General features: G+C 42.8%; 8 protein-coding genes across 13 annotated transcripts; 5 read left to right on the forward strand and 3 right to left on the reverse strand.

Moving 5' to 3' along the window:
* The first annotated feature begins 1,461 nt into the window (after window positions 1–1,461).
* Window positions 1,462–25,225, forward strand: boc (BOC cell adhesion associated, oncogene regulated). 2 transcript variants are annotated; one of them, XM_084939332.1, is made up of 18 exons: window positions 1,462–1,731; window positions 13,842–13,970; window positions 14,638–14,910; window positions 18,103–18,249; window positions 18,788–18,931; window positions 19,028–19,321; window positions 20,190–20,462; window positions 20,547–20,812; window positions 20,897–21,062; window positions 21,411–21,479; window positions 21,753–21,962; window positions 22,302–22,477; window positions 22,559–22,781; window positions 22,893–23,081; window positions 23,173–23,384; window positions 23,481–23,563; window positions 23,834–23,991; window positions 24,139–25,225. In XM_084939332.1, exons 2-18 carry the CDS (start codon window positions 13,859–13,861, stop codon window positions 24,306–24,308), a joined length of 3,165 nt encoding a protein of 1,054 aa, XP_084795458.1. In that variant the 5' UTR covers window positions 1,462–1,731; window positions 13,842–13,858; the 3' UTR covers window positions 24,309–25,225. The 2 variants fall into 2 exon arrangements, with proteins under 2 accessions (XP_084795458.1, XP_084795457.1); XM_084939331.1 differs by lacking the exon at window positions 1,462–1,731 and adding an exon at window positions 6,923–7,119.
* Window positions 25,226–26,054: 829 nt separating this feature from the next.
* On the reverse strand, window positions 26,055–35,814 carry usf3 (upstream transcription factor family member 3). Its single transcript, XM_084939330.1, has 6 exons — window positions 35,702–35,814; window positions 35,555–35,586; window positions 35,378–35,460; window positions 35,191–35,287; window positions 30,227–35,076; window positions 26,055–29,204 (listed from the first exon to the last, which is right to left on the reverse strand). The coding sequence occupies exons 1-6, from the start codon at window positions 35,743–35,745 to the stop codon at window positions 27,396–27,398; spliced, it is 6,915 nt and encodes a 2,304-aa protein (XP_084795456.1). The 5' UTR covers window positions 35,746–35,814; the 3' UTR covers window positions 26,055–27,395.
* On the reverse strand, window positions 35,702–40,580 carry naa50 (N-alpha-acetyltransferase 50, NatE catalytic subunit). The gene is made up of 6 exons (XM_084939335.1): window positions 40,361–40,580; window positions 38,951–39,087; window positions 38,612–38,731; window positions 38,196–38,262; window positions 36,348–38,085; window positions 35,702–35,828 (listed from the first exon to the last, which is right to left on the reverse strand). The coding sequence occupies exons 1-5, from the start codon at window positions 40,366–40,368 to the stop codon at window positions 37,908–37,910; spliced, it is 510 nt and encodes a 169-aa protein (XP_084795461.1). The 5' UTR covers window positions 40,369–40,580; the 3' UTR covers window positions 35,702–35,828; window positions 36,348–37,907.
* A 1,033-nt stretch (window positions 40,581–41,613) lies between these two features.
* On the forward strand, window positions 41,614–53,369 carry atp6v1ab (ATPase H+ transporting V1 subunit Ab). Its single transcript, XM_084939334.1, has 15 exons — window positions 41,614–41,749; window positions 44,733–44,834; window positions 45,102–45,230; window positions 46,476–46,690; window positions 46,776–46,913; window positions 47,006–47,157; window positions 47,249–47,411; window positions 47,490–47,598; window positions 47,768–47,890; window positions 48,871–48,985; window positions 49,101–49,164; window positions 49,256–49,459; window positions 49,593–49,687; window positions 52,224–52,395; window positions 52,657–53,369. Exons 2-15 carry the CDS (start codon window positions 44,753–44,755, stop codon window positions 52,747–52,749), a joined length of 1,854 nt encoding a protein of 617 aa, XP_084795460.1. The 5' UTR covers window positions 41,614–41,749; window positions 44,733–44,752; the 3' UTR covers window positions 52,750–53,369.
* Window positions 53,370–54,720: 1,351 nt separating this feature from the next.
* On the forward strand, window positions 54,721–66,733 carry gramd1c (GRAM domain containing 1c). The gene is made up of 18 exons (XM_084939336.1): window positions 54,721–54,851; window positions 55,416–55,524; window positions 55,833–55,956; window positions 56,433–56,533; window positions 56,922–57,017; window positions 57,110–57,190; window positions 59,349–59,467; window positions 59,553–59,709; window positions 59,864–60,023; window positions 60,118–60,261; window positions 60,363–60,481; window positions 60,592–60,734; window positions 61,975–62,078; window positions 63,292–63,462; window positions 63,867–63,933; window positions 64,071–64,190; window positions 64,563–64,668; window positions 65,691–66,733. The coding sequence occupies exons 2-18, from the start codon at window positions 55,432–55,434 to the stop codon at window positions 65,757–65,759; spliced, it is 1,974 nt and encodes a 657-aa protein (XP_084795462.1). The 5' UTR covers window positions 54,721–54,851; window positions 55,416–55,431; the 3' UTR covers window positions 65,760–66,733.
* Window positions 66,734–68,251: 1,518 nt separating this feature from the next.
* Window positions 68,252–79,562, forward strand: zdhhc23b (zDHHC palmitoyltransferase 23b). Of its 2 annotated transcripts, none has more exons than XM_084939340.1 (5): window positions 68,252–68,573; window positions 71,931–72,085; window positions 75,017–75,706; window positions 76,108–76,275; window positions 78,411–79,562. In XM_084939340.1, the coding sequence occupies exons 2-5, from the start codon at window positions 71,949–71,951 to the stop codon at window positions 78,676–78,678; spliced, it is 1,263 nt and encodes a 420-aa protein (XP_084795466.1). In that variant the 5' UTR covers window positions 68,252–68,573; window positions 71,931–71,948; the 3' UTR covers window positions 78,679–79,562. The 2 variants fall into 2 exon arrangements, with proteins under 2 accessions (XP_084795466.1, XP_084795467.1); XM_084939341.1 differs by lacking the exon at window positions 68,252–68,573 and adding an exon at window positions 68,579–68,655.
* ccdc191 (coiled-coil domain containing 191) lies at window positions 72,461–95,027 on the reverse strand. Of its 3 annotated transcripts, XR_014801295.1 has the most exons (18): window positions 94,317–95,027; window positions 93,760–93,798; window positions 93,491–93,626; window positions 93,219–93,371; window positions 91,769–91,947; window positions 91,406–91,629; window positions 89,981–90,125; window positions 89,311–89,501; window positions 88,864–89,107; window positions 86,601–87,028; window positions 84,361–84,452; window positions 83,987–84,069; window positions 83,560–83,661; window positions 83,284–83,427; window positions 82,595–82,747; window positions 80,791–80,945; window positions 78,388–79,789; window positions 72,461–76,298 (listed from the first exon to the last, which is right to left on the reverse strand). XR_014801295.1 is itself a non-coding variant. In XM_084939337.1 (17 exons), exons 1-17 carry the CDS (start codon window positions 94,377–94,379, stop codon window positions 79,648–79,650), a joined length of 2,673 nt encoding a protein of 890 aa, XP_084795463.1. In that variant the 5' UTR covers window positions 94,380–95,027; the 3' UTR covers window positions 72,461–79,647. The 3 variants fall into 3 exon arrangements, 1 of the variants encoding a protein (XP_084795463.1); XR_014801296.1 differs by lacking the exon at window positions 83,284–83,427; XM_084939337.1 differs by having other exon boundaries at window positions 72,461–79,789.
* Window positions 95,028–95,030: 3 nt separating this feature from the next.
* qtrt2 (queuine tRNA-ribosyltransferase accessory subunit 2) lies at window positions 95,031–113,466 on the forward strand. Of its 2 annotated transcripts, none has more exons than XM_084939338.1 (8): window positions 95,031–95,495; window positions 95,589–95,644; window positions 97,625–97,701; window positions 97,806–98,015; window positions 98,874–99,073; window positions 101,018–101,187; window positions 104,853–104,967; window positions 105,124–113,466. In XM_084939338.1, the coding sequence occupies exons 1-8, from the start codon at window positions 95,278–95,280 to the stop codon at window positions 105,374–105,376; spliced, it is 1,299 nt and encodes a 432-aa protein (XP_084795464.1). In that variant the 5' UTR covers window positions 95,031–95,277; the 3' UTR covers window positions 105,377–113,466. The 2 variants fall into 2 exon arrangements, with proteins under 2 accessions (XP_084795464.1, XP_084795465.1); XM_084939339.1 differs by having other exon boundaries at window positions 95,032–95,495; window positions 101,018–101,169.
* Window positions 113,467–124,932: the final 11,466 nt, after the last annotated feature.

Here is a 124,932-nt window from a genome sequence, read left to right on the forward strand (position 1 = left end):
TAAACTGCACAAATCACACCGCATGCTCACCCACCACTGACAGCCCCCTTCTCTGCTTCTCACCCTCCATTACTTTCATAACAGCATTTATTATCATCTACATGACAATCTATGTGGGGCTCTACAGCGAGGCTCAGGGGTGACAGGGGTTAGTGCTGAAGGGAAGCGGTGCATGCTGGGATTGCGGCCTGCTGAGAGAGTGGCATTCTGGGAGGCGGTGTCCTGCGGGCAGGGCCTCTGGGGGATGCAGTATGGTTAATAGGCCTTTCATGGCCAGCCCACAAAGCCTTTTGTCCCTGGGCTAATTCATCCTGCCCAGCATGGAGAGATGGAGGGGGGGGGGGAGACCATGGAGGGGGGGGGAGACCATGGAGGGGTTTTTGAGGCGATGGGAGTCCCCCCCTTTTTCTACTCTCTCTCTCTTCTCTGCCTTGTAGTGCAGGGTGGCGCTAGTGTGAAGGAACCACATACAAACAGAGCCTTGCTCAGTAGCAACAACAGCAAAACATTGGCAGGACCTGCAAAGTGCTGGCAAACTGCAGCACAACACTGGAAAACACCCACGATTAATGACTCCTTGAAGACATCCTGGACCTGAAACATCCTGCTGGGATTTGTGATTATTTATTTATTTATTTATTTATTTTTGGGCGTCCAATAAAAGTTTAACACACAGCGTCTCCAAATGAGACAAACCGGGTGTGCACACATACATACAAACATACTCTCACCTGAACAAGAACAACAGGTGTCATGAAATACCACAGGCTGTCAGACAGTGAAGGCCTGCAGGGATGCGGCAACCCCTCAGGTACATCATGGTGGGAGTTCCTGCATTCAGAGAGGCAAGGCTTCCCACCAGCAGACCCCTCTATCAAACCCTGTGATCTGGGAATACCCAGTTATTAATGAACTGGACAGGAATGGTTCCCCTCGTTTCAAAGTGTGCTGACTGAAGTGAAGAAGAGAATTCCAGAGTGAGCACAGGGGGGGTTCGAGCTGTGATCACTGTAGTATGAGAGTGAGTGTGTGTGTGAGTGCTGCACAGACCTGACTACACTTGTCCCGTCCACAACAACACAACAACAGCACAGCACTTGCACAGCTGCACTGGAGGGCCTACAGGCCTCAATGGACGGGGGTCAATACAAACCCTGTGGGGACCGAGGCATAGCAAATCAGGGGGAACAGAGCAGGAGGAGGGGGAGGGGGCGCACTTTCCTCCTAAAGAACACCAAAGTTTAAAGAAAACTTCATTTTTTAAAAATATTTTCTATTCACAGTTATCTCCATCTGCATTTTAAAAACACCCCTACACATTTTACTTTTAAGCACAATCTCTGCAAAGTCCTCATATGCTGTGCATACGCTCTGTAAGGGCAAACGGCGGTGCAGTACCTACCCAGCTCTGGGATTTTGGGAGCCAGTCCCTATTGTTCAGATCCCTCCTCCTGCTTGGGAAGTGGGAGGACCCGAAAAGGCGTCGCAAAAGGGAGAATTGTTTGAGAGCTCAGTCATCCAAAAACGGCCTTTCAATGTGAGAACTTGGGGGAGCCGAAGAAAATGTCGGTGGCATCGCAGTAAATTACTAAAGCAGCAAAGGCTTTAGAGGGAAAAGAGAAGCGAAAACTGTTGTGTTTTTTTTCCTTGGGGGACTTAAACGCAGGAGAGACGCGAAGAGAAGATCGCTTGGTTAAAACGAGGTGCGAGCGCCGAGCAGTGCAAGTTTTGGTAAGTTTGACCGCTTCGTGCGCTCCGTGTTTTTTACGCTGTTGTTACAGTTTTATACATGAACGTATCGGCTATGTTGCGTGTTTTCCGACTCGTGTGGGCACTTCACCGGCTCATCCGTGACTCTGTTTCAGAGAAATGTGCGACTCTTGGTGTTTGATCACTAGTTCGTTCATGCTGGCGTCTCTGCTTCGATAGCCGCATTTGTTTTGCTTTTTTCCTCCGCTTTCTCCAGCCTTATGATCCACAAAAACTCTGCTACAGAGTTCCCGTGACACAGACGTGCATTATTGGGACGTACCTCGAGGTCAGATTTTGGATTTGAAATTGCTTTTTATATAAAAAAAAAGAAAAACTTGACTTTGGTTTCGGACTTAGCCTGCGCCCTGATTGGTCTCGCGTCCGTATTTTCCCCCATAGTTTTCCCCCACTTTTCTGGCGACTATTTCACCACGATGCGTGTTTATGAAGAGCTACGGACCTCTCGTAACACGTCGCGGAGATTCACGGCTGTGTGTTTAGGTATACTTGCGTTTTTCTTTGGGAAAACGTGTCTACGTTTTGCAGGCCGCAGCCTATAGTCGCTCCCATAGGGTAACAGGAGACAGACATGGTGAGCTCTGCCAGATTTATCCCATATCATCAACATCACCCTCATGCTCAGCATCGTTGTGGTGAGGTATAGAAAAGCGGGTGAGCAGTGACCTCCGATGAGTAGATTTGTAAGGAAGTAAAAAGAACGAGAGCCAATTCTCAGAGTTCTTATAAATAATGAATTTCTTTTTTTACGGTGCTGCTTAGCCATCTTTAAAAATCCTGCCCCTTCCCTCCCCCTGAAGTTTATGTAGTGCTATCAAAGTTGTTGGATCTTAACATAACAGTTTGGTTACGTTTACGCATTAGACCGCAATCTTCTATTTTTTTCCCACAACCCTCCTCCCAGTGCTCAAAAAAAGCCCCGACCAGATTGTATGTTTCTGCTGTCATCAACAAACCCAAACACTGCTACCTGAGTGGAGTCCCACTCACTCCCTCTCACCCCCAAACCAAAGTCCTGGTGTCAGACTAACCTCATTAAAGCCTCCAGTAAACTGGCACCTCTGTTGGTGAGAAACCCTGCATCCTGCCTTGCTGTCAGGAGAGTCTCCCCTGATGCCATCCCCTCATCCAGGTCTGATTTAATGACCAAATGTTCGTCTTGATCCCCCCACCCGAGTTTTGAGCGCTGGCCAAAGGCTGCATCACCGTGAAGGCTCCCAGGCTGGAGGGAAAGGAGGTAAGGGGTGGAGAGGAGGCGGATGGAGGCCTGCAGAAACAGCCGCAGGGGCTTGAGTTTCCAACCCCAGGTGTCGTTTTGTTATTTGGATTAGTCTACATTTAGCCTCCACTGCCTTGCATGGAGGACGGCTTCGCGATTCAGTGACAGACATGGCATCAGACAAGAGGGCCCGATTGTTCCCGCTGAATCAATGTCACTTGGATTAAAAGTCGAAACGAATGGCCTGGCCTCCTCCAATTAGGCGCACAGCTTCTGGGCGAATTAATTGGTCTCAGTAAAAAGGAGCCTCTTGTTTGGTAGCAGGGTTTGTTGTTTTTGTTGATCATCTCTGGCAGGCGGGTGGATCAAAGCTGAACTAAATGATTCCTGTCTGATTATCTGCCTGTTTCTCACAGGGCTTTGGCCCCTTTGATTGCTGATGTGGGGAATGGGGGGGACAATTATGGGAGTTGCTAATCAATCTTGTGCAATGCTAAGCAAATATATTGGAGCTGCTGCTACTGTGGGCAGAAACTATCATTTTCAAACAGTTTATTTCCCCATAAAAGTTTTTAAATACCATCTTTTATTGACTTGTGATCATGAACCACGTGTTAAAGATGGGGAAACACATTTTTGAGCAAACATTTCAGATATTTCTCACAGTCCTGGCTTCTTAGAAATAAGTCTTCTGATACCAAACTACATTTTCAAAAGTTTTTGGTTATGTTTCTCAAGGCGGTGCCATTTCTCGTTTGTAGACGGTTCGTAAATGAAGACTAACACGCTTTCATACAGTAAAGCAGACTCAATGTATTATGCTGCACCACAGGCATGTTTCAAGCCTGTATAATATGTGTGTTACACTGTAATTAATGTTAAAAAAACATACAAAGTTCCTATTAAGTTGCTTCTTTTTTTTTTTTTTACATTTTTAGGACTGCGAATGAAGACTATATGGACAGGAAGCTTGCTTTATTGTCTTTCGGTTACAGTTTCATGTGGCTGTTACCGGCAGAACCTTCTTTTTCTTCAGTGAAATAAAATTTCATTGATCTTGGTTACCTGCCAGACAGACAGTTTTCCCCTATTTTGCCTGTTGCTGGATAGTTTTCATCCATCCTATAGGAGCTGAGCTTTCGTATGTGTTATAGCCTGTGAGGAAAAGTTACTGTGTGGATTTGGGTCTGCCGCCAACAGAAATATAGTTTCTCACTCGTATCTTAGCTTTGCTTCCAAATTGACTTTGCCATGTTGAGGTATGATGTAAGATATGAAGGCAAAGAGGACAGGCTTTAACTAACCCCTCATGCAGCCGGGAGTGTTTTCACATCTGGGTTTAAATCAAAGTCTGCAGACGTAAATGGATTTTAAAGATGCATTTCAAGATTGCGAATAGCCAGCAGATCCATAAGGACCGCTGTGCGCTCGCGCTCGGGTTTTGGGAGCCAAAAGTTTCTCACTGTGGTTCTGAAAAGCACCCATTGTTGTTGTAGTGGGTGTAACATCCGTGTTAATTGACAAAGGTGAAGAAGAAAAAGCTCCATCCTGGGGGCACGCTTTCATCTCTGACAGCAGGTACGCTCATGCAGTCATAACAGCCTGCAGAGAGAATCTGTAGGCCTTTGCTTGTGTGTGTGTGTGTGTGTGTGTGTGTGTGTGTGTGTGTGTGTGTGTGTGTGTGAGCGGTAGCTACCCTCCCATCAAGATCATCTCCTTGCACTGGAATGTTTTACTTGTCACCTGCGTGGTGGTTTTGAGATTAGTGCATTAGAAAAAGGGTTACTAAAGACTTGAGAGAGAGAGAAGTGTGACTAGTTTACTTCATAATTTCAGCAAAAGTTTTTCTGGGTTAATGTACTTTTCATAAACGAGCGAGGAACACACTCATCGCCAAATAAGGCTGCCTCATTTTCCACTGCCAGACATTATTGGCCTGTTGACATACGGTGCATTAGTCCTCCCGCACTGACAGATTGGAAGCTTGGACTTGAGCCTCGTTCCCCCAGGAGGGTTTCTGTGTCCAGTCAGACATCAGATAACCAAAGAGGGACACCTGGACTGGCAGGTGGCCGGGGTCTAGGCACCTCCCCTGGGGCTGCATACCTCTGTTCTCTTGATCCTGTCAGCCAGGACCACAGAGTGAGAGGGAGAGAGGAATGTGAGGAGGGAGGTGGGCGAAAAAAAAAGAAAAGGGGGGAACTAGAAAGTTTTGACAGTGTTGGAGATGCTAATTAGGCTGTGATCAAGCAGATTATTGAAGAAGGAATGAAGATAAATTAGATGCAATGAAAGAAAGGGAAAAAGTCTGTTGAACAAGAGATGGTTGTTCAGCTTTTTCCATTACAGAAGCCCGCTTTTAGGCTATGTTTGCAAAACCATATCTGCACGTCTGTGTTCAGTTTATACACATATATGTATATCAAAAACAGCCAGTGTCTTAACAGCTTTATAGAGATTATCCAAAGCCTTTATACTAGTTGAGTTGATCTGCTTAAAGTAAAAGTTCTTGATTGGATAATGAAGTTACCCAGGGCGTGCTCTCATTCTCGCTTTCTTACACAAACACACACACACACACACACACACACACACACACACACACACACACACACACACAAATGCACATTGAGAGTGCGGTATGAGTGTTGTTAGATCATTGATCAACTCCAGACTCTGGTAAGAAAGCTGTGTGTGTGTGCAGACAAATAGTCCTGTGTGTGCAAAGCAGATATTTGGACAAAGATTAGGGGGGTGTTATTACGAGCCAAAAGCAACCCAGACGCTCTAATAGATCATTCACACACATGCTCAAGATTGCATTCTGACTGGAACCGCTCGGTTTAAGCCTCGCAGTCACGTTCCTGCTCTTTCTGCTCTCTTTCATGCACGCAGTTGGAAAAGTTTCCTCCCTTTCGTTGGTTTCCTTAAGTTTCTCACCTTTTGCGTGCGGGCTCGCTGAGTGTGGCGCTGGAATAATAAGTGCGTTGTATTCTTTTCTCCAGCTTGTGTTAAAGATCAATAAAAGCGGCAACAACAAAAAAAAAAGCTGGAATCTGGGTTGTATCCCAGAGCTACAACCAATAATCAGATTTAAAGTGTTGCCCCAGAGAGCAAGAACTCATCATCGAAGAATGTCAGACTGGCAGGAGAAGACATGATTCAACAGAATAAATCACTGGGCACCAGATTAGTGAGGTATTGGGCCCCTGAGGTTATCAGTGCTGGAATTTTCCATCAACAGTGCGGCTCTGTCTGCTGTCCAAATTGTATCTGTATGAGGTTTTTATTTTATGCAGGATAATGCACATCCGTGGCCTTGAGTGACAGGACAAATGGTAGCTCTGCTTTACTGCGTCTCACAAATCCTGCTCCTGAAACTGAGAGCTCTCTTTGAAAAGAGCCTCCTCCAGCTGTTTCCCTTCCCAAGAATGTCTTTGAGATGCAGCAGCTTTCACTCGATAACCATGAACTAGGCTGTCAGGCGCTATTGCACCATCTCAAACTCAGTTGACGCGGCCGAACCCATCGCGTTCTCTTCACGTTCCTGCCTCTTATCCATTTCCCAATTCATCCTCATGTCTGTTTTTTCCTATAACCTTCTCATTTGGCCTGCTCCTTCTAACTTTACAGTCTTTCTCCATTCCCTCATCTCTCTTTCTGTCACCCCCCCCCCCACCTTATCTCAATTTCCTAATGCCTCCTCGTATCTGTTTTTCATATAATATTTCACCCGCTCTGCTTTTCTCTTCCTTCCTTCATCTCCCACTGAGAGTTGTAGGGCCAGTCCCCCCCCTCCCGGTTCCTGCTGAATAATGGGGAGAAATTGCTCTTGATTTATAATTGGTTCCATTCACTCTGATGCATGAGCTGCCAAAAGAGTTGGGGGGCCCCCTTTAACCCACCCCGTATCCCTCCTCTCTCCCTCCCCTCTCTCCCAGCGCCGCAGGAACACACAAAGAGCAGGCTGCATATACGTACAGCTATGAAAGTCTATATTGGCATGCGTGAATGCCGTGGCGTGCGTGCGTTTTATTTCTCGGGCTTGGGATAAGTGGTAGCCTGTTTTTTAGCGTGTTGACATTTGGTGTTGGAAAAACTTCCTGAGGTCTGCATATTTATGTGCCTCTGTGAGTATACTTTTACCATGTAATAGGAGTTTGTGTGATTGCTTGCTTATGTGTCACCGAGTGTGTGTACTTCTTGTGCAAGGAGAGAATGGTTGTGGGTAAATGAAATATGTAACTGCATGCACGCGCGTGTGTGTTTGTGCGATGAGTACTGTGAAATCCTGGGTATTATCCTTTTTTCTATCTGTCCTCCTGTCCTTCTTGGCATCCTTCTATTCTTTTAAAAAAATTTATTTCTATCATCCTTTTTTATATCCATCCTTCTGTCCTTGTATCCTGCCGTCTATCTTTCTAACATTTTTTGCTATGCTTCTATTTGCTTTTTTATCCTTAATTCTATCATCTGTTTCTATCCATCTTTCTGTTCTTCTAGCTTTCTATCTTAATCATTCCATAACAATAATGGATACTATTCCTTATTAATATGGAGTAAGAATATGGAATGGTCTCAGTGTCCTTCTTCCTGTTCTTCTGTACATCTTTCTCTATTCTTTTGTCTTCCTAACCCTGGTATTCTATCTTTTCTACTCCTTTCTTCCTCGCTCCCGTCCTTCCAGGTCTAACTAACTCCCCAGGAAGCCTCTATGATCCAGTCCTGTTCCCATGGCCTTGGTGGGCACGCTGGCATCCCACACCAGGCAGAAGAATGTGGGTGGATGTGCTCACCATGGCACCATAATTAGCTCTCCGTGGTTAATTCGGCTTCGTTATCTAAATTATGCAAATGCTTCAGTGCCTAATTGATTAGAACGCCCCCTCCTCTACATGGCAGGCCTGTCCAGATCCCTCTCGTTAATCCCCGAGACGCACTGTAGCTCGTTAGTGTCGGTTTGGGGAGGGGGTGAAGGAGGGCTTGGACGGGCGTATAGCTCGTTAATACTTTGTGAAGCGTGCGTGTGTGTTTGAGAGAGCGTATTATGAAGGAGGAGGGGGTAGGTTCTCAACCTCGTTAGGGATGCTTTTGATGTGTAATTTTATGGCATGAGAACGAGTGATGTTTTGAGTGGAGGATTTGAGCTGGCCCCCTCTCCACCTGTTGGGCAGCATTTTTATGCCAAAGGGGACTCCATAATGTCCTCTTGTCTGCGGGGGAGTGGAAAGAGAGGTGGGAATCGATTTTTAGACTTAGTCTCTGCCAAGTTTTGGTGTCGAGTTGGCAGAAGGGAAAACAACGGAGGTTGTCCGCTTCAGTTTTTGCATCTTCCATTCTGCATTATAGTAGAGATGGGCAACATCCAGAGGTACACGCATTAATACTAAAGTAACTAACACAAAACCGCATGTATTTCTGCCCAGTTCTATTCAGATTATATGTACATATTTGAGTTTTGACGTTTTGGGTGACCAAAAAAAATAAAAAATCCATGTGCAGAGTTAGTGCGGAAGCAGCTAAGTGAATAATCTGCAAAACTAGCTGGTTTAACGCTGGCATCTCCAGTGTCAGCATGTGCTCCCTCTCTCCCTTTTATTATTGTAGAAAATAAAGTAAAAATATTTTTGCTTTCAAACTGCGAGTTCGACAAAACAAGACTTTTGATTCTGTCTTTTTGGGGGTTTAGGAAACTTTAAATGACTTTCTAAAGTTGGTTAATCGGGTTAGTCAATAATCCATGTAGCTTTTGGGTGAAAATCTTTAGGTGTTGGACTCTAGGTTTAACAGAACAAGGAAGTCATTGACCAGCAGCTAACATGTGACGCCTGTCTCAGTGTTTTCTTGAGAATTTGTTGGAATAAAAATCCCCTTCTCATCTTTTATGCAGTTGCCCTGTGTGATGGTCTAATGGTAAACCGGATGTGGTTGTGTTGGACCATGCGCGTCCTCCTCCTTTACTCAGCACCAAAACCCCGGCCAGGCTAAGAGGCCAGCCAACAGATTGACAGAATGAGGAGAAAATATGTTGAGACATTCAGCGACGCTCTCACACACGCTCCCTCGAACACAGCCGCTCATTGATGAGGCTCTGCTCTCTCCTCCTGCTCGCCTGCCAGTTGACATCCTCTCTATTAATTTGAGTCGCTGTTCAGCTTTCTCAGTCAACCTCTCCACCCACCCACCTACCCCTGCATCCATAAAACCCCCTTCACCCGGCTCACATCAGTCTTTAAAGGCACCGAACTCTCTCTTCCTCTCTGCCTCCACAAACTCTCCACACACCACTACAGAAAGCTCTTGGTCATTGAGCACCCCCCCACTCCACCCTCCCTCTTCTCTTTGGTCATTGAGCAGGGCCCATCAGCTCTTCCCCGGACCCTTCAGAGTAGCGTCTCCCCTTTCTCCAGGGGTCTGCGGGGTCTTTGTCTGTGCACCGGCTCACTGCTTTACAATGACTCTCCACTCTATTAAGGTGCGTTCTGCCTGTTAGCGTCGCCAGGGGCAACCGGCCTCCCGCATGACAGCTATGCGGCGTGGCATTGTGGGCTGCGGGCCCGAGCGGGGCAGTTGAACCCCCGGCACTCCTAACACTTGACACCGCATGTGTTTATCTAAAGGGGGGGCTTTGTGGTGTTTGGAGAACCTTAAGGGAGGATAGGGTGGGGTGGAGGGGAGGGGAGCGCACGGGTTGTAAAAAGACGTAAAAACTGGGGGAGGAGGAGGGAGCGCAAGAGGGGACTTTGGGGAGGTGATAAATATTCAACAGCTCAGCTCCTCACGAGAAGTTACTACCCTGATACCCCTTCACTGCCTCCTCTCTCTCCTGTTCGTCTTCTCCGTGCTAGAAAGCAGATGGAATGTGAGAGCTCGGGGAGGAGGCTCCAGTCGGGTTTTATCCAATTAGCAGGGTTGTCAAAATGAATTTATCCACAGAGGCAGGGGCACAATGGGACCGGCAGTGGCCCAGGAGAACGGGGGCCCCGGTGTCTTTACTTAGCACGCTCACAATGAACTTCTGTCAAGTGTCTCTGCCCCACAACGGCATATGAGACACCGGCATACCTACAGCTCGTGATGCATGCCTGCACACCACCGCCACAACCTCTCACTGCCTGCTGTTTGTGCTTTCTCCTCGCCCTCTCCAAACAGGTGTTGGAGTAAGAACACGCACAGAGTAGCTTCTTCTTGTGGTTTCAGAGTATGCAAAATGGGCGAACGTCCGTTTTAATTCAAGTGACGCTTATTTAGGGATCCGAGGGCGAACACGTGGCTCTGAGCAGACATCCGTGTGCTTGCCAATTTTTCGTGACCTTGCAGATGCTGCACAACAAGGACACAAAGAATGGATGCCTATTCAAGGCGGACACCATGAGGACACAAAAATGGTATATTGCTAGTTGTCCACAGATATGTGTCCAGTAACCAATGGTGTTGGTCCACCGCATGGTAACTCTACTGGAGGGATGGAATGTAGTTCTTCCAAAACATATTCCCTCATTTGTGATATGATGAAAGCACTTTTTTAAAAGGTTGGCCATCATACAATAAGATTCATAAGTTTTTCATATGTTTTTGCCCCTGAGGACACTCCCACCAGGATAGAAATGTTTAATCGTACTATTAAGGTGATCACTCCTTAGTCCTGAAGGCAAATTATTAAGTGTTGACAGCAAATTGCAAGTCAAGACACCTTTAAGATCTCCCTGAGATGACCATTAAAATACCACAGCAGTCGAAGATAATCCCTTAAAAACTCCTCCCATGAAAATGAACTTTTTAATCACGATAAACCAAGATGAGTTTAAAGGATTTGAACAGAACTGTCTGGAAAGGATTTTTTGTGCAATACATGGATATGTGCCATTAAAACATTTTCTCTATTGACACCTTTATAGATGTAATAAGCATCAAAGTCTTTTTTTTTTTCTCCCTAAATTTCAAAGGGAACATGAAGGCACCGAGGGAGGGTAGGAAAATCTGAACCTGCTGAAACCACAAGATTGGATCTGATAGAAGAAATCCTGCAGAAACTCTGTTTAATATGGATCTGTAGCAGTGTATATGCACAATTATGCTTATAAAAAGTTGATTTTTCACATTTTATTTAATGCATATGTTGCATGCAGGCCCACCTGTTGCAGGGGTAGGTTGAAAATCTTTCAATAATGTAAGTTTAGACTTTTTTTTAATTCAATACTTAAATGAACAAAATCCTTAATTAAACTAAAAAAAAAGCTATATTACCCAAAAGATAAATATTAAAACAGCTGCCCAAAATCTAAAAATCACAGCGCTGTCATCGTTTGCTGTCTCTTTTACTGGTCTACATCAAAACTGTGGCGAGTCGAGTTTCAGGTCCTTAATGTGACTACAGAAATGGTTCCACTCTAGTCATACTTGTTCAGTGGGACTGGCAGATTTGAACAGTTCACAGAGTTCCCTCTGTTGCACTGTCACTAAAGTATGTCTCATATACCGCAAAGCTGTTCGCACAATGTGTTTGCCATGCGGCGTCGTTCCTCATGGTAGGGCTGTAACAAAACAGTCACAGGCATATGTGCGCACAAACAGACACACATGTGCACACGCACACTGCTTTTAATTTAGGGGAGCTGTCTGTGTGTGCTCTGTTTTTTATCAGTGTCGCTGATGCGTGGGAGGCTCCTCTTTCCCTCTCTGGCTTCTCTGGGAAGGAGTGATGGAAAAAGTTGGACATGGATGTCAGGGCAACTCTTCATCTTGACGCAGGGTATCCGCTAAGCAAACACAGGACCCAGCTCGCTAATGAATCAAACCAATAGACACACTCAGAGAAGCAGGGCTGTTTTTTAAGGGAGTGATATTGTACGAGGTGCCTTTGCAACAAAGCTCTGTCCTTCGTCTGATTGCTAGTGCTTTTATTTTGAAAAGAACGAGAAATCGGACATGTGGGAGGGCTACGCGCTGAGGTAGCGTGTCCCGCTGTGCGTGTCGTTGGCAGACCGGTTTGTGTAGTTGGTTTATGGTTAGTGACTCTTACAGTCGGGACAGGTGCTCCACAGAGATGTAGGTGTTTTTTATGGGCAGCTGTACTGAGTAGTCCATATAGTGACCAGCCACAGAAGCCACAGGCCTTCAGCTCTGCTCCCTCCTGGTCCCCACAGTAGCGTGCTGTTTGTTTAGAGAGTGAGCCCGCTACTGATGAGCCACTTTGTGTGGACGAGTGATTAAATGAAACTGTACATGTATGTAGGGCTGACACTAAGGGTTATCCTCATTCTTGAGGGCTTGTCACAATGAGAGATAAACAGAAGGTCTACACATGTGTGAATCTAGAGAAATCAGTGATGGGAGTTTTTGTCTAACAGGGTATTAAGACAAATTTTGCATCAGTGCTAATAGCATTATGTAGAGTTACCACTCAAATCCAGTTCCCTTTTGCTTTTGCGGGGGTTGTAGCATCTTAAAATCCAACACCCAGCAGGAAGCATACAAAAACAACTCGAACACTGGAGCGTTTAGCAGCTAAAAAAAAAAAAAGAGAAAAAAGTTCTGTTTCTGTGTTTCTTGGTGTAAATAAACTCGATTCATTACGGGGCTGACTAATCATTACTGCGCCACGCTGTCTTTTCCACGCAGAGCGCTGCCTTGTTGCTGTTGATGGCACGAGAATTAGTCATCTGAAATTGTTTACACATTCATAATGTGCAATTAAAACGGAGCAGAGAGTGATGTGTGGCCTTGTGGAGCTGTTGCAGCTGCTTTTCCATCACCCTACCGCTCTGCTCGTTTTCATGTGCCAGGCAGCCAAACTTATATATATATATATATCTTTTTTTTCTTCACTGCTACCATTTGATGATGAAGGTGCACTGTAAAAGTTTCCATTCTCTTACTGTCCTGCCTTGGGACCCTTCTCTGTGTGTGAGCGCGTTGGTGTGCAGGCAGGCTTCATTAATCATCCCCTTTGCCTTATTAAGCTCAGAACAAAAATGCATGTTCAAAGTTGCGTGCCGCTTCCACTTCTGCAGGTTCCTTGCGGGACCGTTGCATGTTCGAGGACATGCGTGCATGTGAGGGAGAGAGGGAGTGAGTGGGGAGAAAGGGGAGATTTAGTTTTGCAGGACCACCCTCCTCATCCTGACGGGAAGTTGTTAGTTTAACCTGACAGGAAAGAATTTGGGAAACTTGGCAGCAAGGGGAGAGAGAGAAAAGCTCCCCTCTTTCTATATTAACCGTTAATAGACTAACCATTACCAGCAACTTCTCTATTTGTATTTTAAGTATCCATCTTATCCTCACTCCTCACTGCTAGGATATATATACATTTCCACCCTGTGCCTCCCTCCCTTCTACTACCTCTCATTAGTTGCTCTTTGTCCAAACTCTTGAAAGCAGCCTGTGTGTTTTCGTCTTGTCCTCTATCTTCTTCCCTCTCTTTATACCGCTCTACCTGTATCAGTTACACCTGAGCAGGAAGGTGGAGGGGTCGGGTTACGGCACGCAGAATGAGGGCGCCCCTTTGATGAGCGTGGGCTGGATGGGTGCGGGCGCAGCGGGAGGAGATGGGGTCAACGGTGAGATGGGGGCTGACAGAAAAGAAAGGCTTTATTTGTGTCTGGAGTTTTTCTGCTGAGCGCGCCGCCTCGCCTGGCTTGTGTTTCGTTAGCGGCCGCCTGTTCGTGCACGTGTGTATACAAGTAAAATTCAATCAGAGGGAGCGGCGCGCTGTTTAGATGGAGGATGCGTGTCTCGGTGCAGTTCTGCCTGTTTGCTTCAGTCAGGTTTGACTGAAACAAATTGACTAAAGCTTGTTTTGCTCAGTCTGTACGTGACCTTTCTAACCACCTCCTGTTGTTGTGTGTTTCAGGGGGTAGTGTATGGAAGATGTCTGGAAAGCAAGACTGGACTCCGTGGATGAAAAAGAGAAGGGCTCCAGTGTTGTGCGCTCTTGGCGCAGTACTGCTGTGCTGCCTGCAGAGCGGCGCTTCACTCACCGGTGAGTAAACAACATTAGCTTGTGAAGTACTGGACCCCACTCTCACTGTAATCCCAGTGCCTATTTCCTCTCTCTGTGTATTAACAGTAAGCAACGTAATAATGAAAATGTTTCCTTTTTCCATCCATCTGTCTTCATGCCCTCAGTCACAATTTGCTGTGGCAGTTTTCTACCTCACTCTACCCTCAGTTACTGAGTGCCTTTACACACCTGATGCACAGTAAGTCCTTGCCAGGGACAAAATATTCTGGCTGAGGCACAGCGAGTGAGATGTTATGTGTCTGGCAGCAGGTACAGCAGTTTGTTTGAAAGAAATTGGAAGGCGGGAATAGTGTGCATGAGCTGTTCTTGCCACTAAAAATAATGCAAGTATTGTATGTGGAGCCACGGCGATTAGCTCATTCACTGATTCAAGCAAAATTTGCAACCAAAGAAGCCAAACATTTGTCTGGGAATTTGCTGCTTTTCTTGGTCTGTTGTAGGAAATTTTGTGGTTTAATCACGTCAAACTTTGCTTTGGATTTCCAACTAATCAAGAAAAGAAATGATGGCAAACATACATATCAGCTCCCCGACGTGTAATGAGTCGGAAATATCTTTTATACGCATGCTCACATGAAGAGTTTCTAATTTGCATCTGAATCCTTGTTGTTAATCATTTCCTCAGACGAGGTGCCGGCGTTCAACGAAGAGCCCACATCCGTGGTGCAGAAGCTGGGAGGCAGCGTCACCCTTCATTGCAGTGCCCGTCCCGCCTCCGCCAACATCAGCTGGCGCCTCAATGGCCATGAGCTGGTAGACGGAGATTTGGGTGTAGTGCTGAGGCCCAGCAGCCTGTTCATCCCGGTTCTCTCCAATCAGACTCTTGGCAGATACCAGTGTGTGGCCAGCACCAGCGCCGGAGCCCTAGCCAGTGTGCCTGCTAACGTCACTGCTGCCAGTGAGTAGCCACCCACACGAAGCTGTGACAAATAAACACAAACAAAGGGGCCCCTTTTTGGTTTGTCAGAATATCCAAAGAACGCATTGGACTTTTTTTCTTTCTCTCTCTCTAAGTAGAACAAAAGCAGTGAAGGGGCGGCATTTGTTTGCTTTAAACCTTTACCAGTACAACACTGTAAACCTCGTACTTTTCCACTACTTGTGGTTTTGGGGAGAAAAAAAATATAAACCTACTGCAGTTTTGGTCCTTCCAGTGAGAATCTGTTGCACATCAGTAATAAGTGAATTAACTCTGCACAGTCAGGCAGTTTTTCTTCTGTGTACTCAGACAAAAAACAGCTGCGTCAATTTAATAGAGTTAAAATAAATGATTCCCCGTGCTGACGTTTTTAGTGCTTTGCTAGTGTACGGTGTTGTATTTGATATCCATTGTGGGACTGAAAAGGGGGCCTGAAACTGTGAAACCTGAGCTGGAGGAATGAAGGGGACCCAGGGGCCAGTCTGAGCAAGCGGGGGGAAGGAAAGGGGACCAGCAGGACTTAGCTTGGAGGCCCCCCTACCTTCATTGGCCCTTTGCTTTCCCCACAACACCACATTCCTCACTGCAGGGCCCGACAGCAGGACTCGCCAGAAGTTATGGCCCCGTAATTGTGCTGAGGGCTGAGTGGAGATAAGAGTGGACAGAGGATATAGGTATACGCCCCAGCAGAGCACACCATTAGCTAGGGGGGCGGGGAGGGTGCCTTTACCAGTATTGTTTTACGCGTAGGGATGTGATGTACGCGGCTGCAGAAACTGGAAGCTGTTTTTAGGCCAGTCGAGACAAGATCCTGACACGAGACGAGACGTGGTGTCACATTCTCTGCCTCCTCGGATCCCTCCACAATCATCTTCACACGCATTTCTCCTCGCACGTTTTTCACTCTTCACCCTGTCACTTTCTCTCAGCTCGCCTCCTTTCATTATCGCCGTCTCCCTCTCTCTCTTTCTCCCCCTCATCCTCATCCTCCTCTTTTTGTCATCTTCACCTCTCTCGCTCTTATTTTTCTTTGGGTTTTCTCCAGAGGCTGTAGCTACAAAGGCATTAAAAGTTATTGATTGCTCCAATAGTGGATGAATCACACTGGGACAACCACATGTGGAGCCAGTCTGCTCGCCCCGCCTTCCCAAAAAAGCCTCTATAATTTAATAACTGCTTCTCCTCGGCCACCCCCAAACCGCCTAAGGAACTGCTCCGTGGGGAGTGTGTACGTGCTTGCCTTTCCTTGTGAGCCCTCTTAGTTGTACGCACATGTTTTTTTGTGATCAGGATACGTTGACTCCAGACCCTCCACACTATCCGACTCCGAAAAATCTGCGTCTTCTTGGCATCACTTAAAAGCTCCCCCGCTTGAATTCTTGTGCAGACAATCACCCTCCTCCTTTTTTTTTTTTTGCCGTAGAAACATGTATCTGCACAACGTGAACGCACAACACGTTGCTATAATGTGTTATAATTCAGAGACGTGCGCGCGGGACTCCTGTTGCTGCTGCACATAAAGATGATGAATGTACTGTCTCTCTCGCGCTCCTTCTCGCCCTGCCAAGCAGCCGTGTTGCAGGAGGTCTGCTTCACTTTATGAATGCCATCAATCCTCCATCCATGCAGGATGCACTCACAAGAAACATCACATGCGCGCGCTCGCGTGCACACCTGAGAGGCTCCCGTGAGGGGATTTTTTTTTTTTTTTTTTCCTGTGAAGAATGCGGGGCAGTAGAGTTGTGAGAGGGGGCGTTAAAAGGTGTATATGAAGGAATTTGGGAGAAACAGCCAGGAGAAGGAGGAGGAAGGTGGAGTGGGGAGATATGAGGTGGGGGAAGGGGTGTCTGTAAAAACAGCACCTGATTGATTTTGCAAATGGAGCGCCACACGGCCTATCCTTGAGGTTTTTTCCCCTTCAACACACCCCGCTAAGCTTGACATGTCCTGGCTGGGATTCTCATCTTTCAGAATAAGAGCTGACACAGGCACAGGGTTGTGTTGTGTGTTTGTTGTTAATGTGTGCGTGCGTGTTAGACAATCTCCCCCATTATGCCCATTAAAGCTCCCCCAGGCGCCTGCAGAAGGGGCAGATCCAGCGTGCATGGTGGATAAATCGGCTGCCCGCAGTGAATGTGTTTGTTCAGTGCTTTTAGTAAATCACTTTAAAGCCCCTATCAATAGATACTGTTAACTAAACTTTGCTTATTGAATTAGAGGTGTACAAAGACTCATCAGCTGACTGTGTGTGCATACGGGCAGCTCGGTGTGCCGGGTCCAAGAAAAACACCCCAGTTATAGCAGCTCTGGAAAGAATGGCGAGGCTGTGTTTGTTAAGAATAAATCAACAAAGGCTGGCAGACGTTTAATTACGTTCCTGGAGAAGTTTTATTTATCTTTCATTTCACTGTTGGACGCCTTAATGACAAATTTCTTTGGGTGTTATTTTCCCCTCCTGTGCTGTTCTCTTTGCTCCTGTTTCTTCTCTCTGTCTCATGTTAGGTTCTCTCTGCTTCAAATCTATAAAATGGCAATGAAACCCTATAGGATGGTGCTTTCTCCCCTTTGACCCCCCCCAATGCCAGGCCTCCAGGCCGCTCAGGCAGGGGCTTAGAAGGTCAGGGGGCCAGATAAGTGTCTATGCTGTGCAGACCGTGTGTCTGTGGGACACAGTCACAGCACATGGCCCTGGTAATCCCCACTCCCACCATTTCCCACAGAATCTGACCCGGCTCCAGTCCCCCGGTATAATGTTTGACAAGATTAATGTGGCCTACTCAAATGTTACTGACACCAGAAAAATTAGCTTGAAGTGCTTTCCTAAAATTCCTGCGAATTTCAGCGGATCACGTAAAGACGAGCAGTGGGAAAGAAGTGGAGGTAGAAGTTTTTTTTCCAAAAAGAGGGAACATTAGAGAAGCTGTGGGAATGTGGTTACAACACAGCAAAGTCGGACTGACATGAGAGACACCCAACATGGGAACAGCACAGTTATTATTGCTCTGAATATTGCGGTTTTGTACATCTGAAGCCGAGGAATGACTGTATACATGTGCAGTTAGACGTGATTTACACTGCATATTAAGATGATGAAAGAAGGGTGAAATGTGTTGTAGCTATGAGACGGCGTTGATTTTTCTCCTCATGTCTTTGTTGTTTTTTGTTTTTTAGAGCTGCGGGACTTCGAGCCCGATGACCAGCAGGAGATCGAAGTGGATGAAGGCAACACGGCTGTTATTGAATGTCACCTCCCCGAAAGCCAGCCCAAGGCTCAGGTTCGCTACAGCGTCAAACAGGAATGGCTGGAAACATCCAAAGGTAACCAGCTGCTTTAATCCCTCAAGATCTTTTGTAGCATTCACTCTCTCTCCTTAATTCCCATACTATCTTCGTAATTTACCGGAATGCTATAATCCTGCTATCTGACCCATCGTAAGACCACCGATAAGGGCATTATCTGGAGAATGTTGAAACATGGGAATGCAGTTGTTTATTTTTCAAACTATTTACTTCTAAGTTGCCTGGAAGAGAAGAAAAGCTCCAGTGGTTTGTAGCTGGTATGCTGATGATGCCTGGGAGCTGTAGGTACTGATATCTACCTTATCTGTGAGGAAATGAATACCACATTGAAGCGCATTCACTTGGGTCAGACTCGACAGTGCCACTTTGTGGCTTCAGCTGGAAGTGCAGCTATGTATTGGAATGGCACACAGGGCTCATATTACCCACGCTGTTTCACAACATGGACTCGGTTTTTCTGTGGTTCCTCTTTGTCTCGGTGGTATTTCTGATTATTTTCTCTGCTTTTCTTCTGCACCCCTCTCACTCAGACTTATGTTTTTGTTTGGTCCTGCAGGGAACTACCTCATCATGCCATCAGGGAACCTGCAGATAGCCAACGCCACACGTGATGATGAGGGGCCCTACAAGTGTGCTGCCTACAACCCCGTCACTCAGGAGGTTAAAACGTCCACCTCTGCTGATCGTCTGCGCATACGCCGTGAGTCACTATTGCTCATTCAGCATGGCATTCTGGTCTTGCAGGGACGCATTTTACTCGTAGGTGCTCACACGCACAATGCCTCGATTCTTTCAGGCTCCACATCAGAAGCGGCTCGGATCATTTACCCGCCGGCACCCCGCTCCATCATGGTGACTAAAGGCCAGCGGCTGGTGCTGGAGTGTGTGGCCAGTGGCATCCCAACTCCCCAGGTCACGTGGGCAAAGGACGGGCAGGACCTGCGTCTCCACAACAACACGCGTTTCCTGCTTAGCAACCTGCTTATCGACGCAGTCGGCGAGGGAGACTCGGGCACTTACGCTTGCGGGGCAGACAACGGCATCGGCTCGGCCAGCTCTGCCGTGGTGCTCTATGACGTCCAAGTGTTTGGTGAGTAAAATGAAATGTTTTTTGTTTGACTCTACAAGGTACTTTTGTTTTGTTTTAAGTTTTTTCTGTGTCATGGATTTAATAATTACATCGACTCCTGTTTGGCGGACTGGCAAGACGGTGTGAGTGTGTGAGAGAGGAGCAGTGTGGGCGGTGTTTTGCAACACAGAGTTGGTGGAGACAGAGCTCTCTATTCTGCACCAGGACTTGATTGAGTGTGTCTAGGTTATGGATGACTGTTTTTACAGTGATTTTCTGTGTGTGTGTGTGTGCATGCGTGCATGTTTGTGTATGAATGTGTTGTGGGCTCGTCTCTCTGCAGCTGGCTCTAATTAAAGCCAGAGTGCTGCTGTAGCTGTAATGAGCTCTGTCTTTTCCCCCATTCACAAGCAGCCAACCATCAACTAGCTGGCCCAGCCTGGCTCCACACACCCCCTTACACACACACACACACACACACACACACACACACTACAACTGTGTTTTCAGAATCGATTAAGTCACTTATCAAGCAAGAACACGAACCATGTTGTTTCCAGCTTATAGTATTTCCACTACAGTTAGAACATTTGGGGGTTTGGATGGTTAGCGAGACAAAAATAGTTATATAAAAATGTAAATATTGGAAATTTTTGGCACTTGTAAAGCAATCTTAAGGAATCAGGAGATCAATTAAGTGTTTTGGTGAACGATTGTATTCACCGGAGCACCGAAGTTTACCTCGATTAGTAGTTTGGTCTACAAATACCAGAAAATAGTCAAATGTTTCCACACAGATGCATATGCACAAAGTTTCAGGTCGGCCTCCTCACCTCTCTCCTTTGTGTGTGTTTTTTTTTTTTTCTTTTTTCTTTTATTTTCCCTGCAGAGCCTCCTCAGGTGATGGTGGAGCTGCAGCAGCGGGAAGTCGTGTACGGAGACACGGTGCGCTTCATCTGCCAGGCCCGCGGTAAGCCCGCTCCCTCTGTGATGTGGCTCCACAATGCCCAGCCGCTCGCCCAGTCTTCTCGCCACCGCCTCACCTCCCGGGGGCTGCGCATCTCCAAAGTGGGCCCCCGGGATGACGGGCTGTACCAGTGCATGGCTGAGAACGGGGTGGGCAGCTCACAGGCCTCCGCTCGCCTCATCACCGTATCAACCGGTGAGTGGGTTCAGTTTGGTAATTTGTTGATGATTTTCTTTTATTTCACAGATGTTAGATTTCGTCCTTCTTGTTTCGTTACAGGGACTTTATCCCGAGGGAGGCTGCCTTCCATTTACCGCCCGCTCAGCCCAGACAAGGTGCTGAGAGAGCAGCCGCCTGTGAGGCCGGGGGTTGCAGGTGCCATGTTGCCTCTAGACTGCTCTGAATTTCCAGGGTACATGCCTGCAGAAGCCCCCATCATCCTCAGTCAGCCACGCACAGGCAAGGCTGACTATTATGAGCTCACCTGGAAGCCGCGGCACGAGCATGGACCTCCTGTACTGGAGTATATGATAAAATACAGAAAGGTACTGCAAGAAGCTCATCGTCTAAACTTTTTAGAGTCACACATGTATTCTTGTGTTAGTAACTGAGCCTGCGCTGCCTCTCAGGTGGGAGAACTTCTTGCAGACTGGACCTCCACCAGTATCCCGGGCTCTCTCCATAAGCTGACTCTATCCAAGCTGCAGCCGGACAGCTTGTATGAGGTCGAGATGACTGCCAAGAACTGTGCAGGGCTGGGACAACCAGCCATGATGACCTTCAGAACCGGCAAAGGTACAATAACAACTGTTATCCTACTAGATTCCTTCAGTCTTCGCGCCAGGTGCTCCTTTTTTTTTTCATGCCGGGTACTTGTGGTCAGTTCACATCAACGTGCTGTTGCATAATCTGCCTGTAAAAAAATAGCCCCCAAGAAATTCCCTTATTTGTTCCGTTTTGAGTCATGTTTGCTAAACACTGAGGCACTTTAAGGTAATCATTATTTTGACAGCTTTAAACACATCTTAACTTTTGACTTCTCAGACTAAGGGAGTCAGAAAGTGACACCAGTCCTTTCCTTTAAAAATGACTTGGAGTACATTTCTTTAAGATGATGTGGTGTCTTATCTCTTTTGTCCACAGGTCGCAAAAATCTGGGAGTGTCAAATGATCCTCCAAAGACTCCCTCTGTCCCCTCACCAAGCCTCTCTCGTAAGCTCTCAACAGTCCTGTGTATTACTGAGACAAACTCCTCTCTGATTAACAATACTAATAAATCTATTACTTTGATTATGAACAGAGCTAGATACAGTTTCACCTTCTCCTTTCACTAACAAGTCTCACTTTCTCTTGCATTTCTGTTCCCTGAAGGATGAGCTCCCAGTAAGTGCTGAACGTGATTGTTGCTGAACTTTCTCTCACTAGTCTGAGTATATTGTCCCTGTTTGTAGTGTCCATTTGACACTCTTCCCTGCTTTTCTTCAGCTCCCGAAGCCCCCGACAAGCCCACGGTCTCCACAGCGACTGAGACGTCGGCGTACGTGACTTGGATTCCACGCGGTAACCGCGGCTTCCCCATCCAGTCGTTTCGGGTGGAGTACAAGAAGGTGAAGAAGGCAGGAGAGGACTGGGTGACGGCGGTGGAGAACATCCCCCCGTCGCGACTCTCCGTGGAGATCACGGGCCTGGAGAAAGGTCAGCCATCTTCACACCCTGTTGTCAAAACCGTAGCGTTGTTGCTCAAAGCTGTTTACTCTGGCTCGGTGGGGGTGGGGGGAGCAGTAGGACATGTCGTACCATATCATTACAACAATGATGTCCACATAATTACATTCCTATGGTCTGCAAAATTTATCACCATAATGAGTGTTGTTTCAATCATCTCAGTAATTGTTGCCATCAGTCAAAAGCACAGTATCGCATTTGCTCAGACAAAGAAAACAGACAGTAAAGTGAAAACAAGCCTCATTAATCAGCACAACAATGGGTGGTTGTAATCCGAGAGATGAACAATGCCCGTTCCTCTCCCTGTAGGTACGTCCTATAAGTTCCGTGTGGTAGCGGTGAACGTGATTGGTTCCAGTCCTCCCAGCGCCCCTTCCAAGGCATACACGGTGGTTGGCGGGAGAACACACGAACGCCCCGTCGATGGACCCTACATTACCTATAATGAGGCCATCAACGAGACCACCATCATTCTCAAATGGACGGTGAGTGTCCAGAAGGAGATTAAGGATTTCAAAAACAAGCTTGCAGTGATTTATAATGTGATTTATTCTCCCCCTCGACAGTACACTCCTGTAAACAACACGCCCATCTACGGTTTCTACATCTACTACCGGCCGACAGACAGCGATAATGACAGCGACTATAAGAAGGATGTGGTGGAAGGGGACAGATACTGGCACTCGATTACGGACCTGCAGCCCGAGACCGCCTACGACATCAAGATGCAGAGCTTCAACGAGAAGGGAGAGAGCGAATTTGGCAATGTCGTGATCCTTGAAACAAAAGGTGAGGTGCTTTGTTGGCGAAAGCTTGTCGCAGTCAGTCGGTCTTGTCTTTTACAAAAGAGTTTCTTTGCTAATAGTTTATTTTTTTTCCTCTTTCTCCTTTTTTCTACAGCTCGTCCTAACTCCCAAAAGCCTCTCCCATCAGAGACTCCCATTGACCCTCGGTATGGACCGCCCGATGGAGGTGTGCCTCGCCCCGGCGACCTCCCCTACCTCATAGTTGGCGTTGTCCTGGGAGCCTTCGTCTTCATTATTGTCGCCTTCATCCCCTTCTGCCTGTGGCGGGCTTGGGCCAAACAGAGTGAGTGCACTTTGCCGTTCCTCGAGTCTTTACAGGGATTAACGTCTTTCCCGTCCACATCCGTGTAATTCCTGTTTTGTCCTCATTTCAGAGCAAACAACCGACATGTGCTTCCCCGCTGTGGCTGCCCCCGTGTCGTCATGTCAGTACACCATGGTTCCTCTTCAGGGACTTGCATTAGTGGGCCACTGCCCGCTGGATACTCACATGACCGCTCCACATGGCGTGTACCCCGCCAACGGAGAATACACACCAAATGGCAAACCTCACCACCCTAAGCACTGCCTGCCAGGCCTCCAGCAGGTAAAAAAACAAAACAAAAACAAAACTAGGTTTTAAACTATCCACAAGTTTTTGTTTTTGTTTGATTATTTAATGTATGCTCGTCTGTCTGTGCAGGATGGTGTGGATTGTGATATGGAGTGTGACACGTTGCTGCAACAGCCCAATGGACACCTGCCTGTTTACCACTATTCTACCAGGTGTGTTTTCATTATAACACCCATTTACTTTTTAATGTACTGGACTAACACCGTAAAATAATTCTACCAATATGAACTGGTGACATTAAAAAAAACTTTTTGTCCTGATTTGATGAGCAAGAAAACAGAATTTTGACCAACAGGCTCAAGAATTTAAACTGAACACCTGGATAAATATTAAAGAAATTTGTTGGCTGAACATCCCAAACGTCACAACTGGTATGGACAATAAAAAAAGTCTAATAAATATGTTTTTCTTGTTTTCTTCAGTGGCCCTGATCATCCTGATCATCCTGAGCACTCCTGCTATTCTCCAGATGACTCCACTCTCCAGCTCCTCAACTCCCCACATCAGCTTTTAGACTCACAGGACGTGGGAGGTGACGGCGGCTTCTGTGGTGGAGACAAAACGGAGGACAACGCTCCAAGTATGTGAGGATGTCTCCATTAATATCTGCTCATAATGTTCTCCTTTTATTATCAACCGAACGAGCATCTTTCAAGGATGCCTTTGTTTTGGTGTTGTTGTTGAATCCTCCTGTCATCTTCTCACCATTCCTCTTTCTTTACCGCAGAGCCGGCATCTTTCCCGCTTCTCTCTCTGGAGGACGAAGGGATTTTCACCACATCCTCTTCAGCAGCCACAACGCCACAATCCCAAGATGCAGCTATACAGGAAGTGAACATCCTCCCAAATGAAGCGTCCCCCGAGGACGAGGGGACGGCCAGCGTGACAGATGCATGAGAGACTGTTAAATAAACAGTAAACAAAAAGAGAGAAAATATTTATTTTTGTATCACAGATATTTATATATTTATGCTTTTGTACATAAGTGTCCGATTATACTGTATATAAGGTTATTTTCATATTGAAAAGAAAGTGACTTTTTATTCATAGATCTCCTCACGCTATGTCACGGACAAAGGGAGTAGTATTTTGTCTTTTTGTCTGTCTGCATTTGAGACCTTTATTCCTTGTGTGAAGAAGAGTCTGGAGTCTCCAGGGACTTCCTCTCAGTTCAGCACTTCACAACTAAACCCTCCCCACCAATCATGTCTTTCCCAGCCTTCCTCCATCCTTAGTCTGGACCTTTTGGGTACTTAGCTTTACGTACAACAGAAACACAATCGGACCCAGTCTGATGCTGTCACGAGGTGCTGTTTAGCTCTGCGATATCACGTTCTCTGTCATTTCTGTATAGCAGTAACACAAATGTATTATGCATTGTTCGTCATTAACAAACTATTAACAAGTGTATGCAACATAAATCATTGTTTCAGTAGTGTACAAGAGATTATATATTGTATAGTTTATTTATTTTGTTTTGGTATATTTTTTTAAATCACTGAATGGGAGAGATTCTGGAAAATGTCTTTAACTCAGTCATTGATAAGCTGAACTTTAACTGCAACCATTTCTGTGTTTACTTGTTTGCTGGTTACCAAAAGACTGCCAGGTGAGGCTGCTGCGACAGGTGTGTCAGTATTATTCCTCCCTCACTGGTCGGTACATAAGTGTTAGTCTTTGACAGAGACATCTGCAATCAAAATGAAGGAGATCCTGAATCTACACTCCCTTTTTTTTTCTTTTTAAAGTGTAGCTGTTCTGTGGTTGCACATGCTGGAGCACTATTGCATGTAAATAAATGCTTATGAAATTGAGTCGAGTCGTTTGTGAATCTTGAGCATTAGTTCTTTAGGCTTTTCAAAAGTCTTTCAGAAAATGTCTTTGGAAATTGGCTGCTTTTTTACTCATTTTCAGAGAAATGTTTTTTTGTTTTTTGCTTGTCAAGCCGCTTAACACTCATAATGAATCATCCAAACATACAAATGGGTGAACCAGGATTGTCTACACACTTCTAACTTTTGCAAAAACTCAATTTGTTCACATTTCTTTAGTTGAATCTGCAACAAACTTCAGTGATAACAGTTGACGGGTATAAAAGAGTTTTTTCCATTAACAAAATGATTCCCAAAAAGCTATTGACTGTAAACTGCATTTGCAAGACTCAGCAAGGTGTGCAGTGTTCTTCAAAAAAGTGAGGAAATTAGACAAGTGGAAAACAAGAAGTAACAGACCTAAAAACCTCACAGCAGATAAATATTTGGAAGTCATATCCTGAAGAAAGAGGAAGAAATGCACAAAGACCTGATTCCTGACCCGAGAGATACGTCCAGCTCTTCTTTCATCCACGGAGTGTTTGCTGAAGCCTCATCATATTGTGAAGGTGGAAGGGTTCCTGTCATGAAACCATTCTTAAGGAAGGAAAACAAAGAAAAGGCTGAGTTTTGCCACATTACAGGACTGAAAATTAGTGTCAACAGGTCTGATGAAATGATGAATCCAAATCTAAAATTTTTGGTTTAATTGATCATCACTATGTATAGATCAGAAGAGAGAGTCAGGAGTGAGCGGCTGGAGGCTGTCGTTTGATCTAGAAAAATGTTCCAGGTGCTGTCATGGACAAGAGAATAAAAAAAGCACAGACAGTTTTCCAGTTGGCAGCAAATACAAATGTCTCCTTATAAACTTTATTAATCAATCTTGTATTTACAAATACATACATAATCTAACAATTCTGATATTAAACATTGGTATTTACAAAATAGCTCTTGGAAAAACAATTCTGTACAGCACAACCTGATAAGTTAGTAAATTACATTAATAGGTAACTGTGCAGAAGGTTTCTCAATGACCCAGGATACACTGAACTCAAGTTCTAAACCTAAAACTGATTTTGTTTTACTACCAGTCGGTTTAACCAACATTTTCACAACAAACTTTAAAGTGCCCCTGTTATGCTTTTAACTTTTTTCTTCATCATTCAATCCGTTTCATAATTTGACATGTTTGAAAAATCCACACCAAAGAGAATTATAAAGGTTTTATGCAAAGGTTTGCTTGCGATGCCTATTAACGTCTCCCTGCAGAACAGGAAGTAGTATGATAAGGACAACTCAACCGTGATGTCCACAGCTGTCCATTCTCTCCCACAGAACACATGACTGTATTATTATTCCACTTATCACTTGACACCATGTAACAAAGTGGAATAATTTTGCCCACCCTTGAAGAAGGACAGAACGAGCAGTGACCTCAACTCAAAGATGGACGATAACTCTAAAATGTCTCTTATCAGCAAAATACTCCAAATGCTTTACTGTAAGTCTCCAAGAACTGCAAAATCACCATTTCAACAAGTGCTTCATCACCACTTTCTGAACTCATTGAACATTAAAAGCTGCTCTGCACTAACAGCAAACGCGCGTGACAAAACTCTCCAAGTTAAAAAAAACGAGGCTTTGCCGTGATTTCGATCAAATTCAAACATAGGATGATGTTAAAGTTAGAAGCGATGGCATGTTTTTATAATGTGGCTACGGCTTTCTGTTTGCAGATGTCAGCTTTTGAAGGGCTACGCCAGTTACATGTGAATTTGGTGGAGCTAACCATCCAGACCAGAATGGGCTCGTGGGAGTGTAGCCTCAAAAAGACAGCAGTGCACAAAGAGGCACACCTTTGCTTGTAGACCTACAAAATAAAATTAGGAGCCCATAAGCATAAGAGGGACACTTTAAAGATACACATTTCCATGTTCCTGTAAAATTATAAGATTGTTCAGATATTACAAATGATAACATTGGCAAACGCCAAAGGGAACATATCTGAGACCAAAACTGTTTTGAACATGTAAACAACAAAAATCACCATTTCAACAAGTGCTTCATCACCACTTTCTGAACTCGTTGAACATTAAAAGCAACAAAATTTAAAATTTTTGCTCTAAAGCTCCAGTTCACCATCACATTCACGCTGCAGCAGGAGGTCTCCTCACACGGCCGAGCTGCCGTCGTGGCCCAGAATATGGCTGATGTTGTGAGCAGGACGATTCGGCTGCTTGCCCGAGTCGGCAGATGCGGTGTTAGAGAGAGACAGCAAGGGAGACATTGGCATCGCTGAGCCATCAGTGGGCATGCCGGTAGCGATTTCGGGAAACAGAGAGGTCAAGTTGAAGTTGGAGATGTGAGGGGTGATTCCAGACGAGTTGGCGATGGGCATCGGGGGCATTTCTGGAAGCAGCGGGAAGCTGGCCTGACCAAAACCCACAGGGCGTGGCGGGGAGAGGATTGAGCCAAAGCGGTTGTTGAGTGGAGGAGCGCTCCCTTTGTCGGCACTCGGGCTCGTAAACATTTGGTTGGGAAAGTATTGGAGGGTGACATCACTGGAAAGGCTGGGGTGAGCAGCTGGAGAATAGGAAGGGTAGAAGGAGGTTAAAGTGTTCTGAGGCTCAACAGGGAGGAGGGACGGCGTACGGGAGGCGTTCGGCTGGCTCACTGGCGGGATGAACGTAGAGTTTGCATTGATGGGAGGTGGAGGATTCATCCCTCCCTCAGGAATAAAAGGGAAACCAAAGTTTTGTGTTAGGTGCTGATCAGGAACCAGGTTGTTGTCGCTAGGAACCTGAGCACTGTCTGACATGAAGCGCACAATGGCGCTACGCCGTGCCTCTCCTCCAGACTGCGGTCGGCTCAGCAGCACCCCACCTCCAGGGGGCAGAGGCAGATGGCCCTCAGGCTCAAACGGGTTGCTCGGTCTGAGCGTACCGGATCGAGGCCGGTCGCCAGGTCTCAGTTTGGTGGGCTGAGGATCTCTGGCAATGTGGCGAGAGTGTTGGCTAACAGCAGTGGGTGGACGGGAGGGGGCAGAGGAGCGGCCTGGCTCAGAGCTGCTGTGTGGGGGTGGAGGGTGAGGGAGTCCTGATCGCACACCTGGGCCTGGGTGCATGTTACTGCTGACCTGAGAAATGTGGCCCTTGTTTCCCTCTGTAAGTCGCATAGGCGGAGCCTTCTGGGTTTGGGGAACACTGGGACTGGAGGTCTTGGCCTGTATGTCTCCTGACGAGTTTCCAGGCACACAGCTGTACTCCATGCTGACCGGGGGACAGCACTGCACTGCTCGTTGGTGGTTGCTCTGCTCAGGAAGGTGGGGGGACAGGAGGCTTTGCATGAAACTCTGATGACATCCATCCTGTTCTCGAGGCAGTGCTGGTCCAACCTGGACCCCTTGTGAGCCAGGATGAGCTCCACTGTAGCCCCCACGATTTCGGCCATCTGTTGCAGGGCCCATCCTGAAACCTGGCTGTTGCTGCCCCTGAGGCCCCCTCTGGGAGGGAGGCACTGGTTTAGATGTCATGTCACTCCCACGAGATACCTGAGCCTCAAAACCACTGAGCTGATGTGCTCCTCCTGCACCCCCCATTGCCTTAAAGGGTGGACACTCTGAGACCCGCTGAACATCAGCGGACCCCGGATGGTCAGATGGCAGACGGCTCTGTGGGTTATGTGCAATGTTGGCCTTCCCTCTTGACGTGTCCAGATAACCACGGAGGTCTGGCTGCTCCTGAGCGCCACTGTGACCAGGCTGAAGGTGGAGACCGATGCGCTGCTGCTCGCCACTAGTGGAGCTTTTACCGATGAGCGCCTCAGCAGAGTAGCTGGACACACGGTGACGTTCCTGCCGAGATGGAGTGCAGGCCAAGTCAGACGACCGTGACACAGGATTGGCGGGAGGAGAAATGAGCTGCTGCTCCAGACTCCTAGAGCTCATCATCCTCTGCATAGCATTATGGTCTTGACCAGACTGAGGGAGAAAAAGTGGAAATATTATCAGCAACACCCTCAAAATGAATCTTAACTATCATAAATCAATAAGAGCAATAAAACCAGATCAGAGTGGAGTCCAGTGGTGCCCCTTAGTAGTATTTTATGCAGCTTGTGAGGGCAACAAACATAAAATGCACTACTGAACATTTTCAACACCCACAACTCATGTCATGCTACAATATATCAGCCCAGAAAATGAACAAGGGAGATATTTATTCAATTTCAACATCTGTTCTTCCCATCATAGCAGACCAAACCTTTCTAACATTAACAAATAAGGCTGCTGTCCAGAAATGCAGAAAACTCAATCAACTTAAAGAAATCTATCAAGAAATGACTTAATCACATAAAAGACTATCCTCTGAACTGATGCAAGTTGTGACTTTGTAATGTGATGTAATGTCGTGTGCCTTTTTCTTGCATGGCCCTCAATCATATGTTAAGTCCCAAAAGTGGCACTCTGTCATCAAAACTTTGAGAACCCCTGGTGTACAGTGTCATCCAACCACAAAGCATGTGTTAAAAATTTTATCCTGACAGCTCTCAGATGTTCATGAATAGATGGTAGAAATTAAAACAAAACAAAACACAATGATTGAACTACATTTCAATTACAAACAATCTTAAATTTACACTCCTCTGTCTACACTGTGGCTGTAAGGGCAGAGCTGCTATTTCACTGCAAAGTCCCCCACACACTATAAAGTGTCAGTACTGTGATTGTTTTCTTTTCACGATTTTTTTTCTTTCTGTAAATGAGAGTTTCTCTGTGGTAGACTGTTGCAGCAGCCAGGTGTTTGTATAAAGGACACTTAGGTAGTTAGACAAAGTTACACTAACTTAAACTGTTTCAGATCTCTTGCACAGGAAAAAAAAAGTCTCATGGGGTAATACTTAGTAAATGGTACATGGAGAACAAAAAAATTCCAGTGGACTGGTTTTCAAATATGCTTTATGCTAAAAATGCAACTGTCACTTTTTATATCACATGACACCAACCTTGAGGTGGTCCTGCTGGGCCAGGTGATTACTGTGATGGCCCCTGGAACCGGCTGCCTGTGCTTCACAACTCTTCTCCTGGTGCCTAAAGTGCTGCTGCTGGATCTGCTGCTGCAGATGCTGCTGGTGTCTGGAGTGAGAGCTCTGCTGCTGCTGCAACTGCTGCTGCTGTTGGTGTTGTTGATGCTGTCCCTGTGGAGGCTGTTGGTGTGTCTGTTGTTGGTGCTGCTGGGGATGAGACTGGTGCTGTGTTGGCTGTTGATGCTGCTGTGATTGTTGGTGTGACTGCTGTGGATGTTGCTGGGTCTGCTGCTGCGTGTGCTGTTGATGCTGTGCCTGTTGTTGTTGATGTGAAGGATGCTGCTGCTGCTGAACTCCAGACTTTTCCAGGTGATGCTGCTTCTGCTGCAGGCCAGCAGGTGAGCCTGTTTGACTGCCTCTGACGAGTGCCCGCTTCTTCTGGACATGCTGCTCTTGTTGCTGCAGCGCCCTCTGGTGTATTGAGTGGCGCTGTGCTGGGTCTGACTGTGTCAAGTGGTGCTGCAGATGATACAGATGGTGCCTCTGCTGCTCCTGCTGTTGCTGTTTCATGTAAAGGTTCCCTCCCAGATGTTGACCAGGCTGTGTTACAGCATGCTGCTGATGCCCCTGGGGCAGATGAAGTACCCCTGGCTGGTTCTGCTCAGGAGGTCCTTGTGGAGGGCAGTGCCCATCTGCAGGCCTAACTACCGGGCTCATAAAAGAGTTTGCAGAGAAGAGAGGGCCTCCACCTTCTGAATTAATCCTTGTCATGACGGTTGAGGAAGACGACGGTAGCTGACCTACCATCATCTGGTTGTGGTCAGCGGCTTTCACATCCATGTGGTTGACAGGGTTACCAGATGGAGGGCAGGGCTTAGGTCGTTTACCAGTGTTTAACATCACCTCATCCTGAGCCTGCCGCTTGGAAATTATCTTTACTTGTCGCTCGCCAATACCAACTCCTCCTTGAGCCCTCATTAGTGTAGTCTTTAAGGGGATGTACTCATTTGGCTGTGTAGCACCTGAACAGGGTGAGTGAGCATTATTTGAGGCTTGGGATATAAGAGATGAGGTCCCCGCAGGAGAGGGAGTTGAGGCCTGTTGGCCAGGCAGATTTGGGGAGCCAGGGTAGGGCTGGTGACTAGAGCTGGGCCTAATCAGGTTGTTGACACTGAGGCTTGCCACTGTCCCACTCTGGGATGAGTTCTGAGACTGGACCTGGGGAAGAGGCTGAGACTGGGAGTAAGAGATGTTTTGTGGATGTCTGCTTCCACCGGCTGCACTCACAGACCCTTCCCCAACCTGTCCTCTGACAGACACCTCAACAGCAGGTTTAACTGTTCCTGGGTCAATAGGCTTATTCACTTTAGCCTGCTGCCCAGCTGAGCCTCGTTCTTTACTGGCTGACACTGGTGTGGTTTTGGTGGGCTCCCAAGTGGCTGTGGTGGGGTTAGTAGATGCAGTGTTTTCCCCAGAGCACCCTCCACTCCTCCTTCCAGGGCTGTCCTGCTCCAGCATGGCTAACGCCAGCATCTCTGCCTGCTCATTTGTGAATGTAAATGTTCCAAAGGACCCAGATGATGCACCGATAGTGTGGCCTTGGGGAAGCATGGACGCCACAGAAAACCCTCTACCACCCCCAGCTCCAGAAGACATGGGAGAATCAGTCTGCCTGCTAGAGGTCAAAGAGTGCTCCAGAGTTTGATCATCTAAGTTAGTGTACACCTGTTGAGACAACGAAAAGTCCTTTCTAGTAGGAATGTCAGGAGTCACTACTAAGCTCTCTTTGGCTGCTGGTGTGGACTGCATCTCCTCCTGAGCCTCACTGTTTGGTCTAGGGGCCTGAGGCGGTTTGCCCTCAGTAGGATGGCAGGAGGACAGATTGTGTGTGCTCACATCAGTCTGCTGTGTTGTAACTCTGGGAGCAGTGTTCCTTTTACTAATATCTGAACTTGTTGTAGGGGTTGTTGCAGAGCTGTGCATAGCAGAAAATGCAGGTGCAGATGATGACAGGGTTGTGGACACAGAAGATGAAGGAGTGGCTTGAGACTCCTGTTTATTACAAGGCAGAGAATCTTGTGAGGCAGATCCCTGGGAACGACAAGGTGATGTTTGTTGGGTAGTCTTATTAAAAGGTAACGGTGCAGTTGCTGTGGTACTGCTGGTGCAGACTGGAGTCAAACATACAGTAGAAACAGAGGAAGAAGTGTACAGAGTTTCAGAGGCAGCTGCTGAGGTCACCACAGGTCGGTTTTGTCCAGAAGCAGCAGTGCTGGCAGTGCACTTAGTTTGTGTTATGCTAGTTTCTGTACTGGTGATAGGATGTTTAGCCTCAGCAGTTGAGAGCTTGGTTACAGCTGAGTCGCTGCCAGAAAGTGGAGATACTTTACTCTTGTCAACCAAGTCTGAACTAACCGATGGCTCGATCGATGTGGCAGTGACTGTTGTAACTGCAGTCGTGATGCTGCTAGTGTTAGAATGACTGAATGTCGAATCACTCTGAGACGCACTGACAGAGGTTTTATCCCGTGGATGGGATTGACTAAACACAGCTGGCCCGCTGGATGAACTGCTTACAATCATTTTCTGTGTGTTCTGTTGTGTAGTGACACTACCTATAGCTTTATCTGTAGCTGTGACAGCTGTGGTACATGTGGAGTTAATGTCTGTGACTTTAACAGATGCAGACTGTAAAACTTGAGATCCTGTAACCTGAACTGTCTGGCTGTCTCCTGTAGCAGCTATTGGCTTGGCAGAAAGAGCTACAGCAGGTTGTGGGGGACTGGTTTCCTTTGTCTTTGCAGCTTTAGTCCTTTTCGCTGCTGCTCTCTTCATATTCAAGGCTGTGCGAAGCCTCTTTGCTGAAGGCTTGGAGGTACTAACCACCAGCCCTGATGTGACTGGGACCTGTAGCTGTCGGGCAGGTAGTGCAAGTGTGGCTCCAGAGATGGATGCTGGAGCAGGAGGCTGCTGCTGCAACACTGATAATGGAGCAGGTGGAGGCTGACCATTGTTCTGACTAGAAATGTTAAGAGGAAGACCCTGAGAGATGCTCTGATTGAGACTGCTGAGGGCCCCTAAGCTGTTGAGAGCCACATTAGTAGTCGGTTCCTCACTGGTAGTGGGCTGGACTAGCTGCAATGTACTCTGGCCACCCTGGGAACTGGCCTTATCAGAAGTCTTCACAGGCTGCAAGGCAAACACCTGTCCATTCACAGTGATAGTCTGCGGGGTTGTAGGAACTGGTGGAGAAGATGATGTCTGGGTGGCCTGCGGAGGATGGCTCGCTTGAGGCTGAACAGGGCGAGGAAGAATGTGCACCAGCTGCTTTCCCCCTACACTCTGCAAGGATGGTGCAGACACCGAGGTGCTGGTCATGGGTATCTGAGTGGAAACAGTAGGGATAGTGGCAGGCACCATGCCAACTTGGGGATTCTGAGCAGAAGTTGCAGCCTGATTGGGTGCCTGGATGATTACAAAATGCTGACATGGTGTTTGACTTGTTATTTCCTCCCTCACAACTGGTTGGGTAGGGCAAGCACTGGCCTGCTGCAAGATTACAACACTTGGATTGTTTGTGTTCTGTGGTACTGTAACACCTGAAGCTGTTGCTCCACCTGGGTTGACTTGCAACACCTGCATGGTCTGAAGGAGAGGAAGCACGGTGGCCTGTGGCTGGGGTACCAGGGCTGGCTGAGGGAGGGGTTGAGGTTGTGGGATTATGGCTGGTTGAAGAAGAGTAGGCTGGGGCTGAGACACGACTGCAGGGTGGGCCACCACAGGTGGCTGCTGCACTATGGCTGATTGAGGAAGAACAGCACACTGAGGTTGGCATGCTAGGATAGGCTGAGGCTGTGTCTGGTTTAGGACTGCTGGCCGTATCTGGGGTGCTCTTTGAAACGGCTGCGCTTGAATGTGACCTGTAAGAGGTGCCTGCTGTACAGGCACCTGTGGTTGCATCTGTATTTGAATTGGGTGAACAGATGGTTTGCTGCCCATTGGACATACAGTCACCTGCTGGATAGGCTGGGTGGTGTTGCTGACTTCTGGAGTGGAAAGACTTTGGCAGACTGGCTGCACTGTGTTCCCTGCCATCTGCAGTGTTGTCCAGGTAGTCTGTGTGCTGCCTGCTGCCCCAGCCCTGAGAAGGGCTTGGCTGGTTGGGATAGCAGTGTAACTTGCAGTCCTTATGGCAGCGTCCTGCGTTACCCATGAGCAACCCTCTGAAGCTTTTGTAGGGTGGGTGGATGCAGGCAGAGCAGAGCCTTCAGTGGGGAGCTGTGAGGCTGAAGTAGCTGCTAAGGTGAGGGGCTGAGCTTGCTGAGGCATTGACGTGGATGCTGCAGGAATCTGGAGGGTGATGTAAGACACAGAAGGTGGCAGAGTGGGTGCCACAGTTGGTGCTTCAACCACACACTGCTCTATCATTCTCAGGCTGGGTGTAGACTGAGTGGGTGCTGCTGCTGACCCAGGGAGAAGTGCAGGGGTAGAAGAAGAGTTGTTAACATGCAGCAGGGCTCCATTAACCCTTAATCTGGCACTGGCCTCAGATGATGGCTGAATAATTAATGTTTCAGATGACTGTTTTCCTGGGCTAGTCTCCTTTCCTGCAGGGAATTTCCCATTGCCATTAGAACAAACAATTATCCCCTTTGGGAGCTGGTGAGTAGAGGGAACTTTTGCCACTTTAGCACAGCGTTGTTTGCCCTTCCAGTGGATAGTGGGATCTTCCAGAGGGTTAATGTCATTGGCTTTGAGGAGCTCAATATAGTGAGCACTCTCTCGCCTCAATTCCTCCAGCTGACGCCGCAGCCGACGGATTTCCTCTGCTGCAATGAGGTGTAGAGTTCATGACTTTAACCACACATAATCCATATTCACACTTAACTTGTAGGATACGCCAACTAAATTAGGAAGCTGGTGTGTACAATATTAAAATTTACCTTGGACTTTATCTCCTCCTTCCAGAAGCATTGTATCATTTTGTTTCTTCAGTTCAGTGATGTAACGAAAGGCCTGGTCCAGTATCATGTTCTTACTCTAAAAATAAAATCACATTTTTTTCTATTAAAATATTTTGCTCTGATTTCACTATATTTAGGCAAACAGAAACACCAGATTGTCTCTTACCTGTTTAAGTGCTTGGGAACATGGCAAAAGATTACCAATGCGGTTAATCCCGGCATTAATCTTTTCTTTTCTGTGTCTTTCAACTAAAACAACAAAAAGACAAAGTCATCAGAATTCATGTACATTTAAAGTAAACCCTACACAATAAATCTATGGTCATCTATGTTTTTTTTTTACCTGCATTGTGAGATTCTTTGTTTTTCTTCTTTCTGCAAACAATAAAATAACATTAAAAAAAATTGAACAGTTCACATTTTAAACGACCACTTATGGAATTTATTTGACTGAACCGGAACAAATAGACTATATCTCAAAGATGTTTACTTGGGTTTACGGCCAGGTGTCTGAGTTTCAGTCATCTCTGGCATCCTGTCCTCACAGTTGCCTGTATGATAAGGTACCAGTCAACACATCAACAGCTGGACCTAAAATCCATTCCGTGCTCGTCCTGCTGCAAGCAAAACATAAAGCATCCGAACAGAGTATTGATTATAAATAAGAGCACTGTCAACACACCGCTGTGTATCAGCTGAGAAAAATAGTACAGATACACTAGTGATGAGCTCATACTGTTTCATACAATAGCAGATATAAAAGTATTAAATCTGTCAAGCTACACTCAGCCTCTACTACTACTAGATGCTAACAAGCTAGTGTAATTACCCTATCTTTACTCATTTAGATAAAAACACTTACCTACACGTTACAAAATAATTAGAGTGTTACACGAAGTGATTAAACATTTCTTTCTCCTGGGCTTGTGTTACAATATACGCAGCGAGCGATGTTCATATATTTAAACCTGCAAAGAAACCTAAGCAATTACCTGTTCAGCTAGCTTTCTGATAGCTAGCAGGCTAACAGCTATCTTAGCTTATCGACACCGACATGATTATTAAGCAGAACAACGCCAGTCGCTTCTCGGCCGTGCTCACACAAATGCTGCTTACAGAGAGTAGTTTTCACGAACCTTTAGCCTCGACATTTTGGAGACCGCTGTTCCTGTAAGAACTTTAAAAATTGGAGGCTAACTATTAGCTAGCAAAGCTTTCAACTCATCTCCCAAAACAATCTGAATAACCCTAACTTAGTGCTGAAAGGGGTGGGCTGTACGCAGTCCTGAAAGCCAATAGCATTCCAGAGGTAGGAGGTTATATCCAATCACAACACCTATAAGCATCCAAGGAAGAGTTTAAGGCAGAGGGAGACATAAATGATACACACACACATAACCCAATTTCTATACCAAATATTCATAATGTCAAAACATAACACAACTTTTACTGCAAATAGTAATTTATTCATTTAGACGTTAAAAAGTCTTACAATATAGAGCTCCAGAAAAGATAAAATTCTCCAAAGAAATGAAAACATGCGTATACTACAGTGGAGAGGACACAACTCTCCTTGCATGCAGAGGTGTCAGAGCTTCCTCTGGGTAATACACTGTTAAGAGATCATAGCAAAACTCCAAAACTTTCAGCTGAAAGTGTGTGTAATCACTGAAGCTCACTGTGGCAGGAAGTTTGAGAAGACCGATGTCATAAGATGGCTACATAAGGTGCCAAAGGTGTTTAAGGTATGTCTCAAAACACTTGTATACATTTAGAAACAAGCATCCACAAACACCTCCACCATACTACTGAAAATAATGCCCAAATCCAAATCAATCTGATGTTATTCATAACACATTCAATACATTTGTTTGGTTCTCTCATTCCTTTATATTTTCACTCTTTGTGATAAACCCAGGAGAACCTCTGAACCATTTGCCATCTCAGTGTGGAAAATAAAAATAACAGACTAGTTGAAGGGGGATTTAAATAACAGGCTGGAAATATTTAAAAATTAAAAGTACTGAACGCATCTTCCCACTGCCACAAAACCGTCAAGCTTTTCCCCTTTCTCCTGTACTGAGGGGACGCATTTCTGCCCCCCCGGACACAACAAACCGGTCAGACTCATTTCTCATGAGTCCAAAGATTCAGGTGGTGCAGGAATAGAGCTTTGTCTGTTCCACATAACTCAAGTATCACTCCAAGCTGACCACCTGGGACTGCATTTGTGTCGGGGGATGGTCTTTCAAGCACTTTTTCCCTTTACTTTTCCAAACCAACTGATTTCCTTTGATCAACAGCATAGATATGTCCCCTCCAGCTTTAATAACCGCATTTAAAAAACAAAACAAACAAAAAAACAACAATGTGATTTGAAAACGCCAAATCTTTCCCCCTCCACCATGTCAACTGTCAGAAGTTGGTAACTTTGTCAACAGGAGCACTATAGGATGCTTAGATTTTTGTCATTGTCAATTAACAGTATGAAGAAAATTTGCAAAAAAAGAAAGAAAGAAAGAAAAAAACAACAACAACAGGGACCCCCTTGTGAAATAAATGCAGCAACTTTTATGCTTGAAATTTGTTTTCTCTTTTTAGCGTCCTTTGAAGAAAGTGTTGAATCCTGGGGCATTTGTCACAGTTCTGTTTCTGTGGAGGTGGCCACATTAGTGCCTTTTCCGAACGCTGTGCCCCTACTCTGACTTCTGAAGCTCTCCACTGGGCAGTGCACAAGGACTGCGCAGGCTCTTTTGCAACACATGGGCATCTGCAGGCTCTATCCTCTTGTAGTAATTCTTCTTTGTCTCAATAATCTCAAAGCCAAACTTCTGGTAAAAGTCAATGGCCGACTCATTGCTGATCTGCACATGACTGTAGGGTGGGAAAATACAAATGCATTAACAGGCAGCTCATCTGGAAAATCAGTCAAAAATAATTATTGTATGCAGATAAGTTTTCATGCAAATTCTGCAAACACTCACAGGTAAATATTATCAAAAGTTCCATCCTTCTCGCAGATGTTTAGCACATGATTAAGCATCTTTGTACCTGGCGTAAAAGTAAAAACAAAATCACCAATTGCACAACAGCCTCTTCTTGAGGTCCTCATAACTTTTAAGAAACAGTATCAAACAGTCTAGTCTATCATACATCTCATAGAGGATGACTATTGCTCCTTTTATTAATTTTGTTCTTTTGTAAGGTGACCTTGGCTTTTTGAAAGGTGCCCTCAAATAAAATGTATTATTATTATTATTATTGTAACTTCCATTATCAAACTAATGACAGTAGAGCTTCTATTCACCTGAATCACACATAAGGATCATTAATGATAGTGGGGAAGAAAAAAAGTTTCTTCTTCAGGAATCAATAACAGAAACAATCTACTACTACTTACCAATTCCAAGTCTACGGTAGGGTGCTAGACAGCCAAGTGTCATGATGTACAGTCTCTTCTGGTTCTGAGAGTGGTCCACTCTGCAGCACACAGCACCCACTGCAATGTCATTGAAGTACGCTGCAAAAAACCAAAACATGATGCTGAAAGATCAAATACCTCTAAAAGCCACATTTCTACATTTCATTTCCCATGACTGAAAATCAAGCTGTTAAAGTGCATGCAAACTGAATTCCACCAGTCGCTTTCCTCTTTAACGCATCAATGTCATCACATACAGTCATAATCAGGTGTCACCCTAACTGAAGTTGTCTAGGTGTAAGTATTGTGATGTCTTACCTAGCTTTGCAAGCTCTCCAACTTCCAGCACATCTTTGTAAAACTTGTCGTTGTAGCTGACGGGGAAGATGACCTGGTTGAGGCGTTTCAGCTGCTTAATGTTGTGGGGCGTAACGTCCCCCAGCTCGATCCGGCTACTGGAACAAGAGCAAAACGGTCAAATGGCTGACAACAGGTAAACCATTTCATTTAACATTATATGAACCAAAATACAACAAAGACTAATAAACTGACATCTTACAAGCCTTCTATCCTTTATATTTGTTTATAAGCACAGTTCTTTCAGTCTATACACTCAATATTTAAGTAAACACTTTTACTATCAAAGCTCAAAGATGAATTACGCAGATAGTTGTCTACTTTGAGTACTGATTAAATCATCTGTCATGAACTGCGTGATTTCTTCCCAAAAGCTATAACACTGCTGAACTGAACCTGTTATCAACTCTTGTATAGCTTAAGTCAACATGTCCCCTCATAATCACACACACATACATTTACATAATCTACTACTAACAGTAATTCTTTGGACGAATGCCGCTTAGAAATAAATTTAAACAACACCTGCAGCTTGTGCTTTTTATAACTCTTTACTTAAAAATGAAACTTTTCTACCATCAAAATTGATTAATATTCTCCTTTAAATATCTATAGGATGACCAGGGGACATGGCTGGATTTGTGTAATTAGTAAATGACCCACACATAGCAGTCCACTCGCCTCAGTGAGAGGTTCACTGTGGTATTTATAGGACGACTACACATCCAAGAACTGGTGGAGGTCACGTGTGCTGTCCCTAAGCATGTACAATGAGATCGGTGAAACCCTAAGTATACAATTAATACACTTCAGCATTAATTGCCCTCGTGGAATAAGAGAATTTATTCAGAAATGTCCAGAAGCATCATTGCTAGTGTGTTACTTTGGCAGATCAAGTTACACTGAGTCAGCTGGCACAAACGCTAAAGTTGCTGTCATGTGTGACATTAAAATGGTAACTTTTTTGCCCAACGTGAGATAGCTGCGTCTAAGACTTTCGACAAAACTGGTATGACTCTGTGCAGGTAGCTGAGGTTCGCGGCAAATACCAAAAATAATCAGAGCTATGATTAGCTAAGCTAAACTGGCTTTACTGACTCAGCTCTCCACTAGCAGCGAGCTAGTTAGCTTAGCTTGTTCGCGACCTACACAAACCGACAAGCGGCTAAAGTTAACGACAACAACTACGACAGCACCACTTCAGTGACAGTGCTGTCCTTTATATAGTGGCCATGAACCTAAATAAAAGTCGTTTCGCAAGCTAGCTAGCCTTGCCGTCACCTCCCCGCCTCCTCCTGTAGGAAAAAAACAGACATGAAAAACTTTACTTGTGCTAAGCTACGTATTCATGACCCAAAAGTTCACACTCACCCTTTCATTTTAAAGAGATGATATCCCTTATTTTCGAAGAGTCTGAACTCTGAAGTTGTTTCGGGTAAAAGGTGAGAAACTGGAAAGAGTTGGGGTCAGGGATGCCTCCCGTTTTACCCTCCACATGTAGCTAGTTACGATGGTTGCAGTTAGCTTAGCCGCCACACTCCTTCCACGACTGTGTGGAGACGGACTGTCAACCCTGACCTCCGCATGCGCACACGCGCCTCTAATATTAGATATGAGACTTTTTGACCTGGATTTGGACTCTCAGGCTCTTTTCCAGCCAAATTAAGACATTTAAATAACGGTTTATGTGTTGAAAACATCCTGGTTCTCAGTCCTAATTATATAGGGCTCGTATTCGTCTCGCATTATTTAAGGGGACCTTACTTCTGGTGTGACATTGAGGCGTGTGAAATGCATTTGTCTGACCTCCGAAAGCAAGCATTATATTTTTTGGGGGAAAAGCGCCTACGTCTTCGCCCCAGAATTATTTGTTGTAGAACAACTGGATTACTACTAGTCAATGAAATCTACCGTTTTAGTTTTCTAAATATATTACCGAAATTATTTTTATATTTATCTACTCATAAAAAAGGAAATCCGAAATTAGTTTATATATGTAATACAGTGTTGGTCATATGGATGCTGAGATTTTCTGTTACACAACGAAAGCGAAAGAAAAACCCATGAGCCCTGTAGTTCTGTAAATTTGTAGTTTGGAGAAACGTATACACCCCCCAATAAATAAAAAAACAAAACAAAAAAAAACCCAAAACAAACTGGGGGTATGTATACATATTTAAATAAATGTATTTTATCAAAATTACATTTTCATCGTTTACTCCTAAACCACCTGAAAGATACACCGGGAGTTGTGAAAGCACCTCCATTTTGGCTCAACCGTTGCTGAAAAGATATCAAACAACATGAGAGATAAGCTGCCGTGGCTCATTATGATCTATGTAATGTAGCATATAGATAGGTTGTTTATCGTTGCCTACCAACAGAACTTACATTACTGTGGGTTTACGCTCGCTCACATAAGGTGTATTTAAAAGTTTACGTAGTCTCCCATAAAACCAATTTACCACAAAGGTGAAAACATAATTTAACACAAGGGTTTACAACAACAATATGAGAAGCTATGAGCTCGGAGTCGTGCTTTATGCAAAGTGAGGTTAAATGACCACAAATACCCACCAGTTAAAGATCTTTCCGGTAGTCCAGGGGAGGATCCAAAATGGCGCCAGTTGCCGCTAGCCCGCAGTAAAAGCAAGCGGTGAGTGAATGAAGTCAGCTGATCTCTGCTCGCTGTCACGCTCCGTAGCAGCCAGCGTTCCTCTCTCGAACCAAGACAGTAAACGGACACTTCACAGCCACACGGTAAATATCCCGTTTTTCATTTTAACGTTTAACGCCGTTTTAATATTATGAAGTATATTTGGATGCGTGTGTACAGTGAAACCGTTTAGCAATCCCTATGCACCAGAATAGTAGAGACAGCATTTTTTTTCCACCCAGGCCGACAAACCAGTCTTGCTATCATTTTCACAACACCTAATCACACACACAGCTAGCTAACCTTGTTGTTAACGTAAGGACAAAATGTGGCCGAGTGGAAATTACAAACATTATTTTTTCCGGCTTTTTTATTCGGATTTCAGACTCTTCCTGTTGTGGCTAAACAACTGGCTAGTTTATAGTTTCGAATATTGTGCACTCGATCAGCAGCGTTACCTGCGTCCATGGGACTTTCATTTAACATCTGCATGTCAGGATGCTTTGCAGAATCACCTCACTTACATGTAACATTACTGAGCCTGTTTTTACCCAGACACCATCTCATACAGGTTACCCTTTCAGTCAGAAGGGACACTCGGGTTAAACTCACTACAGACTCCCCAATTGCTGTCTGATAAGCTGTTTTATCGGTGTAACATTTGGTCCCAACAGGAGGCTTGCCGTCAATTGTTGCCCACATTAGTATATTAATGCTGTGGTAAATTGTCTTTAACCTCCTAGGACCTGGCGTCCACATATGTGGACATGACATTTTGGGTTATTTAGACCAAAATACTCAATTTTGCTCTACGAGGGCCTGATATCCACTTACAAGGACATTATACAGCTACTGTTCTATCAAAATTTTAAACGAATATCCTCATATGTGGCTCTTATTTTTCTTAAAAACAAAAATAAGGTTAAAAAAAAATATCTGGTAATTCTTTGTTTTTACATTCATCGCGCCCCAATATGCCCAAATATCAAAGAGAAATTAAAAATGCATGCCGTGTAAGAGTTCGGGTCTTAGGAGGTTTATATGTGAAGTACTGCAGTCAGGTGGGAGAAAATCTCCAGAGTTTCCACATAGACAGTTATGATTTTGACTTCCCAGTTTCTCACCATGCTGGTTTTCCACTTCCTTAAAGAGACTCATCGACTGAGGGCAGCCAGTCATGTGCCAGGATCATATGACTTAGTGTCATGTAGAATACTTTTTCCATAGCTGTTGTATCTGGAAGTTATGAAAAAGTGCTACTCTGTGGGTTTATTACATACAAAAGTTAATTATTCCAATAAATATTATTGTGCTGCTTTAAAAGAAGACATATTTGATGTTTTATGTGTAATTCTTTTGTTATTTATTGTGATGTTATTAATCAAATGGGCAGAGACTTGCCTCTGGTACATTAACAGGTTTTCCAGGTGAGCTCCCTGGATAATACCAGTATTATCCAGTTAAAACCAGTAAATTTAGTCTGGTGTTTTTGAGCAGTTAAGCCTTCCTATGTATATCTCTCTTGCAGTTCTTGCTTTAATCAATAGGTGGAGCTGCTTTATTCCAGCACAGATGGCCAAGCAGCCTAGCGTGAGCAGGAAGATCCGTGCATCAGTAGGAAGGGCAATAAAGGACATAGATGTAGAAAGATGGAAAGAAAAGGGGGGCAGAAAAAGAAATCCACAATATAGGCATATTTTCTTGATGTAACTGCAAGTAATGAATATATTATCTAGCAGATAAAGCTGATCTTGAATGTGTGCAGAGCATCTGCAGGCAGCGCTTTGTGAGGATGGGTCTGTGTCACGACTCATGGCAGCTTGTGCTTGTGTTACAGCTACATGTGGCTGAGTTGTGAGGTATAAATATAGCAGAAAAAGGAACAGCCTGATGTGGGAAAGATGCACCCTATTCTTCATATGAAGAAGAAGGAAAAAAAAAAAAAAAAAAAAAAGAGGATGCAGTGGGATCCCCCACTAATGTTAGCCAGATGTGCCACACTGACTGACTGTAGTAGGCCAGTGGACTGGCTGGTGAGGTGGCCTACTTCTGCCTCTGATGATGAGACTGCAGCAAGACAAGGAGCCCTGAGCAGTGATGCTGTGCATTCTTCAAGGTTTCCATGGTTATTACAGGGACAATATAGAGTAGTCAGCATAATGCCAGGAAAACATTTAAATGAACTCATAATGAGAATATAAATTTGTCCAATTCTGGTCAAAAGTCCACATTCATATATCCATTTGCTTACCCACTCAGCCTGTACAAGTTGCCAGTTCATCACAGAGGTATTCAAATTCATTTGAATACACAGAATGTCTATGTGTTATAAGAAAAACAAAACATTTTTTTGAGAGCTGCTGTGAGTTTTTGAATCAGCACATTAAAGGTGGCTTTTGTAATTACCGCCTTTGAACTTTCACCACCGGTGGTCACCGTTTCACTAGTAATTACGTTGAAATGTTTTCAGATGTGTGCTGGTGTTCTTTTAACTTTCAGTATTTCTTTTTACCTCTCCTATTTCCTCATAAGGCTTTGGTTTTACCCATCCAGCCACTCTAAACATGAACGTTTCTTTTTACGTGGTTAAATAAGAGTTCGACTGGCCTGCAAAAATACTTCCCAGCTGAATTCCCATTTACTTGCTGCTGGGCGGGCACCATGGGCACCTAAGTTTGTGAATGCAATAACTTGAAAATGAGAAGTTTCAAATTGATACTTATAAAAATAATCAAACGCAGATTATCTTTGTCCTCAGATGGTAACTGGGGTGCTCTCCCTGAGGCTGGTTCTGCTGGAGGTTTCTTCCTGTTAAAAGGGAGTTTTTCCTTCCCGCTGTTGCCAAAGTGCTTGCTCATAGGGGGTCATAGGATTGTTGGGGGTTTCTCTTTATTATTGCAGAGTCTTTAGGTTACAGTATAAATTGCCTTGAGGCAACTGTTGTTGTGATTTGGTGCTATATAAGTAAAATTGAATTGAACTCTCGTAGGGGCTTTATGCTGAAAATGAACTAATTTGTCATTTTAAATTTGTCACAAAAAGGGAAGTTGTTGTCAGTAACAGCTGCTTATGTTTCTTTTCTTCCAGTCTGACTAATAAACGTGAAGATGGACATGTCCAAGCTGCCCAAGATCAGGGATGAGGAGAGGGAGAGCCAGTTTGGATATGTTCACGGAGTCTCTGGACCAGGTCGGTCACCACATACTCCTTATGAAACTCCTCCTTCATATTTAACACATTATTACCACTTTCCAGAAAAAACTGAGGACGTGTAATGACACAAACACATTTAACCACATCTGTATTTCTCAGTCTTGGTCACAATAATAAGGTTTTGTGAGCACTATTTTATCCTACAAAGGCACAACAACTTTGCTTTTACAACAAACAGCGAAATTAATTTCAGTCAAACAAAAAGCAACCACTCTTATGATTACATCTCCTCTGTGCTTCTAGTGGTGACAGCGACGGCCATGGCAGGAGCAGCCATGTATGAGCTGGTCCGTGTCGGCCACAGTGAGCTGGTGGGAGAGATTATCAGGCTGGAGGGAGACATGGCCACCATCCAGGTCTATGAAGAGACATGTATCCTTATTTTATTACGCTGCTGTTATGGGATATTATAAAAGTTGATCCTGAAACAAGAAGAAGATGTCCATATAAACAGTCAGATAGGGTTTGGTTGCAGGATTTCTCCATTTCATGCTACTCAGTCTCTTTCTTCCACCCTGGATTTGTGGTACATTCACTAAAGTGGGTGCATCATTTGTTATGCTTCTTGCACCAAGTTTGATAGAGCTGCAGGTGACATTGTTTAGGGCAGTATTAATAACATCAGTGTAACTAAGCTACTGCTGTATTTACTATCTAATTGTCAGTATACTTCCATCCCTAACTGGTGGTAAGGATAATGATGCTCGAGCGTTTCAAAGGCATCCTGTGTCTTTTACCCAGATTGTTTTGGGGTCATCACTGACCGTCATCACTGACTGTATTTAAGGACGTAGTCAATTAATTTGGAAAAAGCTACTGTACCCTTTACTATAAAAAATAATCTTTTATGTAACTGGATGGATTAAGTCACAGCCGTAAATTCCTAATGAGAGCGTGTGAATCTGGATATAACAGACATTCCATTTCTGTGTAGAAACCAAAACGATTTTGTATTTTTTAAAGCAGTCTTGAGCAAGCCTTGAGTTCTCCGTGTTTTCCGAAGGTCTTTCAAAGGACAAGGACTCTTCAATCTAGTCCTTGTAACTGACTGCTTTCAGAGGAATGTATTTTTGTTTGTTGACTCATTCAAGCTTAAAAAAAGGCACGTAACTGGAGGGACAAACCAGTTTTTTTTGTTTATACATGACAGACAGCTTAGAAACGTTGTTACTAGAAGCCTGTCACAAAAACACAAAAAAAACACGGCATGGCATGCAGTGTGTCCTTAAGAAATTGGAGGAAACTGGACAAACGGAGGACAAAAACACCTAAAATCTGTTTACAGCAGATGAACAGTATCTTAAAGTCGTGTCTGTAGCTAAAACAGATTTTTGGCTAAGAGAGTTCAGGCTGTGTTGAAGAAGAAAGGTGGTCATGCCAAATATTGACTTTCGAGGTTGTAGTTTTGCCAAATACTGTTTTCCCTGCATGTTTGAAAATGTTTCAAATCTCTGCATCCATTTCCCACTTACCAGCTAAAATATAAAGAAATGAGGGGGGAGTTCAAGACTATTGAACACCTTGCTGCTTATAAAATAATCAAACTGGGGTTATCTTAGTCCTCAGGTGGTAACTAATTCACCCAAACCATGATGATTTTTCTGAGCTTGAATTCAGCTGGTGTGTCTGTGGGCGATCCTGTGCTCCGCACGGGGAAACCTCTTTCAGTCGAGCTGGGTCCAGGAATCATGGGCTCAATCTTTGATGGTATCCAACGACCTCTGAAGGACATTAATGACCTCACACAAAGCATCTACATTCCCAGAGGTGTAAATATTGGAGCCCTCAACCGAGACCTCAAGTGGGAGTTTTCTCCCAGCAAGAGTCTGCGGGTAGGAGTTCGTAGAGACTTCTTCTTGAAAAGTCTGAGATGTCGGGTGAATTAGATTTACTGTACATCTCTTTTCACTCTATTAGGTTGGCAGTCACATCACAGGCGGCGACATCTACGGTATGGTGTACGAGAACTCCCTCATTAAGCACAAGATCATGTTGCCTCCTAAAAACAGAGGCACCGTGACCTACGTGGCTCCGCCTGGAAACTATGATATCACTGTGAGTCTGACATGCCTACAGCTGCGGTTGTAATTTCCGAGCAGCTTGTGAGGCGTTGATTTGTGCTGATGTTGCGTGTGTTTCTGTGTCAGGATGTGGTGATGGAGCTGGAGTTTGAAGGCGTGAAGGAGAAGTTCACCATGGTGCAGGTGTGGCCTGTCAGACAAGTGCGGCCCGTCACAGAGAAGCTGCCCGCCAATCACCCGCTGCTGACCGGACAGAGAGTGCTGGACGCCCTTTTCCCGTGAGTCTCAAATTCTCCCTCAGACCTTTTACCCTTGATGATTTTTTGTTTCAGAAAGGTTTTCCTAATCTCTTCTCTTCATGGTTTGAAGATGTGTGCAAGGAGGAACCACAGCTATCCCAGGAGCCTTTGGCTGTGGAAAGACTGTCATCTCCCAGTCTCTGTCCAAATACTCCAACAGTGATGTCATCATCTACGTAGGCTGTGGGGAGCGTGGAAATGAGATGTCAGAAGTATTGAGAGACTTCCCTGAAGTAAGTGGGAGTGTACTGGCACCCCTTTCTAAGTAAACTATTGTTCAGAGGTAACTGACAGTGTTGTTTGGGCGACAGCTGACGATGGAGGTGGATGGAAAGACGGAGAGCATCATGAAGAGAACAGCGCTGGTGGCCAACACCTCCAACATGCCCGTAGCTGCCAGAGAAGCCTCCATCTACACAGGTGACTGTTAACAGTACCCTAAAGTACTTTTTATCTCTCACCCTAACTGTGCGATCCTCTTATAATGAAGAACACTCACTCTTAAGGGATTGCTCACTCACTGTCCTCGTGTGATTCTTTTTAATTGGCTCACATGTGCTGTGCCTTCTAACTCAGTTTATTTTGGCAGGAATCACTCTGTCTGAGTACTTCAGAGACATGGGGTACAACGTGAGCATGATGGCCGACTCCACCTCCCGTTGGGCTGAGGCTCTCAGGGAGATTTCTGGACGTCTAGCTGAGATGCCTGCTGGTAAGTTTGAAGTCTCATGTGAGCAAAGCTTTTTAAAATTTTAGGGCGCAATGTTAGGGTCTAATATGGGGAAGAAAATATTCAAGGATCTCCTAATTATTGTAACACAGATTTAGCTGGTTACAGTCAGAGTCTTTTGAGGGTGGATTTAGTCCAATTTTCACCTAAGCTACGCAACAGCAGGAGGGGCTTGTGAGAAATGTTCAAAAAATTCATCACAATTAAATCAGGTTTTCTAAAGATATACATGGGAGTAACAGGAACAGTACGCTTGCTTTATTTTCGTACATAGACCCTGTCTGCATATTTTCACTTTTAAAAGCACAGCCATTTAAATAAAAACAACAGAGCAACTGAAACAACCTGCCCGCTGAACAAAAGGCCTTCTCAAGCTTCTGCAGTGTATTTCTGGTTGATAGAAAAACAGCAACGATTAAAAATGTAAGTTTACTTTTGCAGCACGGTGGTGCAGTGGTTAGCACTGTTGCTTCACAACAAGAAGATTCTGGTTTGAGTCTGGCTAGGGCCCTACTGTATAGAGTTAACATGTTCTCCCATTACCTACATGGGTTCTCTCTGCGTCCTCCAGGAGTATAAAGACATGCATGCTAAATTAATTAGTAGTTATAAATTGGCCGTCGATGTGAGGTAGATAGAATACTTAACGTTTATAGAATAAAGTACCTCATGAATGTATGTATGAGTGCACTATATAAATAGCACTCCATATAGCATATATGCCATTCTCTTATCTTCATTTGACTTTATATAGATAGAACAAATATTGACCCATAAGTATGAATTAAACCATTTTGTGTTGTTTGAGGTAAAACTGCAAAAGCGACTGTATGAAAACAGCTGACAGCTTCGAATTTCATTAGAGTGGAGCTGGTGTGCTTTGGTGCTTCGGTCTTTGGTAAAATAAAAGCAGAGTGGTACTTGGCACAGCATAAAAAGCTATTTCCTGCATCTGCCCACAGACAGTGGTTATCCTGCGTATCTGGGTGCCCGACTCGCCTCCTTTTATGAGCGTGCCGGAAGAGTGAAGTGCCTGGGCAACCCAGAGAGGGAAGGCAGCGTCAGTATTGTAGGCGCGTGAGTACAGCTTTGCATCACTAGAGGGAGACATTACTCTGCACATCTTTTTTTGAGAGGCAACAGAAAGTTGAATACAGCAATTTAATGAAAATGTTTGTGCTTTTTTTTCCAGTGTATCGCCCCCTGGTGGTGACTTCTCTGATCCTGTTACCTCAGCCACACTTGGTATTGTTCAGGTAAAGGATCACCTTCTGTTCCCACGCTGACTGGATCAGCTTTATAAAATCAGATGTGCTTTATTATTTCCCCCATTTCTTCCCCTCTTAGGTGTTCTGGGGTTTGGATAAGAAGCTGGCTCAGAGGAAGCACTTCCCATCCGTCAACTGGCTCATCAGCTACAGCAAATACACCCGCGCCCTGGATGAATATTACGACAAGCACTTCCCTGAATTTGTACCTTTGCGTACCAAGGCGAAGGAGATTCTGCAGGAGGAAGAGGACCTGGCAGAGATTGTGCAGCTTGTCGGAAAGGTAATTTACCACAGAGACAAAGCCAGAAACGGATCCTAAAAAAAATTTGTTCACTGGTTCCATTTTGGCGTGTTTCAGAAATTCATTGAAGTCTTTTCACATGAATAAATAAAGGTGTCATTATCTCTGACAGGCTTCACTGGCAGAAACAGATAAAATCACACTGGAAGTGGCCAAACTGATCAAAGATGACTTCCTGCAGCAGAATGGTTACACTCCTTATGACAGGTAACATTTATAGCCTACGTGACTTGAACCTTAACTGATGTTACTGGCTCAGACTTTGAAAAAAATGATGATTCACTGCTGGGTAATTTCTGTGTGGAGATCGTTAGATTACAGTTTTTTCTGATTGCTTAAGCACATTTTTTGTAACTTTTGGCTATTTTTGCAAAACTCTACACACAAATAAGAAAACCTGTCACCCAATTATCAAAACATTGTAGTTCTCTTCAAAAGCAAACACAGCTAGATTAACTCTTCACACCTTCGTAAAACTGGTGTTTTCGTATCAAACAGTACACACAAGCCATCATCTACTAAGCACACAATGCGCCAACTGCACACTGATGGTATGAATACAAAACACATCTGGCTTTTGCTTTCTCTGTGTACAGATGTCAATTTGAGGTCACACTTTTGTCATAGTGTCATGTAAACATACAAGGATCCAAACCTCAAGTATTGGTGTTTATTCACACTCATCAAAACCAAGACAAAGTCAGAACACAAAAAAGGAATTTCACAAAAAAAGGGAAAAAAAAGACAATCAGCCTACATCATGTCGTCTTTCTGGGTCCGGCCACAAAATTTCGTCCACATCGCATGCGATATCCTCCAGTCCAAGGCACCGGGGAAAATATCTCCTTGAATGCCGTATCCAGGCCTGACATGATGCCTGGTCAATATCTCCACATGCCTCCTCCATTGCCTGTAAAAGGGCTACCTGTTGATGAGGATGACGGTCGTACACTTTCCAGCGCCAGGCAGAGAAGAACTCCTCGATGGGATTTAAGAATGGAGAGCATGGAGGGAGGTTGAGTGCCATGAAGGATGGGTGGTCTGTAAACCAGTTGCGGACCAAAGCAGCCCTATGGAAACTAACATTGTCCCATATGATGACATATCGGGTCTGCTCTGGTCTCTGAACAGTGAGCATGTCATGCAAGGTGTCCAGGAATGCAATAATGTGTGCAGTGTTGTATGGGCCTATGGTTGCATGATGGTGAACAACACCATTTTGGCTTATAGCTGCACACATAGTTATGTTACCACCACGTTGTCCTGGGACATTGATGATGGCACGGTGTCCAATAATGTTCCTGCCACGTCTCCTGGTTTTACTGAGGTTAAAACAGGCCTCATCTACAAAAAGTAGCTCATGTCCCATTGCATCTGCTTCTAGTTCCATCACTCTCTGGACAAGACAAAACAAATGCAACACATCAGGCCCATGCACAGCACTACAGTATGCACTTCCAAATTCAGAACCAATGACACTAGCTTACCTGCACATAGTCATATCGCAGTTGCTTTACACGTTCTGTGTTTCTCTCGAAAGGAACTCTGTAAATTTGCTTCATTCTTATTCTGTGGCGCGCAAGTACACGACTTAGTGCAGAAATGCTTGCACTGTGTATATTTTGAAAGATGGTGTCATTATCAATTATGCGCTGCTGTATTTCGCGCAGTCTTATTGCATTATTGGCAATCACCATGTTCACTATATGGGTCTCTTGCTCTGGAGTGAACATTCTGCCTCTGCCCCCAGCGGCTCAGTTTAGGCTGAACCCGTTGGCCAGCTTCCCTCAGGGTCATCCCATGGTTGATGACATGGTCCACTATTGTAGCTCTGATGTCATCAGTTATTCTGTTTCTTACTCTTCTTACCCTTCCTCTTTCCCCTCCTCGTCCTCTTCTTGCTCCTCCACGTCCTCTTCCTCCAACTTCTTCACCTCCACGTCCTCTCCCTCGGCCTCCTCTGATTCTCACTCTTACTGCTCCTTCCATTGTACTCCACATAGACAGCTTACCTGTGGCCTGTTTATAGTGCTTAGGCTGATTGCAAAGTGGACTAATTATCTAAAACAGTTTTCACATGTGAAAGTGTGCCAGACAGTTGGCAAAATAGTGGTAATGATAGCCATACATGTGTATAATTTTGCTAGGAGTGTGTTGGAAATTTGGTAATTGAGTGTAAGCAGTGAGTTGTGTTTAAAGTTCTGCAAAAAGAGTGTTGTGCAGTGAATTGTGCCTACAGTTTTGCAAAGTGTGTGTGTGTGTGTGTGTGTTACAAAATTGCACACTGAGTGCAAAGCAGTGTTTGTGCTTTTAGTTTTGCAAACTCAGTGAGTGGTTTTGCTATAAGTATTAATAGTTTTAGGAATTGTGCTATAAGAATCACAGTTAGGGTTAAAGCCATCAGAAAAAACTGTAATAGCAGCATATTTACTAAATGGGGCCAAAATAGTGTCCAGGTCCAAAAAATAAGATGCTTTTTTTCTGCATTAAATATCATTGCAATCGCGGTATCACAGTATTAGCTGTAAATTGCATGTCATAAACGTTAGTAAATCAGTTTGCACACTTGATTTAAATATTCTTGTCCCTAAATACCAACAAATGGCAAAACCCAGGTTGTGCTGCTGCAAAGCAGTAAGTCTGGCCCTAGATCTACTCTTTATAAATCATAAGTACCCCGTTTCTTGACCTAATCTACAGTTAGCTCCTTTTTTTCCTGACTCTTTTCTGTCAATCTCCTCAGGTTCTGTCCTTTCTACAAGACAGTGGGCATTCTCTCCAACATGATAGCTTTCTATGACATGGCACGGCACGCGGTGGAAACCACAGCTCAGAGCGACAACAAAATCACCTGGGCCATAATCAGGGAGCACATGGGAGAAATCCTCTACAGGATCAGCTCGATGAAATTCAAGGTGTGTTCAGGTGTACATGCAAAAGCTACCGTATGTTTCTTCTGTTCTTCCTTCATCTGTTTTTTTTTTTTTGTTTTGTTTTTTGTTTGTTTTTTTTGGTTTAGAAGTTTTTTTTCTTCCATGTTAGGTTTTAGCAGCAAGATTTCAAGAAGTCAAAAGCTAACTTAAAATTTATATTTTCTACCTGTTGGATTAAATAAGCCAACACAGATCGTTTTCTTTTCGAGCTTTGACACTTTATTCCTGTTTATTTCCGTGTAGGACCCGGTTAAGGATGGTGAAGCCAAGATCAAGGCCGAGTATGCACAGCTGGTGGAGGACATGCAGAACGCCTTCCGTACCTTGGAGGAATAGGCGCCCACCAGTCACAATCTTTCGAGTTTTCATCTCAGACCCCTCCACTGCAGAATCACATTCCACCTCCATGTATCCCCCAAACTATCTGTACTCAATTGTGCTCCTCTGTGAGTCACCGCGTGAGAGTGTGTGCATGTGAAATTTCATGTGGAGGGAAAAGAGAAAGATGTACTGTATTCATTATTACTCGTTGCCTCGTATCGGCACACTCTGGATCCTCTGCATGGTCATCGATCATGTGTGCGTGTATGTGAATTAGATGTGTGTATGAAACAGGGATCCCTTCACCTTGGTAATTCCTTTCTCTGTTTACATGAATCCTATGTGTTGTGTTGCTCTTCCTGAAGAGGATTGTTCAGTTGATGTATTGTAATTCACAGACCATCTGTACAGAAGAGTATTGAATATAAATTTAATGAGATCAGTCTATTTATTGCCAGCATTTTGACGTAAAGGCTTTGTTTCTTTTTGTTTAGTTTTTGTTTTTATGGTTGTGTTTCACGCTGTGCAGTGCTGTGTACTTTGCTGTGTGAATGTGTAAGAGTCCAACGCTCTGCTGTCCAGTGCTTTCATCATGTTACTCCCAAAGAATTAAAACATGAGAAAAAAAACAGTCATTGTGGTGTCGTCGCCTGTTTGACTTCATTGTTTCTGATGATACTGCTGGAGCTGTTAAACTGGTTTCCCCACATATCACACATACTGTGTAGTCTCCTGACCTCAGGATCTATTTGCGTAACATTTTAACTACCTTAATTACTACTGGTTAAAAACAACAGCTGAATCTTAGTGCTTGTAATCTAATATAAAATAGTCTTAATCTCATGTACATTTAGCAGTTAAATATCAAGTTAAACACAACATAATAAAAATAGTTCAAATAAGTAGCATAATTTGTACCTCAAAGTATAAAGCGTTAAAGTGAGTTCATTGTCAAGTTCAAGGTAGCAGTTTGTAATGATTTCAGCTTTGAAATGGTGTGTTATCCTGCTGGAAGCAGCAGTAAGAAGATGGGTACACTGGTCATAATGGGATGGACACGGTCAGCATTGATACTCAGGTAGGCTGTTGTCTTAAATCATGCTCAATTGATACTAAGGGGTCAAAAGTGTGCCAAGAAAATAGCCCCCACACTATTACACCAGCAGCAGCACCCTGAATGATTGAGCCAAGGCATGATGGGATACATCATTTCATGCTGTTTATGCTCAAGTCTGATCTTACCATCCAAATGTCGCAGCGCAAATCAAGACTCATCAGACAAGGAAACATTTTTTTTTCAGTCTTCTATCATCCAATTTTGGTGAAAATGTAAATTGTAGCTTCAGTTTCCTGCTCTCAGCTGACAAGACCTGCACCATGTGTGGTCTTCTGCTGCTGTAACCCATCTGCTTCAAGGTTTCACATGTGTGTGCTTAGAGATGTTCTTCTGCAAACCTTGAGTGTAACAGTGGTTTTGTAAAGTTACGGTCACCTGTCTGTCACCTCAAAGCAGTCTGGCCATTTTCTTCTTGCCTTTGGCATTAACAAAACATTTTTACTTGGATATTTTCTCTTTTTAGAATATTTTCTGTGAACTAGAGAGAGTTGGGCTGGAAAATCAGCAGTTTCTGAAATAGTCAGACCAAAAGGACTGCCACGTTCACAGTCACGTAAATAACCTGGGCATCCTGGGCATGTCTACATGTGTAAATATATTACGCTGCTGCCTTGTGATTGGCTGAGGAACAGTAAACAGGTATACCTGAAATTGAAATACTTAAAAAAAAAATCACAATGCGCTACTCAGTCAAATGGCTATAATTGAATTCAACCTTTCATCTGGAGGATTACTAAAATAAAAGGAGGGAGGGGCCTTTCTGAAGATTTAAGTAATTGAGTGAAGCCCAATGAGCGTCACCACCAATGAGATGACAACTCCCTTAAGGAATGCTCCCCGGGCTGGATAAGATGCACCTGCAGGAAGGCGTGCCAAGAGCACTTTAAACTCGGGAGAGCCTCGGAGTTGTGTGGGACAAACGGCTGCGTTTTTATTTATTTATTTATTTATTTTAACCTCAGTCACACATAGCAGAAATCCTGGGTCCACTACGTGACAGGTAAGTGCGCTCATTAGAGAGCACGTGGAGATGTAAATATAAGCTTGATAACAGAGTATCTGATCTTTGATAGTCTTTTATCAACTTGAGCTGTTTGACTTGGCTGCACATCAGCTGATAGCTCCCATCTCTCATCTCTATCTCGGCGAACGGGAAAAGGGGGATGCTGCTTTAAAGTCCTGACTTTTTTTTTCTGCTGTCAACTTTTAACTTGTGGCCACAAAACCTGCCCTTTTACCGAAGGTAAGCTCGTGGTAAGCTTTCCAGTTTACCACGAGATCGTGCAGGTTTCTGTTCAGTGGCATGCCTGCACATCCTCACTAAGCTCTCTAGTCAAACCAGTTCCGTTGAGGCGATAATGACCTCCCCAGCGGACCCGATGTTTGTTGACATTTTGCAGGTTATTAAAGTTCAACCCTCCAAAAAGCGCTTTCCGCCTTGTCCTGACACCCGCTAATCAAAGTTTAAAGCGATAACGCTAAAGCACGAATAGTTTAAACATAGCATATTACGGCATAGCCAAATGTATAAACCCACATATATCAATGCACTTTTGCTTCTAAGGAGCGCAGCAGAGCAGATGGACCAGGTATCCAACCGGTCAGGAGTGGGCAGTGATGACATCACAGATGATACCTCACTGCCGGACCTGAGGTGGAGCTCAGATGAAGATGTAAGGAAACAATACAACTAACATAAAGCTGCTGCTGCTCTCATCAGTGCCATAAACTGTGAAATGGAAAATCTTTCACTGCCCCCTTGTGGGAGGCCATGTTTCCTCCCAGCACAAAGGTGTGATTGCTGTTTCCTCTCTGAGGCTCATAAATCTGCTCATCATCTGGAGATGTTCTTTATTTTATCATGCCTGTCTACACATGTTAATCTCGGTTTTACAGATCTCATCGTTTTGTTGTTTCTTTCACAAATTCTTGCTCTGCATTAAAGTCCTCGTGTCATTAATGTGAACTGTTCCTCTGTCAGAGCTCTGACATTCAGACACAGTGCCTCGCGGCACCTCAGCCTCCTGTGCCAACCTACAAACAGAGGCTCGAGGAGTTTAAGAAGCTGTTCAAAGAGCTGCCTGAAACAGAGAGACTCCTAGTGGGTGAGTTGAAAAGGCTACCATTGTTGGGTCTTTCGTTGTGTACATCAGTTCCATTCTTTATATCCAAATGCATCATAATATTTATTTTATTTGTGTCATGACATTCAATTCTCTATGGGCGTCTTTGCATCATTTAATTTCTGTAAACTGTGCACATCATTTATTATGTTAGAGCTGCTCAGGAACCTCCAGTCACATAAACAATGATCATTTCTCGAGCTTTTAGCAACAGCCAGAAACCCATAGTTGTAACAATTTAATGAGCACTGCATTTCAGCACCAGTTTTTTTGTTTGTTTGATTAAGTTCAATACTTTAAATGATAAAAAGAGATCTGCTCACAAAAAAGTTACTCTGTGAAAATGCTCATCTTTATTCCAAATGCAGTTGAAACCTAAAAACGGCAAACACAGGTCAGAGACATTTATTTATATGCATGGCGTGTCTGCTTCAGCGCTCTTCTGTGTTTTTCCTCAGATTATCCGTGTGCCCTCCAGCGGGATATACTTCTACAGGGACGCATTTACCTCTCAGTGAACTGGGTCTGTTTCTACAGCAATGTGTTTCGTGGAACAAAGGTAATAACACTGAAGAGAAGGATGGAGAGCAGCAGGAGGAGGGTGTAAACTATTTGCTGGCGTTTTCTTAAGTTGCAGTGTGTTTGACCTCTCAGTATCACTGTACCCAAGAGGTTAAACTCACTGATGATAGATATGTGGAGAAAATCCCAGCAGATGAGCAGTTTCTGACACTGTGACCAGTCCATCTGGAATAAACAACCAAAGTCACTTGTATCACCTTTCTCCCCCACTCACCTGACTGGAATTTCAGTAGATATGCTTAAATCTACTGTTGCTGCTATGTGATTGGCTGATTAGATATTTGCATTGGTTAACAGATGACACTGATATTTGTTCTTCAAGCATGCACATTAACCTTTCACTATTATTATTATTTTTTAAATAGATCACTCTGACACTTAAAAACATCACAAATATGACGAGAGAGAAAACTGCTCGATTCATTCCCAACGCCATCCAGATCTGCACGAGTACAGACAAGGTACCAAACGGCAATCATTCAGAGCTGGTTTAACATATGAAAAACACACATTTGCTTATATTCTGTTTCTCTCTTTGTATTTTCACTCGCAGTTCTTCTTCACTTCCTTCTCAGCAAGAGAGAAAAGCTACCGGGAATTTTCTCGCATGTGGCAAAACACGCTGCTGGGTAAGGTAAGGCCCTGCTTCGACCACCTGTTGTTACCTGCAACAGCACATTGTCCCAATCGGTACAGTACTCATGTCTATGTCCAACACTAGTTCATGTTTTGTAGTCATTTCCAAAAGCACTGCTGTGCGCAACTCCTCCAAAAACACCAGTGGTCCTGTGACTTTATGCAGCATTTATCTAATCAGTTCAGAGTACATATCATGCTCCACTACCCCAGCCACAAACGGTCTTCCTTTGAGGTAATCAGTCTTGTTTAGTCATTGCGTGTAGGGTTAACCATCTGCACACAGCACCGGTGTTTGTTCACGAGTCTAGCAGACACGAGGGTTTTATTTTATTTACATGTGTTAACCTGCATGTAAATGAGGGATGTACTTTTAAAATAAACCCACTGGAAGTCAGCTTTCACCTTTTACCCACTTCCTGTGTAATAAAGGTAAACAAATAAGAATAAACAAGAACAGTTTTATTTGTATTGTCCGGATTTTTTTTTTTTTTTCATAGTAAAATTAACGATATCTCACTTGTGTTAAACCTGGACATGCAAAGTCCGTAAATAAGAAATATGTTGTGCATATCAGCTGCTTCCAAAGTTTAAGGGTGAAACGTCAAAGTTTACTAAAGTGCAGAGCCTTCAAAATGAACTCGCAAGTCAACTCTTAAACCCCAACTTGCAAGCTGCAATACTGTCGCTGAAGAAAGGGTACAAGCACTCAAAATGTCAGTGAAAGTAAATGATAAAGGCCACATATAATTTATTTATTATGGCGTCAGGAAAGCCACTCTAACAGAGCCCAATAATAAAAAATATAAAAGGTAGAAAAAAAGCACAACAGGTTTGATTTAAGGCAAGATTCATATTCAAAATTAAACGTTTTGTGTTTTGTTTTTAATACTATTTTTCTTTAATTTAAGCTTTAAGTGATTTGTACAGCATTTAATCCCCAACTTTTTTTAATTTAGATTTTATACATGGTCATAACGTTTTTTTTTATTTGTTTGTTTTAATTGAAACTATTGTCGTCATATCTATTTTTTTTTCCTTTTCCTGAAAGTGATCAAATTAATTCAAATGTGAGATGAATGCGGAAAATTCCACTCAGGTTAAGGCAGTAGCTTTGTTTTGGGTATTGAGACTAAAATAACCAGCATGGTTATCATAGGGTTTAAGATGAGAACCATTCAAGGCGCTTTGGTATCGGCACTGATTAATTTGTTAATCGCTGAACTTTGGACTATCCCGTCATCGGTCTTTAGCCTCTGCCTTGGCACTATGGCAGCCTCTTCTCGTGGGTGTGGGTCTCCTGGGATCTGCAGCGCAAACACCTGAATATAAAAGTTCATTGACCTCTGCAGGTGTGGCCAGGACGGCTGATTTGCATTGACGACTGGCCTCCAGTCGCACTTGACGCTTCGCTGGTGTTGAAGTTGAAACTGTCAGAGGGTTTACTCTAACAAAAATAAAGAAGCTTCCTGTGGCTGTTTCACGAATAAGAGAACGGGAGGTACAAAAAGCTTTCTATTTACCTTTTTTCACTGGAGCAAATCTGGGCGGCGCGTCTTGGACTCGCTTGAGTTGTCTACTTCCTGAATGTGAGTGCGCTGTGCGTCCAGGTCACTGATCACTGCCTGGGAGCCAGTTAACGCTCGCAGCTGTGGGATTGTTGTCCTTTAACGCGTAAGTAAAACCTGCGTGTACGGATCTCAAACGTTTTTTTGGGTTTCACGTGAAACAATAATTCGTTCTCATTCGACAAAAACACGTAAATTTCCAGTGGAATAAACGGGTCTACAATAATCTCGTTCATCTATTTTGAAGTGAAGATCTTGTTTGTGTAACACTGTTTTGTGTCTAAAAACTGAAGGTCCCGCTTATTAACACTGTATGGAAGCTTGTTGACGTAGTTTGCTTTTGAACCTTTGTCTGCCAAGGGTTAATGCCAAAGTGTAAGATGAGTATCTATGCAGGTCAGAGATAATAAGGTCAGCCAGTTTGTCGCCCATGGTGATAATACAGCAGGTTTGCTTGATCAGTTTGGGAGTTTTTTCTTCTTTTCTTCCTTTGTGTGTCTGTGTGCTTATCTCCTAGGTAAAGACCTCACGTGTCATTCATTTCAAGCAAAACGTCATGGTTGACTTGCCTTTTCCCATCTCTTTCAGTCTCTGACCAGCCACGAGTTATGGCAGACGGTTAGACAGCATTATGGTTTTGATCTTGGCTTAAGCTATGAAGAGATGGATAGCTCACCGATAATAGCAGAATCAAACATGCAGACCGGGTAAACGCACCTACACCTCCATCTCCAGCCACACGCACCACATGACATGTTTAGAATCTGATGTCGCCCATTTGTTTGCTTGCAGCCTGACAGCCAGGCCTGGCGGAGATGACAGTCCAGGGAGACTAGAGCGGCCCCCTTTCCTCCGCATCCCTGAAGTGGAAAATGGACCCTTGGACACCTCCACACCTCAAGGGGAAGAAATGCCTTCCCCTATTGGCTCACAGAACTCGCCCAACTTGGTATTTAAGCAATCACGTTTTTAATACTGCAACTGTATATCCATCTTATTTTTGGAAGAATTATGACAAAACTAGCCATAATTGCACCTCAGATCCAATTATTATAACAGACCTCAAAGGAAAACAAAAACACAAAAAACTTGTCTTCTTGCAGGAGGACTTTCGTAACACCCCATCCCAAAGGCGCAGTCCGGCTCCCCAACTGGACCGCCTCGTCCCGGAGCGCGTCTCCAAGCGCTCCTCCCTTTCTTTTGACCTTAACGCCAACGAGAACGGCGTGTCTGAGGAAAGCGGCTCGGAAAGCGAAGAAGAAGGTGACAAGATGCCGCTCAGGGCCTGGTGCGTGCTTAAAACGTGTGGTTTTGTTTTTTGTGGTTTAATATCTTTCTTCCTCTCTTCTCTCCTCAGTGGAGGACCGCATTGGTCTGTCTCAGGTGTCCGGTCGACAGTATTTGAACCGGGTTTTCCACATCGGTGCAAAACATATGTTTGGAATTCTCTTCACCGACTCCAGCTTCATACGCAGGTTTATGGATGCCCGGAAGATAACCAGTAAGGCTTTTTATTTAAAAAAAGAAAAAAGTTTTCATTCAGATCTAGCAAATAAAAGCTCTTGTGTGCACAGTATTCAAGGTTGCCTTTTGTGTTCTCAGATATCACCTCTACTGCCTGGCAAAAAGACTCTTCTGGTAACATGAAGCGGAGTCTGAACTACACAATAACCATCAACAACCCTCTGATTGGGAAGTTCTCCACTGCTACAGAGTACCAGGTGTGTTTACATCAGCGTGGATGACGCTTTCAAGCTCAAATTGATTAATTTATATGTTAATGTTGTTTGAACTACGCCTGGCTGCTTATTTGTACTTTATTATCTGTCAGACGCTGTACAAAGAATCCAGGGATGGTCAATATTACCTCATAAACTCGGAGGTGTACACACATGACGTTCCCTATCATGACTACTTCTACACTCAAACCCGCTACTACATCATGAGTAACTCTAAAAGGAAATGTCGACTAAGGTAAAGTGTCAACTTTTTTTCTGGGTCCGGTTTATTTGGCACTACACTTAGACAAAGCTAGGTGTACTTCATATTAAACTGTACAAAACTAGCAATTTTAACATTTATTAAGTGGTAAACGCACAGTTATATCCTAATGAGATACTGCGCCATGTAAAAACCTTCACCCACCTTTCATGTCCTTATATTTATATTATGAGTCAGTAACTCTACAGACTTTATACTCTACCTGATCGCATTTTTTAGTCACTTAACAAAGACCTATAATTTCTTCAAGCTTGGGGGGGGCGCGCGCGCTCTAACTCAGTGGATGAACCAGTGTTGTCTGCACATAACCATTTTACATTTAGGCACGGAGTAGTGCGGTGGTTAGGATGGTCACCTCACAGGGTTCTGGATTCTCCAGTTTCGTCCCACAGTCCCAGAACATTAATGGTGTTAACTGGTGGTTAACTGTGGATGTGAGCATTAAAGGTCGTCCCTCTCTGTGTTAGTCCTGCATTACATTAGCAACTTGCTAAGATATGATTTTGTGACTCCTTGGCAGGTGCTCAAATGTGTTTTGTTTTTTTTGGGTTTTTTTGGCCCATTCTTCTACAGTCTTTAAGTCCTGGAGGTTGTGTTGGCCTCATCTATGAACTCTGACCTCCTAGTCCTTTCCGTAGATCTTTCAATTGAATTCAGGTCAGGTGATTGGCCGGGCCATTCTAGCAGCTGTATTTTCTTTCTCTGAAACCAACCTAGTTTCCCTGGCAGTGTGTTTGGATCTGTCTCATTTCATCGTCTTCATCCTGCTAGATGGCAGCAGATTTTACTCAAGAATGTCTCTGCACACTTTTCCGTTCATCCTTCCTTTTTAATTATATGAAGCGTGCCAGTGCCATATGCTGAAAAACAGCCTCACACCATGATGTTCCCACTTCCAAACTTCACTGCTAGTTTTGGGGTGATATGGAGTGCCTTTGAACTCCAAACATGGCGTGTATTGTGCCATCCAAAGAGTTCAGATTTGGTCTCTTCTGAACACGCCATTATCTCCCAGTATTTCACGGGTTTGTCTAAATACTGGTTCCTGATTTGAGCACCGGGTCGAGCAAGCAAGGCTAATGCAGAGGCTTTGTTTAATTTGATGCAAAGTATATCTTCATCACACATTATTTGTGTAGTTAACCATGTTATCAATGAGTCTGACTTTTACTTTTATTCTCCTTAACTGGATTTTACTCTGTCACGTTATCAGGGTGTATACCGATGTAAAGTACAAGAAGCAGCCATGGGGCCTCGTGAAGTCCTTTATTACCAAAAACTCCTGGAGCGGCATAGAAGAGAATTTCCGGCATCTGGGTGAGTAGACGGCCTCATCTCCACGCTGTGGAGGGAGAAGAGGGCACTTGCCTGTCTCCTTTCTTCAGCCTGTGATTTTCTTTTCCCTGATCTGATATGAACGAAGGCTCCAACACGCACCGGGCTCTACAGCAGTGAATCATATTACTGCTGCATCTGTAAGTGGAGAAGCAGGGGCAGGCCATATGGCCAGAATCAAGTTGCTCTTATCAGTTGTTTTAAGACCATTAAAGCTTGAAAGCATCTTCATCTCTTGTGTACATTTACAAGGGGGTTGTTTATTGTTAATGCAATAAATATAAAGTCTAAACACCCCTGTTTGTCAGTAGTAGAACACATCATGGCACCATCTAAAGAAACGGATGAGAAACAAAGTCGCAGACATCTATCAGTCTGGAAACGATTATAAAGGCCTTTCTAAGGCCTTGGGACTCCAGTGGACCACCCTTACCCACTAATAGAGAAAACTTGGACCAGTGGTGAACCTTCACAGGAGGGGCTGGCCTACCAAAGTTAATTAGATGACTTAAATCAGAGGCCTTTTTTGCACCACGTACCGGTTTATGTCCGACAATATTTTCGCAGACCGGCTTTTAAGGTGTCGTGGATAAATACAACAAAATAAGACCAGTACTGGTTCCAAAAAAGATCTATTTATAACACATGGAGAAAAAAGACCCAGGGAAACAGAGTTAATGATAAAAACTATTTATAAAAAAAAAAAAAAAAAAAAAATGACAATTAAAAACTGCTAAAATCCTGAAACCCATAAATTTCGCACCCGAGCCTAATCTCTCGTGGCCCAGTATCAAGCGACTCACAGCCCAGTACTGGCCCGGGGATTGGGGACCGCTGACTTAAATCGACAACTCATCCAGGTCACAAAAGAACCTGTAACATCATGTAAAAGAACAGCAGGCCTCACTCGTTTCAGTTAAGGTTAAGAGTTCATGATTTAACAATAAGGAGACTGGGGGAAATTGGCATACATGAACGGCGTTCCAAGAAGAAAACCACTGCTGACCACAAATAACACATACGCACATCTCATATCTGCCAAAAAACATTTGGGAAAATACAGTGTTGAGATGTTTTGGCATGACCATAAACGGGCCAGGCCGTTCATGCTGATTACTTTTGCTTTTGCTAAGTTAACCCACCTGTTTCCTTTTATTTATTTATTTTGGTTTTGCCCTGTGATTACACAACACAGAAGCAGAACTGCTGGAGGAGGAAGCAGAGATGAACCAAGGAGGTGGAGAGGCGGGGAAGATGGGTGGGCTTCGCAGGAGGAGGCGGACTTACAGCCGGACTCTGGCAGAGCATTCAAAGCCCAAAAAGCAGTATAGGCACGACGCTGAGCAGCACAGAGAAGGCAACATGGGTACTGACGCCTTTTAATAGTGAAACTACAGTTTATGAAAATGGGGTGGTGGGATCATTATAACTGTGCTTGGCTTAGAATTAAACACTTAAAGTTGATATTTTCATTGTAATGGCCTAAACTGGATTCAAGTAATCCTTAATGTGGGCTTAGACATTTAATACACTTTTTACTGTACACTTTGAATAGGAAAGACTCAAACCTGTCATAACTGTGTCATCTTAAGTAGAGTTATGGTACAATCTTTTGACACGCTCAGAGAACAACTTTTATACCTCAAGCAAAAAACTGCTTGTCATTAAGAGGAAATGTCTTGACAAATGCGATGTGCTCGGAGTGCAATATTATCCTCATAGGACTGCTAGTCAAAAACTGTTGTGTTGATGTTTGCTGCTGTATTTCAGGCCCTGTAGATACGAAAGGTCCGTATCGATGGAATGTCACAACGATAGTGGCTGGGATGAGTGTGATGTAAGACACGCACACGCACATGCACACACAGAAAGATAACTGTTTGTTTTGACTTAAAAAAAAAAAAAAAGTTTTAGTCACTTCCGCCTGCCTGCTCTGTTGGTCAGATTACTCAATACCTTCTGCCTTTTTTACAGTCTGCTGATCCTGACGATGCTGAATCTAGGCTTGTTTTTTAAGCTGTGGGCCATGGAGGATGTGGCCCAGCGCATGTATCTGACTACAAAGCATCGCCTGAGGGAGAGGAGCGAGGCCAGGTCAGTTGACTTCCCACTGCTTCTTTGTGACCTGCGTATAACCGAGGACTGTTCATAGATGGTACCTGTAATAGCTGTTGCCACAAACTCTCAGAAAGCAGAAGTCTTAGTGTGGGTGGACGAGAGGAAGGGGTTCGTCTTCCTCCAGTTTTGTCTGGCTGTTTAAGCAACCCACATACAGCACAAGAGAGCTCTTGTTTTAATGACTCAGTGTTCAAACTGTCTGCTTGTCTGCTTCTGTGAATTTTTGGTGTTATGTAAGGGACATCAGTGGCCTTCTTTCACATTCTTCACTTTGTTTCCGTTTCTGGTTCTTCTGTAGCAAAAATACCTTACACATGAGAATGAATTCCTCCTTTTGTTATTTAACAGCTTAGCTGCTGAGTATGGATCCAAACTGGGAGCAGCGTTGAGGTCTCCAGAGGAGCTGCGCTTACTCAAAAATGTACTTCAGGACTCCATTAACCTCTTAGAACAGGTAGGTTGTTTAAAAGACCAGTTCATCAAAAAATCAAATGTAAATATTTTTCCTTTGTTTAGATTTGTTCTGTTTTGGTTTGATTTGCTCATTTTTGCATATTACGAAGGCCCCTTTTTTTTTTTTTTTTTTTTTTTTTTTTTTGCCTGTCAGTGACTTACTCAAAATCCTGAGTGACAAGACTGAACTGCACATTTAACAGCTGACATTTATATAGTTCAATGAGTTTCTGTTGTGATGGGGTCTGTTTTAAATTGCAAAGCATGTGCTTGTATTAAAGTGCAGAGCATCGTGGCATTGGCACGAGTAAGGAAAGAAAGGAATTATCTGTTTCTTAGTGTCGTCTTTCAGCCTGACTGCAGTTCTCCCATATCTTTGCAAACAATACGGCACCAAAATCCTGAAAAATGGCAGACTGACATTTGGATTCATGTTTACTAAAGATATGCTTTTTTTTTTTTTTTTTAAATTTGTGAGAACTTCAAACATTTAAATAGCTATATACAGTGGTGGAGTTGAGATAAGAGTAATTAATTATGGCCATCTGTGAAGGCACCAATATTGCTAAATGAGCAGGATAAGCAAACCACTTTCTGCAGAGAGACTGCAGCTCTTTGCCTGCTCTCACTCCAGATGTCGAAAATATGTGGAGCATTATAAAATTAAAGAATCTGACAAGGAAGGCTTGATCTCTTGAACATATCTTATCCTGTATTAAGAAATGTAAATAAATGTTGTCTTTGTTCTCTTTCCATTAAATGCAGACTTATACAATATAGAACAGTTTTAATATCATGGCACTCTTGTGATTTACACAGCTTTTTAGAGTGATTCACATTTAGGCTCCATAAACCTAAAGAGTTGGAAGAAATATGAACACATCTGGGTTTTTGTTTTTTTTGTTTTTGTTTTTGTTTTTTTTTTGGGGGGGGGGGGTAGTCTGTTATGTGGGGGTAGTCTGTTATGTTAGCTCAAAGCCTAATGCAGGTCTTCAGCTGGTCTTGTACGTGTTCTCCTTGCAGCTTCGTACTTCACTGGTGATGCTGCAACAGAATTTTGCAACAGCCAATCACACTGCAGCGCAGCAGTGACGCAGCCACACCTGGTGACTACAAAGCACCTGTCCCTGTGGGTAAAACGACACTGAAGCACTGAACTGTCTCAGAGGATACCTCTGCTATCCACAGATGTTGCCATGTGGGCATCCCCAGGCACATGCCATGTTTTCTTCGTGGTTATGCATCCCGAAGCCTGTGGTGAGGTATCAGGTGCCAGGATGTTGTTTGTTTGTTTGTTTTCTAAGCTGCGGACTGACTGCTGGGAGGAGGATTATGTTTCACCAGAGTCTGGTTTAGATTTCTGCAGAGGACTACTCTCAGCTCCTGCAGCTTCCATGGTTATTTTAATGAGCCTTGTGCCACATGAACTGTTGTGAATACTTTAGTTTTATTTTTGGGATGTGAGTCAATATTATTTAAGCTTTTTGCACACATTTATGTTTTTGCACGAGTCTTATGAGTAAGGCTGACTTACGCTCCCCTCCCCTCTCCCCAATAAATCCCGCTAATCAGTGACTCAGACTTGAAGGATCATCTACACACTGTGGTCTCGAATCATTTTGTACATGTATACTTCAGTTATTCTGGCCTGCTGATATTTCAACGATTACTGTGGTTCTCTCCTGGACCTTAAATGAAGCAGACCAGAACTGATCCTCATCACCTGTTCAGGTATAATCAGGGTTTTTGGGTACTTTTTTTTTTTTTTTTTTTCTCGATGAGGTGATCTTTCAGCGAAGGTGTCGGCTCGGACTATCTCAGTACTGTGAACTCACTCTGTCAACACTAGAGGAAAGCTTGTTCTATGATTTCTTTATCAACCTTTTTTTATTTTTTTATTTTATTTTATTTTTTTAATTCTTAAGGTTTACACATGTCATTCTTGAATTTGAAGACTCATTTTCCTGTACGTATAAATCAATTTCGTTGAATTTGACTGTGTTTGGTCCTGATTGTTGTCGATGTCTTGTCATTGATCATTTTAATAAATATTACTTTTGCCAGAAGTTTTGACTTTTCCTGGAAACCTTTAAAATATAAACACTATTTATATTTAAACTCTTAATGACGATTTTTCTAAATAATGTCTCAGTGTAAATAATGAGCTTAATTTTCAAGTTTGCTGCTTTCTCTTGTTGTGCCAGTGGAACAAACAGTTTCACCAGTGATTGATTTGGAACCTGGTATAAGGCTGATCTGTGTTGGCACAAAGTGATATTTATCTTTGGAAGAATCTGACTTAACTAAGACAGAACTGCCATATAGACTTTTTTCTTTAAAAAACAAACAAACAAAAAACCAAAACACACACAGATTGTGTTGGTAGGAGCTGCATCGATGCTCTGCTGGGGGAAGAAAAAGATTAAATGGGACTAAAGCCAAATGTGTCTTCATTATTTTGTCACAGGTGAAACATAATATGATCGAGAGCGTTTAATTATTGACCACAAGTCTGTCCTAATTCATCCTCAAAGGAAATTCTATTTCCTCTGTAGTATTCACTTACAGTAGTGATAGCGGGGACTAAACTGCAAGGAGACTCATTTATATTGCGTATGGCAGGATTGCTGTTATCCTTATATGAGCATTAATAGTTAATTTGTAGTATTAAGTTATAGGAAAAAGAAATTACTACTTGAATGTTTCCATTTGCATGTTTGAATTCAGAATTTTAACCCGATGGCTTTCCTGAGGCATGCCTAAAGAGATCAGTATATAAAACATTTATGTAAAAGCACAAATAGAACCCCACCAAACAAACATACAAATAAAAGCATTATTTGATGTTAAATTAGTTTTCTCTTTAAGTATTCAAAAAGCAGACTATGGACAGCGTGCATTGTTCTGGTTATATATTTCTGATATGACAATGAGCCATGATGCAATATGATACGTACATAGATAGCTAATATTTCAGGCTCAGATAGGTGGGTCATTCCTAGTATTTGTTGCAATTTGAGTCCACGTGAAGGAACTGAGATTAATGTTAAAACATCAGCTTATCTGATGAGGCATTGATGGGACTAGTTCTTGAGATTTTGAGTCTACAAGACTGAGTCAATTTTCCTAAATCTTGCCTGTGACATATGCTCTCCATACAGTAATAATTAAAGACTAAAACTGGAACTTATAACAATTAAAACTAAACCGAAAAATTACACTATGGCAACCAAACTATATTAAAAGCAATCAGATGGCTATGTATCCAATATAATCACTTTTTTTTAGCACACGTGTGCTACACTGCCATGTCCACAATCATCAATCATGCCCGGATATAAGTTATAAAAGTCCAAAAAATGTTGACATTATCTCTCTTGCATAACCAAATGTGCAAGAGTAAGATAAGCTACTTATAATTAATTTATAACGGGACGAAGCTTCTCACAAAGACCATTAAACTGACTGTTTGTTTTGATGCAGTATTGGTACACAGCTTTTCCAGCACTTCACCTGAGCACAGCTGTGCATGCAGCAGTAGCAGCATCATGTGGGAGTAGGCTGGGCGGGGAGAAGCCACTTCATGTGACGTCAGTACAGAAACAGTTCAACCAGTTTGGAGAGGAGGAAGCAGGACTTCTCTGTGTACCGAAACCTGGACGTCCACGCAGAAGACACCCCCCGGCTCCTGCAGGAAGCACCAGCCGAGCCGGACACTCAAACCCAGCCTCCACCCCCAGCAGTTGCCGCCGTTCCGGGGTCACTTCACGCGACTTGCATTTAGCGGCAGAAACACCGGATACGAGCTCTGCTGCCGGGACCGAGACTTCCGTTAAGAAGCACGGCGGGGGAAAATCGTTCCAGTCGATATTTCTAGAGGCTGGCATGTAGCAGCCCCGTGTGCAGGTATGTTTACCCGGGTTTGTCGGGTCGTGAAACCTGCTTTGACGCAGTGTGTCGCTCCGGTGAGACGGCGGCTTGTTGGCAGGTAAAAATAAGTGAACGTCGGTTAACTGTGAGCTGCAGTCTGTAATTATGTTACCGACAAGCTGCAGGATTCATTGGGTTAAATGCCAGGGAAAACGGTGAAGTCCTAATATTTACATTCAGTCGAGTATAAAGTCACAGCGTCTCCAACAAAAACTGATTTTTACTGAATGTGTCAGCACCGCATCCTGTTATAAACAAAAGTTTATTATGCAAGGTATAGTTTAGAGCAGGTGTGCTGCAGACAAAAATAACTGATGTTAATTAATTATTCATAAGCAGGCGTGTATTTAGTTATTCTAATGCCACCTTGGCTCCCCATCTACCCTAAGTAAAATTTCATTGATAACATAAGTTGCAGCTAGCAGCAGTTTTGTGAAGTAACACTTGTCTCAATAGTTTTCTATGGAATGTTCATGTTTATAACACTCAATAGTCTCTATATAAGCTGACTAAATGTGGGGTAAGGAGTTTGCAGTAAGGCTACAAATAACCTGAAAGCTAGTGTGTTTTTTGTGCAAAACTCTTGTTTACTTTTTTATATGCCACTACAATTGTTGTAACTTTTGGTTATCTGTAATCGCAGCTGCTGTTCTGCGTGGTAATCATTTTTGGGTTTCTGTAGGGATGGTTCTGTGGATCAGCACATCTCTTTTACAGCCTTGTTTCTTGTGAGAAAGCAACATGTGGGACATTCCCTCAGTATGTAGGATTGGGAGGTGGGAGAAAGAATAGTAAAGTGGGACATCTGGTCATCCTACCTATAAAGTATATATTAAGCTACAGCTGTTAGGTCCTCTGCCTGGTAGGTTTAGCATGGTGTCTTGGTTGGTCAGTTGCCAGGTGTGTAGGTGTCTAAGAGGCTGACTTCCAAACGAGGTGTAGCTTCCTTGACCACTAGTGGTACATTCAGACCCGTTTTAGGAAGTATGAGAATATTATTGCTCTGAAAAAAAAAAAACCCAAAGGTGGTCTTCTACCAGTAGGAAGCCATGGGAACATGCGTTGGTCTGGATACATCCATGGGAGCTTGACTATGTAAATGTTAGGCATAGATAAAAGTGCTGTGATTGTGTGTGATTGGGATAATGAGACGTGTAGTATCTTAACTTGAGTAGAAAGGTCCTATATAAGTACCAATCCATTTACTATTTGAGTCTTTGCACATGTACAAAGACTGATGTTGTAAATCCTGCTTTCTGCCGAGCACTGAGTGGAGGCAAGGCCACTTTAAGTACTTTTTATGTCTTTACAAGCTTCAGGAATTTAACTGTGCAGCTCTGCCTTTTAATGTACAGTCATTTGGACAGTGACAAAATCTTCCTAATTTTGCTGCTGTACACCAGTTAAATGTATTTGTAATGAAATGGGCAAAATGTAATTAAAGTGTGGACTTTCGGAAAGGGTTTAGAATAAAAGTCTGCACTAAAACTGAGGATTTGCAGCCTTTTTTTATGTAGTCCCTCCATTTTCATGAGCTTAAAAGTAAACAAACTAATGTTCCAAATGTTGGGATTATTTTAATAATTAGATGCAAATCCCATTTAGTTGATGACTCCCTAAACCCACGGAGCTCAACATGATCTGAATTTCCACCCTTATCCATCTGTACTCAGTGTTTTACAGTCATTTTTTAACATTTGCGTGAAATTGTGCAGAAAGAAGCTCAGTAGCTTAGGAATTCAATCTGCTGCTGTTAGGCAAATGTGTAAACCACTACCCTATTAGCTGCTGTTGGCATGCTTTTGGTACAAAATACTGATAGTGTAACAGTTGATATTACTACGTCATATTATCAATTTGCAGATCTCTCCGTATCAACATTTATAACAGCTGATAAATGAAAAAAGTAAAGAAGAAATGGGAGAAACACCATTCAGGCACGTTATCACTGTTGATGTTGCATAGTTTGTCCACTAGAGGGCACTGCTGGTAACAAGGTAATAAACCTGGTAAGAAAGCAGTAACAAACCCTGATCCAAGCATAGTGTGAACGAGTAACTACACATAAAAGTACACATAACAAGTGTTAGGTACATTGGTTTATGTTTTGTGTGTATGTGGAAAAAAAACAATATATCAGCTAATATATCAGATACTGGAGTCCCCCAAATATCGGTCTGTCTCCATTTCGTTGTCAGCAACAGGCATTGAGACACTGAGACATTGTTGGAGGTTTCCTTGTCACACTTCTTTGGCTCTGGTATATAGTCGAATGGGAATGTTATTTTATGCTGTTTATTTTCCCATTCAAATTGAGAGTTTGGCCTAGGATGAGAATGAGCCTCGATTGTGTCAGACAAATATGGTGTTTACGGCAAAAATATATAAAATAAGTAAAGCAAGCATCCTCGACAGTTGTAATCTGAAACTATTAACTATGAAAAATGTTGCTGATTTGCTTTCAGCTAATAATCAGAGTTGTAAAAGTGACGTCTTCCATCCTAAACGACAGCAATTCCTAGATATTGAAGCAAAATGATGTGCTTTGCCCTGCAAAGCTTTTTGGCCAAAGCATTAAACACCACAGCTGTAAAATTGCTGAGTGCAACAGTCACACTGTAAGCCCTTGCAGCAGTATTTTTCTTTATTTGTCAGGGAGCAGATGTGCTGTTTGGTGCTACCACACACCCATTAATCAGTACATGTAACCCAATCTGTCCTCTCTTTAGGCTCTTACAGATCCAAGGGTGCCTGGAAGGACCCTAATTAGATGCTGGTAACCTTTTCTGACCCAGAATGTCCTTTTAACACATTAGCGTGATTACTGGCTGAGCTTTAATAATAACACACAATTTCATTCTGTGATTTATTGCTAATCAGAGGCTCATTCATATTCCTCCCAAAGATAGAGGTTTAACTCAGCTGAAGGATTAACCCCACTTTGTCATGTCATGATTGAGAGGCCACCTAAGACCTGCCATTGCTATAACTGCTGACACCACCTCAACCCAAATCCATATCCATCTGTGCCACATAAACAAGCCAGTGTGCGGGGGGTGGGGGGACTGATCATTTGCTGTAAATCATTAAAGGGTGACAGATGTGTGACAGATGTGAGGACAGGAAGTGAAGTGAAAGTGCTGTGGAAATCTGTTCAGAAGCACTCCACCATCTAAAATGCATGCAAGTGTCTGGTAAGCTTCTGCATGAAAAGGTCAGTTCAGCAAAGTGGACTTTTAAAGGTATTTTCACTTAATATGTTTCCCTTCCCTTTGATCATCTGCAACTTTTCACTTTCCTTGAACTCATTACCTTTTTTAAAACCTCTGACAGGCTGCAGGGCTCTCTGTAATGAAGAGGCAAGCCAAGAAGGTGCTGGAGGAGGAGGCGGCCTTGTGCTGCTGCGAATACATGAACAGACACGGACAGCGCAGCCATGTAGCAGCCTGCTGCTGTGACTGTGAGGACCTGGATGACGCCTGTGACAGGTGGGAAATGCGAGATTTAATTTTGTGCCCCAATTTAAGCCAAGATAGACAACTTGTTTTTGGTGTATTTCGACGAAAATCCATAATAGTCTTTAGGTGAATTGTAATTCGATTGATCTGAACTAGACTCCTGTCCCTCCTCTGAGTTGTTTTTGGCCAATCACAGGTCCTGCTAAAGATTATCAGTTTTTAGGAGAGAATGAAAAAAGTTAGTCGGCTAAGGATTAAAGTCCATGTTTCTTTAATGTTTTTTTTTTTTTAGATTTTATAAATTTAGTAACAATTTAACATCACAGTTGAAATGTTACTGGTTCAGACTTTAGGAGATTTTCACAAAACTACATAACTACAACAAACACACAGACTGTAGTTAAATCAAGACAAAAAACTTTACTTATAAACAAAAAGGAGCAACCTTTAAAGACCTGTCATACCAGCAGAAATAATATACAGTAAACAGAAAATAAAACACAAATCAGACAATTTGGTCAAATTCCTGGACTCTTTGGACAAAATCCAAAGAGAATCACATCATTTTCATACCAAAGCTTCTAATATAGCAGTGATGGGATCAGTGACTCTATGTGAAAGATCCTTGGTTTGACACTGGGAGGAGACATTAACCCAGTGTCATGGGGTCACATGTACACGTGTACTCCCAGTGCCCAGTCCAAAACCCGGATAAATGGAAGGGCTGTGTCACGAAGGCCATCTGGTTTAAACACTGTGCCAAATCATTTACAATCACATAACAGAACAGCTGAAAGTGCTCGTAATTCTCTGCTGCTGCTTGCATTATATGTGCAAAGGGCACAAACTGTCTTGCTTGTTCTTACAGAGACGCTTTAACAGAATTATAACCCAGAAAGTAAATTTAAAAATGTAACTACTGTCTTAGTTCTGTCTATCTAAAACAAAAGATATCAGATAATTTTATTTCTACCACATCAGTGATGGAAGTAAGGAGTTACTTTTTTCAGTAACGAGTACTCTAACTAATCACTATAACTATCGTTACAACGCCGTTACCGTTACTAACAAGGAAAACTATTTTTCAACAAACAGACGGTTCAAGCTGTCTTCAGCTTATTGCACCTTATATCAGTTGCACGGAAGCAGCTGTCTATGTAAGTAATCAGGGCCCCCCAAGATCTGGTCGCTACAGCTTTAAGCAGCTGCGCGCGCTCCCGCGGACGGCAATCACTTTCTGCCTGACGATCACTTTTTGGCACAACACCTGGAGCTAAGGGAGCAAAACAATCGCATGAGTGCTGCTGTTTGACTGAGGAAGAATGAAGTAGTCGCGGTAAGCCAATCACATGACCACTTTAAGATGACAAAGCAACAAGGTGATATATACCAGTTTTTAAATTGTGTTGATAGGCCACGCAAAACCAGAGTCATGATAAACAAAATATACGCAGCGTTTGTTCCTGAATAGTTTCGTCACGTTTAGGACAGAGCTAGCAAGCACTCTCTGCTTATGACCAAAAAACAACAACAACAACAAAAAAACCCTCTGCCCTTTCGTGTTGGTGGAAAAATGCACCATGTCGACCAATCAAAAAATGATATGGCAACATGACATTTGGTTGTTTAGGAAGAGGGGGAAGTTTTAGGAGTGACGGCGAGAGAGAGAGAGAGCAGAAAAGTTAGTTAAGTAGTTACTGTGTTGTCTTGTGTAGTTAGTCTGTAGTGTTGTGGATAGTTTTGTGTTGTGTGTCAGAACAACAAGGCGAGTGCTGTCTCCAGGTAGAAAAAGGAGTGATACACCTGCTGCTGTCAGACCTGCAGGTATCAGGCTGTGATGTTCTCCTTTATAGTGGACAGAAATATTTGGAGTGGCACAAATAATGTGTGTGGCATCTTATTGAATGCAGAACAGCTGATTGTTCTGTAAATAGTTTGAAATTGTTATAAAAAAAGGGGTAAAAGGTAAATGGCTGCAAAACCTGTGCGTATGATTTTAAAATTGACTATTTATATTTGCATTTAATGTTATGATATATGATTCATTAAACATGTTTGTGGTTGTTACAGTAAAAAATATAACTTTTTCTACTCGGATATTATGTTTTTTTTTGTCTGATTTTAGATCAATTGTGTTAATACAGTATGTCAAAATGAAAACATAACTGTAAATTCCGACACGCTGAAAAGAATGATACCAAACAAGGAAAAGTAAATAGTTTTTAAAGGTGAAATGTAGAGGAAACATCAAAAGTAGTTAAAATGGCCAAATCTACCCTGGACCCCAGAGGATTAAACATTTTTTTAAAAGTAACGCAATAGTTACTTTTCAAGTAATTAATTACTTTTAGAATCTTGTAACTCAGTTACTTTTTTGAAGAAGTAACTAGTAACTATAATTAATTACTTTTTCAAGGTAACTTGCCCAACACTGTACCCCATTAAAATCACATTTTCATTGAGGCCCACTTATTCTGAGATATTTCGTAATATGAAGATTTTTTGTATTCCTGTTGGGAGGGTCGTAGAAGAGAGGGGAAGACCTATAATTTTCGGCCTCAGGTGTGATTTGTGTGTGCTTGTTGCAGCTTTATGGCCCAATAAGAAATTCTTCATTTGCCGTCACGTCAGTAAATGTTGGGCTCTTGATAGTTCCATTAGTCGACTAATTTGGTAGTCAGAAGCATGAGTCCTGCTGATGCTGATGACTGAATGCTTTATTGTATCATCAATATCAGGTTTTTCACATAGTGACACTCAGGGTATAAAAATCACATTGTAATTGCAATCTGCTGTTTATTATAAAAAAATATGATGAATGAATAACTTGTATTTGAGTTCTCTGTCTGTATTTTGGGTGCTTGAAACATGTTAGTAAGTTCCCTACATGGTTACTTTAAAAAAAAAAAAAAAAAAAAAAAAAAAAAAAAAGGTATTACAGCTTTTCCGTTACTTCATCAGGTTTCTGAAGAGGGAACCTCAGAAGCCTGAATCCCTGTCACAGGTGGCTGCAGTCGTTACAGATCGGATTCGTGTGCCGTGGCTGTGGGGTGGAGCGCGCAAGGTGGACCTGTCCATCATTCCTCCTCTTCTTCTCCTTCCTGCCCTGCTGCACCTTGCTGCTCTCCACTTCCTGATCGGGATGGTGGTTCTGACAGCTCTGCCGGGCTTAGTGTTGTGGTACTACTATTTCACCCACCGTAAGAAAGGACGGACCCTCTTCTTCCTCAGCCTGGCCCTTTTCTCCTTGGCGTACATGTACTACTTGTTCATCACTGAGGTGTTTCCACGTGGGGATGTTGGACTGCTTCAGCTAGCGCTGGTAAGCGTCGGGGTCGTCCTCACCCTGCTGGCTCTTTTCCACACCAAGAGAGATCCGGGCATCCTGCGCCCAAACGAAGAGTCCGTTCACAGCAAGGTGGCGTATTACAGCTCCCCCACGGGCAGAAACCCTTCCCTCAGTGGTGGGAGGCAGGATGTGACGATGACTGTAGCCAACCGGGCTGGGGTGTCGGAGCATGCGGAGGAGGAAATGAAGGAAAGCAACCGAAAGAACTGGTGTCAGGCATGCAGGATGGTGCGGCCCCCCAGGGCGGGGCATTGTCGCATCTGTGGTGTCTGCGTGCTGCGTCTCGACCACCACTGTGTCTGGTGGGTTCCATTCAAATTCCTCTCACTTGACCTGCCTGTCATCACTGCTTTCTTCTCCTTCAAACACTGAAGTTGTCTTGTTTGTGACCTGCTTCTTTTCTGCACAAAGACCACGCAGATCTAAAATAACATCTTTAATTTATAAGAGTTAAGTTACTCTGTCTTTGCAGGTAATGAGCTCAGAGAGAATGAATATCTTTGTTCTCTTGTGTCTAGCTCACCATATTTTTTTCTATGTTGTGTTAACGTCACAATTTCCTTGCTGCCTTCCTTCTATACCATGCACGCTCCTGCATGTTTGTGTGTAGTGTAGTGTAACCCTGGAGTCTCAGTACAATGTTTTGTCTGCTTGTGTGTGTACTCGTGTGTTTGTGCGTCCCCTCCTGTCTGTGTCGGGGCAGGATAAACAGCTGTGTGGGGCAGGCCAATCACCGCAGCTTTCTGCTCACGCTCGTCCTCTTCCTGTTGACGTCCCTGTACGGAATCAGCCTGGTGCTGCAGAGTGTGTGTCCACGGCAAAATCTCCTCTTCGCCTTACTCTACTGCCCAGGAGTCTACAACCAGTACAGGTAGTGGAAACAGACATACAGTCCTGTGAAAAAAAGTATACCCCCATTAATCAAGAGATTGTAGAACCACCATTAGCAGAACTTTGAAGTGGTATTTTCTGTTTGGCTTTATCATGTTGCTGTGAAGGAATTTTGGCACATTCTTCTTTACCACATTACTTCAGTTCATTGAGGTTTGCAAGAATTAATTAATGCAGAGCTCTGTGAAGGTCCCACCACAGCATTTCAGTCAGTTTGAGGTCTGGGTCATTGCAACACCTTTATTCTTTTATTTTTTCAACTATTCTGTTGTAGATTTGTTGCAGTGTTTTGGATCATCATCCTGTTGCATGACCCAGTTTCAAACCAAGCTTTAGCTGCCAGACAGATGGCTTCACATTTGTCTCTAGAATACTTTGGTACACAGAGGACTTCACGGTCAAATCAGTGACTGCAACATGTCCAGTTCCTGTGGCCACAAAACAAGCCCAAATCATTTTCCCTCCACCACTGCACTTTATAGTTAGCATAAGGTTTTTGTGCTGATATGATGTGTTTTGTTTTCCTGTGCGTTATGGTCAAACATCTCCACCGAGCCAGGATACATGGGCATTACATCAGGAAGGACATCTGGTGTCAAATCTGTGCCAAGTTGTAACTTTCAGATTCATTCACTGTTTGAAATAAGGGAGCAGCCTTAAATGGCTATGCATGTATGTGTGTATTGATTGGAAACTGTAAAGATTTCCAATTTTTATGCATAGCTAATTGAATTCTGGCACTAGCATCAGGGCTGTAACGGTTCTGAAACAGAGACCAAATCCAGAATGAAAACTAGGCATTTTCCCACAGACATCAGGAAACACTGGTGACAAATGGAAGGATAACGCCACCACCATAAGCCACTATATACTGCTACACTAGCTTATGGTGGCGGCGTTATCTTTGGCGTCAGCTTTATCGTGAAATACACAGTTTAATTCAACTTTTTAGATTTTTAGCAGAGAAGACTTGGTGTTGCTGTAAAAAGCATCTGTGTAAATACAGGTTTATAATCAGCTCAGTAAGGTTTGTATATAATAACATGTTCAGTGACCATGTGGACCTGTGGTGGTTAATGCTGAGACCTAAAATATGGAAGTGAAGTAAAAATGAATAAGAAGAAGTGTTTGAGTTTACTTTTAATTCATTATTTCATCACAGGTGATCATACATGTAATTTATTTCCTCATTCACCTTCTCATTGATCTCCAGTATGTTGTCCATATTCCAATATGATGGAATTAGTCTGTTACGGCGTCATTGTGATGTCGTAAAAAGTGTTTTGTACAGCTCTCATGTGATCTATTACTCGATATGGCTTGACTTTGTGTCCTAACAATGAATGTCAAGGTCAAATGCTTAGCAACCCTAAGTACCCAAACAAATGGAACAGATTATATACTCTGTACTAGTGTATGTATACTAGAAAAAGCATAATAAATAAATCAGGCTCTACAGGCAGGTTTCCTTAAAATGTAATGTAATCAATATATGTATTCACAGTGCCTTATTAATTAAAATTAGGAGCCTCTGTATTGTTACCCTGTGAACAAAATTAAACATCTTAACTGCACAGAGTCAGTACTTGTGCTTAAATAAACACTCACAGCTGAGATAGAGTCCACAGAAAATAGGGTTGACAGCCTTTTTCGCAGCAATTAAGATCCTCACTGACCCACTGCACAGACATTTAATAATTTTCCCAGAACTACTAGAAGTAAGTGAGGACCTTCCATGAGCATATTGAGTGTCTGGCTTTTTTCGCTCTACTGAATCACTTTCAAGAGTACCTTGAAGCAGTGCCCATTAAGCTGTTGGAGAAAGATTCACAGTTTTTGCTCAGAGCAACGAGCATGCATGTGAAGTAGTTCAAATGACTAGTACTGGCACTGCTACTGAACTCACAGAGTTAAAAACAGGCAAACTCTGAATGAGTATCATGCCCTCAATATGTAAAAATACTGGTTCTTTTAACTGTGATGTGTCCATTTACACCCTTTTAAACTGGTTACACTAAATATTTTATCTTTGAAAGTGGCTGAGCATGAAAATAAAACACTTGCGCTGGTAAAAAAGAAAAAAATTGTCTACCTCCGTCCTTGTCTGTGTTCCAGCACTGCTCTTTGCTTCACCTGTGCGTGGTACAGCAGCATCGTGACGGGCGGGCTGCTTCACCTGCTGGCGATACAGCTCATCAACGTCAGCTACAACGTGACCGAGCGCGAAGCCCGCATCGCCCTGCGAGAGAAAACCGCTCGCAGTGCCTACTGGGGACTCGTCGTGAACACTGGCGCCTATTCCCGAGGTTTCCGTGGCAACTGGTCTGAGTTCATGAGCATGGGAGACAAAGTGATTCCCCCCTCTCCCACTGACTTGGTGTGAGAGACTTGTGATGCAATGCTGTTTAAAGTTTGGGAATTGTGGCTGCTGGTGTGTTAGTGTCCACCGGATGGCAGCATGACTCCTTTTAACTGATTGGACGTGCTGCTGGCAGCAAACCTTAGAGCTGCTACGTTTTTAACGTGCAACATATGGAGTTGCACTGACTTTGACACTTAGCAATAACAACTACTCACGCCCATAAGATGCACATACTGCCATAAATGTGAAGGACATGCAGGATCTCCTCTATGCAGCTGGTCATATACGTCACCTCTGCCAAACAAATATTACTAGTCCTTCACGCTGGATGCCTTCCTTGACTTGAAGGCTGACCTTATGTCTCCCCTCCTTCGTAGTGCCTTGATGCGAGACAATAACTCCAATCTGCTGATCCTGGTGGGGACATTTTGTCTGAACACAGCACAAGATGATGCCTCTGAGTGCACAGATAGGATATTCAAAGAGGCTCTCTAGGGCTCACTATAACCTTTTCATCATTCACAGACTGCACTTGACCTTACTTGGCCTTGTGAAACGAATTCATGGATATTTATCACAACTAACTGAAACATTTTGGCACAGGTCAGCTAATTTGAAGTTCCACAGCAGCTGATTGCTTAGTTATTACCACACGGTTACTTTGACTCTTTTAATCTGTTTCAAAACTGACTCAGAAATGGAACAACTCTTAGATAAATGGAAAATGCAAATGAATCAATATGTTTTGGCATCAGTTAGAAATGAGTTTTTCACTGCTTTTGGTTCTCACAGGCATTAAAGGTTTTTTTTTGTTTTTTGTTTTTTGTATTCCAATAATTGCTCTGGTCGATTTATGTGTTTATGTGAAAATATTTTATAAAATAAATGTAAGAAGTGTGCAGTCATCTTCCAGAGTGATGCTGAGATGTTTGCGTGTCGCCTGCATCAGTATGCAGTACGTTGCCCGTTCTGTCGGTCTTCCCAGAGGCATTACAGTGGATGGGAGCAGAAATCCGGGAGAACCTCAGTCACTTTGCGGCACAGCTTCTCCCTCCGCTCGTCCTTCTCTCTTTCCTTGCGCAGCAAACATGGAAGTTGCCTCCAGGCCAGGAAACATTGCCGCAGCACTCGTCTGATATGCAGGCAGATGGAGGGACAGACGGGAACAGAGCAAGTGAGCAATAACAAACTGGATTAAAGGGACCTCTAGCATGACAACGGCTAATAAGTTCTCACATGTAACTCTGGGGCTTGTTGGTAGTGGCACCAAGGCAGCTGGTGGGAATTCATTTGCAGCCTGTGGCCATTTAGCGGACTTCACCTAACAAGCTGAAGTTTATAAACATTCTCAACTTGTGGCAATGACAGATCATTAAATCCTACAAATGCTGCTTATAAAAAGCCCTCTTTTGGACCACAATGCAGATTTGTGCATTGTAACAAAATTATTAATATTATTGACTCATGGTGTCATTTTTAATATCAGTTCAATTCAATTTTATTTATACTGTGCCAAATCACAACTACAGTCACCTCAAGGCGATTTATATTGTAAGGTAGACCCTACGATAATACACCCAACAATCATATGCCTTCCTATGAGCAAGCACTTTGGCGACAGTGGGAAGGAAAAACTCCCTTTTAACAGGCAGAAATCTCCAGCAGAACCAGGCTCAGGGAGGGCCAGCCATTTGCCGTGACTGGTTGGGTTGAGAGGAGGAAGGATGGATGTTGTGGCGGACTGTTGTACCTTGTAATTAGTGGAAGCTGTGATGCTAAACTAAGGACAAATCTGAACAAACCAGCAATGAGAATGTTCATATTGGTGAATATCCAGAAACTGCTTCTGCAATGTGTATTATAGAATTACCATCTACACAACTTCCTAGTAAATCTATTTTTTCAGGGCTACTTGAGGTCTTGAGAGTCTCTTATTGAAAATGCCTAGAGGTCAAATGAATGTTTACATCTTCAAAGGCTTGCAGGCCCTGTCCTTTCTCTAAGAGCTGCAAAGACTGTTCTGATTCAGCAGTTTAACTTGTAATTAAAGTTCTTTCAAGTTGTTAAGTATAATAACACCCACTTGGCTGGTTATATTACTGTGAACATATGGCAAAGTCAGGGGTAGCAGACCTGTCATTATGCTCCAGAGCCAGCTCCTGATGCTCCCACTCCACCTGCCTCTCCTGAGTCACGTGGTCCAGCAGCGCCAGCAGAAACCTCCTCAGAGTGCGTGTGCGATAGAAGCGCTCGGCTCGCTCTTCCTGAATTATCTGTATGTCTCTCAGCTGGAATGAACAACACTTGCTTACAAATAGGAATACAGTGAAAGTGAACAAAAATTATAAGATGAGATGCACAGTGCTGTGAAAAAGTATTTTTCCTTTTCTCGATTTCTTAGTTTTTTGGTATTCATCACACTTACATGTTTCAGATCATCAAACATCATCTTGATGCATTGTGAAAAGGTTATTTTCCCATAAACCTAAAAACTGATTGTGCCACCTTTAGCAGCCACATTGAAGGCTGACCAGCCTGTTTAAGGTCACGCCAGAGCATTGCGGTCTGTTTTGAGGCCAGAGTGTGATTAAGCCGCCCCAACAGCTTTATTTTTATTTCTTTTTTAGCCATTCAGAGGTGGACTTGCTGGTGTGTTTTGGATCATTGTCCTGCTGAATAACCTAAGTGCTCTTGAGCTTCAGGACAGAAAGTGATGGCCATAAATTCTCCTTCAGGATTTTCTGGTAGAGAGCAGAATTCATGGTTCTATCAATTACGGCAAATCGCCCATGTCCTGAAGTATTAAAGCAGCCTCGACACTGTTGGTATGGTGTTGGTGTTCTTTTTATGAAGTGCTGTATTAGTTTTTATTACTTTTTTTGGGGGGGGAAGCAAGAAGGTCCTGATTTCAATTCCACCATCAGGGTCTTTCTGTGTGGAGTCGGCATGTTCTCCCCGAGTTTGTGTGGGTTCTCTACAGGTACTCCGGCTTCCTCCCACAGTCCAAAGACATGCAGTTAGTGGGATTAGGTTAAGTGGTAACTATAAATTGGCCATAGGTGTGAATCTGAGTGCGAATGGCTGTCTGTTTCTATGTGTTAGCCCTGTGAAAGACTGCTGACCTGTCCAGGGTGTGCCATGACATGACCTCTGGGATGAGTCAATCACCTCTTGGAGTCTACTTGACTTTGCCAGACAGGTTCTGTTTTGGTGATTTCTTGATTGAATAGGTCATGTAATTAGACAACTGAATTGGGAAACTGAACTCAGCTTTTCCAAAAATTGCTCTTAATCACAGTTAATTCATGATTTAACAAGAAGGGCAATTATTTTTTTCCACATAGGGCCAGGTATTTAAAAATAAAAATGTATTATTTAATCAGTTATTTTTGTCTAATGTTAATTTTTTTGACCTGAAACATGTAAGTGTGAAAAATATTTTTTTAAAAACCACTAAGAAATCAGGATATAAAAGATGGTTGAAAAACTAAAGGAAAATCTAATATAAGCGTTGGTTGTCTCCTTATTTGATGTTTTTCTGATAGTGTGGGTGGTGACTGGGGATCTGGTGACTCAGAAGGTCACAGCAGATGATTTCCATTATTTTCATACTCATCAAGCTGATCAGTGACCCATATCGCCCTGTGGATGGTTTATTATCAACTGGGAGAGAGAAGTCACATGAACACAGGAATGTCTCGTGGTAGGAAAGAACTTTGCATTGATTTGCATTGATCCCTCTCGTGTACCCAAGTCATGCCAGCAAACACAGACAGCAAAACAGAGGCACAGGGCTGGCTTCTTTCCTTTAACCTGTCACTCATACAGACTGGAAAAATGAAAATATGACTGAGCAGGCAGAAGAGGAGATTAGGAAAAAGGTATTTCTTTTAGTCAGCCCCGGATGCCGTCTGTATGTGTGCAGGTGTATACGCACCCTTTTCCAGCAGGTTAAGCTCCTCCGAAGCAAAAAGTGCTGGTGCAGTTGGTCAGCACAAGCTTCTTTGTCAGACACAGACTCTCTTGCTGATTGCTGCCAGCCTAATGTGCACCGCCTCAGGAGGATGAAATTGTGATGACGCTCGGCCAGCTGGCAGGGAATGAAAAAGAGGGGGGGGGAAAAGCACCAGTGTGCACTCGTGAATGTAAACTCAATCATATGTGCCAGGTAGAAAAGCCATGTACTCGCATCCAAACAGAGAGGTTTTATAACAAGCTCTGAAACATGAATACAAAAGATTTTCTGCGTTCATTTGTTAAGCTTTGCTAAGACAGGAACATTTGGAGGATGAAATAGTGATGATGTCAAGGGAGTGCTGCTAGAAAGCTTTTGTTTGGACGTATTCCTTCTGCACTTTCACGTCCAACGTGTGTCGTAGATTTGCCTTTGGCTCGGTTTTTGAGCGACAATAATTTATTTTTTAAAAAACCAGAGCAGTTTGTGTATCGCTCACAATTGTCAGTTATTGTGTACATTGCTCACAATTGCCACTTTAACACATTAATGGTGTTAAAGTCAAATAAATGTTTTTAGTTTACTCCTCACAGCCAGAAATACAATAGTACTTGCTGGCTCCCTGTGTCGCTGTAGACTGACAGCTGAAATGAACAGGACAGGTGATTTACCTCCACACTGGCTTGTCTGAGCTGAATGAGGCGTTTCCATGGCGCCAGGCCCCGCCGCAGCAACAACGTTCTGCAGTGGTGTTGGCGGGCCAGTGCCATCAGCTCCCGTTGCCTTTTCAGTTGTCTCTGTTTCTCCTCTTCTCTCTGTGCAGGAACACAAAGCGAGATTATTTTTAATATTCTGCAGGGAGTCACATGAGAGAACCGCTTCTTGTACTCAGACCCACGAAGTTCAGCTTTTTTGCGGACATCCATAAAATATGAAGTACACCTCACCTCTCTTTCCAGCCTTTTCTCCTCCCGACGTCTTTCTGCTGCTTTGCGTTTCTCCTCCTCCTCCTCCCTCAGCCTGAGCTCTTCAGCGGCTTTCATCTGAGCCTGAAAGTTGTGTTTTCCATTAAATTTGGATGTGTTTTTTTTAACGACAGCTGTTTTGGAGGTTCCAAAATAAAAATGGTAAGAGGTCTGCACTTATGGAGTGCATTTTAACCTTAGCTGGCTTCTACTGCTTTACTATCGGTTTCTCATTCACCTATTCACACACTCCCGGCTTCACGTCTTTCCTGAGATCAGTTACAAACAATGAGGGGCAGGGAATCAAACCACCAACCCATGGGAAATCAGAGCCACCACTTGAACCACAGCTGCTGCTGCTGCAAAAAAAAACCCCCACGTTTCCCCAGAAAATGACCTTTCAGCTTACCAGCTTTTCTTCTTCTTTCTTCCTCTTGAGTTCCTCAATTTCCTTCCTTCGCTCTGCTCGCTGACGTGCTCGGGCCTCCATGGCTTCAGAGAGACGGAGGGAAAGTGAGCGGATGACAAGGTTTTCTTCTGCACAGTCCAGTGATTGGTTATGTACACGTTTCTTTCTTACACTTTTCATTCTGAACACGAACACATCGGCCCTTATGCCCACAAATGTAAACTGCTCACAAGTGTGACTTGGAGTCACTTAATTTCCTGAATAAAAGAGCTACAGCAGTGCTTCACCACATCTTTGGGAGATGGAAATGAACTTTCTGTGCGTGTGTGAACCTGCAAGTTCCCACTGCACAATGAGCTACTTTTAATACTGACCTGTGGTGAGTGGATGGGGGCATGTCTGCAGCGTGACAGCTTTGCTTGAAGGTGCACTCTGACTGTCAGGTTCTCCAGTCCCTCTCGGTGCCCTGCAACAGAAACAAAGGCCTGTCAGAAGTCTGTCTGATACTGTTCCTGGCAAGTGTTACTCAGAAAGGTAATGACCAAAGCCAAACTTGACTGACATACATTAGATTGTCTGTAAATCTGTAAATGAACTCCAATGTGCTGAGCTGTCTTCTGTTACTGTATACACTGCTTGGAGAGTGTATTCCACCTGTAGCAGTCATAAACTTTTTCTTTCCTTTTACTCATTCTAAAGTTTAAACATCATCTGTTTCTTTTATCTTCTCCTCCATGATTTATATTAATAACAAAAGCTGTTATCGGGTAACAGATTGTACCGCAGTGCATCTTCATCTATATTATGGAACCCGTAATTATCTGTACCGTAGTACCAAACTACACATATGAAATATTGGTTCCTTTTAACTTTACCTAATGAGGTGTTCACACAAATAAACCTTTCCACTTGTTCTGCCATTAGTCTGCGCCGAGGAAAGAGAAGTGAACAAACAGTGATTACTCATCTTGAGAGGTTTCAGAGCTGTTAACAAATTCGGAGTGTGTGGAGTTAGTCTTACACAAGGCTGAGTGTGAAGCCAGGTTAAATATAGTATTTGAAACAATTTAGTAGACGGGATCAACCTAAACAGCACAGGCTCTAAATCTCTAAGCCTGAGGAACCAACCAAACATGGTTTCATTTCAACATCTGTCACACGAACATTTCCAAGTTTAAATAATGCACAGTGAAAGGTCATCCCTCCTTGGCTTCATCCAAACTGTACGTGCAGGCTGTGACAAATATCTCTCAGTGGGCTCTGTCCTTCTTCATGTGGACCCGTTCCACAGCTGATTCATGAGAAAGCACAGCAGTACATTTGTATACACATTTACAAGCTACAGGTGGGCATGGTGGTGCAGTGTGTCTTCATACCAAGCAGGTTTTGGCTTTGAACCTTCAGCTCAGCTTGGGCCTTTTTGTGTGGAGTTTGTAAGTTGTATGTTTGTATGGGATTTTTAAGCATGAACTGATTGTTCAATGACGGTCCAGCGTGTCACGATGCTCAGAATCTGCTTTTGCAAGGCTCACAGCTTTCACTGCACCTGAGCCAAATGTCTTTTCCTGCAGGGGGTCTTCAGGAGGGGACACCAGTTTCCCTGTTCATGAAGCGGCACTGGAGCTTATATACATCCAGTTCATCTGGGCTTTTTCCACCTTGCTTTGGGTTCCTAATCAGATTTTAAAGTTGTGACACCAGTTTAGCTTACTTGGTTGAGCAGGCAATCATAAGCTGAAAGGCTCAATCCAGTGTCCCGCATTCGAGTCTCAACCAGGACTCTTTGTTGCGTGTCCTTCCCCCAATCTCCATCCTATTTTCATGTCTAGTCTTCACTGTTCTATCAAATAAAGTCCAAAAAAGGCCGCTCTCCCCCTCAAAACGGTTATACCCCTAGAAAAAACAGACCGGCGAATCACAAGGGCAAATAAATTCCTACACCACATTAAGGTCGAAAGAAGCCAGTGAGGTGGTTTGGGCAGTGACCAGGATCGTCTCCAGCACACCTCCACCTGACGCTTTTGTAGGGCACAACCAACAACGAGGACACCTTTTGTTAGACCCTGAACTTGCTGCAAAACTATATTTTTCAGCTGGCCTGAGAGTACCTCGGGCTTCACAAGGAAAAAGCAAAACAGGAAATGTAAATCTGGAACTATAAATGAGCAGAAGTTATAAAGGATGGACGGACACTAAGCATACTCATTATTCAAAACTTTGCAAAAATTATACTTTGCTTTAATTTGTTATGAAATTAGAAACATTTGGCATCAGCAGACTGGATAGACTAACAAAAGACAGAAACTAAAAGCATTTATTAATTTATAACTTAATAGCACAAACTGACAGCCCAGAAGTTGCTTTTTGGCTTATAATGGACCTGCAGAACATTAGTTAATTATTTATCATTTAGTGAAAAAGCCAATAATTGCAGCTTTTAAATCCTTTATAAAAGGTGCCTTATGGCAGGGTGGAACCATAAAAACTGCTTATGACACAGGGTTGGCTGTTTGGTGTCACAAACAAATAAACACTCAGTTTAATACGTATTACTTATAAAATGATTCACACTCATCTAGAGCTAACCGGTTCATGCGATATGCACTGAACATACCTCTGCTCCTTGGTGTCGATATTGCGAGTCTTTGGTCTCAAGCCTCCGAGCATTGTTGACTGGGTAACTTTTGCAGCTCTCTCCATTTCCAGCGTCAAGCCCCTCATGTTCTGTTCCTGCTTCAGCCGGGTAATTTGCTCTTGCTGCTCTTTCAGCAGCTTCCTCTGTTGTGCGATGATCTGCTTCTGGGCAGCATGTCTGTTTTCAAACCTGCTGCCTGGTGATACCGATACCGAACGGGTGCAGGCACCACCCTCCTCCTCCTCCTCTCTCTGCCATGCCCTGTGGAGCTCAGCAGCTGTGGGTGCTGCATGGCGTCGGGTCACCTGCCACGGTTGAGAGGGTCGGGCTGCAGTAATCATAGGGTTCTTTTCCTGAGGTAGTGCAGAGGTCTCGGGGGCTAAAGTGTCAGAGCTGTAGCGATCTTCCTGAGGAGAATAGAAAAGAGAAGGTGGGATTTTACATAGAAGCTAGGTTCACATAGAGCCTAAGGCGACAACACAGATGCAGTAAAAGTTTCTCTTGGTCTCTCAAGGCTGCTCAAACTTTACTAAGACTTTGTCCTTTTAGAATTCTGATACATTAACAGAAAAAGTCTGATAGGTTTGTAGCATAAACCTATTCGCTGGAACGTTCAAGACAAATCTACTACACAGCAAAAGCAAGACACAAGTCACCAAAGTTCTTTGTGTTACTCGTGCACGAGGGAGACCCAACTGGAGCCAAGTGTCGTTCCGCCCACTTGACCTCCGTCAGACTCTCAGCCAGGTTCCCTATGGCAGCGGTCCCCAACCCCCGGGCCGGTCCGTGAGTCATTTGGTACCAGGCCGCGAGAGTGAGACTCGGGGGAGAAATGTATGGGTTTTCAGGGTTTTTATCGGTTTTTAGCGTAATTTTGTTATCGTTTTTTTTCGTTAACTCGGTTTTCCTGGGTCTTTTCACGTGTGTTATGAATAAATCTTCTTTTTTTCGGTACCGGTACTAGTTTTATTTTGTTTTATTTATCCGCGACACCTTAAAGGCCGGTCCGTGAAAATATTGTCGGGCACAAACCGGTCCGTGGTGCAAAAAAGGTTGGGGACCGCTGCCCTATGGCACTCCTTTAATGTGGTTACATGAATATGCATAGGTTCATTAACATAGGATATCTTACATAGGCGTACACGTGAATAAAGGGTACCGTCTGTGTGTATTTGTAGGTATCTGTGTGTGTGTGTGGGGTCAAGATGTGACCCCATAAATGACTTCCCAAAATCTGCTGGCCTGGAAGTCCTGCTAAGGATCAAACCTCTATCAATATCCAATTGATTATAAAACTAAGCATATATGAGCAAATATTTCTACGCATAAATGACAATCCAATAATATAAACCTGACAGTCTCGTAGCAAAAATGGCTTCCACCATAAATTACTGCTCTGTTTCTTCGTTGACCAAGTGTTTAAGCTTTTGGGATGTTTAGGGCTTTTCTTGTTTTGATTATCTTTGCATTGTAGTTCTTCATTCTCTATTGTTGATATTTGTCTTTCTTTATTTCTTAGTGTTTATGCGTTTGGTTTATTTCCTTACCCTTACGGGTTGCTTTCGTTTTATTTCGTGCCGTTAGTCCTGTGCTCCTGCACTAAAGGTTTTTGGGTTCATCCGGGATTTAGCTCCATAGCCTTCTGTTTATGTTCAACGTTCCTGGTGTTTATTATGATTCTGATTCTGTGCCTTTAGTCCCCTTTTGTGTTTCTATTCTGTCCCTCCAGTGTTCTCAGTGTTTCTCTCTTTGTCAAGTTCCTGCCTCCCACATAGCCGACTGTGACAATTACATCACTTTCCTTTATAAGAGAGTCATGGTAGAGACAGATAGTAAACACGAGGAAAGAAAACATCAAAACAACTCTCTGCTGTAAAGGTTAAACCAGCCAACGCATCTCATGTGTTTCTCCAGCATTTCTTCCATCAGGTCTCTGCCCTCCTGTTCATCATCCCTGCTCTCTAAAGAGTTGTAAATATTTCAAAACCTTCTTTGGCTGAAGGGCTGAGTAAAGGTCAGGTTATTTCATGCAAAGACGAACGTTAAAAGGGAAATTTTTTCATTCAGTTAAGCTCCGAAACTCAGTAATTGCCACTGTAATTAGGCTTTCAGCACCGCCTATCAAAGCTGATGTTTTAGTCATGATTTCACTCCCTGTAATATTTTTCAGATTGTGTTCAATGGGAATCATTAATGAAGAGAGTGCACCGTTGCTGATGACATGAGGATTTGTGAGTCTCACCTTCTCTGTGGTCCGGTTCGGTGCCTCCGGTGGGGCCATTATTGGCCGATAAGCCGGACTTTCTGTGGCCTTGAGTTTGCCTGCTGATGCAGCACTGATTAGAGCAGCCATCTTTTGTTTGATTTCCTGCTGCCGGGCCAAAAGCTCACGTCGTTCCTTCTCCGTCCGACACCATAGCTGCCACTCATTCAGACATCGCCATAGCAACCGCCTTCGGTCACTTTCAGCAGCCAGCTGGCACTGTCTGGAGGAGGATACGGATGTGATCATATTTCTTGCCCTCAATTACTGCTGGGTCACTGCACCCTGGATATAAATGCTTCTCAGTCAATGAGTGACCTGTTGAGATACTCTCAATTAATAGTTTGATTTTAGATTTTGGTAGAAGGGGAGGGCATCAATGATACAATAAGAGCTACTTTAATGTTTACAATCTCTGGTTCTTGCCTGCTTTCGATTCGCAGTGCTTCCTCTGTTCTTGCCACCTCGCGCTGCTTTCGTTCTGCCCACACCACCGCTCGCCACGCCCGCCATGCTTTTAGCTGCCTCTTCCAGTCATAGAGAGCCTTGGCCTTACCCATACGTAGCCTTCGGTCCAGCACGACTGAATACCACCCAGAGAAATGCCTTTGCAGACACTAGACCATATACACAAATTCATGCGAAACATAAATTCACATATATAATAGCAACCTACAGTTGTGGTCAGAAGTTTATGAACAGTCATCATGGGCATAAATATCATAGTAATTTTGGGCTTTTAATGATTCCTTGAACTGTCCTCCTCCTTCAATATTCCATCCACTTTGTGTAATGTACCAGTGACACTGGTAGCAAAGCAGTCTCAGAGCATGATGCTACTGCCACCATGCTCGACAGCTGGTACAGTGTTGTTAGGTTTGTCATTGGGGCCAATGAGCCTAATCTTTGCCTTGTCTGACCATAAAAGCTTTCTCCAGGCCAAAACACTGACATTCCAGCACTTTCCAGTTCAGGGCAGGCTTGAGACTTGGTGGTCTCTGAATATCCTAACCAATTTCCTCGAGTGTATGCAAACTTCTTAACACAACTGAATCTACAGTATTTACACAAACATACTTAGCTTCCAGGTACCAACCTTAAGGTTGTTAATGTGAACCTTTCTTTGAATCATTTGTTCTTGATACAGTCGCTTAGCGTCCTCATGCTGTTGTTTAATGAGAGGTGTTGGAGCTGAATGGAGGTTTCTGGCTGTGATCTGCACTTCTGCTCTTCCTCTCTCTCTGTACATTAATATATAAAACACAATGGCAATTTTATTTATGTGGCACATTTCATTATACATAAACCTAATGTGCATAACACAGAAGATACAAACATAAAATCCTGTGTGCCTTAAGGCACTCAGTGTAAATTTAGGAAATGGTACTGGTATGCTAAATATCACATTATAGTTTGCATCCAAATATTATGTCCCATTTGACCTCTGACCTCAAGAAAGCACTGTCATGAATGAGATACTGTAGTATCATTTTATGTAATAAGGTCAAATCTCATGTCCAAATCAATATCCAAATAAACATCCATGGTGCTGCCCTTATCTGATTTTGACTGCAATACAAACTTCTTAAAGTATATTTAAAAAGAACAAATAAAGCAAAAATGAATATATACAAAATATAACACCATTCCTCTAAAAGTGCTTCATGTTGTTTATGAAATGGTTAGAAATAACTGAAAGATGCATGGACGCCTGTCCAAGAAGATATCAGACTTAGTGCCTGTACATGGAGTGATCACTTACTTACATGGATAGTTGCACACAAAAGGCCCAATCTGAGCCACACAGACCCAGACTACTAATCAACAACAACCTGTTCAATACTCAAACCTCTAAGTTCCATATAACCATTATTATATTTTTGGTTTCTGTACAAATACCTGAAACACTAATGGTGTTGCTATTTCCATCATCCATGTTTTATAGTAGCCAAACATTAGCCTTGCCAGCTAACATGAGACTGTTAGCACAATGATGCTAATTGGGATAAAATCTTCTGTTTTTTTGTGGTACTTTTTCTTAGTTTCATATATTGTGTCATTTTGTAGTTCATAGAGAATGTGTGGTCTCTTTCTAAACACTTCACCTCCCATAATCCTTCAAGTCTCAGCTCTCTTGTTAATTCCTTAAATGGCTTTTTAGTTTGTCAGTATTATTAACTGTAGACAAAAAATCATTAATATGATATAGTGACAGCATCGCAGATATAAAGATTTCTGTTTATTTCCATGTTGTGACACTTGCTGACTGCTGTCCACGAGGAATATTTAAAGTTATGACACATTTCCTGTGGTAAAGAAAGACCTTACACTCATAGTGAGAGCATGATTTACAACACAGCCTTATCTTTGCTCACCAGACTGATATGGCTGATCACAGCTCTCCTTGTCAACAGGTTACCACTAATCCATTCTCTCCACCAGGAAGGAAGGTGAAGCAAGCCAGATCACAAACAATGTGATCTGCTACGTGATCAATCGGCTTGTTGTAACCTTTTCCTACCTCTGTCGAACAGTCTGTTCCAGGCCTCTCCTCTCTTCCATCTGCCGCCTCAGCCTCACCATCTCCTGCTGAACCATCTCCTCCTGCCTGCGTTTCTCCTGCCTTTTCCTCATCTCCTCCTCTTGTTCCCTCTTCTTCGCCTCCTCTCTGGCAGCTCGTAGGACATCCCTCTCTCTCTGCTGCCTCTGTCTCTCAGCCTCCCGTTGGGCCCTGTTTTCTCGCACCTGCATTGGAATTCAGCAGCATTTTGTACAATTGCAAACATCACACGAACACACGTCATTCCAGATGATTTGCTCAGCGGCATGCATCACAACAGCAACAGCCAAACCTTCAGCATTCGCATCTCTTGACACGGACTACCTGTTGGTGTTGGGCTTCCATGGTAACGATCGGGTCTCTAAATCTTTTTCTGGTTTGATGAGCATCAAGTGCCAAATCCTCCATCATCCTGGAGTCCAACAGCTCCTGCTCCATGAGGTCTTGTAGGAAGCCTTTGACAGCTGACTGCTCTTCTTCCTCGACAAGGCAGTTATAGAGTTCTAAGTATTTTTGGAAAAGAAATATGACAACTGAAGTACTGTACTTCACATTATTGATGACCATTTTTCAACATTTTGAGCTTTAATATTAATTTCCTTCTATCTTGGAAACCAGTGCTTTTAATTCCTTGCACAATACTTGTAAGATTAATGGTGTGATGCCCAAGTCAGGCAACATTTTGTCCAATGGTACTGTAATGCAGACTGAAATAGTACTGTGCAAAAGTCTTCAGCCACCTTTATATTTTCTTTATATTTTGCAGGAAATGTGAATTAATTTATCATAAAATGTGCATGCAGTATAAAAGGCAAAAACAGTTTGTACAATCCTAATGAACTGTGAATGCTTGAAAGTCGATATTTGGTACAAACACCTTGATTCGTCAACACAGCCTGAACTCTGTTAGGCAGTTTTCTTCTAATTTCTTAAACTAGTGTTCAGGAATAGCTCTCCAGGTTTCTTAAAAGACATTCAACGCTCTTCTTTAGATGCTGGCTACCTTTTCTTCTGTTCTCTGTCAAGATGATCTCACACTGCCTCAATAATGTTGAGATCCATGCTCTGGGAAGGCCAATCCATGACTGACAATGTTCCATCGTGTGTTTTTCTTGCTGCCGGTCAAATGCATTCCAGATGGCGTTGCAATGGTGGATCAAAATTTGATCCTATTTTTCTGAGGTCATAATTCCATCAATTTTTACAAGACCCCTAACACCACTGGTGAAACACAGCCCCAAATCATGACAGAGCATAAAACATGTTTAACACATAAATGTTGCACCTCTCTCCTGACCTACTCCATATATTTTGATGATTTGAACCAAAATTTTCAAACTTGGAATCATCACTCCATCAAACCTGTTGCCACTGATTTTCAGTCCAGTTCTAGTGTACTTTGATATACGTTTATATAGAAAAACATTGAGACCTGGAGAACTATTGGTCACTTTAAAAAACTACAAGAAAGTATGGTTCTTTGGAAGCTTAATAATAAAAATAAATGAGTGGTGGCCTGAGGCCTTTGCACAGTACTGCATACTGATTGTTTTGAATACTCTTATAAAGCCTAGCAGTCAGAGGCCATTTGAAGCAATATAAAACCCACACTGAATTTTGAATGAGCCTTCCATAATCATGAGTAAATCTTCTAGATGTCAATGTTTCTTTAAAGGTGTTCTGTACCGCCTCGTCCATCAGGGCCACAGGTCTAATGGAGAAGGTCTTAATAAATAATGAGTTTTGGGTTATCTCATCAGGTAATATTTTATACCATCAAAGTTGTTGTAGTTTAAAGCAGCAGGCACAGCACTAGCTGATGCAGCTGTGCCCGTCCTCTCAGCAGAGCACATCAGGTCATCTTCATCCTCCAACTCCAACTCCAGCCGCAGCTTATTACTCAGCCAGTCACCTAAAAGGGCCTGAGCTGCAACAAACAACAGGCCATATATCATCATCCCTCTTGCTGTACTCTATGTGGTTATATAGATAGCATTTCTACACAGACAGGTTATTTATTATTATTATTTATTATAAGGCACCTACCTTCACTGTAAGCCTCGTCATGATCTCTCAGCTGTTCAGTGCTTTGCAATGGTACAGCTAGGCTGCTGATTCCTGAATGAGGTTTTTTGTGGGAGAAGACTTCCGACACAGCAAACTCTGAGGCCATCTCCACTCGCTGAGGTCAGGGAAAGGACACACACATGCAAAGCTGAAGTTAACAATTTCGTCACACAATTCCCAAACCCCCAAAGACATTCAACTCAATAATAAATAAAATATATATATAACTGAGCACACACATTTCTTACCTTCTTCCACTGATTAATATCACCTTTCTTTACTTGAATCTGAAAGAAAGATTAGTATAAGCTAATATTCTCTGTAAGAAACACCAAAGAGCTCTCACACACAAAAAAAAATGCTGGCCTCATGGTCACCTTTGAGTGCTTAAAAATGCCTAGACAGGCTCAGAGACACCTTGAGCTGCGGTGGCAGTCTGCAAATTGGAGGCTGAGCCAAGGGCCTAAAGTCTGCGGATTATTTCACAGAAAAGCTTAGCCACTGCTTCAAATCAGCAGATTAGTTCAAAATCATTTCTCACACGTCCAAAAGTCTGTGCCATTGCTAGCTGCCTGCAAGCATGTGAGTATCAGAGATAGGGCCGAGTGACATTTCTGAACGGGCCCATGAGCCACGAGTTTATACACGGTAATAACACAGATGTGCTTTTCCTTCTTTATTATTCAAAGAGCATTTGGCCAAATTATTTCCCTCTCTCAGGGATATTACTGGGGAAAACAGATGCAGTATAGCGTTCAGTTTAGCACAGTCTATGAATTTACACAAATCCAAAGACTAGACTTACCTTGTTTGCCGAGCCAACTCTTCTCCACCTAAACAGGTCAGGATTGTGACCTGGAAATGCCATTATCACCTGATACAGCACTGCACCTTAATATGATGTAATCCCAGTTATCACGTTGGTGTCTTTTCTTTACTAAAATTGTGCGCGAAGCGCAACAGTCAACGTTTTTCAATTTCTATCGTCAAAATATGCTTAAACGTTATTAGAAAAAGTGCTCGAAAACCTAAAAGCGGTACGCATAACTCTCGTCGAGTTACTGTTATGGTGGATTCTGGGTAATGCAGTAAATTGGCTTTCTTTTTTGGCTGACTGTTCCACAAATTAAGATTTTCAGGACTACGTTTCCCACAAGACTGTAGCTGGGGGTTCAGCGTCTTGGGTCACCATAGCAACTTTGATAGGCTCCTTCAGTGAGAACTGAAATTCATTAAAAAGAATAATGATAACAAACATGTATTAATAAAGTAGTTAAAGTAGTTAAATACTTTGCATCTAATTAAAGTCTTTCAATAAATTAATGTAAAATGTTTAATTATTAGAATGTTTAATTCAATTTTTAAAAATATAATTATAATTTAAAGAGCTTTTCCTACATGGAGTGCCACCTATAACGCCACAATTGTATGTTTTGAGAAGAAAAAAAAGGTTCTTGAGATAACCCGAACTTTTTTTTTAAGCGGTGCCTTCGCCGTTGATGACGACATATTCCTGCGACTTGTAGTTCCTGTCAGCCCATGAGGTTTTGTTGGTGAGCTGTTTGATTTTCAGCGTTTCTCACGTAAACAAGCATCCCTGTGAGTGTGTAGGTTTTATCCAAGTGTCGGACTTAGAGCGGTAAATATTCCAAATACACGTGAGTGGGAAGGCTAGCTAGCTACGTGGCTAAGTCAAAACCAGTAACACTCGTACTATTTCAGCTGTTGGAGGGAGTCCTTTTAGCGCTTCGACTGGAGTTTTTGCTATGGCTGGGAGCAGGATGCAACTGGAGCTGTCCCGCGTGGTTCAGGGAAGAAGTCGGCTGGGTGTCCTGAAGGGACTGGGCAGGACGGGGCAGCATTCACTGGAGATCCCGGGGTGTCTGCTGTACACACACTTTGGCACCGTTCCCCACCTCACTCAGGACACACTGCACACGCTGATGAGCCTCCCCTCTGTCACTCAGATCACTTTGTCCCACATGTAAGCTGTCCCATTATGGAAACGCCAAAGCACGCACAGTGATCTCCTTTTATTTTTCAAATCTAAACCACATCTCAACCATTCTCCTTCTAGAGCTGAGCACCAGGAGGTGCTGGAGGAGTTTAAGGATGGATTCAGAAAATTCGCAGGTAAAAATTTACATTTTTCATAATTTCCTCTTTCTCTCTTTCCTTTCAGCATGTTTATCTTACAGAGAGTAATGAGAGCAGAAGAAGAAGAGGATGACAGGAGTTCAAGCAAGGCAGCATTGATTACGCTTAAATTATGATGACACCCAGAGCTTATCCAATGTATTCATATGTATTCAGTATTGATTAATAGGTAATCTATCATCATTTCTTTTTCTTTTTTTTTTTTTTTTTTACCTAAATGGATATTATGAAGTGTTGCAGAGGGGTTGACTGATTATCTGCCGTTCTGATTATTGGAGCTGATATTCAGACTTTTTCCATTTATCACTATTATTATTGTTGTTTGTTATTAGATTTATGGCACGATAAATTAATTTAGCACATCTGACGAGTCACATATTTAACCATACAGGAGACTACTGATCCACAGGTGGGTGTAGAGTAGTAGATTTGTGATTGGAGCAGCTCCAGAGTGGCATATTACACGTTAACAAAAGAAAAATAAATCCATATAGAGAAGAGAGGTTAGCTTGAGGTCATGAACAGATATCCAGACATTCTCCTTCAGGATGTTTTGGTAGGCAGCAGAATTCCTCTTTCTATTTACCACAGCAAGTCTTCCAGGTCCTGAGGCAGCAAAGCAGCCCCAGACCATCACACTACCACCACCATATTTTACTGTTGGTATGATCTTTCTTTTCTGAAATGCTGTTTTACTTTTACCTCAGATTTAATGGGACACACACCTTCCAAAAAGTTCAACTTTTGTCTCGTCACGCCACAGAGTATTTTACAAAAAGTCTTGTTTATCATCAAGTTGTTTTTTGTCAACACTGAGATGAGCTTTTATGTTCCTTTTGCTCAGCAGTGGTTTTTGTCTTGGAACTCTGCCATGAAGGCCATTTTTGCCCAGTTTCTTTCTTATGGTGGAGTCATGAACACTGACCCTAACTGAGACAAGTGAGGCCTTCAGTTCTTTGCAAGTTGTTCAGGGATATTTGTGACATATTGGATGGGTCGTCGCTGCACTCTTGAGTTAATTTTCGTCAGCCGGCCACTTCTGGGAAGGTTCACCACTGTTCCATGTTTTCAGCATGATAATATCTCGCACTGTGGTTTGCTGGAGTCCAACAGCTTTAGAAATGGCTTGATAACCTTTTGCAGACTGATAGATTGCAGTTAAAATTTGTTTTTTATTTGTTCCTGAGTTTTCTTGGATCGTGGGATGATTTTGAGGATTTTTTTGCTTTACTCCACTTTCTCATACAGGTCCTATTTAAGTGATTTCTCGATTGAGTATGGGTGTGGCTAGAGAAATTGGGGGGGGGGGGTAACGCTTCCCCCTTGATAATAAACACATTCATTTAGACATGTGTGGATAAATTAAGTCTGAGCTCCTCTAGAAGTACAGTAATGAAAACAAACGTGCAGCATTTTGGTGAATGTGCCATGCTTACCAACCATATAAACCTTTAAAAAATGGCAACTGCATTTTTATTTTAATACATTGAAAATGATTTAGTCTCCCGTTTAGGGAAGCTAAAATGCCAGAGTGGTGTGATGGGTAAGTGTAAATGAAGAAGCTGTAGATTTTAAAGCAAAAATGTGTTGCTGTGGACATGGCCTGGGCTTCACCCAGCCTCAGGCAGCCACTTTAAGAAAATTAGACATGTAACCACGGTATCATCGCTTGGAATAAACTATCATTGATTACTACTGCCTCTGCCTCTGAAGCCCCTGAAGGGAGAAGCAGTGATTGAATAGCCTTTGCTGCTATTAGACAGTTTTGTTTTCTCACCTTCTGATCCTCTGCAGCGGCTGGGTTTGCTGATAAGGACACAGCTCATTCCTCTCTCAGTCGTCACATTAACATGCAGAGTCGAAGTGCCTCGCTCTGTCACCTGGCTTCACGCTCGACCCTCTTAACCCCTTTGCTGCTGTGTTCTCTGTGAGTGATGCGGTTACGTCTGGTTTCAGGTCTTCATGATACTGTGCTCTACTGCTCCCTTCACGACCCTGCCACGCCCAGCCCGACGGGTTACACCACCAACAAGGTGACATTGCTCATGCTGTGGTAAACTAAAGGCCCTGGTGACTTTACTGCTGGGTGCGATCACAGGTGAAATGGGTTTCTCATGTATTTTTGCTTTGTTATTAGACGGTGTCAGTGTGGGGCAGCGGTGGGCGGATAGAACTAACGGTGGCCAAGTTCATGGCTCTTCAGAAGACCGTACAGCCAGACTGGTACCAGAGCATGTGCGACGGAGAGACCTGGCAGAACAGCGCTTCTCGCAAACGGGTCAGAAAGTCGGTGGATCGGACTCTCGCTCATTTGGACGAGTGTTTGCTGGTGCACCAAAAATCAAAGGTACACAGTGAACACACACTTTAGCAGCAGCTGAGCACGCTTGCATCTGCGAGTGAGTCATGCATCGCACAGACACACAAGACAAAGATTGACGTTAGTGCAGTTGTGACAGGGGCTGCTGTGCATCTGTACTACAGCTGGAAGCTCAGTGAGATTAGGATGAATTCATTATCAGTGGGTATCTACACTATCAGCAGGTGAGTGATGGTGCAGCATCAAGCATGACTAATAGAATAGTCTGCTTTGCTTTCTTTTGATTGCAGTCAAAGAGTGGCTCATTCCATGAGAGGGTGGACTGAGTAAAAAGGATTAATATGAAGAGGTGCGGGGGAACTGTCGTGACTCGTGCATATGACATCTTTGCTCTTTTACGCCTCAGTGGATAATAGATTAAAAAAAAAAGCAATGTTCTCCTCTAGCCCTAGGACATATTAGTGGGGTTTTTTTCTATGCTTATATATGTTCTGTAAGTCTTTGCTAATTGCTTGTAAATTTATAAGCTGTTTCCTCACCTGAACGCAAACCAAATGTTCCTTGAGACAATAAACTGAGACTTTGGAGTCACATTAAGCAGAGAGGACTGACAGCATCCTGCAGGTAATTCATGACATGGGTGCTACGGGGACTGTCTTAGCTCCTCGTGACTTGCAGTCAAATTCATGCCTTGAATGTACAAACTTGCAGATGGGCTCTGGCAAGATTAAAGCCTTTAATTTATTTATTTTTGCAGCTGCAAATCTTGTCAAGGACCGTGCGTGCCCATGAAAATCTAGATTTTGATCTCTTAGCTCCTTCTTTCTTTTGTCATTTTGGAGTGTTTTGGCAGTTTCTAGTCCCCTCGCTGTCTGTCATTTCTAGGAATTGGAGGGAGTGGAGGTGTTTGGTGTGGTGGAAGGAGGCGACATCCTGGAAGAGAGAGTACGCTCTGCCAGAGAGACCGCCAAGAGGCCCGTGGCAGGATTCTGCCTGGACGGCCTCCAGACGGGCTCCATGGACCAAACTCTGAGGACCCAGCTCATCACTGCTATGATCAAGGAGCTGCCTGAGGACAAACCCAGGTTTGCCTTCTCGTGGCTACGTGACCTTTGTGAATTGATTACAGCTCAAACAGTTTTTCCCATCATTGAATTGGAAAGCATTCACCGAACGCAGTCAGGCAGGACCAAACAGAAAGAGCAATAGTGGGGCTAAACAAACGAGCCCTCTCTGCTGCTGTTTTTCATTTTGTGCCACCAGGACAATTTCTTCCACGCTGTGCATTTATCTAGCAGTTGGAGATCTGACTTTTGAAGCTTTGTGTCTACACAGAATCTCACTGCAGGGCAACAACTAGTCATTATTTTCAGCATCAATAATTGTTTTCATTACTACTGAAAAATGCACTCTGCTAAAGGCTTAAAAATGCCCATTACCACGGAATAGTCATGTTTACTCGGTCACATATTTAATTTAGGATTTCCACTGGCAACAGTTTAATGTGCAGATTACTCAATTAACTATTTGGTTAAAACATCAGAAAATAAAAATGTTAAAATGTCCGTTTCCAGCTGTTCCAGTTCAGGAGGATATATTCAGACGTCATGGCAACAGATATTTTGAACTTTCTGTTCATTTTTTCGAAAAAAAAATTGTTCTCATGAATTTTTTCCCTCATTTCTTTCATCTATTAATTTACCTGTTTGTTCAGCCATGATAAAACTAAATAGAAGAGTGGAAATGGACAACAACAACCGACTGTACTGATTTTATTTGTGAATGTATTGAAGAGGCAATCCACGTTTTTGTCACAGTGGAACACATTAAGTCTTATTTAACTGACAGATCGATTAGCTGCTCATTCATTTCTGATAAATGTAGCAATTAATGTGTAAAGACGTTATAATTCAGAGGCTGAGAAGCCGCATTTGATGTATTCTGCAAAATCAATTAATTGTCCTGCTTGATTAATTATAAGTGAAAACCCAGCAGCTATGCCTCGCCCCCACCCCCTCCGCAATCTTCAAGCGCTCATTATCTCAGCTCGACCTTAAAGTGCTGGTGTCATTTAATTTTCATCCGTTGCGCTGCTCTTTATTACATTTCTTCTTTGCTGAGACAGTTTTTTGAGTCACTTTTATAAGACAAAATGTGCACATTCAAAAAGGAAAAAGTAGAAAAGTATTTTTTAGGTTGGAAAATCCACGTCCGCATTTCCTTTTACAATTCTAAGAGCATGATACACAGTCACTGCCACTTTATTAGATACATCATGAATTTAATTAAAGGGGAAAAGGTTAAAAACTCATTAGCAGCTATTTTGATAAGGAGTTTATTGTTACCTCGGTTGAAGATTTGCTCCTAAATACAATGTACGTTTTGTCCTGTTGGATAATTAATTTAGATCAGTTTGGACAAATAATCATTTGTCTCAGACACATCCTTCTATGCAGCTTAAAACATGGCAGACTACAGTCCCTTTAGAGACTTCGGGGGGGTGTTCCTCCACACTGAGTCATCCTTTAGGAGTTTACTCTCTGGAGATCATGTCACATGAGCCCACCTCTCTAGGAGGCGATGGAGGAGCTCTGCTCGTGGCTTAAAGAATGGAGCTACACAGAGAGCTACTGTAATCAGAAATGAGAGGTCTGTGATCAGGAGCTTCCCTAAGTTGGCTTGTTAACAGGCTCATCTGGAACACCATAGGGCAGCGTCCCCGCTGGTTTTTCAGGCTGTTAGAGAAGCAGCTTCCTACCAGAAAGTGGAGAGGAGTCATTATCGAATGCTAAATTCGCCTTGACCTTGATGCCTGGAGGCAGAGAGTCAGGAGGAGCCCGGGAAATGGGGAAGGCACCAACGAGCCAACCAACACTCCAGAGAAGAAGCGTGCTGCTGGTGTTTGTGAAAGGCTTTTGTCTGCCAGTAATATGTTGTTGACATTTTGCATCAATGTTTAATTTATTGAGTATTCAGCTTATTGATTTTTGGTGTCTTTGTGCGCGTTTGTGTGTGCGTGTGACTCTCAGACTCCTGCACGGTGTGGGACGACCTGATGAGGTGCTGGCGTGCGTCGAGGCCGGCGTGGACCTGTTTGAGAGTTTTTTCCCCTTCCTGGCGACGGAGCGAGGCTGCGCTCTCTCCTTCGGCTTTGACATTTCCACGGACCCAGAGCGCGCAGGTAGAGCGCCCCCTGCAGGTGTGGCGAAGAGCTGTGCTGAGACGTAGTTAGCACTTTTAGACCTCCTCACATTTATCAGCTGAAGTTGTGTCATTACAGCCAGTAAAAGTAAACTGAAGTGAAAAGAAAGTTCACTTCATTGGTAGTTTTTGTGCACACATATAAATCTATAAGCTCTTTATGTTTCATGCATGTAGCCCCTCAGGACCGAACTCCATGAATAAAACATCTTATTTTATTGTTAATAATTCCATAGTTTTGCCTTTCACTTGTATTCCAGCATTTAATGGACATCAAACTTTATTATAAATGCATTGTTTCATACTCTGCAGCTCCCACATTTTTCCTGAAAATGATTCTTTCTGGAGCTTATTAGCAAGCAACCGAAGTAGTCATTCTGATATGCAGCATTTGAATCAGAGAGCGCAGAGATTTAATTTCATATTCAAACTGCAAAAAGGAAATGAGCGGAGAAGGCTAAAATTAGGCATCTTCGAATCTGGCAGCTTGGAGTGTGTGCCTCGAGGAAACTGACCTGTTACTGTGTAATTTGTTTGGATATTCAGATTATAATGAACCCTGAATACACACGAGTGATAAACAGAATAGTGGATTAAAGAGGTATGACCAGAGCAGTGTGAAAAGATTAAAAGGATATAAATATAGTGGATTTCATGTATGAAAAAGTATTAGTGTTAATTCTTTAGAAAGGGGAACAGACGCTACTTTGATGTGTTAAATGGCACCGAGTCTGAGTTAACTGATAAAACAGAAGTGATGATTAAATATGCTCTAGCAGATTTGTTAATTTCCATAGGAGGAGCCTTTGATGGTGAGTTAAAAAAGGATGGAGTTAATGTTCCTGGTTCTTAAACAAACGGACGAAGGGCTTTCATCTCACAGCGATGCCGTTATCTAGTTTTAATTTGGTGAGAAACGAGGCTGACGGCTGCTGCAGATGGTTTTCACGTAATGAATAGAAATTAAGTGTTACTTGTGATGATTGACATCTGATGTGCGTATGATGGCTTGTAACTTATGCTTTTGTTTGTGTTTGTGTGTATTGTAGAAGCACAAAATCACTTACAAGCAGAAATGCAGTTCATGGTGGGTGAAATGGTATCAAACTGAGAGCAGAGTTACAGCCATCTTGATTGCTATCCTCAGTGAAAATCTACAGGAGCCTTGGCCCTCCTTGTACGCTACTAAGAAGTTGTATTAAACTCATCTGACAGAGGGGAGTTTGGGATCTGGCGCTATGCAGTGCCAGACAGCATTAATCGATTCTGCACATGGAGCATAATGGAGTTCAGTGAAGGTGTCGGACCCTTAGAGAAATTCTAATTCACCATTCAGCCAATTACACAGCCCCGTGAGAGGTATGTCAACACCCTCACTTCCCAGTTAAGGTTCTTTTAGACGTGTCAGAGCATATGCTAATTCACCCGTTCCTCCCTTGTCACCCTCTTAAAGTATTCATCTGTGACACGGTTTCTTTCTCTATTTTTAGAAGCCCCTCCAATCTTTTTATGTGTCCTGACTGCTATTTCTGCCACTTTAAGGCAGGGTAACTGCTTATCTGAGACAAAGCTAAGGAGATTTTAGCGTATGAAAACGATCACGCCATAGAAATGTGTAATTTAAGGTAAAAACAGCTTGCACAGCTTGTGTGTCTGCTAATTGCAGCTAAATTTGTTTGGCTCTAAGCTGTTCCTTGTAAAAGCTAACTAGCGCAGCTTATCGGATTGGCGGTAATGACATCACTGCTGCCTCTGACTTATAGTGCTTAAACTAACTTCAGATCATATAAATTTAAATGTTTGTAAAGATGAACTCATTGACCTGGCTCATTAGTTCAAATAGATGATAGTACACATTTTAGATGTGTTTTACACACAGCCTTTAATTTGCTAAACATCAAGTGTGAGATGCAGTTCTGCGTTTCCTCTCTTATGGTTTTATGAAGGGCCTGTGACAAAGATAGCCTTCGAACTCCAGTCTCTTTCTTCTTAGATCCAGTTTGTGTTGTTGCTGCTTTTTTTCTTTGTGCAAAATTTAATCTCCAGTGAAAGTTACTTCTCGCTTCTTGATGTTTTATTAGCTTTGGTCAAGCTTCATTCCATCCAGTTTTATTCTGAAGCTTATCACCTCCCCTTTTAAGCTCCACACAGACACCATGATAATTTCCGTTTTCTGCTTTGTTTATGCACTTTGTTGCTCTCTGCATCACCTCTTTTGGGTTCCACTAAACCCATTATGCTCTTCTCTTACCGTTTAATCTCTATCTTTAATAACAGACATTGCTATGGATCACTTTTTTTCTTCTTCTTCTCCAGCAAACCCTCCAGTCTTCCTGGTATCTTTTGTCTGTTTCTGGCTAGAGATCTGGTCCTCCTTTAAACAACAGCCCTCTTATTAAAAACTGCTCTTCTTCAACAAGAGTTACCATTCAAAGCCTATGAAACTACACTACTGTGCGGAAGTCATGAGCCGCCCCTCATTTTTTATGTTTTGTTTGGAAAATATGAAATGGGTGGAAAAAATTATTGAGACGTGAAATAAACTGAACGGGTGGAAATAAAGTATAAAGAGCACAACTGATAGTATTGCAGTGTGAGTTTTCCTATCTACGTTTTCCAGACGGTATTCCATGGCAGATTTAAAGCTGATGGTACTTTTCAGCTTTCATTTTTCCAGCAATTTTGACAAGAGCCCCAACAGCAATGGTTGAAATAGAGCCGTAAACCTTGACAGAGCCTGAAACGTGTTTCAAAGATGAATGTAGACACTCAATATTGTCTCCCGAGCTCCTCCATACATATATATGGATGACAAATTTTGATTCATCACTCCATAAGTCCTGTGCTCACTGATTTTCAGTCTAACTCTTGTGTAATTTGGCATACCTCTGTCTCTTCTCCATGTTTCCCTTCCTTAATGATGGCTTCTTGATAGCCACTCTGCCACTGAGACATTTCTGATGAGGCAATTTTTGAAGGAGACACCACACAGCATACTGAGATTTGAGGTTGAGTTAATAGGTCTTTGGGAATCACTTCACTAATGCCCAAAGAAAAACCCTAAAAGACCCTCAGAACGCCTCGAGAACTATTGCTAAAGACCATTTAAAAAAATACAAGAAAGTCCGGGTCCGTGGAAGACTGAGTACTGTAGATTGTGCAGGTTGCCAATGAAGGTTTTGTTTTATGATTTGGTAAAGGCTGTCTCAGTTAGCTCTAGCTCTGCCTCTGTTACTCTGCTGTATGTTGGGTGTTTGTTGTTTATTAGCAGCTACACACATTAATGCCTCAGTTTGTCTGTTAGTTCTGCTTCTCACTTTGCTATTGTTGATAATGTCAGTATAGGTAATATTATGCATCTGGATGGCCAATATTGTAAAAAAATTGCATCTTAATGTTTGAGTCAGCTGTGTATTTATCCTACACCCCCACCCCCCTTTGCATTAATGACTTCAATCACTCATGCTGCAGCCACAATTGGAGCCAATGCCATTTCCAACAGTGACTGTGGATGTTATATTCAAATAGTGGGGGAAAAAAGAGGATGTATAAGTGTTAGCTGCGGTGATACCTGTTTGATTATTGCTGTCATACTCCAATGGGACATGCCATTTGGCCAGGGATCTGTGCTGGGATTTATACGATCCATGCATGTTTTGGCAGTGTTGGAGTTGAACGAAGAGAAGGTGACAGCAGGGGAGAGCCAGCAGAATGGCGATCTTAATCGTCATGATCAAACACAGATGACACCCTTTGAGATGAACCTCAAAGAGAAAAGGTTCGTAGCAGCTATTGTAATACCCCAGTGGGTTTTCTAAGTAGCAGTGTTTGCAAGTTCTTTTCTTTCATGTGTTTGCTGAAGACCTAATTTACATTTATAATGCCTGTTCATGAATTCTACTTAAACTCAAACTGTGTTTGAACTTCTGCCCAGGTATCAGGACGACTTTAGGCCGCTGGTGGAGGGGTGTGGCTGTTACTGCTGTAAGAACCACCAGAGGGCGTACCTGCACCACCTGCTGGTGACCAATGAGCTGCTGGCCGGAGTTCTACTCATGATCCACAACACAGCCCACTATCACGGCTTCTTCGGGGCCTTAAGAGAAGCGTTGGCCACCGATAAACTGGATGTAGTCAAGAAACTAGTACTTGGGCATGGAGGCCTGCAGACAGAGAGAAAAGAGTAAGATGGATGGAAGCCAATAGATGCGAGAGGGAATGAGCTGAGGGACTAAGGGGGAGAGATCTTCTTCAGTGGAGTGACATGGCCAGAGGCAATCATAAGTACTATCTTGTTCTGCCAAGTCCGGTCACACGATGAACTGAACTGTCCTTGAGAATGACACACTCCATATGCTGCCATCTCTTTAAAGAAGAAGATAAAAGGAGAAAGGCGCACACAGAAAACTTTTTGATGTTTGTGCCTTGGGTTTGTGTCCTAGTCTATTGATCTGAGCAGAGGAGACTGCGTCAGGGTTCAGCGGCTGAGGGAACAAAAGGCGCTTAATATGAGGTCAGAAGGAACCTGCATAAAACATATAGTGAGGATGGATGGTGGTTGACTATTGATGACGACTGAAACCTTAATGTGGTCTGATTGTAGGTCGGCAGATGACTAATGTCCTCTGAACTCAGTGACATAGAAGCACAGACCAGAGGGAGAACCAAACGAGTGTGATCAATTGTTAGCGGGGAGACATTAATAAATGCCACCGTTTCTCCTGTTATGTGAACAGGTCATGTGTAAAATATGATTCCAGGAAGGCTTTGTTTTTGTCATTTCATACCTTACTGATCAGTCCTAATCAAACATTTTCCATTTGTTTACGTGCTTCATGAATATTTATAATGTTGCAGTTGGATACCTCCTCTCAAACGTGCGTAGATTGACTTCTTGTCGTTTTCAACCTCACTGCCTAACCAGCGTCTATGTTGAGATGATGCTTTGCATTAAAGAGGACTCCGGCGAGCTCTGGCTAGCTGGAGTTTTAGACTGACAGCTCCCCCCATCCGTGCTGCTGAGAGAGGATAAAGATCAGATAAAGATAGGGGGCTCTGCTGCCTCCCCTGCCATGGTGGAGGGGGCTTTTTTTTCTTCTTTTTTTGTGAGGGCGAAGGGATGTAATTGACTGCCAGACCATGCACACGTCTGTTGGAGGGGCAGACTTGCAGAGAGGAGACTGTGACAGATTTATGTAACAGTAATGAGGATTTTATTTACATTGTGGATTACCTTAACTGGATCCAGTGTTATGAACGAGTGGGCCGAAGGATTTGCTGTCGTCAGTTGGTGGGCATAAATGCTAAAGGCCCAAAGACATAAAAGGGGCTGAAAAAAGATGAAAAGATGGGTGAAGGCTAAAACAAGCAATGACCTTCAGCCTAGGTTTATTTTGAGGCTTAATGGGATGGCAGCAGACAAACTATTGAAGAGAAGGTTGTAAAGTCAATTCCCCTGGTTAGTTGGTAAAAATAGGAAATGAATTAAATGGCTGTTGCCCTCATTTCCCTGGAAAACTGCTGTATAGATATTGATATCTTGTATTCAAACAATCACAGTAGAAGTAGAAGGAAGCTAACAAAACATCAGTTTACTTATGTAATGTGCATTTTTTTTTTCTCCCGTGCAACAAATCAACCCTTGGTTAATACGCACTAATTACAGACCCAAGATTTCATCTGCACTAATTGAGCTCTATTGAGGCTGTTACCGTTGATTGTTGAGTGAATTTTCCTTTAATGAATCCAGACCCCAGCCGATCTTTCATTTTCTTGCCCTGGTTTACTTATTAAGCTTGTGACCTCCAGAAGTGGAACATAAGTGATTGCAGTAATGATAAGATGCAGCACAATAAATAGGAATATAAATAGGAGCGTAGCAGTCGAGTTTAAACATAACAGCTTGAATGTGTTAAGAGGAGAAAATGAAGGTGTAAAAGTGGGAACGGTTTGTGAATTTGGAGCATGTTTAATATCATTTACATTAACACGGGTTCACACAAGGCTGCACTCTGTCCTTCAGAATATGCATAAGAAATGAGTAATAGCACCGTTAGCAGTAATAACTTGAATTGTTTTCTGTTTGACTTTATCAGTTTCCCGCATCTTTGTGGAGGAATTTTGGCCGGCTCTTTTTTTTCTTTTCTTTTTTTTCTTTTGCTTTTTACAACGTTGCTTCAGTTCATTGAGGTTTGCAGGCTTTTATTTACACACAGCTTTGTTCATTTCTCACCACAGCATTTCAGTCACGTTGAGGTATGGACCGCAGCACTTTTTATTCTTTTATTTTTAGGCCATTCTGTTGTAGATTCGTGCTGTGTTTGGGATCATTGTCCTGTTCTATGACCCACTTTCAGCCACAGTTTAGATGTCTGACCGACAGCCTCACACTGTATTATTTTGATATGCAGAGGAGTTAATGATTGAGTCTGCAAGGTGCCCGGGTTTTTTTTCCCCAAACAGTGTTCTGAATACTCCAGATCAGCAAACTGCCAAGACTTCTCCTTTTATAGAGGCGCTCACACTTGCTGATGATCAGTTAAGAAAATGATCTCAATTATTAACACCTGGCTGCTACTGACCCTCTTAATTCCTATAGAAGCAGTAAAGATGTGTATTAAAGTTGGTAATTAAGTTGCAGTGGCTTGTTATTAACTACAGGATCCGCTGTATGATTCTGATTTTGTCTCTGCATGGATGAGCACCAGCGATCATCAGTGAACTTTTACATCCATACATCCCCAGCAGGTCTCTGGGGTCATGTGGGAAAAGTTATTACAATTTATGTAAATTTATTACAGCTTATCTTAAATGTTGACTGGTGCTGTTTTAAACTGGCTATGCTGCAAAGAAGCTGAACAACATAACAATCGCTTTAATTTTAAATTTGCACTTATCTAAATAGCCGTTATCTCAGTCGAATGCAGTTTAAACATTCGCTGTGGATATTTAGTTACATAAAGTAAGAGCCAAGATAATCCGACCACAATATAATCGATCTCGTAATGCACAGGAGTTAATTTCCTCCGAGGAATTTTACAGAGCAGGGCTGATGGTAACGTTCCCTGTGTGCCTCTTTCTCTGACACTGGGCACAGTTTCCATGTAAAAGAGCTCTGAATGACAGTCAGCAGGTGGTCCTCATAGCTCATTTCAACCAATTACACAGATGGAGAGAACCATTCAGGCTTGATCGCTACAAGTATCTTTCTTCCTCTCCGCTCTTCTGGACAAGGCTGCAGCGTGAGCAGAGCATTTATCTCACACTTCACACGGCAGCTGGATTGTTAGCTGCTGTCATGACAGCGCAACGTTAAAAAAAAGAAGAAAAAGGAGTGAGCTCAGCTGCTCTTGCGAAACAACATGGCTTTATGACAAAGTCTCATAAAGCCAGCGGCGTGAGGTGTGGGGGGTGTTATTGTGGTTGAAATGATGGCCAGCAGAGGGGTTTATGTGTGGGGGATTGTGTTGTTAGAGTCTTTTCAGAAGGAAGACAGTGACTGCATTTGTCGCTTATATAAACCAGTGTCCGCAATGAAATGGGAGCTTAAATCTTTGGTTTGAAAAAAGAGCTTTGGTTGTCTGAGCCATGGGTGGATTACTGAAAAAGCCCACTGGCCACATGCCCAGGAGCCACCTGAACCAGTTAAAAAGCTCTGAATGTTTCCTGTAGGAAAGTCAAGCAACTTTCAAAGGGATGCAAAATGACTACAAAGAGACCGATAACGCAACTACAAAGAGACACAAAATGACTACAGAGAGATGCAAAATAGGCACAAGGGGATTCAGAATGATTACAAAAAGACATTTTTTTTTCTGCTTAGCTTCTGTGTAAAGAGAGGGGGTGTGGCCTACATTTCAGTGCCCAGGAGCCCGTTATCTCGATTTGTTCAGAGCTCCAGTTCGTTATTCAAGGAGAAGGCTGGTGATTTTCTCTATTTTCTTTATTAATTCTTAAAACAACAAGCCTGTATTGTCTGACTCACTGTCCAAAACCTGATGTAGCTTAATGATCTTTTGCCAAAGAGCTCCAGTAATCTCTCTGTTTAAACATGTTACTAAACCACACTGTTGCAGTGGGTGGTATGAATTCTCATTACAGAAAACAAAGCCTAGCTCCACAGGCTAATAGCACAACTTTGCTGTAACAGCGTTAGACTCTGTTTTCTCTTCTGAGCATTTTTAGAAATAAGGTTAAATGAATCCATGTCCGGCACATTCTTACTGATTAATTATTGATTAATGCTTACTGTCCAAAGTCAACAGATAGTCATTAAGCGACAGCCTCTTGGGCTGAAAAATTAGACCAGTGTAGAAGAGTTGAAAACTGCTGCTTGAATGGCCTCTAGAGGCTGGCTTGAAAAGTGAGTCAGTGCCCATGATTTTCATGTTAAAATATCTAGATTTACAGCAGAGCTAAGTTTAGAGCCTTGCACAATAAAAAGGTTTTAGTCTCTGTAGCTACTTATATCCTTCATGGCTAATAAATGAGTGAGCTCTGTAAACATTTATATTGTGTTCATCCTTAATGTTGTGCATTTTGTGGTCTCCAGCTGACAGCTAGCTCCTGAGACAATTGGCTAGCTCTGACCTCAGATAATTGGAGTCGCTAACCTTGGCTCTAGACCTCTCAGTCATGTTTGTGGTGTTGGTGCCTTTTGGAGCATTTCAAATGCAAGTATCAGACAAATAATACAGCTAACCAAATTCAGTAATCACATTACAGTTACAGTTATGATGTTACTTGTGATATGCAAGTTCTTCATCATGATGGCAGGATGGAACTAAAACAGCAAACATGCCCTTTTTCTTACTGCACGTGTGCAGGGATGAGGTGAATGGGGTTCATGCAAACATCTGCACAGACAGCATGCTAGTACAAAGCTAGCAAAAAGACAGATAAGTATATGCTGACCCCAGCCCAGCAGCCAGAGCCTGGTCTTATGGAGTCATGTTTCTGCCAATAACAGGAGAAATCGTCTCTTTAAGATGATTTTCAATTTTGCTTTGTGTTTTCAGCTTTGTATTCAAACTTAAACACTAAAGAATAGATCATATTCGTGTTTCTGATTAGAACAGGGATTGAGACTGTAGACTGTTGCTCGGTCATCCTCTCCTTATCTCCAACTGGTTGCAGCAGGTGGCTGCCCCTACTTTGCCTTAGGTTTGTATTGTTAACTAGTAATTATGCCAGTAGAGTAACAAATTACTTTCACCAGAGAATAATTAAATAACGCTTTAAAAAAAGTAATGTATAATATATGGCATTCTTTGAATAACAACTGCACCCATATAGTCTATGGATGCAATTTGCCAACCAAGTTTAGCTAGCTTTGGGTGAAAATATGTTCATTTTCAGCCATTAAGCTAAAATGAAGGCTTCAGACTGGAAGTAAACAACAAATGTTGTTGATGCCACGTTCACTATGTCCAACTGCTCCATACCATCTATGATTTGAAATGATATAGATGTATAAAACACAGGCCTCTCGGTCTGAAAAGTGAAGGCAAAGCAGAAGTCCATCAAAACTATGTTCCTTTAATGGCCAGCCCCCCAAATAAAAACAAAGCAACACCGGATAGAGGTCTATACATCCAGGACTCAGTAAACACTTTGTGGCTGAGTTTATGGGCTCAGCCTCTAGTTTTGAAAGTGAAGTTCATTTTGTAAATTATAATCACTGTTAGTGTTGCTCCATAGCTAGCTGCATGTGATTGTCATTAGACTGTAAGCCTGTAGTGTTGTGGCCTTAGGCTTCACAAAGGGTTTTCATTAACAAACACGTGACGTCACAGTGTCTCCCATCTTTATCTACAGTCTATGACCCCAGAGTCATTAGGATGTGATGTGTGAAACAAGTACAAGAGTTACTATCTAAAGGTTAATATAAGTCAATGCTATTATGATACTGAAGAACACTTGTTTAAAAAGAAACATGACAGCACATAGCAGTGGAGCTTTATGAGCTAAATATGAGATTTAGCAAACAAACATCTATTATTATGACAAATTCAATATTGTTTTTTATGTTTTGTTTTTTTTAAAGAATAAGAAAAAGTGACCAGGCTTATTGTTGAAATGGACACAGGCACAGTATCACCACAGTGGCAGCTTATCTTCTCGGTTTTCCTTCATTTCCCTCAATCAAAAACAATCAGGACACCGTGAACCGAGACAGACGCACCTTCATCGTCGCTTTTAACCCTCTTCTCCGTCCCCATGGTAACCCTTGACCAGGAGCAAGGAGCAGCCCTGCTCCTCACCCCTATATTGCTATAAGGGATTGCTCATCAAACAGGGAGCCAAATTCTTTACCTGCTCCCTGAGGTATTTCAGGATTAGTTTACACACAAGTCATCAGCCAGCATGTTCTAAATTAACCAGGACCTTCTCCTGCTGTCTCCTGCCCCGAGTGAATATTTTATCAGGGCTACAACTCTGCACATCATAATGTATAAGTGTTAGGCTGAAGCATTGAAAGAAGGTCATAACACATTATTGCTCCAGACTTATTGCTTTAGTCACCTCATGACTGTCTGTCCTGATGCCTTGTGTAAATTTAATGGGATGTGATACAAAAGAAAGACTAACTCTCGTTTTGGAGAAGTGTGGAATCTGTTTTCTGTCTGCTTGTATCTGAAAATGGTTTATGTTCAGCTTATTACCACACATGCAGCATTGTACTGTTTGGCTGATACTGCAATACTTTGCAGGCCTGACTGCATGTCACGCTTCATTATTAGGATTTTTACACTGTATAAATCTTCTGTATTTTCTTGTCCACAGGAATTGTTTTGGCACCATTCCTACTACCAAGACACAAATAAGTGTATTTCTATTGCTGTAAACCCCAGATTAGGACTGGGTATCGTCACTGATTTCTATAATCAATTCGATTCTGATTCACAAGGTCCTGATTCAATTCGATTCAGTTTTGACCCAGACAGTCAGAAATATTATAATTCTGATCATTTATCAGTACTGACATTTGTGAGACTTCATCGGAGGAGTAAGCATCACAGCAGATGCCTTTGTGTCAATGTAACTGAGGATAAAACACAGAAAAACGTGAAGATTTTCCTGACCTGGCTTTTTATAGCCCCCTTAAAAATAGGGGGACAGAATACACAAGTTCCACCTGAATCTAGCAGAAAATACTGAGATTATTTAATATATCATAATGAATGACAGTTAATCTCTATTTTAGAAAGATAAATTAATGGGTGAGTTACATTTTTTTGCCCCCAACATGCACATTTAATTTGGTCGTCAATCCTTTAGTTTGCCTGTGCTCGCACACATCCACAGGTGCTGTGGAATATACAGTCGTCACGTTGACTGGAGAGGTTTGCTGGGTCGGCACAAAGTCATATTTCTTTGGAAAAGTGTTTGTTTTTTTTTGTTTTTTTTTAAAAAGCAACCCAAAACTATTTTCTCTGAGTCAGCAAAAAAGAAATTCACAATAAGAAAAATGGGTGGAATTTTTTTCCGGCGATATTAAAATATGATTTTTTTATGACGCGCATATGAATCAAAGGCGAAAAACAATACACCTAGGACAGGAGGGTAAAAGGCATTTTTTATTTCTTGGCAGCTTTAAATTTGTTGAGAGTAATGACATGTCTGCATTATTGATGTGGCAGTTGTTACTATCCGGGGATCTGCTTGATCGCAGCTCAGACCTTCTGCATGCAGTTTCTGCTGTGAGTGTTTATTTAACCAAATCACACAGAGTGCTTCAGGAGGCCGGGTGATGATTCTCTATGTTTCTGTGTTTCATTAAAGCAGTCACAGGAGCCAAAGGAAAGGTTTACTAGGAGGAGATGGGAAGACAAGGCCATGAAAGACTTGACCTTTACTGATGAGTGTAATTTGTTTGTATGGGAAAATGAAGGGAGGAAAGTCTCAATGTGCAAAATTTCTATTTACAGCACTGGAAGGAAGAAGTGCTGTATTAAGGAAATAAGGGTTATTGACGCTAAAACGTTAATACTCCAAGTTACCTGTCACTTACTGCCACTCTTCCCTTTTCATAGAGCAGGAGCTTGCCTGAAGTGGTGTACCTCAAGTGTTCTTCTCCAAGGAGACACAGTATTTCTAGATATGCATTAATTTGCAACCGTCTTACATAATGAGGGATGAGGAGTATTAATTTTAAAATGCACCTTCAACCCAAGTTACATTTGATTCCAAATGTTTCTCTTGTGTTATGTAAAAAGAGCAAATTTATGTGATCACCCTGCCGTCGTATGCAGCAAAAAATAAAATGTAAGCACTTTGAGTGTTTCAGATTTCTATCCATCATCAAATACCTGTCAGACACCCCTGCAGCTCTGCAGCAACAACTTTAAACATGCAGCGATATTTATTTTATTTATTAATTTAACAACAAAGAGTCCTGGAACATCTGGTATGACACCTGTAAAACACTGATCTCTACATCATAGAGTCGGTGTGGGATTACGTGAAGAAACAGAAAACACTGAGACTGCCTAAATCAACCGAAGAATGATGCTACCTGCCAACCACCTTGAAAAACTATGCAAGTGAGGGGGCTACAAGAGCTCACACTACATATTGATTTGACAGGTTTTATGTTTCTGTTGCCTTTGTTGTACTTTATACAAAGTTAACTGCTAAAAAAAACTATTCATTGGTTTATCTTTAAAAGGATCCTCACTTTGCTTTTAGTGCCTACATTTCAGGGCTAATACCATAGATGCAAACAATGGCCTTACATAAACTGAATAATGAATTTAACTTTATCTATAGTACAAGTACTTTTCTTTTTTTATACTCTTTCCTGGTCGTTCTGCCTGCTTCATAATTAATATGATTTTAGTGGGTATGCAGAGTTCTGCACTGAACTCACTGGACGGGTTCAACTTTATGTGTTGTGGTGGTTCTTGCAATTATGTTGTGTTTAGGTTTTGTTTTCAGGGAATGTGTTTTGTGGTTTCCGGATTTAGCCAAGCAGAAACGTCTGGGATTGAAAACTGAACTCATTGGACAAGTAACAAGACCTGCAGTTCCTCTAGGTCAGCGGTCCCCAATCCCCAGGCCACAGCCCGGTACTGGGCCATGAGAGTTGAGGCTTGGGTGTGAAATTTATGGCTTTTGGGTTTTTTATAGTTTTTTATGGAAAAATGTGTATTTATCAACTGGTTGGCAGTGGTTCCTGGAGGTTGTTGGCTCTCACGGGGCGAAACTGGTTGCAAAGAAGGTGCTGCACCAAAACTTGATCTGATTACTTTGGTTGCTAGCAGGCTGCCTCCAGAGGGCACTTCCCATAATGAGACACTTGACTCAGCTTTCACAGAACTGAGGTTAGGCTAGTAACCAAACGTTTTCGTGTTGGTCTTTAAATACTCGCTAACTACTAGCCGAGTGGTTGTACAAGAAACTGGTTGAACTAGAAATGGAGAAAATTCACCTTCAAAGTGACAGTTGGGCTTCAGACCTGCAGCCAACAATTTTCAAAAAATACACCTTTTACTCTGAGTCTACTTTTTCAACTTTGTGTTGGACTTTTCACAGTTTCTCTACAGATCTGAGAGTAGCTGGACACTGTTTGTAGACAGGCCTGTCTCTTCCACAAGTTAATGTCACATGTCTGCAAAACTGTATAGATAAAAAAACATCTCTCATTGGTTTGTAGGTCACATTTTCACACTTAGTGTTTTGGGTGGATAGCAATGAGTTTGTTTGCTCACTAAAATCAACCTATGTTTCACATTCTACTGGGTGGGCCATTTATATGGATACACCGTAATACAATGGGAATGGTTGGTGATATTAAAGTCCTGTTTGTGACACATTAGTATATGTGAGGGGGCAAACTCCTCAAGGTGGGTGGTGACCATGGTGGCCATCTTGGATACAACTTTTGTTTTTTCAATAGGAAGAGGGCCATGTGACACATCAAACTTATTGGTAATGTCACAAGAAAAACAATGGTGTGCTTGGTTTCAACGTAACTTTATTCTTTCATGAGTTATTTACAAGTTTCTCTTTGTTTACAGCCATTGACATGTCGAAGAGGTTAACACGTGAGGAGCGGATCGAAATTGTGTTGATATCTGGTGAACGCAGTAACCGGGTCATTGCAGCAGATTTCAGTGCAAGACACCCTACGAGACCACCCATCTCCCATGCTACAGTTAGCAAACTGCTTGCTAAGTTTCGTGAAACTGGTTCAGTGTTGGATTTGCCAAAATGTGGACGCAAGAAAACTGTCACTAATGAAGAAACATCAGTGGCTGTCCAAGCTTCATTCAGCAAGAGCCCACAGCGTAGCACTCGCCGCATGTCACTGGAGAGTGGCATTAGTCGAACATCCCTTGGGCGGATATTAGTTACTCACAAATGGCACCCTTACAAACTCCAGCTACTGCAACATCTCAACGAGGATGACCCAGATCGGCGCACAGAATTTGCAGAATGGGCAAAACAAAAATTGGAACAGGACCCTCAGTTCACGCAGAAGATTTTGTTCAGTGATGAGGCAAACTTTTAGGTGAATGGTGAAGTTAACAAACAAAACCGCCACTATTGGTCTGACACTAACCAACATTGGATGGATCCCTCCAAGACTGTTGGAACAACAAAAGTGATGGTTTGGTGTGGTATATGGGGTACAACGATAGTGGGTCCATTCTTCATCAATGGAAACCTCAAGGCCACTGGATATTTAAAATTGCTACATGATGATGTGTTTCCCTCTTTATGCACTGAAGCTGAGTTTTTCCAGCAGGATGGTGCACCACCACATTATGGGTGCCAGGTCCGAGCATTCCTAGATGAACAGTTTCCTGGAAAGTGGATTGGCCATCGTGGGCCAGTTGAATGGTCCCCAAGGTCTCCCGATCTGACCCCCTTAGACTTTTATCTTTGGGGTCATCTGAAGGCAATTGTCTATAGTGTGAAGATACGAGATGTGCAGCACCTGAAACTACGGATACTGGATGCCTGTGCTGGCATTTCTCCTGCGGTGTTGCTATCAGTGTGTGAAGAGTGGGAGAAGAGGGTTGCATTGACAATCCAACACAATGGGCAGCACATTGAACACATTTTATAAGTGGTCAGAAACTTGTAAATAACTCATGAAAGAATAAAGTTACGTTGAAACCAAGCACACCATTGTTTTTCTTGTGACATTACCAATAAGTTTGATGTGTCACATGGCCCTCTTCCTATTAAAAAAACAAAAGTTGTATCTAAGATGGCCGACTTCTAAATGGCCACCATGGTCACCACCCATCTTGAGGAGTTTGCCCCCTCACATATACTAATGTGCCACAAACAGGACTTTAACATCACCAACCATTCCCATTTTATTACGGTGTATCCATATAAATGGCCCACCCTGTACATGGTTTATAGTTTTCTCTTGTTTATAAACTCAGACCTTATTATGGTCTCATTTACAAATGTAATATTCTCTTTTCACGAGGTTGGATGAAAAAAGTCTCTCCAAGAATTAAAACTTGGTACATAACCTGTAAACAGGCTATAGCCTTACAAATAACCACCAGATTCAGTCGAGTTAATACAAAACACTCTGCACTATATGTTAACACAAAACTGTACACACATGTCCACATAATTTTCTCTTTCACAGCCGTTGTCACATGTTTGGCAACACTAGGAGACCAAACACGGGAATCAGCCTGAAATCATCAGCAGCTGGGTGTGAATCACAAGCACTGCCCATTATTTTTCTGAAGGTGCCAACTTTAAGCTAAAGTGAGCTGAAAAAGACACCAAACTTTTAGTTTCTCTATTTTGTCAGGTTTAGTGGGGGTATAAAAAGAAATAAGGGCATGTGGGAACGAGGGGGTGACAGAGAAATGAAAGTGACAGCAGTCTTTGAGGAAGCAGAGGACCAGTACAGAAAGTGAATTTTTTAGTGGGAGAATGAAGACTGTGGACAGAAATAAGATCCTTCCTGGTCTTTAACACAAGCTCTTCTTTCTTCTTGCCTTTTCGAGTGTCTGATGATCCAGTATTACAGGATCATCAGAACTGGGAGGAACTTCAAAAGAAAACTTGCTCAATACGAAGCAGACTCACTGCAAATTTACCTTTAGAAATCCTCTCAGGGCATAATTTAGAAATCATAAAAAACACACCATTTAGTAAGACTTTATTTGTAATTTTTGTTTTCTAAAAACAATTTTTTTAAACCCCACCCCCAAGATATATTCCTAAAGAGCATGTTTGTGATTATGTAGATGCTCAGCTGCTTCATGCTGCACACATCACCAGCGTCACTAGTCCACTCTAACAATATCTTTTAAAAGACGTCAAGATGACTCTCATTTGTGCTTTATGCTCTAAAATGACTGCACTGCAGAGAACCTGTCATTTTATTAGCATACTGCAGCCATCATATAAAACGTTTACTATGTGCTATAGACGCAGAGATGTCTAGCAGTGCCTGCAGATGAGAGAAAAAGCTGTTTTCACCCTAATCTAAACCTAAAGAGACTTCAGGCATTCATATATGACTACAGTAAACACACACACTGTCTGATTCAATATACTAGCTAGTGACAGCCGCTAACAGCGAGCTAACACTATCAGAGGCTCAATGTGGTGAGAAAGATTTCTCTTGAGGGTTTGCTTTGTGAAATAACTACACCAACTCCTGCTCACATTGATGCCTCAGGATAAATAGTTTTAAGAATCAGATTGAGCTCAGCAGCAAATAAAATCCAGTCTTTTCTTGTTACAGTATGGCTGGGTAAAAGTGGGGAGAAGCCTCTGTCCAACTTAGCTTTCATGTTTTATTTAAAGAAATAAACCATTTTCTGGAGCAGGAATGCATGGAGTTTGTATATATTCTCTTGTATATTCTCCTTGTCCTTGTGTGTGGATGCTCAATACTATGTTCAGAAGCGGATCTAGAGAAATGTTCATAGGGTGGGACGGAAATCAAATTGGGTGGCAACACTATGTAATATATTCAGTTTTACAATTTGTATTCATTGTTAATTGTAGCTAGGCTCAAAGTGTTAATGCTAGCTTATTTTAATAAACAACATTGCCATATGCAAAACTAGGGTGGCACTAGGGGTGGCAAGAGATTATTTGCTATGGACAATGCCACCCCATGCCACCCCTGTAGATCCGCCACCGACTATGATTTTTATGTGGTATGAAAACAAATAAAAAGCTGTTTTTTTTTCATCCTAGGTTCCCATTTCCCAGTACTTGTTCCTCAAGTTTTCCACTTCTTTATTCATTCCTTCATGCCTATTCCATTTCAGCAAGCACTCTCTTCATGAATTTGTTGATGATTGTTATTTTCTCACCGATATACTATTAGACTTAATCTTTTATTCAGTATGACCCAAAATGAGTGAACCCTTAAACTCAGCAGGAAAGTGTTTATGAACATCAGGAACAAACCTGTTTTTTCACAGACTTCTATAGGGCTTCATTTCATTGGCTAATGGCTAAAAATGATCACTAACAAACTAACATGTGTGACATAAATTTGGCTAACATCTAACCTAGCTTGATAATATATTTATTATATTGTATAAATTAATAAAGAAATTTTTATAATAATGCAGGAACAACATATATACGGAGATATCAGATAAACTCTTCTATAGGACTGGAAGTTGTTTTGCAACCACAGCTATCGCCATCTGGTGGCCTTCAGATAGAATGCAGGTTTTTAGGTATTTTGCACTGATTTCATTTTTCTAATCCAGAAGCTACATCCATTTGTTTTATACTGTCTGTAGATGATACACAAAATACTAGTACATCTACAGCTTCAGCTGAGATTTCAGGTAAACGACTAAATACAAAAATCAGCCTTCTCCCCAAGATAAATCTCTATTGAACCTTGACCCTCGAAAAATAACCCTTCTAAAACCAAACCTTTTGTGTAACTTGTATTGAAGACATTTTTCAGGAAGTTCTGGATTTTTTGGCTCACAAATGAGCCGTGTGATTGATGCTACTTCAGTGACAGATACACTGACATGCATTGAGTTTGAAGGCAATTTCCTTGTGTCTTGATTGAATCAAGAGATAGATGTCCTGGTGGCTCAGTCGTGGATAAGAAGTGTTCAGCCAATAGAACCTCTGTCAGATGTCATCTCCTTCACCCCAGTCCTAAACTTGTCTTGGGCGCACATGATCTGTGAGCAGAATGCTTCGCCTCATTGCTCCAGGATGAAGGGAGTGTGTGAGTCTGTGAACGATGGAGTCCGTACACTCCAAACTCTGGCATTAGTCCACTGTTGCGATGTTGTTGATGAAAAGCCTGTCAGACGGCAACGCGTCCACACAAATCTTGGCTGTAGTCCACATCTCCACATCTCCACACCACAAATCTAAAGCACGCCTCAGCTACTCATCCCCCACTAAACACTTAGCAGAGAAATGAGCCCAGCGTTGCGATCAGTAGAGCAGATAAGAGTGCACCAGTCTACACTGGGACAGTGACTTTTTAAACAAATTTGCACATCTATGCAGCCAAAGTCATTTGAAATGCATAAGATGGGGCTGCAGGGTGCTCGTGTCCAATCAGCAGTACCCCACCTGCTTCACGAATCATTACACCAGTGAGGTGGTTTTTGTGCTGTTGCTGTAGCTTTGTTAAATTTACTCTCTGGGCTTTTGAGGTCACTGAAAAATAATCTGGGTTTTTGAAAGGTTAGCTGTTGTAGTTGTCTCTGAAATGCTTTGCACAGCCAATACACCCAGAGAACTGCCTGAACCCTGAAATAATTGGCAGAAAATTAAATTTTTGAAAATGGAGTGTTTATTGAACCTTCTGACAATTAAAAAGAAAAGAATTTGTGTGTATGTGTTTTAATTTGCATCTATAATTAGTAATTTAGAGCAAAATACTTAACAAAGATGAATAACAGGGGCAGAATATTATTATTTAGTCGATAGATCCCTGATGGCTTTAGACAGTGTTGCTGTCATAACACAGCTGTTTATTCAGAATAATACTGTTTATTTAATTTTTATTTTTATTCCAGTGTGCATTTGCAATGCCACATTTTCAATGCAGTTTAACAAACAGGACAATTACTAATTAACCCCCAAACGACCTATCTATTTTAGAGACTAAAGCCGAGTGGGGACATGTATAACATCAGCATATGTTATGCAGGAACATTTTTAATGTTTGCATTTATCAGACCTGGATTTTAATAATTTTATGCAAAAGTAGACATACCAGCTCATATCTGCAGTTTGAGCCATTTTCATCATCACTTTGGGCTTTAAGTATCTGCCTGAGGCTTCTGCAGCAATCATTCTTCCAGGTCTGTTAGTCAAAGTTCACTGTAAAACATTAGTGTAGTTCTTAAAAGTGGGTGATAAATGACCCCATACAGCTTTCTATTATCCTTTCCACATCAGTGGGTCAGTTCCTATAAAAACTTTTAAAAGGTGTAGGAGAAGCATCTCTTCCTTTGTGTGATGGGAATCTTCTGTTTCACCACAAAGAGCTGCTCTTTTGGATTGAGGTCCGGTGACTGTGGACCCCATTTGAGTAATGTTCAAGAAAATCAAACAAACACACAAACAAACAAACAGTTTGAGATGTTTTGATCTTTGTGAGATGAGCTGTTTTCCTGCTAGAAGCAGCCATCTGAAGATGGATAAACTGTGGTCATATAAGTTTGGATGTGGTCAGCAACAATACTCCATTGTATCCCCTACACCATTACATTGCCACCACTGGGATGAACCGTTGATACGAGGCAGGATGGATCCATACTTTCATGCTCTTCATATCAAATATTGACTCAACCATCTGAAGCTTCCAGCAGAAATTTAAATTCCTCAGACCAGAAAAGTTTTACCAATCTTATGTCTTATGAAGTGTAGCCTCAGTTTCCTGGTCTTAGCTGATAGAAGCGACACCCAGTGTGGTCTTCTGCTGTAGCTTATCTCCTTCAAGGTTTAATGTACTCTCTTTTTTTGTGTGGTTGGCTGACTGGTTAAGAAGCAATTGAAGAGGTATACCTACTCAAAGCCACACTAATGGCAGTGCCTTTAATACGTTGACCCAGTCGTGAGTGTCTTAAAAACTGTTGGATGGATTGCTTTAAATTTAGCTTGGATGTTTATGATAGAGGAAATCTATGAAGTAGATAATCCGCGTGATATTTCCCCTTTGTGACATTTGTGGTTTTTATTTTGCCAACAGTTAAGACTTCCATTAAATTTCCTGCCCACACTTCAGTTTGTAATTTGTAGTTTACAAAATGCCAATAAGCTGCAAATAATAATTTTCAGCTTATCGCAAAAAACTAAATGTTAGAAATAAAAGAAAAAGTTTAGCGAAAAAGGGAAACCAGTCAAAACTGAAAGATAAATCACAAAAATGAGGTCAGATTGAGTGGGAGTAAGAAATAACAGACATAGCTGTTGGACTAATTTGCTGTGGCTTGTTAAAAGGAAATAAATATAGAAATGACCAAATGAGCTCTTTGTGCTCGGCTCTGCTCATGACCAGGCATCAAAGTGGAAAACTTTAGCCAGAACATTTTTTATGGGGACAAGTAAAGCTTTGTTTTTAAAGAGTCTCATCTGAAGTCTTCCTCAAGGGTATCCTGCATATGACCTCTTCATGTCACGCCAAACATCGCTGCCTGAAAATGGCATGACACTGACTATCACTTGTCACCTGCTATCACTGATGGCTGCCTTCAACCCGACTAAAATCTAAGGATAAAACGATGACCTGTGTAAAACGCATTTTTATGAAGCGGCACACTAAAGCTCGTTGGTTGGCTATTTTAAGAGAAATTGCTGCAGCTGTGGTGATTCATGCCAGTGTTTTCCCCCGTGACTTTGCATTTTTTGTGTTGTTGCTGATGTTTGAGGCAGCTGGGCTGGGTTGCTGTTGCTGGAGATGTGGAGGTCAGACACAGAATTAGCCGCAGGGCCAAAAGAACAGCTGGGCGAATCGGGGATACTGCCTGCAGCTGTAGACGGGCCTTGCACCCCTCTATCTTACCACTGAGTCCACTTAGCATGTGAATGCACATGTGTTCCTATCAAATTTAATGCATGAATATTTGACTTCCTTTGTACATGGTTAGGCACAGGTTTAGTGCAATTTGCATCTCTCTCCCAATGGCATATCATTCTGCCATTGGGAGAGAGATGGCAGTTGTTAGAGTAAACCTCTGCTACATATAAGATAATCTTTAAATCTCCCGATTTAGATAAGGGCAGAAAAGGGGAGCAATTGTGTGGAATGAAAGTCATCTATTTGTGCGCATCGATTAAACATTGTTCCCACGGGGGTCTTTCAATCGGCAGATTTAATTAATAAGTTTCACAGGACTAACAGGCAGCAGGGGCCTGCAGCTGGGTGAGGGTGAGTCGGTTAGAGTGGTGGGGAACAGCAGAATGAAAGAAGGGAACAGTGGTGGGGGAGAAAGGGAGAGTTGGTATGAGGAACGGACGAGGCCTCGGGCAACAGGAAGGAGAAGAAGCCGACTTTATGGAGATGAACAAGTAAAAGTCAGCTGTGCACTTTGAGGAAGAATCTGCTTGATGAGAAGATTCAACTCTATTAGTAAAATAGAGTTGCTGTACAACTAATTTCTGACAGCAGATTTGAGTCCACATTTAAACAAACATGTGCATCACATTTAGTTGCTTTTTTAGAAATTACCAAGAAGCCCTTGAAAAATATCTTTTGAGCATCACTGACCTGCTTGTACCACAGTTTTGCTTAACCTTGTTAAAAATTAGGCTGTGATTAAAAAAAGAAGCTAAATTAATGGGATAAAGACTGAAAACAGCTAAACTGGCCTGCAGAATTTACCCTATAACTAAATAGCGTGTTCTGTTTATAATTTAATTTGCACTTAAAATGTCACTTGTTGATTTTATTTCCTTTGCCAGCTAAATGCTTAATTCCAGTTTTCAGTGCTGAATAGCTTCTCTCTAGATTTATGACTACACTTAAAACTTTCCTTTTTGATAAAGCCTGTAGCTAGGGCTGGATTAAATGACTCTTTACCGTCCTTTTGTTAATCTGCTGCAGACTCAGGCTGCTGGGGCATTTCCCATGATGCACTGAGCACTTCTTCTCCAGTACCCTCTTTTCACTAATGCCACTGCTGCATCAGTTAACTTTTGTCTACTCCCACTCGTGGTTTGTTTTGTCCTTTTCCTTCATCTTGCTTTTTATCCTCTTTCCACTGCTCCACTTGTTGTGGGAAATGGCTGCCAGTCATTGAACCTAGTTCTGGTAGAGGTTTCTACTTATTGGGGTTTTGCAGTCACATGACTATTAACCATGTGACATTAACTTGTTTGGACAATCATTGTGACAACGTAGGATCAAGTGATTAAGACAACTAGCGACTAGTCTGTGCCCATCTGGCAACCACCTGCCATGAGGAGAGTATTACCTTACCACTTGTGAGTAGTTACTGGGGGTTGATGGCAGTGTTTGCTAAACTCCAGTGACACAGACCTATAGACTGATCAATAACCCCCTGCACCTTCTTTGTAACCGACTTCACCCAGTGAAAACCAACAAACTCAAGGAACCAGGTGGGAATTCTCCATAAGTGGTGGTTATATCATGTCCAGTATAGCAGATAAGTCTCAAGCACTATGCACATGATGTCACGTGAGAGACCTCAGTAAGAAGAGAGTTTTTTCCTCACCACTGTTGCCACCTTCTGATATTGGAGTGTCTTAACACAAAACATCAGGTCACTGTTGAATCGCTATATATATAAAACTGAACTGAATTGAGGTAGATAACTCACCCTGATGTTGTTCTGTTGGTTTATTCTTGATTAAAACAACATAAACTGCAAGAAACGCACACAGCTGCAAAGTGGTCAAAGCAGCCTCACAATAACAACCACCTGTACGTCATCGCTGAACAATCAGCACCCAAGAGCCTGACAGATGCGAACAAAGCACACATGTGACTGTGAAGCAGAATGAGCTGGAGATGAAATGATTCAGAAATGGTGACAAAAGAGAAGGAGGATGGGAGCGTGTGTGGCCTGTTTTTAGCATGGCTTTGAGGCTCAGTAGCTTGGTGATATAGGGATAAGGAGCATGAGAAAACTGAAGAGAAGCAGGGAGATGGATGTGGTGTATACTTACTCAGTAAGCTTATCTGTGCTGGTAAGAGTGTGATTTAAAAAACTAGAAGTAACACTGAGCATGAGAAAGGTTTAATTAGAGAATCAAGGTGTTAGATTTCTACTTTAACTTCTATGGGAATAAAATAGAATCTTCAACCCTGTATGTCAGCGGTCTCCAACCTTTTTTGCGCCACGGACCGGTTTATGCCTGACAATATTTTCACGGACCGGCCTTTAAGGTGTCGCGGATAAATACAACAAAATAAAACTAGTACTGGTACCGAAAAAAAGAAGATTTATTCATAACACACGTGAAAAGACCCAGGGAAACCGAGTTAACGATAAAAACGATAACAAAATAACGCTGAAAACCGATAAAAACCCTGAAAACTATACATTTCTCACCTGAGCCTCAACTCTCGCGGCCCGGTACCAAACGACTCACGGACCGGTACCGGTCCGAGGCCCGGGGGTTGGGGACCACTGCTGTATGTGACCATACTTCTGCACATGCAACCACGCATAAGCAGCTTAACACACGAGTACACGTTTTCCCCGAAAATCCTCACTGGAAAAGCCACTTCCCATCACTCCTGCCAAGGTGGCAGGGAGGGCTCAGTCTAATTGCTGAACAG

This window comes from Perissodus microlepis, chromosome 9 (genome assembly GCF_051167445.1).
Source record: "Perissodus microlepis isolate ML-2025 ecotype Zambia chromosome 9, ASM5116744v1, whole genome shotgun sequence".
NCBI classification, from domain to species: domain Eukaryota; kingdom Metazoa; phylum Chordata; class Actinopteri; order Cichliformes; family Cichlidae; genus Perissodus; species Perissodus microlepis.

Coding starts and splice junctions, on each gene's coding strand:
- boc (XM_084939331.1), top strand. Junction 20,813..20,896: donor ATATGATAAAATACAGAAAG/GTACTGCAAGAA, acceptor GCTGCCTCTCAG/GTGGGAGAACTTCTTGCAGA. Junction 23,992..24,138: donor AACGGAGGACAACGCTCCAA/GTATGTGAGGAT, acceptor TCTTTACCGCAG/AGCCGGCATCTTTCCCGCTT.
- usf3 (XM_084939330.1), bottom strand. CDS start 35,745: ATGCCAGAGATGACTGAAACTCAGACACCTGGCCGTAAACCCAA. Junction 35,461..35,554: donor CAAAGAATCTCACAATGCAG/GTAAAAAAAAAA, acceptor TTGTTGTTTTAG/TTGAAAGACACAGAAAAGAA. Junction 35,077..35,190: donor AGGAGGAGATAAAGTCCAAG/GTAAATTTTAAT, acceptor ACCTCATTGCAG/CAGAGGAAATCCGTCGGCTG.
- naa50 (XM_084939335.1), bottom strand. Junction 38,732..38,950: donor TGGAGAGCTTGCAAAGCTAG/GTAAGACATCAC, acceptor GGTTTTTTGCAG/CGTACTTCAATGACATTGCA. Junction 38,086..38,195: donor ACTTTTGATAATATTTACCT/GTGAGTGTTTGC, acceptor CCCACCCTACAG/TCATGTGCAGATCAGCAATG.
- atp6v1ab (XM_084939334.1), top strand. CDS start 44,753: ATGGACATGTCCAAGCTGCCCAAGATCAGGGATGAGGAGAGGGAGAGC. Junction 47,412..47,489: donor TATTGAGAGACTTCCCTGAA/GTAAGTGGGAGT, acceptor TTTGGGCGACAG/CTGACGATGGAGGTGGATGG. Junction 52,396..52,656: donor TCAGCTCGATGAAATTCAAG/GTGTGTTCAGGT, acceptor ATTTCCGTGTAG/GACCCGGTTAAGGATGGTGA.
- gramd1c (XM_084939336.1), top strand. CDS start 55,432: ATGGACCAGGTATCCAACCGGTCAGGAGTGGGCAGTGATGACATCACA. Junction 55,957..56,432: donor AACAGAGAGACTCCTAGTGG/GTGAGTTGAAAA, acceptor GTTTTTCCTCAG/ATTATCCGTGTGCCCTCCAG. Junction 60,482..60,591: donor CCACTGCTACAGAGTACCAG/GTGTGTTTACAT, acceptor ATTATCTGTCAG/ACGCTGTACAAAGAATCCAG.
- zdhhc23b (XM_084939340.1), top strand. CDS start 71,949: ATGAAGAGGCAAGCCAAGAAGGTGCTGGAGGAGGAGGCGGCCTTGTGC. Junction 75,707..76,107: donor CTCGACCACCACTGTGTCTG/GTGGGTTCCATT, acceptor GTGTCGGGGCAG/GATAAACAGCTGTGTGGGGC. Junction 76,276..78,410: donor GGAGTCTACAACCAGTACAG/GTAGTGGAAACA, acceptor TCTGTGTTCCAG/CACTGCTCTTTGCTTCACCT.
- ccdc191 (XM_084939337.1), bottom strand. CDS start 94,379: ATGGCATTTCCAGGTCACAATCCTGACCTGTTTAGGTGGAGAAGAGTT. Junction 84,453..86,600: donor ATCGACACCAAGGAGCAGAG/GTATGTTCAGTG, acceptor TTTCTGTTGCAG/GGCACCGAGAGGGACTGGAG. Junction 80,946..82,594: donor GCTTAACCTGCTGGAAAAGG/GTGCGTATACAC, acceptor TGTTCATTCCAG/CTGAGAGACATACAGATAAT.
- qtrt2 (XM_084939338.1), top strand. CDS start 95,278: ATGGCTGGGAGCAGGATGCAACTGGAGCTGTCCCGCGTGGTTCAGGGA. Junction 98,016..98,873: donor TGGTGCACCAAAAATCAAAG/GTACACAGTGAA, acceptor TGTCATTTCTAG/GAATTGGAGGGAGTGGAGGT. Junction 104,968..105,123: donor ATGAACCTCAAAGAGAAAAG/GTTCGTAGCAGC, acceptor ACTTCTGCCCAG/GTATCAGGACGACTTTAGGC.